At 41.7% G+C, this 144,179-nt stretch overlaps 1 protein-coding gene across 1 annotated transcript; it reads left to right on the top strand.

Moving 5' to 3' along the window:
* Positions 1–127,649: 127,649 nt before the first annotated feature.
* Positions 127,650–131,577, top strand: LOC122655178 (probable LRR receptor-like serine/threonine-protein kinase At3g47570). Its single transcript, XM_043849395.1, has 2 exons — positions 127,650–130,368; positions 131,165–131,577. The coding sequence occupies exons 1-2, from the start codon at positions 127,650–127,652 to the stop codon at positions 131,575–131,577; spliced, it is 3,132 nt and encodes a 1,043-aa protein (XP_043705330.1).
* Positions 131,578–144,179: the final 12,602 nt, after the last annotated feature.

Raw genomic sequence — 144,179 nt, forward strand, 5'->3', positions numbered from 1 at the left:
TCAAGAACATCCTTCAGCCGATTAGCCATGATCTTAGTAATAACTTTAACTACAACAGAACACAGGCTACTAGGGCGGTAATGGTCAGCACCTTCAGGGTTGGGGCATTTAGGAATCAAACACAGCAGGGTTTCATTACAATGAGGGGGTAAGTAACCCGTGTCGAAGAAATCCTTAACAAAAGAAAAGAGATCATTATGAGTAAAATTCCAGAACTTCTGAAAGAAGGCTGGGGGCATACCATCAGGCCCTGGGGCCTTGAGAGGAGCCATGGCAAAAAGGGCTGATTTCATCTCCTCAATGAAAGGAGGGCCGCAAAGTCTGTCATTCATCTCAATGTTGATAATTGGCTGAATCGTATCAAGAACTAAGTGAAGGGAATCAGAATCTATCCCTTCAGAGGAAAACATAGTAGTATAGTAGTTGATCATTTTTCTGTACACCTGGTCTTGAGAGGCTGTCCACGAGCCATCAGAAAGCTTGAGATGAAGAATTTTGTTGAAGCAACGCCTTTGAATGGTTGACAAGTGGAAAAAACTTGTGTTACGGTCACCCTCCTTCAACCACAAAACTCTACTTTTTTGCCTCCACATGCCCTCCTCCATCTCTAAAGCATCATTCAGATGCTTAACCACCTCATCTTCCTCATCTTGATTAGCTGTCGAACTTGGATTCCCTTGGATACGTTCCAGATCCTGTTGTAACCTCCCAATAGTAGTCTGCAAATGCCCGAAAACCTTTTTGTTCCACTGCTTAAAGGTGTTTTGACAAATTTGTAATTTCTGGGTGAGCACAGGTAAACCCCTTCAAGAGTTTGGTGATTCCAGGCTGCCTCGGTAGTCGGCTCGCAATCAGGGTGGCAAAACCACATAGCCTCGAAGCGAAAGGGGCGGGTCCCTCTGAATTTCCCTCCCTCAGAATCAATGACCAGAGGGGCATGGTCAGAATTAAGAGCTGCTTTGACCGCAACCGTGGTGCCTGCGTAGGTCATTCTCCACGCTAGATTAGAGAGTGCCCTGTCAAGCTTAATTCTGATTTGCTCATTACCTTTTCTCTTGTTGCTCCAGGTGAAGGTGGGACCATGGGAACCAAGGTCTAGAAGAGCACATGAGTCCAGCATACATCTAAAATTTTCCATGTCCCTACCTCCAGATTTGTTACCACCCTCTTTCTCGTGCCAGGAAAGAAAAGAATTAAAATCTCCATAACAGATCCACTCCTCCTGTCTGCTGTGGCTAAGAGTAACAATTTGGTCCCACACCGCCTGCCTTCTCTCTTTTACTGGGTCACCATACACCGATTGCATGAAAAAAGTAGCCCCATTATTCAAACGCACTTTAGAATCAATGAAGTGCTTAGTGTACTGTAGAGCTTGAAGAGAAATGTTATCACCCCAAAACAGCCCGAGCCCACCAGCTGCTCCTTCACTGTTGACCCCAAAACAATGTTGCATCCCTATCCGGTGCCAGATTCTCTCAACTTTGTTTTGGTGGCACTTGGTCTCAAGGAGGAAGATGATATCCAGCTTCTCCATTCGAGAGAGGTGAATGAGAGAGCGAACTGTTGGGCCCCTCCCCAGGCCACGACAGTTCCAAGAGATTATCTTCATTGTTTCCTGTGCACTGTCCTCCCTAGCTGCCATGGGTTTGACCTCTAAAAAAGGTCTGGGAATTTCAACTGTAATCGAGCTCTTTCCTTCCTTCTTATCCAAACCTGCAAGCAATCTTGGCCTCTTGCCATGAACCTTCTTCCTCAGAGAGTCCCTCTTCTGGGGGGCCTGTTGGACTAAGCCCATGCCAAAGGCTACACTCCCAGGGCTCTCAACATCATATTGAATTGTATTGGATCCAGGTGGTTCGACGAGAGCCAGAGCATGGTGAGGGTTAGCCATAGTGGATGGGGATTGAAAAGGTGACATGGCAACACTAGGAAGTTGGGTCAGGCCCTGGGGTGACGGGTTGAGAGATACTCCCGAAAGGTGACGTAAGAGGGACGCAATCCACTGCACTGTCTCTGGGGTCTGAGACGTCTTAGGAAAGTCCACTTGGGCTACCAGCAGATTTAGAGGGGTATGGGTTCCAAAAAAGGAGGGTTGGTGAAGGCCCGATATGGGAAGCTGGAAAAGCGGGTTAGAGATTGAGGATCCCTAAATCTGGAAGAACTCCAGCCATCATGAAAGGACCTGCCGGAGGTACGTCAGCTCTCGTATAACCCCTAGTCCGCCGGCAAGATTCAAAGGACGCATTGCTAGTATCACCGTGGGTCTGAATTGTTGAACAGTTCTATGCACTGACCGGAGCAGCCCTAATAAGGATCTCGTTATTCACCTAAAAAATCTCTAGTTTCTCCAATTGTCTCGAGAGAAGTGTCGAGCCTCTCAAGGCTAGGCCAAAGTTGAAGGGGGGAAAACTAGGGCAAGAGGAGGCAATACTACACCCATGCGATTGACAATGCTAGACCTCAGTGTTGAACAGAGCTTCACATCTCTTTAGTTCGTGGTCCATTATACCACAGTAATAACAGAAACTTGGGAGTCTCTCATACTTCGGAAGGACATTCGCACTCACCCCCGATCTCTGTTTAATCTTGATAGAAGATCGGAGAGGCTTCAATATATCAATCTTGATCCGGCAGCGAATATACTTCATATGTACCCCAAATTGAAAGCCTTCGAATATCATAATCTGACTTGGTTCCCCAACCTTCTGTAAGAACCATGGATTCTGAAAAATCCAAATTCTCCCAACAAGAGGTTGGTTCTTCTCGATGCGAACCAGATCTCGCCGGTGCACTAAAGCCAGGACTCTAATCCCTCCTAAGAGGGTAAATAGGTCAATAGGAAGCCGCCACCTAGAAAGGGTCTAGGACCCTCAGATTTCTCCCGCGAATGGGGAGAGACTATTGACTCATTGGATAAGGCTGAGGTCTACCAAAGTCGATGGGTAAGTGTCAAGTTATAGACAGGGAAGGTGTTAGGCACCCAGTCCACCCGGCCCAGAGCTGATCATCCTTCTTTTGACCATATGTTTGCATAAGCTGGCTCGCAATCCCTAAAGCTAGTTATTCTAAATCTAAGTCATCCTAAATTGGGCACCTAAGACTAGGTATCTATGTACAAGGATTTACAACCTAAATGAGATTTCTAAATTATTCTAGGCTAAAGTATGAAGTACTAAAAAGATTAATCTAATCAAGCATGGGATGGAGAGACTTACAATAAAACATGAAACAAGTTTTTAAGCATGCATCAACTGAAGATAAGACATTCCAAACATCCATGGGCTAGATGACGGGCCAGCCCAATTCCCGTTCCAAAGAGCGTGTAGCTACGTCCCAAGGGATCTCCACATTAAACGTATCAACTTAGGCCTCTAGATGGGCATTCTCACTCCTTTGCACATGCACTAAATCCATGATTGGTCATTGGGCCAATGCTTGGACACCCACAACCCGAACGATCCCTAAGTAGGGTCTCAAGTGATCCGAATTGGGGTGGGGGACCAACATGGGGACTATGTCGATAGACCGGAATTTAAAATCTTGATACAAGTCATAGCCTCATTGGTTTTCACGGCATGATGTCGAGATCACATGGAACCCTACATTCTACCCAAATCATTTTCTTGAAATTCATTTGGAATCCCATAACCTTGATTCAAAATTGAAAGAATTTGGGGAGGACTTATTTAATCCTAAATGGTGAACTAAATGTGCTCATGGGCCCAAAAGAATGGGCCCAAATCTCTCCACACGTGACTTATCTTTAGTCGGTGGGCCTAAACCCAAAGTAAAATCCAAATCCACTTCTAGGCCCAAGGCATAGGCCCATATTTGCCATACATGACTCACCCTTGGTTGATGAGTCAGAGCCCAAACCAAAACTAAAATTTAAGTGGGCCCAAATCCATATGGGCCGCTCACCAAATAAAATCTGTACCCGACAACCGATACCCAAACCAAATCAAATGAGCAAAGGGGAACTCAAACCCCACCCACGGCCCAATATATTTGCATAGGAGATTGATGTCCTGAGGAACACCAGGTTGGAAGAACCGTACGTGTTTAGGACACTTGTCTCTCCCAGTATTGCAAACGGGTTTAGCCCCCAGGAAATTATCTTTTTATTGCTTAGATAATCTATGGCTTCTTATCCTCCTTGTTTTTGTGATGATCCGCTCATCAATTATGACCACAGTATTCACGCACAGCACAATCGCACGAGCAATAGTGGTGCACTTAATTTTTTAATAGATCTCATGCTAGACCATAATGAAAAACTATCCAAAAAATTAGACACTACCCTCACTCTCTTGTCAGATCTGGTTGCCAACAACCAGAGACACCCCCTGAGTGCCCTCCCCGGGCTACTTTTCTAGTTATCAGCACCCTTAATGATGAGGACTCTTCTTCTACCCCTCCTCAAGACGATAACTACGTCTATCATAAGGAAATTATGGATCATTGGAAAGACCGGTATAAGGATTCAAAAGATGCAAATGAACAATCCCGACTTCTCTCCATGATGCAACAATTCTATGTTGACAACCAACAAAGTTTTGTCGCACATAATTTCGTGCTTTTTTCTGACGATGATGAAGACGACGAAATTCTTAACGAATCGACCTCTGACTCAGCCTCGTCTGACTCTGAATTTGAGTCACCTCCCGAGTCTATCCCTGACTCCCCTCCTGTCCACAGTACCCCAACTGTTGGCGAACCCTCTTCCAAACGCAAGGTTGGTTCAACAGACCATCTTGACACTGATGCGGACTTCCTACCCCATACCGGGGCCCGCACTTCTTTTGGTACTGACAACGTCTTTACCACTAATCCTGAGGTTCCCATCCTTACCCGGAAAGACGACCTCCATAAATATGGATTAGCCTCCTATGGCACTTATTTGGATCTTACCAATATTGCCATTAAATATTATGATAAGGCAATCACTGAATGGGCTCAAACCTTTTCATTATTGATTACCAATAACAAGGCCACATGGAAGGTTGAACAATTCCTTGAATATTTCTGTGGTTCCCTGCAAGGTGATGTCTTGCAATTTATTAAAAAATTTGACCAAACCGACGATGGCAAGGTTGCCAAAACTACTCTCCTGACCTATGTCTCAAACCCTGAGAAGGTCCTGGTCGAATTCACGAAGCTCTTAAAATCTGAGTTTTGTGGTTACCATCACCCTGACAAGCTTGCAGAAGATGTCAGTTTCAACCTCACCAAGATTAAGCTAAATAATTTAAATGAATTTGAAGCTTTTTCTAAAAAATACATGTTTCTTTTTCAATTATTAGATCCATCAAAATCTGATTATTGGAAGGAACAATTCTTTCCTAAGCTCCCTCCACCATGGGATGAACTTTGTCATACGACATACCCTGGTTTCATCAACGACTCCAAAAGCGTTGATACCCTTGGCAACCGAATCAATTTCGTGTTTCGCCATATCCTTGATCACTGTTTAAAGGCCCGTGCTGCCAAATAGTTAAAACAAAAGGTCTCCCCTGGCCTTTGCAAGGATCTCCTTCAAAATGAATTTGAGTTTGGTACACAGCCAACACATTTCTCAAAACCGAAGTCTTCAAATCCCTTTCCTTTTCGTTCAACGAAAAAAAGGTATCATTGGAAGAAATTCCATAAAAAGGATTTCCCAAAAGACTTTTCTCATTCTAACAAGCGTTTCTCCAAAAAATGTTTTGTTTCCAAACGTACCCCTTACACTGGTAAAAAGGATAAATCTCAATGTACCTGTTACCTCTGTAATGAAAAGGGCCATTTTGCCAATGAATGCCCTAACAAATCTAAGAATGCTCGTAAGATGATTTGTTACCTAGACGAATGTAATTATGAGATTCTTTTCTTCTCCAAAGTTTCTGACCCCACAGAACTTCTGTATGAAGTCTTTTCTGCTTCCGATTCCTCTGATTCAGATAACGACTCCTCCGATTTCATCTTTATGGAAAACGAGTCTATAACAGATTCGACTCCTATTGAAATCCAACCGATTCCCTCCTTTGAAGGTGACTCGATTTCTCTCAATAATCTCCTTCGTGAAGATGTCTCTTTTGACCCTAATCTCTTCACTAAGCTTAAGTCTATTAAGCATGACGAGGTTTATAAGCTTTCCAGGCTTAACCTTTGGTCTCGGAGTTTCTTTGATCAAGCGTGTGGCAATACCACTGCTCAGTCTACAGACGACGCTTCTCTTGAAATCTCTCTGTTCAATCCGGCTCAAATCCAACGATTGGTAGCCAAACATCCTCGTTTGAGATACATTCACATTGGTCTCATTCAGATTGAACTCACGGCACTCTTTCGCCAAGGCATAGACACTCCTGTTGTCATTGCTGTCTTTGACAAACGATTCCTATCCGATCCCATTAATGCATTAATCGGTGGAATTGAGTCAAATCTCATTCACGGTTTAGTTTGGTTTAAACTGCGACCCAATTTCTTTCTATCTATCCAGGATCCCAATCTTTGTGATTCCGTGGTTCTTAAAATTAAGACCCAATGGACCGGCATGAAAGCCGACAGCCATAATCTCGCTGTTAGCTGGAAATGTTTGCACAAGTTAACCAATGTTACCTCTACCAAACTATTGCCCCTTCCGGATAAACGGTTCGTCGAACTCTTCGAACCCAAACCTTTCGAACATGAGATTCAACCTCGATTACTCGATTGGCATGATATCCAACTTCCTCAGGAATGGATGCTTTCCGATACTCTTGACACCCCTCAAAATATCGTCGTTCCTTCTCCTCCTACTTTTGAACTACAGGCTTCTGGGAACAATCTTTATTTCAGAAGACATTCTACTGGCTCAAATCCCTCTTTAACTCGGACAGCTAGTACCCCTTCTCTTCGATCCGCCATACCAGGCTCATCGAATGCTTCGATTGGCTCTTCTTCTCGCCATTCTACCTCTTCCTATGTTCCTCGCAATGTGTCTGGACTCTATCCTCAGAATTGGATACCTCCTTCTGCTCGAGCATTCAAAGCTCCCCTCCGTAAAGATTTTTCTGACGCCGACTCTACTGCTGTCATAAATATCTTTCATCGGTACATCACAACTGACACCGATATTTTCTTCCAATCCCATCAAAATCCTAAAAACTACACCTATGTTAAGGGCCATTTTGATTTCCCTGGATTCAAACCCTATACTCTCGATGTCCTAATGGATACCGGTGCTACCGGCTGCATTTGTAAAACAACTGCTATCCCTGGATACCTTTGGGAAAAATTGGACCAACCCACGTACATTAGTGGCGTTTCGGGTCCGACAACAACCCTTGAGTATAGAGCTCACAATATCCCAATCTTCTTCCAGAACAAGCAATTTATGATTCCTAAAATTACTTGTTTCCCCAATATGCATGGTGATTTCATTCTTGGTACGAACTTTATGCATAAGTATCTACCATTCATCCTGCATTCCGATTCTATTCAAATTCACCATCCTTCTGGTGATATATCTCTTCCTTTACTGCTGTCTCACAAATCTGTCTGTGATGATTCAGCATTCACTCCACAACGGATTTCTTCTTCTGTTTTGCAACCGATTACCTCCATTAATTGGCCTAGTCCTGTCAACACCGCCATCTCTCATTGGCTCCTTGACAAACTAACCTCCAATTTTAGTGACCAACCCCTTCTTCACTGGGGAAAAAGCCCTAGTTGGTGTTCCATCCAACTGACTAATCCTAACACGATTATTCGGGTCAAACCCATCCTCTACATCAAAGTCGATATAGAAGAATTTGATAAACAAATTTCCGAATTATTGGCTCTCCGACTTATTGAACCTTCAACAAGTCCCCACTCTTGTCCTGCTTTTATGGTACACAATCATGCGAAAATAAAAAGCGGCAAAGCCCGTACGGTTATAAACTATAAACGTTTAAACCAGAATATTGTCTTCGAAGGATACTTCATCCCTCGCAAAGACGTTCTAATTCATCGTGCCAAACTGGCTAAGATTTATAGTAAATTTGACTTAAAATCTGGCTTCTGGCAGCTTAAGCTCACTGAGGACTCCAAACCTCTCACAGCTTTCTCCACTCCTTTTAATCGCCATTACCAATGGACGATTATGCCCTTCGGCTTATGTACCGCCCCTCAGATTTTCCAACGTTGGATTGACTCCATCTTTGGTTCTCTCTCTTTTTGTGTGGCGTATATTGACGACATTCTTGTCTTCTCCGGATCCCCATCGAACATACGAAACACCTTCGATCATCGGTGATTTATTCCTCAAGCATGGGATAATCCTCTCCCCCACGAAAATCAAACTCCAAAAAACACGAATCGAATTTTTGGGTCTAATCCTGACCGATCATGGACTCCAACTCCAAGATCACATCCTGATCAAAATCAAGGATTTTCCTTCTGTCTTACGAGACAAACAGCATCTTCAACAATTCCTCGGAATTCTTAATTATGGACATAATTACATGAAAGACCTCTCCTCTAAAGAACAAAGTCTTTTATTAAAATTGAAAAAAGATGTTGACTTTTCTTGGAACGAATCTACACCGGACCGTTCTCTCTATCCAGGCCGAGATTACAAAATCTTGTCCCTGGTTTACTTCCCTCTCTGCCGGTGATCTCTTAATTTTAGAAACCGATGCTAGCAATGAACATTGGGGCTGTGTCCTCGAAAGCACAACCCCTCAAAACCCTCTCGACCAAAGAATTTGCGGATACAATTTCGCAAATTCACCCCGCTCAATGTAATTATAATATTTATGAGAAAGAGATTCTTGCCATTGTAAATGCCATTCAACGGTTTAGAATTTATCTTTTACCCGAGAAGTTTCTTATTCGAATCGACAACCAAGCTGTTCGTGATTTTCTAAAACCAAAATCAAAGAAACCAATTCTCGCGAATTAATTGGGCTAATCTTATTAATCAATATCGATGAAATTGAACATATTAAAGGTATCGACAATTTTTGGCCGCTTATCTTAGGCATCGTCATGAATCCCTGCATCCACCGATAAGGGCAAAGGTAAAGCTCACGCGACACCACATCGCAAGAGCAAAAAGAAAGCCCAAGCCTCTTCTCTTGGCTTACTCCCTACCCCCGTGGTGGTATTCTCATTAGAGAACCCCAAGTAACAGCGGCAGTACCTACCCAATGGACTACCCCTGGTTACATTCGAGTTCCCGCCACAACAAATAAATTCTCTCCTTCCCCTTCTCACCTATTAGTCCCTATTTCTTCCCGGAAATAGTCAAGAACAGACAGTCGGATCCTTTTACTTGTGGAATATACCCCAGCCACTATTCCCTGTGATTGTACAACAACAATCGTGGCTAATATTCCGCCTTCAAGTTTTGGTCACGGTGACACATACCATTGATTTCTTTCATCACGATGGCATTCCTACCAAGTGGTACCATCAGTTGAACACTTTGTGGAAGACGCAGGTTGCCGGCCAGAAAAAGCCGTTTTACTGCATCGCCCTTACCACCTTCTCAAAGGCTCTTGGTACCTTCTATTCCAAGCAGCTCACCCTTTCTATTGTACTCGACTCGATTCGACAAACGGATTGGGACGATGTTACTTCCCCGAGAAAGTACATGCTTTCTTTAGATTGCGATTGTGTTGAAGATCATTTAAAAGATGCTTTCTTCTACAAAACATATAAAATCTGTTTATATTTAAAAGCTAAGGAACTCCTTCCCCGCGAAATCTTTCCAATGATACAACGTCATTGCGATGAAGAACAATATCATCGATATAAAGACTTTTTGCTGGAATTCCCCAAAAATATAATACGAACTGAACACCATAATCGGTTCAAACTTATTTTCTCGCCCGCCTCGCTACTCCTTGGCGTAACCTTCCTCATTACGAGATGAAGACGAAGCTTTGAATATTGCAAACCCGCATATTCATGTCAAGATCTGCAAACAGATCCTTGATCGCCTTACGGAGAAGTTCTGACTCATTCATCCCAACGGATGCCCTCGCTACCGTTATCTTGTCTCTGACGGACGACGCCTCTTCGTCACCCAGTTCATGATGGATTATGAGATCCCTAATGAAGTAGCTGCCGATACATTCCAACTGATCGACCAGCTTTAGACATTCTCTCCCGTCCTCGACATCCCTGGCACCCTCCTTGCCGATGTTGCCGAAGCAGTTGAAACTCTGGCCGCCGCCGATGCCGCCAAACTTGCTGCGCAGGAAGCCACCGTTGATGCACTCATCAACGACCCCGATCCTCTCTTCACCGGTCACGAAGACGACGATGTCAACCTCGAATCCGACTAACGTCATCCCTGACATCAGCATGGTCCCACATGAACAGTGCCGCCGCCCTACGTCACCCATAACGTCATCTGGACCCATGAAGCAAGTCTTGAATAGTACCACCGCCTCTACGTCGACACGTCATCCGGCATCGTTCTAATTGAAATAAAATTTTGGAATCAGAGCCGACCTCTCTTTCTATATAAGGCCGCTCATTTCTTCGAGAAAGCGAGTAACCAGTTCCCCGCACTCTTGAGCTCCGCTTCTCTCCCCTCTCTGATCTTCTCCTTTTCTATTTCTATCTCCATTTCGATACCTTCTCTAAGGATCGACCCCCCTTGTATGTAATTGGTATCAAAGCCGATATAGAAGAATTTGATAAACAAATTTCCGAATTATTGGCTCTCCGACTTATTGAACCTTCAACAAGTCCCCACTCTTGCCCTGCTTTTATGGTACGCAATCATGTGGAAATAAAACACGGCAAAGCCCGTATGGTTATAAACTATAAACGTTTAAACCAGAATATTGTCTTCGATGGATACTTCATCCCTCGCAAAGACGTTCTAATTCATCGTGCCAAACTGGCTAAGATTTATAGTAAATTTGACTTAAAATCTGGCTTCTGGCAGCTTAAGCTCACTGAGAACTCCAAACCTCTCACAGCTTTCTCCACTCCTTTTAATCGCCATTACCAATGGACGGTTATGCCCTTCGGCTTATGTACCGCCCCTCAGATTTTTCAACGTTGGATTGACTCCATCTTTGGTTCTCTCTCTTTTTGTGTGGCGATATTGATGACATTCTTGTCTTCTCCGAATCCCCTACCGAACATACGAAACACCTTCATATCATCAGTGATTTATTCCTCAAGCATGGGATAATCCTCTCCCCCACGAAAATCGAACTCGAAAAAATGCGAATCGAATTTCTGGGTCTAATCCTGACCGATCATGGACTCCAACTCCAAGATCACATCCTGATCAAAATCAAGGATTTTCCTTCTGTCTTACGAGACAAACAGCATCTTCAACAATTCCTCGGAATTCTTAATTATGGACATAATTACATAAAAGACCTCTCCTCTAAAGAACAAAGTCTTTTATGAAAATTGAAAAAAGATGTTGACTTTTCTTGGAACGAATCGACACCCGGACCGTTCTTCTATCCAGGCCGAGATTACAAAATCTTGTCCTCGGTTTACTTCCCTCTTCTTGGTGATCTCTTAATTTTAGAAATCGATGCTAGTAATGAACATTGGGGCTGTGTCCGAAAGCACGACCCCTCAAAACCCTTCCACCAGCAGAATTTATGGATACAATTCTCGCAAATTCACCGCTCCAAGTAATTATAATATTTATGAGAAAGAGATTCTTGCCATTGTAAATGCCATTCAACGGTTTAGAATTTATCTTTACCCGAGAAGTTTCTTATTCGAACCGACAACCAAGCTGTTCGTGATTTTCTAAAACCAAAATCAAAGAAACTAATTCTCGCCGAATTAATTGGGCCAATCTTATTAATCAATATCGATGAAATTGTACATGTTAAAGGTAATCGACAATTTTTGGCCGATTATCTTAGCAGCCGTCATGAATCCTCGCATCCACCGATAAGGGCAAAGGTAAAGCTCACGCGACACCACATCGCAAGAGCAAAAAGAAAGCCCAAGCCTCTTCTCTTGGCTTACTCCCTACCCCCGTGGTGGTATTCTCATTAGAGAACCCTGCAATGCGGCAGACCTACCCAATGGACTACCCCTGGTTACATTCGAGTTCCTACCACAACCGCGGAATTCTCTCCTTCCCCTTCTCACCTTTTAGTCCCTATTTCTTTCTCGGAAATAGTCAAGAACAGATCAGGATCCTTTTTACTTGTGGAATATACCTGACCACTATTCCGCATTGTACAACAACAATCGGCTAATAGTCCGCCTTCAAGTTTTGGTCAATGGTGACACACACCATCGATTTCTTTCATCACGATGGCATTCCTACCAAGTGGTACCATCGCTTGAACACTTTGTGGAAGACGCAGGTTGCCGGCCAGAAAAAGCCGTTTCATACTGCCCTTACCACCTTCTCAAAGGCTCTTGGTACCTTCTATTCCAAGCAGCTCACCCTTCACCTATTGTACTGACTCGATTCGACAAACGGATTGGGACGATGTTACTTCTCCCGAGAAAGTACATGCCTTTCTTGATTGCGATTGTGTTGAAGATCATTTAAAAGATGCTTTCTTCTACAAAACATATAAAATCTGTTTATATTTAAAAGCTAAGGAACTCCTTCCCCGCGAAATCTTTCCAATGATACAACGTCATTGCGATGAAGAACAATATCATCGGTATAAAGACTTTTTGCTGGAATTCCCCAAAAATATAATACGAACTGAACACCATAATCAGTTCAAACTTATTTTCTACCCTGCCTCCTGCTACTCCTTGGCGGAACCTTCCCTCATTACGAGATGAAGACGAAGCTTTGAATATTGCAAACCTACATATTCATGTCAAGATCCGTACAAACAGTCCTTGATCGCCTTACACGAGAAGTTCTCGGACTCACTCATCCCAACGGATGCCCTCGCTACCGTTATCTTGTCTCTCGACGGACGACGCCTCTTCGTCACCCAGTTCATGATGGATTATGAGATCCCCGATGAAGTAGCTGCCGATACATTCCAATCGATCGACCAGCCGGACATTCTCTCCCGTCCTCGACATCCTGGCACCCTCCTTGCCGATGTTGAGGACAAGAGAAATGTCAAGGCTGGTCGATCGCTGGAATGTATCGCGCCTACTTCATCGTGATCTCATAATCCATCATGAACTGGGTGACGAAGAGGTAGAATGGCGAGAAGAAGAGCCAATCGAAGCATTCGATGAGCCTGGTATGGCGGATCAAGAGAAGGGGTACTAGCTGTCCGAGTTAAAGAGGATTTGAGCGAGAGAACGCCTTTCAAATAAAGATTGTTCCTTAAGCCTCGTAGTTCAAAAGTAGGAGGAGAAGGAGCGACAATATTTTGAGGGGTGTCAAGAATATCGGAAAGCTTCCATTCCTGAGGAAGTTGGATATCATGCCAATCGAGTAATCGAGGTTGAATCTCGTGTTTGAAAGGTTTGGGTTCGAAGAGTTCGACGAACCGTTTATCCGGAAGGGGCAATAGTTTGGTAGAGGTAACATTGGTTAACTTGTGCAAACATTTCCAGCTAACAGCGAGATTATGGCTGTCGGCTTTCATGCCGGTCCATTGGGTCTTAATTTTAAGAACCACGGAATCACAAAGATTGGGATCCTGGACAGATAGAAAGAAATTGGGTCGCAGTTTAAACCAAACTGAACCGTGAATGAGATTTGACTCAATTCCACCGATTAATGCATTAATGGGATCGGATAGGAATCGTTTGTCAAAGACAGCAATAACAACAGGAGTGTCTATGCCTTGGCGAAAGAGTGCCGTGAGTTCAATCTGAATGAGACCAATGTGAATGTATCTCAAACGAGGATGTTTGGCTACCAATCGTTGGATTTGAGCCGGATTGAACAGAGAGATTTCAAGAGAAGCGTCGTCTGTAGACTGAGCAGTGGTATTGCCACACGCTTGATCAAAGAAACGCCGAGACCAAAGGTTAAGCCTGGAAAGCTTATAAACCTCGTCATGCTTAATAGACTTAAGCTTAGTGAAGAGATTAGGGTCAAAAGAGACATCTTCACGAAGGAGATTATTGAGAGAAATCGAGTCACCTTCAAAGGAGGGAATCGGTTGGATTTCAATAGGAGTCGAATCACATGCACTCGTTTTCCATAAAGATGAAATCGGAGGAGTCGTTATCTGAATCGGAGGCATCGGAGCGTAAAAGACTTCATACAGAAGTTCTGTGGGGTCAGAAACTTTGGAGAAGAAAATAATCTCATAATTATATTCGTCTAGGTAACGAATCATTTTACGAGCATTCTTACATTTGTTAGAGCATTCATTGGCAAAATGGCCCTTTTCATTACAGAGGTAACAGGTACATTGAGATTTATCCTTTTTACCAGTGTAAGGGGTGCGTTTGGAAACAAAACGTTTTTTGGAGAAACGCTTGTTAGAATGAGAAAGCCGGAACCCAACTAAAAATCTTATAATTCACGGATCCGGGTGCTACAATGACCCCAACTCAGCCCAAAGAAATCCTCATGAACACTGGATGGGCAACAACTTTAGCCAATGCAGCCCCTGGACCCAAACCTTAAAATGGGCCAAATCCATGTTTTATGACTTCAGATTTAAACCCATTTCCCAATTTATTGAATTATTAGAGTTGGGAGCCCAGTCTGAACTTAGGCCCAATATCACATTCACATTGTAAACCAAAAGCTCAAATCTCTTCAACAACCACCCCATGTGACACCTAATGTCGCAATTATATCCATGAAATTTAACCCAAACTAGAATTTGGCTATTAAACCCGAACCAAGATTGGGATAGAAAACACGCACTTAAAACAAAATCCTACTTCTTTCTCAAAGTAGTCTGGCCAAGCCTAGCCCTAAAACCAAATAATATGAGAAACCAAATCTAATATCCAACCAGGCCAACGAAACGGACTACAAACAAAGCCAAATCCGACTAACACAACACTAACCGCAAATCATAAACAGAGTCATAACCGATCAAGAAGATGGCAGCCATATCACATACAAAAGAGAGTATTAGAAGCAGGAGACTAAAGGTCATGGCTTAAAACTGAATATAACAAGAGCTTAACAGGGGTGAGAGTATATCATACCAGCAAGAACAGATAATAAGAGGTAAACCGGAACCTCAACATTTAACAGAAATAACCTCTAATGAAGACATGGGATGAAATGTACTAAACAGAGATCAAATCATGCACAGCAACAAAGGGTAGGGGTATGGTAACAATGGCAATATATAAATAAACAAAATGAAAATAAAGAGGAGGTCAAATCAATTCACAGCAGATGATAGTACCTCATAGACTCATGAAGGAACAATAAAAAAGAAAGAAGGAGATGGAATGGTGAAACAGGGACAGATTTATTCACGTGAGATACAATAGAAATAAAATAGGGATGAGAGATATATATAACTGTGGGTCTTCTTAGAGCTCCCAATGCAGTCGGTAGTGCTCAGAGGGTGGAGGAAGTTATTACAAATTGGGAAAATAGATGGGGAAGGGAGTTTGATTACAATCCAACATGAACAATTAAAAAGCCAAATAAAATGAAATCAATGGATAAAGGGCTTGTTAACCTTAGGGAGAATGAACAGAGAATAGACATGGGGTTTGATACAAAATAATAAAAAACCAGAAAATAGGAATGGAAGATTGAGAAGTCGGTTCGTTGGAGACTAGAAGAGGGAAATAGATTTCAAAGGGAGGAGAAGTGAAGTTAAAGAAGATGGGATTCGGTTCAGGTGATGAAAGGACGCAATGGGAGGGTTTCGGTTGCCGGGGGTTCGAATTAGAAAAGAAGAAGAAGAAGAGCGAGTCCACGGTGTTGATACCGCCGATGGGGCTTTCTTCCTTGGCTCAGCGAGCTTCCGGCTCGTCTGTCTCAACAGCTTTAACGTTCCCTCTTTCAAAACCCCCTTCTCTCTTTTCCTCTCTATCTTTTTATGTCTGGCTCACTCCCTCTCTTTTCTCTCCATTTCTCCATGCTCCCTCCTCACTCTCCTCTCTCTTTTTCTCTGCTCCTTCCAATGACGAGACCCATCTCACTTTTTCCCTTTTTTTTCTCTGAAATTCCTTCCTTAACGACGATGACCCAACTCTCTTTTTTTTTTCTCTCCTCCTGACACCTTCTTTCTGGGCTCTTTCTCGTTTTGGGAAATTCCCCTCACCTGGCTCCTCCCTAATTTAGAAAATTCTTTTCTCTTTTAAACCTCCCCCCTTCCACTTAAGGTTAATTTAAGTGATTTACCATCTTACCCCACCTTTAGGTTTAGATATTTCTTGTTTCTCTTTCCACTTTACCCTTTCCCTCTTTTCTTTCTTCTTTTTTATTTTTCATTTTTACCCTCCCCTTTAATAGGTTCATTTCTTCTTTTGTTTTTCCTATTAACCCCCCCCCCCATTAAGGGTTTTATTCTTTTTTTTTATTTTTATTTTTTTACACTCCTTTTCATTTGGTTCCCTTTGGATGCCATGTGACATCTTCTTATGGACTTGACACCAATGGGCTTTTCCCATGGACCAAGTCTATGCATTCTCTTTTTTATTTTGTATGTCTGAGACGGAGATCTAGTACATGTATCATCATTGCCAGGGGTGACAAAAATCAGATGTCTACACCTTCGTTGCTAGCTTTGCTTCAACTCTACGTCAAATAAATCCAATGGGATATCATGAAATTGCACCCACATGTCCACCAATCTAAACAGCCACTCCTCTGCCAAGTTCCATTCTTCCAGGATGATCAGGTTCCCTCCCACTGACCAAGGCCCCTCAGCCAGGACATTGGTGATATCCAACCTATGACAGAAAGTGAAAAGAAATCTATCACCATGCATAGAGGTGATCTCCACTGGATGTCGCAGGTTCCAAGCTTGTGGCAACGCCTCCATAACGGCTTGCTTCCGATAAGGCTTAGATACTAGAATCTGACCAACTAGGCTATTATCCCAGCGCTATGTCAGCCGTGTCTCAAGATCATCGTCCAACACGAAGGAGTCCTCCTCCTCCTCCTCCATGGTGTCTATCGGGCAAGAGTTTGCATGGTTCATACCGGGAGGGGGATCATGGGATTGAGGACTGGCTCGAGATGAGGTGAAAACAAGGTCTGGTGCAGGCAGGGTGGTGCAAGGCAGAGAAGGGGATTGCAGTGTGGGGGTGGGAAGGGGGGGGGGGGTTGGAATGGAAGATTATCACTCATGGCGGAAAGGGAAAACGATGAACGTAGCTATAGGGAAATAAGCATGAAACAGAAGGGGACAAAGGCGGCACAGCAAACGAAAAAACAGTTTACCGGGATTTGTGTAAAGTGGGAAGAAGAGGAGGGATTAGGGTTTCAGCCACAGGGGCGAAGCAGATCACGCACCATGGCGGAAAAAGCTTTTTTCTAATTCCTTATGATGTACACAAGAAGTGATTATCTAATGAACTGTTGGAACTTTGGATCCGATGTGTTGCACCGCTGTTGTATGATGATTGGGTAATGAATGACTTTCATTGAAGGCCTTTGAGAAGTCCCACTACTTTGTGTATCGAGATCTTCTACGGCGCGCCTGCTCGTAGCGACGAGAGTGGCGCAGACCATGTCGCGTGTGCAATGACCGCCTTACCCCTTGCCTAGTGCCTTGCCCGAGCAGGGGTAAGGCGGTCATTGTGCGAGCGACATGGTCTGCGTAGCTGCGGGCAACGCGCCGTAGGAGATCAGGATCCCTACTTTGTGCTTACTTGTACAAAATTATTCCAAATTAACAAAAGGGGGAGCATTCTCCGTGGTGAGCGCAAGGCCACGCGTGTGTGGTAGTCAATGAGAGCATACACATTGGTTTCTTGGGGTGGATTTTTGCCTTTCATGGGTGGTGGGGCGGTCATTGCGCCCCCACTATATATGCCTATATGGTCATGCCCCCTCCCTAACATTTTTCTTTAACAAAAACATAAATAAATCATAGTTTACCTCCACCCATAGAGGATGGTTCACAAACCTCTCCTATGGTTTTAGTATGTTTCAAATTTCTTCTCGATCCCATTCACCATGGGTGGAAGGAAACTTGATCCTTTAAAAAAAGATATAATAAATATTAATTTGATACAGAAAATTGCACACACCCCCTTAGACTTCCATTGTTTTTGTAATTGCACCCAAACTAGAGGGTCACTTGAATAATGTCAGCAATACTGTAGTGTTACTACTATAATTATTTGAATAACAAGGGGCGTGTCTGACAAATGTCACGACTCACGATTTTCTTTTTTCTTTTTACAAGGTGAATAAAAGCAGATTTTGACCGTTTTCTTTCATTGACCGATCGTGGCCTGCTGAGTGCTTCGACTACCTCAATTACAAAACCAAAGACAATAGTTAATTCTAATTAGGGTAAATTACTTCTGGGGTGCTCTATTTTTGTAAAAAAGATATTTTAGGCATCTATTTTTTTAAAGGGTAAAATATAATGCACCCAATATTCTACGTACCTCCTAAACAGTTCAATATTTCACGTACCACCTCTCAATATTCCACGTATCACTTCTGTTTTACACCCCAAATGCTAGATAGGTTCAATCCATTAAATACCACCGTTAGATGTTAAAATTTTGACCATTTTACCCTTTGTTCTATTTTCTTAAACCTGAAAAGATTTAATTACTTTCACTTATTTGTTGCCTTAAACTAATTAAAAGTGATCATTTTACCTTTTGTTTTATTTTTATAAATGAAAAAACCTAATTGCCCTCATTTATGGATTATCCTAACCTGATTTGAAAAGATTATTTTATCCCTAAATATTTATTCCTAAAAATCCCAAAATGCCCTCATCTTCTTTTACGTATCTACCACCACCACCCACCATGCTAAAACCAGATCTCACCCCATCGTTTCCAGCAAACCAAGGGTAAAATTAGAGTCCAGAAAGTTACATAGGTTATCAAAAGAGTTCTCTGATGCAGTTGTCTTTCATCATATATTAAAGATTGCAAATTAGAGATCTTACTGAACTTGAATATTGTGGTTACTCTGCTTTCTAAGCTTGATCACGCTGTATACAGCAGACAATGGAAATGGCACCAAGTACTGAAATGTTCTGTTTTTCATTCTGGGAATCTATCTAACCCCCTTTTCTTTGGGCATTTTAAAGACTACGGACATGCCAAGCATATATTGACCGTGAAGGAGTATCCCAACAATCACTGCTCATCACTACTCCCAATTATCATAAGCGGTACATCTTACCAGGAAAATATTCTCTTCCATGCCTTCTTATCTTCGCTACAATGCTTCAATATTTGCATTTGAAAAGAGGGGTAGGAGATAAAGAGAGTAAAAAAACCCTTCATTTTCTTACCCATATTACTGAGGAAAAGATATTTAGATTTTCTGGTTTCTTTTGGAATCTTTTGTTCAGATGGGGAGATGATGCACGGTTCTGGCTATGCTGCATCAAAATATCATCTCCCTCCTCTTTCCTCGACTTTCTCTAGATGGTCAGAGACAGGAATCCCAATTGAGTAGGAAAATTGAAAAAGTAAGGAAGAAAAGTTGGAGATTCGGATACACTTTGGTGAATTTTCTTCCACATCTGAAGAATTCATCGGAAGAGTAGTCGAGAAAAGGCTCCTGCAAGTTAAAACTAGGAATGTAATTGTTTCTGGCAGTAGAGCACCAAGGAACCCAACCTGAAACTTGATCTTAGAACCCCCAACTCAGGCAACTTTCCGACCTCCGTTTACAATTTGAATCACCCCAGGGTAAGTGCACATATACCCAAATTTCAGCCCAAACTGATAGAACCCCAACGAAAAAAAAAGAAAATCTTTAATTTATTTGGCAAATCCAGTCTGCTCATGCTCACAGACAACAAACCGGCCCCGATAAGCTACCCGGATTCTGGACGGAGAAACCCTGTTTCTGGCTAAAGAGTTCGCTGCTGACAGGGGAGTTCTTGAATAGAGACACGGCTGACATCGAAGTAGCCATGATCACAACCAAGTAATTAACACACACACAGAGAAGAGAAAGAAAAAGAGCAAATAAAACCCCAAATCCAATTCGAAGGCTGTAATCACAATTTCAAACTAAAAACTGAAAAACCCTAAATCCAAAACTACCAAAACCACAGTTGTCGAAGAAACACAGGTTTGCAAGGCCAAAAAGCAGACAACACGAGCTTAAAAACTAAGCCAAGAACCCAAACATCACAAGGGAGTGAATGAAATTGGGGAAATAGAAAACTCAGAATGCTCAAGCAAAAAACCCAACAACCGATGAAATAGCAAAATTCATCTATCTTCTTTTACATCACCACCACCGTCATTGGCTTGGGGGGGGAGGGTTGGGTTGGTGATGGTGTTAATGGTGGGAGGCGGTGGTGGTGGTGGAGGGGTTGGGTTGGTGATGGTGTTAATGGTGGGTGGCGGTGGTGGTGGTGGTGGGTATGTAAAAGAAGACGATGATTTGGGGAAGATGAGGGCAATTTTGGGTTTTTAGAAATAAATATTTAAGGGTAAAATAGTCTTTTCAAATTAGATTAAGATAATACATAAATGAGCGAAATTAGGTTTTTTCATTTGTCAAAAATAAAACAAAAGGTAAAATAGTCATTTTAATTAGTTTAGGGTAACAAATAAGTGAGGGTAATTAAGTCTTTTTAGATTTAAAAAAATGAAGCAAAGGGTAAAATGGTCAAAATATTGGCATCTAACGGTGGTATTTAACGGATTGGACCTATCTAGCATTTGGGGTGTAAAGCAGGGGTGGTACGTGGAATATTAGGGTGGTACGTGAAATATTGAACCGCTTAGGGGGTACAAGGAATATTGGGTGCATTCTAAGGGGGTATGTGTACTTTACCCTTTTTTTAAATGAACATTTGGAATGCCTTATGGTTTAGTCTTACGCCAAAATGAATATATTTCCATGTTTGCCCCTCTCAACTCTACTCTCACGTGACCCCACCTTCATCTCCGCCCACCATCTCCGTCACTGCACCACACCCACCTTGCTCCCTACACTTGCCCAACCCCATCTCTTCCAAGCACGAACTAACTCTCCCCCGCCCCACCCCTAACCAACAGCCACCTCGATGATTTGCAGACTACGAAATGAATCGAGGTTTTGACCAATGATGAGGTGTTGCTAGGTGGCTGTGGTAGGTAAGGATAAGGAGCCAAGTGTGAAGTAGAAGAATCCAATGATACCCACTTGGACGAGCGGGTTGCAGTCGAATTTCTCTAGTGATCGACAGGACACAAGTGAAATGACCTTTGGTTTCTTTTTCTTGATGCTTTTTGTTTATCTCAGAGGTTTTCCGTTGTAATGTTGTTGCTTCCCTGACAAACTTAGGGCTAACTTAGGGCTTTTGTTGTTGATTTGGGTTTCCTCCTATATTTGGCAGGCTTTATTTGTGACAGAACTCTATGCCTCTCTTTGGAGAGCTTGTGAAGGTCTTCTCATCGATGCTCCTCGGGAGGGCGAGAAGGTTTTCTACTTCCCGCAAGGTCACATGAAGGAAGTAAGCGGTTGTCAGTTTTGTTTTAAATTTTCAGCTCCCTTTTTTTTTTTCAACTTTTGTTTATGAGTTCAGAATTAAGGTGTGTTATGTTCTTTCACTTTCTTTCTATCTTACATATTTACATGAAGTAATTGTGCCTCTACCCTTTTGGTTTGGGGTTTTTCTTCCTTGAATTTTTACAGTTGGAGACATCGATAAACCAGGAATTGAACATGGATTCTGTTGCGTCAAGAAATCATCGAGCGGTCCTGCGAGTGCCGTCACCTGCAAGTGGACTAAGGGGTCAACAGAGAGAACCGGTGTGGTCCCGGCCTGGGGCTCTCCGATGCCAAAGTGAGATCTCCTGAGCAAATAGATGAATAGTGATTATTCAATATGAGTTTAGATGTCCCTTGATGGGGTTGTGTACCTTGCCTTTTATAGTAGTGTATGGCGGTGTGGAGAGTCCTAGTTTGATGGTGATTGTGCCTTTGAGTGGATAGAGGCCCTAGGTAACGTGCTCTATCCTGATTGGCCATCTCCCCGCGGGAGGGAGTGTCCTGGTGGTATCAAGATCCTTGGTGGATAGATACCCGCGTGTGGTGATAACGTCATTGGTGCTTGAATCCGTCTAGGTGATGTGACTTCTAAGCGGTGGCCTAGAGTCTTGGTGGTGACATGAGTCTGTATTGACACGATTGGGTCATAGACGAGTAGCCCCGATGTTTGTGCACATCACCTCTGCGTCCACGATGCCGCGCCTGAGTGAGAGGCCGTGCCTGGGTGAGAGGCCGCGCTTGGGTGTGGCCGCGCCTAGGTGAGGCTGCGCCTGAGTGGTGGCCGCGCCTGGGTGAGGCCACGCCTGGGTGCTGGCAGCGCCCGGGTGGGACCCCCAATTCATTCTCCTTGGTTCGGGAGGGGGTCGTCCTGTGACACATGGCGGCCGCTGATTGGTCCGGTGAATCTTGGATGTATCATTTGCCCCCCACTCTCTTGAGATAGGATGTCCAAGAGAGTAGATGCCTTTACATAGTGAGGAGTCCGCTGCGAATAGACTTTCTATGCGGGGCTTGCCTGTAAATCTAGTAATGAGGTAGGAGAGGTTGGGGGTTCAAACCTTTCCTCCTACACTTTTTCTTCTTTTGTTTTTTGTAGATATATGTTTCTCTCCTTCACTTTCTCTTCTTTCACTTCTCATTTCTCTTTCTTACTTTTTGTCTCCCATTTTGCTCTTCCTTAATTTTCCCTTTGCATTCCACTTTTTGTCTTTTGTCCTCTTTTTGGTGCCCACCATGTGCTTGTCTTTGGGTCACCTAGACTAGTATCCATTTTTCTTGATTTTGGGTCCTTGTGTTTGCTTTGTGCTCACTTGGTGCCTTGTTTGCTTGGAGGGCTTGAGTGGTGCTTGGCCTGAGTGCCTTGCCTCTGGTGGTCTCTGTCACTTGATCGTGCTCGTGGTGTGTCCGCGTCGTCGTGTGCCTGGCTCCCCGTGCGGTCGCCTTCCCCCTGAGGTAAGTTCGACCCCTTCTCTTTCTTTTTTTTTATTTTTTATTTTATTTTTAATGTAGGGCTGCGCCTAGGTGAGGTCGCGCCTAGGGTGGCCCCGCCTGCGGGCGGCGCCGTGAGGCCGCGCCTGTGGACATGAGGCCGCGCCTGTGGGGCATGAGGTTGCGCCTACAGGCACCGAGGCCGCGCCTGGGTCGTCGCTCTTGTGGGGCGTGAGGCCGCCCCTGGGTGGCCTCGCCTATGGGGCGTGCAGGCCGCGCCTGGGTCGTCGTGCTTGTGGGGCGTGAGGCCGCACCTGGGTGGCAGAGCCTGTGGGCATGGGGCCGCGCCTGTGGGCATGAGGCCGCACCCGGGTGGCCTCCGCCTGCGGGTGTGAGGCGGCGCCTATGGTGGCCGCAGCGTGGGTGTGATGGACCCTCCTGCTGCTTCACTTTTCTTCTTCTTGTCTGTGATGGATCTGCTGTTTATACTTTGCAGGTGGCCTTCATTTCATTTTTCTTGCTAGCTTCTCGTCTGGGAGATCAATTTCTCGATTAAGTAGTCCATTCCTCTCTTGTCATTCATGTCGTTTCTGGGTGACCTTGGCCCTGCTTTAGTCGGGGTTGGATCTTCAGAGGAGCGTTCCTCAAGATCGCCTTCTTCTGTGGGTACTCCATCCTCTATACCCTCCCCCAGTGCTATTGATGGAGGTGTGGGACCTTCTAGTGTCTCTGGGTCCCAGTAGGGATCGTAGGCCCTCTGGGGCGGCGTCCTCAGTCGTCGGTCCTGCTGATAGGTTGGGCCATGTTGCTAGCATCTTGTCACCTTCTGACTTGGTCTCCCTCCGTGAGGAGTTTTATATTCCCGCTAAGGTCATGTTGCGTACTCCTGGACCTGGCGAGTATGCCTTCTCTCACCGTGCGAATGAGATCTGTCTCTACCGTTCCTTTTTTCTCCAGGGCCTTCGCCTTCCTATCCATCGGTTTGTCGAGTTGGTGTTAGAGCATTGGTGCCTCACCCCTGGGCAGGTGTTGCCCAATTCTTGGAGGGTGATATTGGGTTTCTATGTCTTTTTCGCCCGCCTGGGGCGTGCCGCCACTGTTCCCCTGTTCTCCCACTTTTATCTGTTGAAGAAAGGGAATCATGGATGTTATCACTTTGCTCGCCGCGTGCTCAAGGGGCCCTATGCCTCTGTGGAGCTTCTCACGGGGATCGCTAGCAACGTGAAGTATTGGAGGGATCGCTTCTTTTTTGCCACGGTCCCCCGATGCCCACTACGCATCGTTAGGGAAGTCATTGACCTCAAGAGGGTCAATCTGTGGGCTTGAGCCGAGTGATTTTGAGGGTGACTCCCTGCCGTGTGCCTCGGGTCGCGATCCGTTCCACGCCCAGGAGTTGGACTCGAGGCCTTCCGTCCCTCGGAAGCTGAGTCCTGGTAAGATCACTGTCTTTTGTACTTGATTGGCATGTTTGTATTTGAATATATCACGGTCTATGCAGTGGATATGCATCCGGACTTCAGTTTGCTTCGTGGCAATCTGCGGAGGAAGGCCGCTTCTCAGAGTGGTCCATCTGTTGGAGTGACCGATGTTGGTGGTGCTTCTGCGCCTGTGGCTGTTGGAGCGAAGCGGAAGGGTGGTCCAGGACATGCCCACGTGATGAGCTCTGGTGTGTGTGTCCTCCTTCCCCGTACTTCTCCTGATGATGATGGCATTTCGGGCTCTATGCCTCTACCTCCTTCTGTCGCCCCTTCCGGGTCTTCTGCATTGCCCCTCTCCAAGGGGAAAGGGGTGAGTTCCTCTGGTGGTACTGCCACTGAACTTCCCGCACTGGATGAGTCCCTAGTGATCACCTTGGCCGTGCCGGAGAGCTCGACCTTAGCTGGAGCCGGCGTGTCGCTGGAGTGGGTGGACAGGGGTAGGCTCCCCACCGCGAGGGTGGCCTTGCAGAGGCTTAGCGATGCTTGCCTAGCCCAGACTCTCTACCATGATATAGCTTCGGTGAGTTATCCCTTTTTTGTCTCGTCATGTTTGTTGTTCCATTTATTCTTAGAGTGTTTTATCGCTTGCCATGTTGATTGTAGGTCCATCACAGTGTTGCTGAGGCGGTGCTTCTATTGGAGAGTCACGCTTCTCGTGAGGTGCAGATACAACGCACCTTGCGTTACGTGGAGAGGGAGCTCCAGGGACAGATCGATGCTCGTGAGAGGGCCAAGGCCGACACACAGAGGGCGTCGGGGGAGCTCGCGGTGGCGTCCGGGAAGCTCCTGGAGGTGTCTGAGGAGCTTCGTGTGACCTCTACTGGTGCAGCTGAGAGCTCAGCTAGGGTTCTTGCCTTGGAGGAGGAGCTTCATTCGTTGAGGGGGAGACATGAGGCGGAGCTGGCATCTGCAGGCGAGCGAGCTGTGGCTGAGTTCCAGGCGTCCTCGGCGTTCTCGGTTTTGTATCAGGCGCAGCTTCAGCTTGCCTATGAGGGAGGGGTCCGGGACTTAGCCACTTGTGTCCTGGAGGTGACCCCCGATTATGACTTCTCTGTCTTGGGGTTCTCTGAGTTTGTCTGCGGATCTTCCCGGTGTAGCGGTGGTGGAGAGCGTTCCGCAGGTCGAGGTGGAGGCTGCCCCGCCCGAGGGGGTTCGCTATGTGTCTTCTTGAGGTGGACATGATGTCTCCTGCTGGGTCGGAGGTGACCCACCCCTCTGTGGTCCCTTGACCCTACGGCCGTATTGATCTTGTAGACATCTTGACCTTTTTCCTTTTTGAACTTGAGTTGTAACTATTATGACTTCTCTATGTGATCGCTGTTGCTTTTCTTTGTGGTGGCGTAACGCCTTGGTGTAGTGGCAGTGATTCAATTGAGTGGTGGAAGAAGACAAGTATTCCTGAAACACCTCTTTATTTTGAATAAAAATTTTCAAATTTCCCTTGAAATAGTGATGTCGCTTCATCGCATCGCAAGCATTACTACTACGTTGTTACCACTACCACTATCGCTACTACTTGATCGCTACTATTGATGGAGCTGTTTACTTCTACTGGTAATACTTCTTCAGGTGTTCTGAGTTCCAGGTACAGTCTACCTTCTTGCCCCCCGGAGTCTTCAAGCGGTAGGTCCCTGGATGTATCTGCTTGGAGACTATGTAGGGTCCTTCCCAGTTGGCTGATAGCTTCCCTGCCTTCTGTGGCTGTGATGCACTTGCCCTCTGTAGGACTAGATCTCCTTGGTGGAATAGCCTTTCCTTGACCCTGACATTATAATACCTGGCAGTACGCTGTTGGTAGGCGACGTTCCTTAGTAGTGCTCTCTCACGGACCTCATCTATAAAGTCTAGGTTCGCCCGTAGTTCGTCGACATAGGTACGTTTGTTGAAGTGTAGAACCCTATGGGACATGGCGCAGACCTCTACTGGCGCCAATGCTTCAATGCCATATGCTAGGTGGAATGAGCTCTCTCCTGTGGGTGTCCGTACTGTAGTTCGGTACGCCCACAGGACGCTTGGTAGCTCTTCGACCCATTTTCCTTTGGCTCCCTCTAGCCTTTTCTTGACTCCTTCCAGTAGTGTTCTGTTGGTGACCTCCACCTGACCATTGGCCTGTGGGTATGCTACCGATACAGGCCGATAGTCGATGTTGTAGCTGTGACAGAATGCTTGGAATTTGGGGTTGTTGAATTATTTGCCGTTGTCTGAGACGAGGATCTGTGGTACCCCAAACCTGTAGATGACGTCGTCGCAGACGAACTTCTCCATCTCTGTCTCTGTTATCTTGGCCAAGGGTTTAGCTTCAACCCACTTGGTGAAGTAGTCAATCGCGACGACCAGGTACTTTCTGTTTCCCGGTGCTGCGGTGAAGTTGCCTAAGATGTCCAGTCCCCACATGGTAAAAGGTATGGGGTTGAGGATTGATGTCTTGGTGGCTGGTAGATGGGGTACTGGGGCGAACAACTGACATTGCTCGCACTTCTTGGCATATTGGATGGCCTCCCCTTGCATTCGTGGCCAGTATAGTCCCTGGCAGAGGATTTTGTAGGCTAGGGCTCGTCCCCCCATGTGGCTTCCACATATCCCCTCATGGACTTCTGCTAGGGCGTACTCTGCCCCCTTGGGTCCTAGGCACCGAAGTAGTGGTGATGTTGCCCCCCGCTTGTATAGTACCCCGTCTAGGACGGTGTACTTTGTAGCTCTCATCCTGATTTTTCTTGCCTCGGTCTTATCTTCTGGTAAGACGTCGTTCTGGAGGTAGTTGAGTAGAGGGTCCATCCAGCTAGGTCCCTCCTCGATTTCGTTAACCTGCTCTTCCTTATACGTTGGCTCATGCAGGATCTCAACATAGACTGCGCTAGCCAAATTTTGGAGTTCCTCATTAGCTAGCCTAGATAGGGCATCGGCGGCAGCGTTCTCGTCCCTGGGAATTCGAACCATCTCGAACTTCATGAAACCCTCGATCAATGCTTGAGCACGTGCTAGGTATGATGCCATCCTATCATCTTTCGCCTCGTACTCTCCATTCACCTGATTCACCACAAGCTGGGACTCACTCCTGGTGGATAGGAGTGTGACTTGGATGGCTCTGGCCACCCGGAGTCCAGCTAGTAGTGCTTCGTATTCTGCTTCATTATTGGATGCTTGGAAGGTGAATCGGAGAGCATATTGGATACGGAATCCTTTGGGGTTGGTTAATATAGGCCAGCGCCGCTTCCCGCCACGTTACTCGACCCGTCCACGAACATGTCCCACTATCCGTGATCCTTCTCCTCGAGCTCCCCTATCTCTGATTCGATCTCAGGCAGGGTACACTCTGCGATAAAATTTGCAAGAGCCTGGCCTTTGATGGCTGTCCTTGGTTGGAACCTGATGTCATGCTCACTTAACTCCACCGCCCATGCTATTAATCGTCTGGAGACGTCTGGCTTGTGGAGTATCTTCTTCAGAGGTAGGTCTATGAGGACCGTGATGGTATGGGCTTGGAAGTATGGTCGTAGCTTCCTAGCTGCAATTACCAATGCATCGATCAGAACATGGCTGACGTAGTAGATAGGCCTCTGGACTTTGTCTTCTTCCTTCAGCAGTACTGCGCTGACCGCGACAGGGGTGGCGGCCAGGTAGAGCTACAACTCTTTGTTAGGTTCTGGTCGCCTAAGCAGTGGTGGGCTCTTTAGGTACTCCTTTAATTCTTCGAATGCCTTCTGGCACTCTTCTGTCTATGTGAAATCTTTAGGGCTTCGGAGGTTCTTCAATGTTTTGAAGAATGGTAAGTACTTATCACCTGATCGTGACACTAATCTGGAAAGGGCGATGACCCTTCCATTCAACCTCTGCACTTCCCTGACCGTCCGAGGAGGTGCCATCTCTTGGATGGCCTTGATCTTGGATGGGTTGGCTTCTATTCCACGTACTGAGACCATGAACCCCAGGAATTTTCCTGACGTTACACCGAAGGCATACTTTGCAGGATTTAGCTTCATCTGGTTCCTCCTCAGTACTATGAATGCTTCCTCTAAGTCGGTCAGGTGTTGGTTGGCATGGATGCTTTTCACGAGCATGTCATCCACATGTATCTCCATGTTGCGCCCGATCTACTCCTCGAACACCTTGTTGACCATCCTCTGATAGGTGGCCCCTGCATTCTTCAACCTGAATGGCATGACGTTGTAGCAGTAGTTCTCCTTGTCCGTCCGGAATGCGGTGTAGGACTCATCACCCTCATGCATGAGGATCTAGTTGTATCCGGAGTAGGCATCCATGAAACTCAGCATCTCATGGCCGGCGGTGGCGTCGATCAGTAGGTCGATCCTGGGCAGTGGGTACTCATCTTTTGGGCATGCCTTGTTCAGGTTAGTGTAGTTGACACACATCCTCCACTTCCCGCTTGGCTTTGGTACCATGACCACGTTTGCGAGCTAGGTTGGGAACTTCTCCTTTCTGATGAACCCTGATTGGCTTAACTTCTCGACCTCTTCCTTGATTGTTGCTTGTCGATCGAGGGCGAAGTTACGCCACTTCTGTTGAATGGGCTTCCTGGTTGGGTCGACATGTAGTCGGTGTTCCGCTATGAAACGTGGTATTCCCGACATGTTGGAGGTCGACCATGCAAAGACAACCATGTTCGCTTGGAGGAGGTGTCCAAGCCCTTCTTTCTGTTCCTTGCTTAGAAGTGAGTCGACCTGAACGACCTTGGAGGGGTCGTCCCGACTGAGGGGCCATTGGATGAGGTCTTCCACTGGTCTTCCCCTTCTTTTTATCAGTTCATCTCTCTGGTCACTGACCATGTTCTCTAGGTAGAGTGCCATTCCACGGGTGTTACCATTGTTCTTTTTCATGAAGGTGGCGTAGCACTCCCTTGCTTTCTTCTGATCTCCTCAGACTTCGCCTACCCCATCCTCGGTGGGGAACTTCATCTTCAGGTGAAGTGGCGATATGACTCCTCTAAGGGTTGTCAGAGATGGTCGCCCTAGGAGGCCGTTGAAGGACACCACAGACTTGACTACCATAAAATTCACCATGATGGTCACTTGTCGAGGGTATACCCTGAAGGTGACGGGTAGTTCTATGGTACCTCTGATGGAGGCGGTGGCACTTGAGAATCTATGGAGGTAAGTGGGCTCTGGTTTGAGCTGATCGTCCCCGAACCCGAACTGTCGATAGGCGTCCAAGGAGAGTACGTCAACAAACGCCCCTGTGTCTATTAGTACCCTGTGTACAGGTCGGTTGGCTACCTCCACCTGTACTACCAAGGCATCTTTATGTGGGAAGCTTAGTCCTTCCAGGTCTTCATCCGAGAAGGAGATCACGGCCTCGGTCTTAGCTATCTTGCTTGGCTTCTCTGCCATTCCCACGAACCTGGCATGAGCTTTAGCTTTTCTGGTGGACTCTTGCCCCGGTCCTCCAAGTATGGTGAGGATAGGAGGTCCCTTGGTGCCACTAGGTTTTGTTGCATCTCTCTGCTCTTCTGGGCGGTCTCTCTCTCGATCTGTTCTTCTTTCTTCTCGTCTTGGTTCCACTCTGTCTCCGTCGCAACCTCTGTCTCCTAGGCCTGAGCGGTTGTCACGTCTCCCCTTTACATACTTGTTTAAGCTTCCTGCTCTTACAAGTTGTTCTATCTCTCTCTTCAATTGATAGCACTCCTCTGTGTCATGCCCATTCTCTTTGTGGAAGAGACAATATTTGTTAGGGTTTCGCTTCTCTGGTCCTGCTAGCATGGGTCGTGGCCAATGGAGTAGGTCACGATCTTGGATCTGCATGAGTATCTGGGACCTGGTGGTGTTTAGTGGTGTGAACTCAGGGGTGCTTGCCCTCTCACTTCTCTCTGGGCGACGGTCTGTCCTCCCAGATGGGCGGTCGGCCCTCTCTTGTCGACGCTCTGTCCTCGACCTCTTACCTTCTTTGCGGTCATCAGGTGCTGACCTCCTGTTGTCCTACGGCTTGGCCTTGATTATCTTCGTTCTAGCTTGTAGTACCTTGGCCATATTTGTAAACTCGTTGCACCGCTCCAGGAGCTCTTTCATAGTCCTGGTCTCATGACGTGCTAGGTCCTTGATCAGGTCCAGATCCCTGATGCCTCCTGCTAGGGCTGCATGCTGTGTCTGGTTGTCCAAGTCTCGAACCTCCAGGGACTCCTTGGTGAACCTGCTAACGTACTCCCTGAGAGATTCCCCAGGGTTCTGTCCCACGTTCAGTAGATTGACGGTGGTCTTCTTCTGCTTGACACTGCTTTGGAAGCGGGTGACGAACTGTTCGCATAGCTCTGCAAACGAGTATATAGATCTCGATCGTAGCCTGGAGAACCATGATGTGGCTGCTCCCTTAAGGGATGCAGGGAATGCCCGACAGGAGACCACGCCCGTCCCACCATACAACGTCATCATGCCATTAAAGTAGTTGATGTGGTCATTAGGGTCAGTGGTACCACTGTAAAGTTCAAAGGTGGGTAGTCGAAACCTGGAAGGTAGCGTGGCTGACATGATCTCTGCCGAGAATGGGTGTTGTCCAGGTATGGAATGTGTCTCACCTTTGGTCTGCTTCTTCAACCCTTCCAGCTTCTCATCCAGGTCACGGAGTCTTCGATCGAGGTCCTCGTCCCATGTCTGTCCCTCACGCCTGGCCGGACGTTCGCTGCGACCCCGTTCACGCTCTCTCCTGGATGTCCCCTCCCGACTTGAGTGTTGGCGGGATGGTGAATGGTCACGCCGTGATGAACCCTATCGTGAAGGTGAGGGGCTTTCCTCTCTGTAGGTCCGGCTTCATCGTGGTATGTGACCTTCTTCAAGTCGCCCGTCGAACACAGACCTCCGGACCGATCTCTGCGGGCTAGGCACCCTCGCCCTGGGTGTTGGTGTCCTCCCACGTTCTGACTGTGGCGAGAGGTCTCTTGTTCTCCTGGGACGCTGGGAAGGCTCCCCCCACTGTGCAAGTCTCTCTGATCTCACGCCCCTGGGAGATGATCTCCTAGGGTTCGGCTCTTGTCGAGGTACGGACTCCACCCTTGTTGATGGCAAAGTCCTTCGATGGTGAGACGTCGCACATTGTGTCAAGTATTCTCGAAAGAGTTGTTGTTCATCGAGGATCTGTTGTTGTAGGTCATTGATCTAACCCACCGTGGCTGGAGCATTGGGGTCAGGTATCACCTCTACCACCACATCGTCTGCCTCATCATTGTCGGGCTCGTCAACCACAAACTGGTCATTAAGGGGGATCTCTTCCTCCAGAGGGACATGGTCCTGGTCATTGGCTTTGCGACGAGAGCACTCTGGGGGTGGTGATCCATTCCTTGCTCCGTTGTTGGTGGTGGTAGTCTTCCTTCGTGCCATTGAATGAATATGGAAGCGAGCTAGTAGCTGTAATGGCTCGCGTCATTCCTACAAACGGCACCAATCTATTGCGTCAAGAAATCATTGAGCGGTCCTACGAGTGCCGTCACCTGCAAGTGGACCAAGGGGTCAACAGAGAGAACCGGTGTGGTCCCGGCCTGGGGCTCTCCGATGCCAAAGTTAGATCTCCTGAGCAAATAGATGAATAGTGATTATTCGATATGAGTTTAGATGTCCCTTGATGGGGTTGTGTACCTTGCCTTTTATAGTAGTGTATGGCGGTGTGGAGAGTCCCAGTTTGATAGCGATTGTGCCTTTGAGTGGATAGAGGCCCTAGGTAACGGGGTTCTATCCTGATTGGCCATCTCCCCGCAGGAGGGAGTGTTCTGGTGGTATCAAGATCCTTGGTGGATAGATACCCGCTTGTGGTGATAACGTCATTGGTGCTTGAATCCGTCTAGGTGACGTGACTTCTAAGCAGTGGCCTAGAGTCCTGGTGGTGACATGAGTCTGTATTGACACGATTGGGTCATAGACGAGTAGCCCCGATGTCCGTGCACATCACGTCTATGTCCACGATGCCATGCCTGGGTGCAGGCCACGCCTGAGTGAGAGGCCGTGCCTGGGTGAGAGGCCGCGCCTGGGTGCAGGCCGTGCCTTGGTGAGAGGCCACGCCTTGGTGCTGGCCGCGCCCAGGTGGGACCCCTAGTTCATTCTCCTTGGTTCGGGAGCGGGTCGCCCTGTGACATGTGGCGGCCGTTGATTGGTCCGGTGAATCTTAAATGTATCAGATTCCTTAGTGTAATCTTCCTTCCAAAATCCCTTTGTCTTGTGATGAAAATGATGTCATGAGTAGTGAAAATAAATCAATGATGTCATGACTAATGAAACAACAAATGCATAAATAGGGATTCGGTTCCTGTCTTGTAGTGGCGGGAGCTGGAGCGTCCAGCACCACCTAAGATAATGACAAGTGTCATTTTATTAATCCAATGGTCAACCTGGGAATGGGCAAAATGTAGATCCACTTTTCATCCCTCTCTCATTTTACCATAATCCGACCCGAACAAAATTTAAAACCCAAAAAATCGATTAAAATCTCCCTCATTTTTCCCCATTTCTTCCCCCTTTCTTTCTGAATTAAAACCTTAGGCGAGCTTCCATCATCCCTTTAAACGGCGACCAACGACCGGTGACGACGAGGCTAAACATCAGTGCTCCTATAGCGCGAGAGCAACCAAGCAAAAGAGGAGAACTTAAAGAGAAGGATTAGGGGGGCGTGGGAAAGAAAAATTCTATTATTTGCTTGCTGTTCGCCTGTTCAGTTATTTAGCAGAGAAAGTGTGAAAGCCTCTGGTTCTGAACCTTTCTTGCTCTTCTGATTTTGGTCTCATTGGGTGTTTGTGCTCTCTCTCCTCTTTGATTCCCATCTGTTTGGTGTGAAGAGAGGCATTGGTTCATTATCCTTTTCTTTTGGTTAGTTGTATCCCAGATTTTCAGCTAATATTTTTTCTTGAATCGCAGGGCTGAGATTTCACTGCAAGTTTGGGTTGATCGTTTTATTAGATTTTTCTTTGATTTTCCTTCTGGGTTTTTTTTTCAAGTGGAACTTTTTTTACTCATGAAATTATGGGTATTGAGTATCTTTTGGCTTGTTCTGTGATAGTTTTTTTATCACTAGATAGAGTTTCATTTTTTGAGTTTTGGGATTTCAGTAGGTTCATCTGTTTACTGAAATAAAGGTGAAGGTTTGGGTTCAGTACATTCATCTTTTGGGCAAATTCTCCAAGCACAGGAAAAGGAAAAACCAGAAAGGGAGGAAGGAGAAAGAGGAACGATGAAACTCGGTTTCGAGGTTTGGTTTTCAAAATTTGAACTCCACGGGTCACGGGTTAATTAAGGATCTAGTCGGGTGAGAGAAACAAATGGGAGTAATTGGATTAAAATAATTTGTATTGATTTCATGCCGTTGGATTTGTTGCTGTCTACGTGGAGGAATCTCAGGGGAGGTGCTGGACGCTCCAGCTCATGCCACTGCAGGACAGGAGCCAAAGTAGATGCAAATGTATACTCACCTCATTACTTACCCATCTTATGTGGTCGGCAGCTTTGAATTCAAAGGGTCATTAATGCATTAAATGGCAATGCAATTTATGAAGAAGAAAATAGGTATGAATTGGAGAAGAAGAGGAGGGCGCTTGCCATGATCGACACCGTCCTCCACCTGTTACATTGGCTACATTTGAAAATGGAGGTTTTGAAACGGCTACGGTATTGACACAGAAGCCGATTCGGACGGAGAAACCAAGGAGTTGGTTTTCTCTCCTCTGTCTCTCTTATTCCCTTCTCCTATAAATAGGGGTAGGGGGATGTGTTCAAGATACAGAAGAGAAGGGGGAAGAGGAAGGAAGAAGAAGGAGAAGTAGAAGGTAATAGGAGGGGACGACAAGAGGATGGAAGCCATGGCAAGGTGGCTGGCATCCGCACACCTCCTCCTAAGCTGGTCAGACCCAAGGGAGAAGAGATGGAGAGAGCGGCTGGAAGAAGGAAGCTCACCAAGGTAAGGTCCCCAAACCTAGCTGTCCCTCATTTCTCTTTGAATTTTGTTGGTTTCTTGAGCTAGGGCTGACCTAGGGTTCCATTGGGACTCAAGGCGAAGCTTGCCCCTAGTTGGGAGCTCAAATGGGTGTTGACTGAGGCCTCTAAGTGCTGCAATTGCAGCCATGGCCAATGAATCCATGGTTTGAACCTTAATCCCAACCCTTGGACCAAGTGAGACCTAAACCCTTGTAGGATCATGGATCCTTGAGGTGAGCCTAGGATCTAGTGACCCTAGGAAGGCTTAGACACCCTCTTCGTGACCCTGAGGTGCTATGGAGCTCCAAGCTTCAAGCTGGAGCTGAAGTCCTCTGTAATCTTGGAAGAGATTGCTGGCGGACGAACGACCAGATCCATCTATCATGGTACCGCCCGTCAGTCCGCCCAGTGTAAACCCTGTGTGTTGGCCTGAGCGGACGAAGGTACGGATTCACTCTATTTGCCTCCGTCCGAAGCCTGTTGCTCTCGGGTCTTGTCCTAGGAAATCGAACGGATGCAGGGACAGACCCAAGAACACATCCGCCCGTGGATCTGCTCCCTTTTATGATTGTCTCAGGTGTCGAACGGATCAACCACTAGACTCAAGTAAGAAGTTCCGCTCATGGGTCCGCCCACCCGCCCTATTTTTACCTTTTGGCCTGAACGGAGTCAGGGGTGGATTGACCTCTGCTGAGACCGCTTGTGAGTCCGCTCGTGCTGTCTTGATTGAAACTTATTTTAACCTCATGGGCCTATCATGGGATCCTTCTATACATGCTTTAATGATTATTTTTGCTTTCCTAGGCTACCCAATTCGATGGAGAGTGGGAAGCCCAGGTGAGATTCATGTCAACCACACATGGTGACGCCTGTGTTAGGTGAGTGGGTTCTGGGTGACTTTGTTGGGTTTGAATATTACATAATTGTTAATCTTAAGCATGCTATTATATAAATGTAAGCATTATGCACATTGCATCTTTTATCTCATGTATGAGTTGTTGTGAATATGATAGTATGCTCACCGTTGTATCGGGCTACGGTGCTGAATCCCCAATTTATTTAAATTACAAAAACTGTTGTATGTCATCCTGAACTATATGTCCCGTGCCGTGCTGGTACCCAGGTACTAGATGGAATGGGATATTGATGCACCCGGAATACCTCTTGGGACGATAGGACCTGCAAATAGTATATCTGCGGCTAGGATGCTTGTTCCCTTATGCTACGACCCTTGCCAACAGGGATTTATATGTTGGATAGTCTGAGCACCTGCGGGCTGTGGAGGTGGGAGAGGTCAGGGCAGGGGTAGTGATGGCTATCGGGGTTTGCCACTGGGTGGTCATGATGGCTTCCACCAGCGTAGGTCTCCTCGTGGTAATAGAGGTCTCACTGGGGCGATAGGATAAGTGACCCTCAGTATTTCCCGAGTTATCACAGTAGCATATACTTGACCGATAGAACTGTGTGTTAGGTGGAAAATGAATTTAACATTAGCATGCATCATCCTGATTGATATTGATTGTACGGTGTATGTGCATTCCCCTTTGCTCCCTCACTAGCTAGTGTAGCTAACCCTGTTGCATAACCCATTTTTAGTTGATTATGCAGGAGGTACTACTTGGATGAGCACCGTTGGATGCGAATCAAGTGGACCTGGTGACGGTGACTTGGATGTAGATGTACACCCAAGATTAGTGTCCTCGTGGCAATTATTTATTATTTAATTTTCTGTCTTCATCCCCACATTTATGTATAAATTGTATGTTTATTTATAGGGAGAGTAATGAAAGGTTACTTATGATAGAATTGTAATATGTGTTATCATTAGATAACCGATGCTCTATAATTTCACATGATTTAATAAAATTTTGCTTCCGCTAACTCTGTATTTGGAACGGTTTATTCCTTTTGTACGTTCCTTTCTATTGTCAAGACGTGATGACAGAGTGGACTGTGACTTGGGACACTATATCTGCGATCCTGGTAGGTGTTGGGATGATGTGTGATTGTCCCAGTCATACCCCTATGTGGCAATATCTATTACATCAGGATAGGGGCGTGACAACGCATCTTTCCAAGAACACTTAAATGAGTTCAATACCCTATTGAGCAGATTGACTGCCATCAAAGTGAAAATCGATGACGACGAAAAGGTAACACTTCTTCTATGTTCTATGCCGGATTCGTGGGATTCTTTTATCATGAATCTCAGTACTGGAGTTGATCTTGATACGGAGTCGGTCGTGGCTACGTTGCTTATGGAAGAGTCTCGCAGAAAAACTGTTGAGAGCTCTTCAGGCAATGCAATGATGGCCAGAGGGAGATCCACAGACAGAAGTTCCAGTGGGAGTCAATCGTCAAGATCCAAATCGAAATGGCGTAAAAGTAGTCCTTGGTGGAAATATGGATAAAAGAGTCATTTACGTAAAGATTGTAAATCCAAGAAGAATCAGCAACACTTAAAATCTGATTCTCATATTGCATCTACTTCAACAAGTTCTCAAGGAAATATTGTTAAGATGGAGGATTCTTCCAATGATGGCGTGGTGATGTCCGCAGTTCCAGTTGAGAGCGTGAACTATCAATGGATTCTAGACTCAGGCGCTTCTTTTCATATGACGCCACATAGAGACTGGTTCCATACATATCAGTCATGTGGTGGTGGTACAATATACATGGGTAATGACAACTCATGTAAAATTGTAGGTATTGGAGATGTTCGAGTTACGATGTTTGATGGCACAACTCATATCATTTCTGGTGTATGGCACATACTAGACTTCCAGAAGAGTTTATTGTCCTTGGGAAAGTTCGATGATGATGGCTACAAAATGATAATAGAAAAGGGTTGATTGAAGATTGTCAAAGGAGCACTCATCGTGACGAAAGGTGAATTGATAGGCGGCTTATATAGGTTGATCGGAGATACCGTGGTTGGTGAAGCTACTGTCGCCAATGTTGTGACAGAATCTACAACAATCTGGCACAGGCGCTTGGGACACATGAGCAAGCAAGGACTATAGGTACTTCTTGATCGTGGCCTTCTACCTGGTTTAAAATCTATTAATTTAGATTTTTGTGAGGATTGCCTATTTGGAAAGCTCCACAGAGCTTCCTTTGCCCGTTCCACTGCTAGAAGTAAGAATATTCTTGATTTGATATATTCTGAAACTTGGGAAGCAGATGTTGAGTCTTTGGGTGGCTCGAAATACTTTATATCTTTTATTGATGATTATTCCAGAAAAGTTTGGATTTATATCATTAGAAGGAAGAGTGATGCTTTTGTTTCGTTTAAGAAATTTAAAGCATTGGTGGAAAATCAGAAGGAATCAAAGATTAAGTGTTTGAGAACCGATAATGGTGGAGAATATACCTTGCAACAATTCAAAGATTTTTGCACTGAGCATGGCATTCAGAGATACTACACAGTTCCGAGAACTCCACAACAAAAATGGAGTGGCTGAGCGTATGAACCGTACGCTTATGGATCGTGCTAGAAGTATGTTGAGTTATGTAGGATTGGAGCAGAGTTTTTGGGCTGAAGCTGTATGTATTGCTTGTTACATTGTGAATCGTTCCCCAACAACTGCTCTCAATGGCAAGATTCCTGAAGAGGTATGGTCTAGAGAACTTGTTGATTATTCATTTCTCTGTACCTTTGGTTGTGATGCTTAAATGTGGATTCCAAAAGAGTTAAGGACTAAGCTTGACTCAAGGTCCAGAAAGTGTATTTTTCTTGGCCATGCAGAAGGAGTACAGGTTGTGGGCTCCTACTGCAAACAAACTGGTCGTTGGCTGAGATGTTGTTTTCAATGAAGATTCATTGCAGAAAGACAAAGAACAGCCAAGTTCTAACCTCTCAAAGGTATTTGAACTTGAATCTTTTGAAGAAGTTCAAAATCAACCTGTTGAAGAACAGCTGACCAATACTGATGAAGCTGATGAAGAGCGTACAGAAGAACCAGGTGCTGAAACTCAGGGTAACCAAAGGCGGTCTAAGAGAGCTTCGAAACGTCCTAATTGGCATAATGATTATGTCATGGCTTACGCTTGTATCACTAAAGAGCATGAGCCTTGTACATATCTGGAGGCCTGTCAGTCCAGCGACGCTCCCAATGGAGAGCATCTATGGAAGAGGAGATGGAGGCTCTGTACAAGAACAAAACTTAGGATCTTGTTAAGTTACCCAAGGGACGTAAAGCTATTGGTTGCAGATGGGTTTACAAGCTGAAAAGAGACACTAATGGGAATGTTGAAAGATACAAATCCCGATTAGTGGTGAAAGGTTATGCACAGAAGTCAGGTATTGATTTCAACGAAATCTTTTCTCCAGTTGTTCGTCTAACAACTATTCGTATTGTATTAAGTATGGAAGTTGTGCTTGATTTAGAGCTTTAGCAGTTGGATGTTAAAACTGCCTTTTTGCATGGGAATCTCGATGAAGAGATTTATATGACTCAACCCGAAGGATTTGTTGAAGAAAATAAGAAGGATTTGGTTTGTCGGCTGAACAAATTGATTTATGGCTTGAAGCAGGCGCCAAGATGCTGGTACAAGCAATTTGATTCTTTCATTGTGAGCTTGGGGTTCAAGAGATGTGAAGCAGACCATTGTGCCTATGTTCGCAATCATGGTAATGGTGGTTTCATTATCTTATTGTTTTATGTTGATGACATGCTGGTTGCAGGTACCAATAAAGATGGTATTGCAGACCTAAAAGCTTGTTTAGCAAGGGAATTTGATATGAAAGACCTAGGTGCCATAAATCATATTCTTGGGATGATTGTACTTAGAGACTGTGAAAATAAGAAGAACTGGATAACTTAGAAGAGTTATGTTGAAAAGGTTCTGCGTCACTTCAATTTGCAGAATGCTAAACCAGTTAACACCCCACTTCCTATTGGCTGCAAACTGTCTTCAGAACAGAGTCCTTGCACAGAAGTAGAGAAGACGGAGATGTCTCGAGTACCATATGCATCAGCAGTGGGAAGTCTTATGTTTGCCATGGTGTGCACTAGGCCAGACATTGCACAAGCAATGGGAGCAGTTAGTAAATACATGGTAAAGCCGGGTCAAGATCATTGGGCTGCTATGAAGTGGATCCTTTGTTACTTGAAGGGTACTTCTGACATGGCTATTTGTTATAGTGGCCAAGATTTACAATTGGTTGGTTTTGTGGATGCAGATTTTACAGGAGACCGTGATAGATGGAGATCTACCACTGGATTTTGTTTCTCTTTAGCCAGTGGTGCTATTAGCTGGATGTCCAGGTTACAGTCTGTGGTGGCATTATCTACTATATAGGTAGAGTACATCGCAGCTACAAATGCATGTAAAGAAGGTATCTGGTTGAAGAGGTTGCTTGATGAGCTGAGAATCAAGCAGAAGGTTATAATAGTTCATAGTGATAGTCAGAGTGCGTTACATTTGATCGTAAATCTAATGTTTCATTCTCAGACTAAACACATTGATGTAAAATATCATTTTGTTCGAGATGTGATGGAAGATGGAGTAATCTCTCTGCAGAAGATTCACACCAACGACAACGTTGCAGATATTCTAACAAAGTCTGTTGCGAGGGAGAAGTTCATATGGTGCAGAACTTCTCTTGGGCTTATGGTCACCTGATCAAAGGTGATGTTTGGGCAATTCGGAGTTGTGAAGATTATTTATAAAATTAGTCTTCAAGTGGGAGAATGTGATGAAAATAATGCCATGAATAATGAAAATAAATCAATAATGTCATGAATAATGAAACAACAAATGCATAAATAGTAGATGCAAATGTATACTCACCTCATTACTTACCCATCTCATGTGGTCGGCAGCTTTGAATTCAAAGGGTCATTAATGCATTAAATGGCAATGCAATTTATGAAGAAGAAAATAGGTGTGATTGAAGAAGAAGAGGAGGGTGCCTGCCATGATTGACACCATCCTCCACCTGTTACGCTGGCTACATTTGAAAATGGAGGTTTTGAAACGGCTAAGATATTGACGCAGAAGCCGATTCGGACGGAGAAACCAAGGAGTTGGTTTTCTCTCCTCCGTCTCTCTTATTCCCTTCTCCTATAAGTAGGGGTAGGGGGATGCATTCAAGATACAGAACAGAGAACCAAGAATGGGATTCTCAGAGAGATTTGACTGTGCTCTTATGTTTGGGTTTGGGTTTCACTTGTAGGGAACTTTGGGTATTGCTTTCTGTGTATAATTCCTTTGGGGAATTAGTGAGAGTTATATTATGAGTGAGTTTCCTTGTTGAGTGGGTCCCACATATAGCGTTGTGAGTGAGGGGTGTGTGTTGTAATTTTTCCTATACTAGTGAAGTGAACTCCATGTTATTGCCTTGTGGACGTAGGCCACCATGCCGAACCACATAAATCTTGTGTCTTCACATCTTTACTTTTTCGTGAGTCATTGTTATACGCTTCGGCTTCGTACGTGTCGATCAGTGCGGGACGAATTTCCATCGCATGTCATGTTATATACAATAACTTACCATTTCTCTATCTTTTTCTCCTTTTGTATTTTTGTTGATTTTTGATTTTTCCAGGTTAAACAAAAAACATATGAAGTTTACAAGTAAATCACCTTGAGCCATATGTGAGACTTTTCGAATTTCAACCCATTAAATTGTTGAGTTGGGAAGGGAGAAAATTTAGTCTCAATTCTTTTGATATAATTTCTACAGCAAAGTGATGGGTGGGGGCAAGAAGCATGGTGGGGATGGTGGAGAGGGTGGGGCGGCGGGAAGTAGGGGGTCGGGTGGCGGTGGAGGGGGGGTTTAGTTCATGCGTAAAAGAGATGAGGCTAGGCAAGTGTAGGGAGCATGGTGGGTGTGGTGTAGTGACAGAGAGGGTGGGCGGGATGGCACTGTAAAGGTGGAGGTGCAGGTGGAGGTGAAGGTGGGATCAGGTGAGAACGTGAGGATAAGAATGTGTGTGTGTGTGTGTGTGTGTGAGAGAGAGAGAGAGAGACGCATGTAAGCAAGGGGTAGGACAATAGTAACTGATCAATATTTGTGCATCTTGATAGTTTATTTAATAAGGTTTACTAAAGTATATATGTTGAATTAAGAATAAGTCTGATTCAATGTATCTCATACATAAGCACATTTTTGTGCATATTTCTTTCTTAGTTTCAATTAAAACAGATTTATCGTTGTCATGTTCAGATCAAGAAAATAAGAACCAAAAGCTAGTACAAGCCCAACTCAATTTGATTAAGAGAGTTCATCCAAAAAAAAAAAATCCGATTAAGAGAAGAAGATAAGTGTTTTTCCATATTCCATAGATGGAATTAATAGGGTGACAAAAATGGTAGACTTCTATTATTTTAAAACAATAAAAGGTGAACCTCAAGACCCCTACATATGCAAACATTGTTCATTCATCAATGCTGTAGAATAGAGGCAATCTAAAAGATAAGTGTCTTAAGATCACCAAAGGAAAATTAGATATACTATGCTTTGAAACATTTCCTTCAAGTTTATCTCCAAGTGTTAATCGATCTTTCAAGGCACATAGTTGTTTCTCAAGATCCTTGTGAGAAGACACTTAAGTATCCTAAACTGTATGGCATAAACATCTAATAGATTGCCTCATCATATACTATTCTAATACACTGATATAATTCTCCAATTCATTCTACATATTTTAATAGTGCACAATTTCACAACATATGAATCCAATAAGGTCCAATAATGTTTGACCCAATCAGAAAATTAGTGTTCTCTTCTATACTGCTAAATGGCATGAATGATGAGAGAAAGAGAGAATCAAATTCTATTAGTACGACACAGATTTAGATATTCAAATGTCAAATCATCGACAATAATCTATAAAGGTCAATAAAGAAGAGTTCATGGGGATAGCACAATATAAAACAAAGGAATCATAAAGAAAATTATGTAGTAAGAATTATAACAAAGAAGAACGTATATCAAAATTAAACAAGCTAGATGAAGACCAAACTTTGTAAGCTATTAGGTTCTCTATATCATGAAATACCAATTCCCATGACACTACCATTGATGTTAAAATGAAAATATACACAAGAACTTGGTGGATTCGAACCACCATCCTCTTGAGGTATGGAATCATTTCTCACACCCCAAGTACGTTGTTGATTGAGCTAAAGATCCATATTAAAATTATAAAAGCTATGATCAAAGAAAGAGTAAGAAAACCAAACTGAAATATAATATTTCATAGCTAATTAAACACATATTCTTTTACCAATATGATGCTCCTATTAAGGGGAAAATAAAAGTACAGTTAAGAGTAGTGAATTTACTACCTTGAGATGGATCTGGCTCCTGTCCAACCGTGGCGGGAGCTGGACGATGCAGCGCCCCCCTGTGATGCTAACACCTAGCCTTAGTAGCATCCAACGGTCATAAACTATATTACTCATTTTAATTCATCTTGTTCCCATTTTCCTCCCTCACCCTGTCGTTTGACAAACCCGACCCGACTAAATTTCAAAATCTAGCTTCCTCTCACTGGCCTTCTTTCTCTTGCTCTTCTCATTCTGAACCCTAAATTTTAAATTCCAACTTCCTCTTACTCACCCTTGCTGTTCTTGGTACAGGGGATCCAACGACGGCGAGGACGGAGCAGTTTATGTAATGGGAAAATGGGTTCATCATCATCTTCTTCTTCCTTTACGCGTATAAAAGAAATGAACTTGGTCGTGTCTCTACTACACAGAGCTGTTCGGCACCACCGACTTGATGGTTAGACTATAGAGGGTTAGAGGGTCCCCCCTCTCTCTTCTGTGTGGTGGCTCTGCTTTCTTTATCTGCTGTGGGTTATGGTCTTGTACTGATCTTGTAGGCGTGTGTGTGTTCATAGAGGTAACAAAAAATGGGTGGCGAAGACTTTTTGTTCATCTAACAAAAATTGTAGAGAACGACTTGACCGACGGGTTTGGTTTCCTGGAGCACTCTATCGCCAGTGCAAGAGCACAAGACGGAGCACCTTGTGGAAGGTATTAGGGTTTACTGCCTCTCCCTCACTCTTTTCCCTATTTTATTTTTTTCCTTTTCTTTTTTGCTTTTCATCTCCGACAAAATCAGAGGAGTCGTCATTGCATTTTTTTTTCTTTGAAAAGGGAGGGGTGTTGGGGAATTCTATCCCATCTTCATAAGTGTTTTGATGATAGCAAACACATTGGACAAGGTCTTGTATGTGTCTATATGTCAACAGGGCCAATAAGTCAAAGCAGTAGAAGACATATAGTATGAAATAAAGACGTTCAAGACAAAGCCTTGAAGATCAAGATCTCGAAGACATGAGAAGCCTGTCAAGTAAAGAAGATCTTAAAAGATCTTTTGAAGATTGAAGAAACGTCACTTGAAGTCAAGATGCTCGTGTGCACATACTTAGATACACACTGCATACTTGTAATCGCATTTGCATAATGTAAATGAAAAGCATATGCATAAATTAGAGACCTTAGGTGGTTAAAATTGAACCCCCTCTGACCTTAAAATATGTTGGAATTAGTTGGAGATAGTCCCGGACAAATCCAAACTGTCAAACTGTCAACATCAAGCTAAGATAGGGATCCGGACTGTGATCCGGTCGAGGTATGCATCGACCGATTGAAGCAGTGGCTTCACTGGTACGTTCCCAGAAATGATCCTGTCGATTGAATCAATTGGGAAGGTGATCAGGTCGACCAGATGCCTCTTCTGCCCTCCAATGGCTAGTTTTTAACGGCAAGTTTTTTCAATGCCTATGATCCGATCGACCAGATCAATCTTCAGGTTAAAAATAGATCCATTAGAGCACATTTTGCACATGTTCTAAAGGCCATTAATGCGCCTATAATTAGAGAACATGTCAGACATTTTCACCTATCCACTACAGTCCAAAATACAACTTTTATGAAAGGTGAAAAGTCAATTCTTGCTCAAATCCTTGAAGTCTTCATGTCCACATCTACATCACTCAAAAATTGACTTCAAAGCTCTAAGGCCTTCACTTGCTTGCACTCTAAAAGTCTTAAAGAAGGTCTTCATTTACAAGCATTCATTTTGCATCATTCGGTACTTGCAAGGAGTACACATCACACTCCTTGCCTAGGTAATCCTTACCTTACTTTTTCATATTTGTTTATATTTTTGATTTTACAAAGCATTGTTTGAATTAGCCTAGACCATAGTTAGAGTTTACAAGGATTCTCTTATCCTTAAAAGATTGGGATCCTCTTATCTCATAGAAAAATATTGTAAATGTGTTCTTCCCATCTACTGTACTGAAAGGAAGTAACTAGTGAAATTCTCTCAAGGTTGAGAGGAGTGGACGTAGTCTGGTTTAGCCAAACCACTATAAATCTTGTGTGTTTTCTATTTGCGCACTTTATCTCTTTCTTTTTGTATTAATCTAAGAAAATTTTAAAAAATGAAACTATTTCACTAGTGATAATCTATTCACCCCCATCTAGGTTATCCCACAAGGGGCACCTTTACTTTGTCGTAGAAATTTCCCCTCGGATCAAGGGCTCTGCTACCTTCGATTCCTCTAGCCCTTCTCTTCCCATTTCCACTACTTTCCAATTTTTTGCAGGGACAGGACAATGAAGGAAAGCTCAAAAAGGGGGAGGAAGCGGAAAAGAAACAGAGGAAATGATAGAGATCCTCTTCTACTTCCCTGTTGATGAATTATTAAATGGATATGAGGACCGATAGAGGAAGTATCATGTCTCTTTTTTCTTGGCGCGTTTCCCTTCTTCTTTTTCAATTTTCTTTCTCTATTTCCTTTCAGCAAAGATCCTGTTGAAACCATTTGAACAGGTCTGTCCAAGAGGTAAAGAAATCCTACGATTTTGGGAATGCTTTTGAAGTAATTGGTTTTGCTAGTATCATATCCTGAAACGAATGGATTGTTTCACCTTGCATTTTGATTGGCATTACTTGGTTTTCGCTGTAGAAAAGTCTGCAATCTTTAAGGAGAGTAAGTGTTTTCTACAAGTTCAATGTGAAAGCTCACCTATGTTTTTACTGTTGCTTTTGTTGAATCACCAATGCATTAAAAGATTAATCTTTCAGCATTCTATTAGTATTTTACTGCAATGTCTAATTAATCGTGTTAAGCTTAATGAGTCTTTATATGGAGGGGAAGTGAAAGATTGAGGTTGGCTGGAACCATGAGTTTAAAGATCTCCAATGCCTTCAAGCTGGAAAATATATCACTTGAAGTTGTTGGAAAAGCTGAATTGAGAGTGTTCCAAAAAGAACAAACAATCAAAGAAAAAAAAATCTAAGACCTGAACAAACAAACGAAAAAAAAAACAATAAATTAATTCTATTAAAATGCCATTTTTTTAGTTTGAGAGTATTCCAAAGGGAACCTCACAACAAATCCTGCAAGTTAAATGCTGAATAAGAGAAGACTTCAGTCCCAGTGCTCTCTGACCCATGGATGCAAGAAGATTTAGAGAGGAAAAATGTTTGTATGAATCTTGATGGACTCGAACCATCATCGCCTGGAAACAAATCCAGGTGCTCTTCCGTTTGAGCTAAAGACTCACCTATCTACATAAACATTTTAGTCTTATTTTCTAATTTCTTTTTCCAATTCTCAAAGGTCACGATTGGATGCTAGAAGTACCATATCCAATGAGCCAATCTAAACTATACTATAGTCCCAAGTTTCTATGTTTCTTCCTTGGATATGACAACCCAAAAAAAAGAGGACAAAATCCTATTAAATCTACTCAGTAATCTACCTAGAAAATCTAATTTTTAGGCTTTCTTTAGTTGAATCATAAAAAAAATTGAAGGACAGGGGGAGGGCACCAAAAACAGAAAAATAAAAAAATGGAATTGATGAAGATAACATTTGAAGCTAAAATGTAACTTTGTTTTAATTGTTCATATGAAGGAAAATGCCTAATTGATCACATCAAAAAGAGACTTCCAAGTCATTGTAATAAAAAAAAAAAAGAAAGTCCAATAGATTTTGTCCAAAACTTGGTGCTTCTATTCCTCATCAGTAGGTAAATTCAGGTCCCTGGCTAAAACTAAAAAACTAACAGCAGTTGATGCTCAAGTTGGAAAATTGGCTAGACAAGCCAGATCCTCTACCCAATTTTCTTCTACTGGCCTTCATTATTGAAACTGGGAAGAACTTTGTGCAGCACCACTGCTTTCTACATCTCTATTTCTGATAGGTTCTCTATTAGCTTTGATGTAAGAGGTGGGTGACAATATTCTAAAAGCCACTTGGATTGAAAAAACAATTCAGCGGGAGGGGAAATTTCTACAGTAAAGTTAAGGTGCCCCTCCCTTTCTCAAAGAAAAAAAAAAATTCCACGGCTACTCCCTCTGATTTTGCCGAAAATGAAAAGCCAAAAAGAAAAGGAAAAAAAAAAAAAATAGGGGAAAGAGTGAGGGAGAGGCAGCAAATCCTAATACCTTCCACAAGGTGCTCTGTCTCGTGCTCTTGCATCGGTATAAGAGTGCTCCATGAAACCACTACCCGTCGGTCAAGTCGTTCATTGCAATTTTTGTTAGATGAACAGAAAGTCTTCGCCACCCATTTTTCGTTACCTCTATAAACACACACGGGTGTACAAGATCATTATAGAGACCATAACCCACAGCAGATAAAGAAAGTAGAGCCACCACATGGGAGAGAGAGAGGGGGGGGGGACCCTCTAACCCTCTATAGTCTAACCATCAAGTCAGTGGTGCTGAACAACTCTGTGCGGCAAAGACACGACCAAGTTCATTTCTTTCATACGTGTAAAGGAAGAAGGTGATGATGAACCCATTTTCCCATCACATTACCTGCTCCTGTCCTCGCTGTCGCTGGATCCCCTGTTCCAAAAATTGAAAGGGTGAATGAGAAGAAGCTCGATTTTGAAATTTAGGGTTCAGAATGAGAAGAGGAAGAGAAAGAGGGTGAGTGAGAGGACCCTAGATTTTGAAATTTAGTTGGGTTGGATTCGTCAAACAAGAGTGTGAGGGAGGAAGATGGGAACAAGATGGATTATACGAGTAATATAGTTTGACCGTTGGATGCTACTAAGGCTAGGTGTTAGCATCTTAGGGGGTTGTTGCACCGTCCAGCTCCACCACGGCTGGACAGGAGCTAGATCTCCTTGAGATTATTTTTTTGGGGCTGCAGGTGAAGAACCTGGTTTTCTTTTGTGTATCTTTAATTCCTCACTTGCGTAGTAATGGGTGGTGGTTGTTCCAGCTGTTAATCCCCCTTTTGTTTGTAACTGCTTGCTACTGTGAATGAATTCAAGGATCCTTCGTCCTTCACTTAGTGGTTACCGACAGCCCAAAAGGCATGTCCAATGGTTCAAAGACAATTATAATAATTTACAATCTATCAAATACATTTCCATAATGGATTCCCCAAAGCACTGGAAATAGCAAAAGCAGGAGAATTAAAGAAACATCACAAAACATGTACTTCACACAGGCTTGTTCCCTAAAAAATATCTTAGACATTTCGTACAAAAATCATATCAACGGTATCAAAAAAATTTATTGCGATTCATGCCTCAAAAACTAAAAATTCAAGATTAAGATGGAAATTTGAATCCCAATTATAATTTTCATCAAATTCATCAATCACATAACAATTTTTTATTTTGTGGATAGTTAAACACACTCAAAATTTCAGAATTTTATTCCCTTTTGGGGGGGGGGGGTTGGAGAAAATAACTTCCAACCAAACCTATCCACAAGAGAAACAAGAGCAGCACAATGTTTAAAATTTCAAGCAAAATATGTTAAAATTGGTTAAATATTTCAGTTTCGCTTGAGGTGTAATCTCAAACCTTATCTTCAAACAATCAGTAAATCTAGAATATACTATAATCTTGGTAGCAACAAAATATTCAGACGAAAAATCCAAGCATGCCCATTAAAGCGAGGTATGCATTGCTTACCTTGCTTTAATGATTCATTGCCTACCAATTCGATGCGGCCAATTTATAGGCTAAAACTGTGGAATGGTTGGGTTTTCAGATGTTTGGGATTAACTCCAACTGATTTGCCCGAATCAGAATTGGCAGGGGATCGATTTTGTGTTTTGAAACCTTGCTTGGGAAGGGAAAAATAACCAAATGAAGAAGAAAGAGAAAGCTACCTGAGAGAGAGTGGTAATGGGTTGTTCAGTGAGTATTGGAGAAGAATCCCCTTCTGCGATTCTCTAGAAATAAGGCTTCAAATCGGCATGGCAAGCAAGATAGAGTTCTTCTCAGTTTCCTATTGACGAGATCAGATGCTAAGTAAGACACAAAAAAAATTGATAGAGAGAAAAATTTAAAGAGAATAGATAGGTATATATATCTAGAGAAGTCTTGGAGAAAACCCCATAAGGGAAGCACCTATTGAAATCTAACATTCAAATAGCTGTAAGTATATTACAAATGGATCCATAATACCTAACAAAAACACAAATCCAGAATATCTATTCATAGTGATGCATAACCAAGTGAAAACAACATATATGAGATAAAGCATTAAACCTTAGGGATATAACATTGCGTTCACATTTGCGTCCTTGACTATTGTAATAAGAACGTAACAAAGTCAATGCAACTTTAACTAAAATTGAGCCAGATGGAAAAAGTAGAGACCGCATTGTTATCCATTTTATTACATTCATACACAATATAAGACAAAAAAAAAACTACAGCTTAAGATACTAAATTACCTGCTGACATATTTCCCATGAGTGGGCTTCCACTATTAGAAGCTTTATGGATATCGTCATCATCACAACAACTTCACTCACAGCCACCTTGCATCTCTGACAATTTTATTATTTAAAGTAGTAAAATATGTCCTTCAAAAAACATTATTGTAGTGAAACAAAGTGGCATAACTTTCATAGGGAAGGTACACTCTCAAGTTCCCAAAAGGCCAGTAAACTTGGTAAAATGATGATGATAGAAAAAAAATACATATATTATATTTGTCAAAATGGTTTCATTTAATGTTGAATAGCTATTTTAATAAAGAATGCTCTAGAAATTAACATGTATCTTTAAAATATGCACAATATGTAAGGTTACAAAATAATAATAAAAAAAAAAAAACAGAATACCTAATTATTTGGTCATCAGCCTCTCTTTCTCACCACGACAAAGAAAACGATTCTTGTATCCAATTCAACCGTGAGCCACTAAAGGGGCGACGACAATCATGGAGCCAAAAAAGATTGGCAGACCAGTAACCAACATACCCCTAAAATGGGTGTGGAATAAATGTAGAAGTTGGATAGGTAAGTGCCAATTATGAAGGACGAAATTGAAAAACGGGTACATTCACAAGAACCTAGAGGCAGCAACAACAGTACAACAGGTAACAATAAAACAGAAAGTAGGCCAAAGGGGACTATCTAGTTTTTAAGTTTATAATTTAAACACTGTGTAATATAAGAAAACATACCTCCTAGATAAATCAGAATCTTTGGTGGATTCACCCACTATTCGTTCTACCTTTCTTATCTGCAATTTTAGCTCTTTCACTATGTGGGGATTGCTGTTTGGAGATGCAAAATTCAAATAAGCCTCAGCCCTGATGATTTGATCTTTCACTTCTCTTATCTTCATGTCAGTTACTCTCTAAATCTTGGAAGGTTTTGCCCGTTGTTCAGTTATTTGGGTGGACTTCTCCTGCTTCCAAATGACCACAACCCATGAAAATTAGTAAGCTGACCTTAAGAATCAATTAAAATTAGTAAATAAAATCCAAAACTTCCAACTTGTACTGTGAATTATTTCTAAAATGGTGTTACTTGCAGCTACTATTAAACCTTATCAAAGCTTTGTATTACTCATTAAAAGCCACATAAAAATAAACCAAAGAAGAACTTCTGAGTAGTGAAAGCATAGAAGTAATGTCTATTTATGTTCAAGTATTGAAATCATTTCCAATTTTAACTACATTCCAAAAAGGGTTTCAGCATTTTACTGTGCCATATGTGTATAGCCTACTTTATATCAAATGATTGCTTCCATTTGAGGCTTGTCTAAGGACAGAGAACAATCAATCATACACTTGATAGGTCACACTTATTCACTTGAAAGGTTTTGTGCATTCAAATCTGTTCATTGCAGAAATTTTGCAAAGGCAATAAATCTTCTTGGTTCTTTGCCTAAAAATGAGTGTCTTAAACCCTCATTGTACATTTAGGATTAAGATACTACTCTTAACTTCCTTCATAGCTTCCAACAGAAAACTTAAATGGTTTGTTGTCATCCAAGGACATAAAACCATGTCCTACAGTTGGAAGGATGGGAAGATGAACGCATCTAAGTAAATCGTATAGATATCTAACTATGCTGTTGAATTTGATACAACCAATATGCAAGAAGTTTTATGGTAAGAGGTGATTACAAGCAAAAGTAGACGAATCAACTTATAGTACATGGTGTATTACATAAACTATTGGGTAAAAAACAGCCATCTCCTTTTCAAGTTTATTAATATTGTAATCCTATTGACACTGACTTCAATACTAATTTTCATTCTCAAGTTATCCTAATCATAGAGTGTGGGCTCTATTAGATTAATTTGAATACTTAGTTCTCAAACCAACCTTTTCAAGACATAATGATCATGGAAAAGGTCTCATGAATAAAAATCTCATACAGTTCAGCAAGATCATGCCTTTCCTATAGAAGTGGTGGAGGTTGAAACATTTTCCTATAGACTTCGCTGATTTTCATTCCCATTATCATTATCAGTTTCTGTAACTGTGGATCCATGGAAAAAGAGAGGAAGGACAGCACATTAGAAACACTCTCAACAATCCAACAAGTATTTAGAGTGATAAGTAATTAATAATTACAATACCAACCATCTCCTTCCCAAAGACTGGTACTTCCACTGTCCTCGAGTTTCAAATTCTCATAAGAAGAATCCTCACTAACTACAGAATCAAATTCCCCATCTTTGTACACAATTTCCTAGATCAAACCAGATCCAATTCAATGAAACAAAAGGAATTCATGTTACACCATATCAGGGCTTTAATTTTATAATAATTAAAATAAAATACATGTTGGATCAAGTTCACTTTCAAAGCTTCGGACCTATATTTCTACATTTCTCAACAAGATCCATCTAGATATCCCCAAAATTTTCTTTTAAATATGAGAAATAATAACAATAAAGCAGTGAATGGTTGAATTAATAGTTACATATAATACTCGATAAATCCTCAAAAAGTACATTGTGTGCTGCAAGACAGAACAAAAGAAAACAAATCAGGAAACTTGAGGAAGAACAACAAAGAAAATTAAAAAGAAAATATGTATCAATCAAATCTGTTTTATGAACTAGAAGTAGAAACAACAGTCTAATCAAAATAAAATTAAAGCTTTTCACCATTGCAACGAATCAGAGTAAAGGTTGCTCTGTCAATCCCTAATGCAAACAGAGGAAGTTATACTCTCTTTTCAAATTGTAGCACCAAAGTTGGGCTCTACAGTTATTTGTTGTAGAAGATGAGAGAGAGGGGGGGGGATGTGTGAGTGAGTTATAATTATAATAATCCTAAATTTCCAAGGATGGTACTTGGTTTTTAATTGGGAGGATGGGAGCCTTATGAGCATCAACAAGTAGTCCATTCAGACCGATGTACTTTGCACAGATATGTGGTGGTGGAGAGAGAGAGAGAGAGAGAGAGAGAGCTCTCCACTTCGTCACTGATCTACAGAGGGAGAGAGAAGGAACCAGCGGAGAAGAGGAATGCAGAGAGAGAGAGAGAGAAAATGGAAAAGATTGTACAGAGAAGAAGAGTGTTCAATAGATTATTAGGGTTGAAAAAAATTATTTTGATTGTATATATTGCACTCAAAAAATAAGAGAAAAAAATAAACAAAAGGGTACCAAAATTATGGTAAAATAATATGGAAAAAACAAAAAAAATATTGAGAAAGAGATGGTATTTAAATAAAAAAGAAGGATAAAAAGGTCAAGTAAAAAAGTGGCCATGAAGCATGAGTTCATACACTTATATAATAGTATGAGAAAAAATAAACAAAGGGTACCGAAATGATGGTAAATTAATACGGAAAAGGCAAAAAAGATATTGGCAAAGAGATGGTATTGAAATAAAAAAGAAGGATAAAAAGGTCAAGTAAAAAAGTAGCCACAAAGCATGAGTTCATACACTTATATAATAGTATGATATGATATCATATATATATATATATACTAGTAAACATCCACGTGCATTTGCACTTGTGGCCATATGTTTGGGGAGGGGGAGAGTTTTTGGAAGAGAGAAGTTACTTGGGAGAAGGAGATCACATAAAGAGAGAGAGAGAGAGAGAGAGAGAGAGAGAGAGAGAGAGAGCATGGAATGAACTTTAGAGAATGAGTAGATAACTGATGGAAGGAGAGTTTATGGAGAATGTTTAAGGAGATTATGTCTTGAGATCAACAATATTCTCTTATAATTATGAATATTTCGGTACTAATTAAATCTCAAGTGTTTTTTTCCTACTTCAGGAAGTTCTTCTTTTGCAGTTACATAAGACTAAATATCCATAAGATAGAAGCATGGAATGCGAAATTGTTGCAATTGCAAAGAAGAAACTCTATATGTTCCTTGAGGATAACAGACTCATTTCTTTCATATCATATTTGTTGTCTTAAAGCATGGAAGTATAAACATTTAGAGAGAGAAGTCCAACAACAGTTCAAAAATGAAGTCTGTTACTTGAATTTGAAATCCATCATAATGCAAAATCAATAATATTACAAAATTCTCAAGAAAAATGTGCAATGTGCTTCTCTTCAAGATTTGAAATGACAAGGAGTAGAACAATTATACCCAAAATTATTTCCTCTTCCGAGACACAAGAACACTGTCAATAACTTGAAATCATAATGTAGGCCCACAAGTATTCTACAACCAGTGCAAAAGGAAAGAGAAGAAAAGTAGGATCATTAAATAAATATCTTAATCACGTAGATGTCTGACATAAAAAAGGAAATTGTGAGAGAATTACCCAATTTTTTTAAGGCCTTGTTTGGACAATGCATTAGCTTCTGAGAAGCAGAAATTCCTTTTCAAGTTAATGACTCTTTTTCATACAAGAAACCTTAGATTTACACGGAACTGCAACTAGAGTCCTCTTCCATCTCATGATAACATATTTTGGAAAAGCATTCAAAGCATTAAGAAGAGCAATATCTTCACCAGAACTCCAATTCAAAGCACTGTTGTTTTTTTTATAAAACTCCTAGTGAGAGAAAATTCCAGTTTTAATAGAAAGTGCAAGCTAAGGTCCATGAAAGTAGTGCATGTTTTCTGAAGGTGTGTTCAAGCCTTGTAAATTCCCAATCTACACAATAACAGGAGCAAAAAAAGAAAGATCAAATGGATAAGATATATTTCTCTGAGAGAATCTTTCTCCTACGAGTAATAAAAAGAGTGTTCTTACTGTGGGGATGTGATTAACAACATGCTATCTAATAAAGAAAATAGATGACAACGGAGCAACTGCAAAGGCCCAAAAAAGCTTTGGTTTCCTCATTCTTTGATATGTAACCATTGGGAAAGGAAATGAGAACCACACAATTTGTTAATAAACAAAGGTAACAATGGGTTATGATTCTAAAAATCAAAACCAGAAACCTCCTTAGTTTGAGGATTGAGCCCATGACAAGATATGCTATTGAAACTGGACCTACAACAAGATTTCTTGAACACCCAAGGATAAAAGAAAGAAAATGAATCATTAATTGTGCATGAGTCATATCCTCATCATTGGAGCACCCATCAGATAACAGAACTATACATGCTAGATAACCTAGGTTCCACAACTTGTTCTAATTTCTAAATCCAATTAGCATTCAGAGGCATGTTGTGGCACAAAATAAAATTCTTGACAATTCAAGATCATCATCTGAACTCACATTCTTAGGAAACACCATTTAATGACAACTATTTTTGTCAAGACAATCTCTTGTTTAGACAATTCTGAGTTTATTTTTAGGAATAAAATGTTAGTTGCTATTCCAACTATATTCTTTCTAAATAGTGAGATTCATGTCAAGCAGGAAACTCATAAATTCAACATTGCCCTAGCGTCCAAAAGCAAGCATTGAAGGGTTGGCTAGCAAACAATAATAATTTAAGACAAATAGGCAATGGAACCATGACTGGTATTAGAAAGAAAAATTTGGAGTGCAAATCCAAATACAAAGGTAGAGGGGAAAAAGATATAGAGAAAAATCTAATGAATCTAATGACTTCTTCATGGATTATGAGCATCAACCAATTCATGCATCGCTTGATATCAGCAGAATTGCAACAAAAAATTCCTGAGTACATAAGAAAGAAAAATGTCCAATATTGATCCAGTTAAAACACTGAGAGTTTCATTTTCTTAGATTTCCATTTAAAATTTAGAGAATAGGTTGATCTTCTAAGGCTGGAAAGAAGCTGCAATAGGTTATTGACAATATCCTCATAAGTAATAAAGTATAAACATGTGTTGACTTCATTACTATGCTTTTAAATTGCAATTAAAGCAACAATGAAAAATCTATACGTCTCAGTATATAGGTGGCTTTTCATGTCACTTAGAAAGTTAGAAAGAGTTAATCCAATAGGCAAAAAACAACAATAGAGATATGCAGTTAAAGGCACTTCCAATGGGTTGAAGATTTATTAGAACAAGGGTGAGGGAAATAAAAAAGAAAGAAATATAGTTGCTGCCTTGGAAATACAGAATTAAATCAAGAAAGATACATTTATTTCTTCCTCATTGAGTAGCTCTTCCAAAGTGAAGTTTTCGTTGTATAAAACTGATTCCACCTATAAAGAGGAGGGGGTGGAGGACTTCGTGATCAAGCTCATGAGAATATCAAAAGTAGAGACAAAACCAGACAAGAATGAGCCTTGGAAGGGAAAACTTAGAAAACACATCGAAAACTCAAACCCACAACTAAAACATTGTTTACCACTAAAATTGATTAATAACGACTAACTCTACAAGTGATTAATCATTGATTAATAAATTAACCTCTGAAGTAAACCAATTTAGAATTAGAAAAAAACATTCAGAATAATATAGCGATTGAGAAACTGTTTTGGAATACTTTATGCTCGATCCATCAAGATTAAAACACCTTGAAGGAAAAGGCAGAAATCGATTTTGCAGAAGAGAAGCATCAAATGCAGCAACATAAAACCCTTCAATCACATTCCTTTCTCTACTACAACTCAATCTACTTTCTCCTCCTTTCGCCTCGAAATCGAGCATCTGAAAAAGAACATTGTATTTATGAAGAGTTTAAGAAGCAACCTATGGGCTGCAAAATGGATTCACAAACAGTCTGGTTTTAAATTACCTTCCAACTTCCAAGTACTAAAGGAGAATTACTCTTCTGTGTTTGCATATAATCATTAACTTTGCAGCATAACATACAAAAGTCAATCAAAAATGTCAAAGGCAGTACTCTACTTTAATACCATTGCATATCCAACGTACAGAGATACTTTATCTTGGTTGCTGAATGTGCAATGGCTTCAAGCCTTGTTTTCCAAAAATCATTTACTTCCACTACAGTCTGGAGAAAAATAGAAAAGTAAGATGTTAATTGCACTTTCAAAGAGTGCATTCATCACAAGTAGAAGCATGGTGTAGGGAAAACAAGGTAATATGGATCTTATACTGGTATTCCTAGTAAAACCCATATAGTTTGAAGGGTTTATTTTTAAACCAGAATTACAGAAAGGCAAACCTAGCCTAAGCAATAAAATAAGAATGGGGGGTGAAGGCCGCCCAACCCTTCAAATAAGCATAAAGCGTCTTCAAAAAGTCCAGGAAAAGAAACACAAATTGTCCACTACTTTCTAAGGAACTGCTAAACTGAAACTTGCAAACAAATTAAGTTACATAGCAAATTCTTTATTAAATGCGCAATGCAATAACTGATGAAAACAGACTTTGGAAACAATCATCTAAAACACATTAGGGATTTATTTGCTCCATTCCAACTAAGTGATGCAAAGTTTTAAAATTTTTAGTAGGAAAAAAAAGGAGTTGCATTTAAGAACCATGACACCACCTAAAGAAACATTATAACCAGCACGCCCACTGTACTTCAGTATTTTCTTCACGTAATTCTTTTCATTTTCTTCAATTCAAAACGTAAAACATTTTCTATTCAAAATTTGAAATGCAACCACCTAAACATCTGTTGTAAAGCTGAATTGAATACCAAAAAAGTAAGAACGCAAATATTTTTCAAATTTTATTTTGGGGAGGGGGGAGTTTATTAAAGTGAAAATTCTTACAAGTAACAACATTAGAGAAGGAACTCGGAATTCATGCAAAGTACAGAAATATACTTTAAATAGGAAAAGAAGAAGTTGCAAACAAGAAGAATCCCTTCTCTCAGTGCAGCTCCTTGTAGACACCTAATTTTTGTCACCCTCCCTAGCAATGACGATACTTGGAGTACCGACAATCTTTGTCTCAGATAACAAAAAATAAATGATAATAAATAATCATAATAATAAAATTAAAAAAAACTAGACTACCTAGGGTCTATTGGATCAAATCCATTGAAGGTTTAATCTTGCAGGGGCAAAATGAAAAACAAAAGAAAAAAAAGCAATTTCTAAAATCAAAAGGGAGACGGTAAAATAGAAAAAACATTTTAAAAAAGAGAGATCTAGGATGAGAATATGGGATTCGATTTAAAGCTACAATGGGGAAAAACAAAAAGATATCTTAAAAGGGGGTAAAATGGTAAAATATCCTAAACCCTGAAGTGGATTGGGGGGATTGAAAAACAGAGAATGAGGTGTTTTGGAAGAGGAGAACAGCCGTCATTCAAAGGGAATTTGCCAAAAAGAGAAAACCAGAAAGAGAGGAGAGTGAGGCAGAGAGAATAACATAGAAAAAAACGCAGAGAAAACAGGGGGAACAGAGTGAAAGAAATGGAGTGAGAAAGAGGTCATCGTCATTCTGGGAGAAAATGAATTTCAAAAAAGGGGAAAGTGGCAGAGAGAGTCAGAACAGAGAGGGAAAAGAGATAGAGAAGAGAGAGGATTAAAAGAAAAGAAAAGAAACAGAGAGACGGAGGAACCGATCTGAGACAGTGAAGTCAAGATTTCTCTGAGACGGAGAAGACGCCCAGCCAGTGTGATTCTTCTTCTTCTTCTCGTTTTATTTTTTTTATTTTCTTCTCTTTTGCTCCTTACTCCAGCCATGGTCATCAGCCTTCAGTGGCCATTGTGATCGAAACCCCAACAGAACCCATCGAATCGTCTCCATTCTCCTTCCATTTTCCCAACCCCTTTCTCTCATCACCGAACCAACTATTCCTACCACCTACCATAGTTCACCCATCTGATTTTGGCCCTCACCATAACCCTTTCCCCTTTCCGTTCGTAGCTTCACTAATGACCGAATCCTCTCCTTCTCTTCATCTATTTTTCTTCCATTTTCTTTCTATTAATTGGGAATACCATCAACCAAAGCCTTCACTGCCATTCCTTTGATTTTGTTTTATTTCTTTTCTCCCACTTTCTAGAATCCCCTTCTCCATTTCTCTTTCTCCACTGAAACTTCAACTTGACCGGACCCCAACCATCCCATCTCCATCTCCATTTCCCATTTTATTTCTAACTTGTTTGCTGTCGGTGCTGCTACAACAATGGCTATGGTTCATCTTTGGTATTTGTTTTTTTTCTTATTTGGTTTCATTTAGCTTTGTGTAATGGGTTGTAATAATTCCGTTTTTTATTTGATCTATAATTAAATCCTTTCCTCATTATAATCCTTGGTCTGTAATAAATTCCTCCCCCTTGTTACTTTGATAAAGATCATCCGTCAACCTGCCTTGGCCGAGCTTCACTGGTAGCTTCAAGTTCATTCAGCCGTTGGATTCAAACTGCCGGCCATCTCCTCAGGTGAATTTCTTTTGCTTCATTTGTTTCATTACTTTACAAACTCCGTGCTATGACCTTGAACCCTTTCTGTCTTAGGCTGTTTTGATTTATATTTGTTGCCATGTTCCATGAGTCTATGCTGTAATATATGTGATTGTGTTCGTTAGTTGGTGAGATTTATTTCATAAAGTCATATGATGCATGATCCCATCCCCATACTCTTATAATTTTATTTGTATTGATCGGCTGCCGGTTGGATTGCCTTGATGTGTTCATGCTGGTGACCATGTCAAGTTCAATTTTGATGGATAAAGAAAATTCTGCCATAGTCATTCTCTTTCCTTGTTCGTTTTTTGTGACATCTTGAAACTTGGGTTTCTCCTTTATTTGCATCGGTTGATTCAATGACTGAAAGTTGAACCCAGATATTTGGGTATTTGGGCTGTTCTAAATTAATATAATTTAATGAAGGAGGGGTCAGTTATCAATTTTGACTCTTGGGTTAAGGTTATTTAAGCTATCAAAGCGGTTTACTGATCTAGGGCTTTGGGTTTCTTGAGTTAATTCTCGAATCAGACCATGTTTCGTGGGTTGGGCTTAAGTCACATTCGATATTTAATTGGATTTTGATGATTAGGTCTAGGTTTCAATTTGTTGTGGGCTTGATCAAATTTCATCCCAGATTTGGAATTGGGTTTCAGACTGTTAAGATTGTGAATTTGGTTTGGGCCCAATTGGCTTTAGTTTTGGTTTGGGCATTGACCCATCAACCAAGGTTGAGTCATGTATGGCAAGATTGAGCCCATGCTTTGGGCCTGTAAGTGGATTTGGACTTTATCTTAGGTTTAGGCCCACCGACTAAGGATAAATCGTGTGTGGGAAGTTTGGGCCCATTGTTTTGGGCTTATGAGTGTACTATTTAATCCAAAGTTCATCCCTCCCTTTTTCTTTCGATTGGGTTTAAGGGATTCCAAATGAATTTCTAAAACCTATTTTGGGTAGAATTATGACGTATGCGGAGGAGTGAGAATGCCCATCTAGTGGCCCGAGTGGAAACGCTATATGTTGGGATCCCGAGGGACGTAGATGCCCATTCTTTAGGATGGGAGTTGGGCTAGCCCGTCATCCAGCCCGTGAATGTTCAGGATTCTTTTTCTTCATATGCTTAGTCATTTTGATACATGTTTAGTTAATTTGTTTTCCGACAATACTTCATGCTCCATGCTTCATGTTTAGTGTGATCTTGCATGTTTAGTATAAATCTCTCCATGTTATGCTTAATTAGATTGATCTCTTTATTATTTCATGCCCAACATTTTAGCCTAGAATAATTTAGAAATTTGCTATAGATTGTAAATCTTTGTACATAGATACCTAGTCTCAGGTGCCTAGTTTTAGGATAACTTAGATCTAGAATAATTAGCTTTAGGGTTTGCAAGCAAGAATCATGCAAGTAAATGGTCAAAAGAAGGATGACCGGTTCCGGGCGGACTGGGTGCCTAACACCTTCCCAGTCCGTAACTTGATACTTACCCTGTGACCTGGGTGGACCTCAGTCTTATCCATTGAGTCATTAGTCTCTCCTCATCCGTGGGAGAAATTTGCAAGCCCTAGACCCTTATCTAGGTGGCGGCTCCTACTGACCCGTTTACCCTCTTAGGAGGAATTAGGGTCCTTGGTTTAGGTTTCACCGGCGAGATCCGGTTCGCATAAAGAACTAACCCCTTGTCGGGGGAATGTGGATTTTCGGAATCCATGGTTCTTACACTCCTTCTTTGCTCTCTTGAAGCCCACTATCAAAGAAGAACTTGCAAGCAATTGAATAGATATCAGAATATATGCGCGTAGATACCAAATAAAATCCAAGAAGCAGTACCAATCATACCTGTCCCTTATACTGATACGATATGGTTTTGGATTGTGTATCTCTTTATTTGGAAGCCTATACTTTTAGAACACCACAAAACATCCGTCCCATGCTCCTCCAAATTGTAGGCAACATCTCTTATTAGCCATAGTCATCGTAGAAATTGCACAAGGTACGCAAGGGACAGCACAACCATTACTCCTTCCACTCCCAAATAAGATAGGTAAACCACTTAAAAAATCTGCAAAAATGTTGATCTAAATTTGATTCTCGCCATAGATCTTGTTAACAGTTTCTTAGAATTCAAACTCCGCTCACATCATTCATTAATCAGAATGTTTAACAGATGAAATTTTCTTCTTAATTCAATCATCTAGGTCAGATTGCCATCACAGTGTTGGAAGGGGATAGCGTACTTCCCTACTCCTGCCATGACTTTCTAATTCCCATCCATCAGGACATAAATAGATAAAATTATAAATAAAGATGAGAGACCATAGCCAGAGCAATACACCAGTTCTAAACCCCCACTGCAAATAAAAATTACAATTTCAAACTTTAACCCCCCTCCCCCAAGTAATTAGAACACATTTGGCTAATACAAACCATTGATACAGCATAGGTTGGTGGTGCAACAATATGGGCCTACCAACCCGCCTGAATAGGTTTTAAGTGATGCAAATCAATATTGTGTGTAATTTTCAATTGACATCTCATGTTACAGGTTATCAACATCAAATAAAATAAATACTTGCTGAAAAACAAAGACAAAACAAATAGTAGAAGGGGCACAATCAAATGCACGTGTGGCCATATATATATATATACAGAGAAACAGGTGAGGAGAGATACATTGAGACTTGAGAGAATGAGAGAGATTGTGAAAAAGAAGGAACATGTGGGAATTCAAGAGAGAATGAGGATCAGGTTGTGTGTGTGTGTGTGTGTGTGAGAGAGAGAGAGAGAGAGAGAGACTACTCCAAAATGTCTAAGGAAAAAAAGAATTTGTTAAATTAAATAAATATATTTATAATTCAAATAAAAATTGAACAAATTTATTATATTTGTGGGTGGGGGGATATCGCGGATAGAGGAGCAAAAGGATCATAGACAAGAAAGGGGGAGGGAGAGAAATTATCTCTCTTCCCTTGACCGTGTAGACCCATGTGTGAGAGGGGAGAGGAGACGTATGTGAGAGAGAGCATGGAGGTTTCTATTGGAGAGATATGAGAGAGCGTGAGTAGTTAGTGGTGTATATATATTTAATCGAAGTTTCCTTTTAGTTGAGAACATATAAGTTGGAATGTAAAGATTTTATGTCATTGGAGTAAAATGGTTCTGATCTGTTTTAATACGGGTGACAACCCAAACCTTTTATTTATCAGGTAAGGAAATCCAACCCAAAGTGAGGCTGAGAAAGAATTCTAGCTGGTCCAAATTGATGGTTCTTTAATAGAATTTGAATTGAGATAAAATGAGGATGGCTAAAAGTTAGTGCAAGAGAGTGGCTTCAATAATAGAAGATATGCATAATATCTATAAATAACAAAGTGATTTGCATTACTTTTGGTACAACTTGAACCTGCAATGTACCGAGGCAAGTTCTTGCAAAATGAAACCCACACAAACTATAAGTGGATTTCAAGATTTACAACTTGGGAACTGAAAGGAAAAGCTACAACTTGAAATCTGTTCATTTATTGGGTAGAGAACCCCTTAAAAGAAGGTTGCATTATTGATTCAGGTCAGGAATTCAAACCTGAAAGAAAATATCCAAGCCAAATTAAACGCATTCTTGTTTGAACCATTTCTTTTAGGTTTAGAATAAATAATGAAACATTATATACATAAAATGTGTCAGTTATCTTGTGTTGATATTATGAATCATAAATACTATCAAAAGCAAAAATATAATAAATTATTCAAGGGAAAATAATAATAAATTAAGATTAACAAAAGAGAGTAACAACCATCAATTCATCTAATCCAGCTATTCCCTATATTGTGATTTGCACTTCAACACTTTTTTTTTTTTGATAATGCACTTCCACACTTGGATGTTATCCGAAGTCGGCCCGCGTAAGCATGGACCTTGTTGACCATACTCAGATTCGATACTATTGCTCTTAACCTTAAGAAATTATGCAGTTGATCTCTATCATAAGTGGAAAAATGTAAAAAGAGAAATGTGAAGACATAATGCAGATTCCTAATGTTTACCAAGACAATTTTTTTAAATAATACCAATTAAACCCTTCTTTTTTTTTTTTTTTATTGTTTCTAAGATTAAGAGCTAAGGAAGAAGAAGCAAATAAATTGGAATTAAGCTTAGCAAATTAGCAGTTGTGCCCTACAATGGACATAACTAAGTAAGAGACAATCTGAAGAAACAAAGCATCACATAAGCAAAAAAACTAACATATAATTGAGTGACATTTCATTAAAAAAAAAAATTAGTGACATTTGAATCATCCTAAAGGAATGTTCCTCACAACTTACAAACGAAATTACCATTGACATCAATTTCCTTTGTCAAGATACGTCCACCTGCTGTACCAAAGAGGGCTAAGACCTCAATGATATGACTACAAAGAATATACCATAGAAAGCACCACTGTATTTGTTGCCAAGCAAAACCATCAGAAGTAGCTCTAACTCTTGTTCTTTGATTTTGTTCACTGAAAAATGGTGAACCCTACTTGTTCAGGCTTTACCCTGTAACTATGAATAATAGACTTTAGATTCAACTCAATACCAAGAGAATGCCAATACAGAGAATAAATAGTGATGAGTTGATTGATTGATTAACCTGGGATTATGAAATGGGTGAACCTTTCTTGGAAACACAGACATCAAATATAGTTGACAAAGAGCAGAGAAGCAAAGATTCAAGGCCCATAATTCATTCAGCCCACTGTCAATATATACAGTAAACAGAAACTTTGCATATTGCAATCACATATTCAAAACCTTGTCACTTCTGTTTGTTTTTCTTTTTTCTCCTACGAGCTGTCAATTCAAGCAAAAACCATCGATGGTGTCATCTAAAAACCCACTCGCTCAAGGGTATAAAAACACCAAGCCTTGCAATACAATCAAGGTTCTCATCTTTTTTATTTTTTTGCCACATTGAAAGTAGGATGGCTGCAGCATTCTCTTTGTTTAGGGTAAAGCCTTTTTCCAACAGGTCTATCAAAGCAGGAATGATGACGGCCTTTGCTATATCAACAAAACAGTCTTGGTGGCTGACAGGAACTGACAATATTATGAGAGCTCCACTAACCATGCAGCTGCTGGAGTCTGAAAGCATCTGCTTCAATGGCAAGAGGATTTTCAGTTGTGGCACTCCTTTGGTCTGGCTGGAAACATTACGGACCAGAGCATTGATGGCTTCTATGTCCCCAGTAACATCCTGAAATGATCCATCTCTCATTCTTATCCTACCATTTACAACTCCCATTGACAGCTCAATATTGTTCTCTACACACCATTGCGTAATCAGACTTCTCAACACATAATTGTTAGTATCAAATTATGATGCTTTTACAGAGTTTTTGGGCATGTTCTACTGCCAAAACCTATCCATCTCTAGATAAATGACCTCTCAGTCTGCAAATCAAGAGAATAAAAGATCATGCTAGAAATATCCCATCATTTTTTTTTGTTGAAAAAATATCCCATCATTAACTAATACTTTTCTTGGCCAAACATAATAAGAACAAAGGGGAATGGAGGTATTGCCGTCCAAGGATAAGTAAAATGAAATCAAAGGCAAAATAATAAGAACAAGAAAAATACTAAAAGTTTTCTTTTTTTTTGCGCGGGGGGGGGGGGATATTAACAGTTTAAATTGTACATCCATCCATGGGCAGAGAAGAAAAAGCAAAGAGTAATAAAAAAGAAGATATATATAACAAGAAGAGGAGAAAAAACAAAAGGAAGCAAAATGGTGGTGCAGGATGATTCTGATATGAAGGAAGATACAGTAAAACATACCAAATCCAACGCAGAGAAACGCTTGAAGTGAAAAACACCAAACAAATCCCAACAAAAACCTGCAGTGGGTAAGAATTGAATATGGTTAGAGATAGATAAATCATTGTTTAAGAAGATGACAGGGATCGGAGAGATGAAAACAAAATGCTCTATAGGATATAAACAGGAAATCAATTCAACATCAAAGCCAACTTTATTAATTGATCAATTCAACTGCTAAAGATATTTTCAAGAGAATTAAAATACTTAACCCGATAACGAAAAGAAAAAACAATAAAGCCCGAAGACACTGGCATCTAAGATGTTATCCTTCCTCTTCAAACTGCAAAATGAAACTTCAAGATGATGGGATGGACAGTGATGTTTTTATACAATAAAACCAAAAGAGAATAAAAAAAAAAAAAAAAGAAGGGAAAAAGGAGAGGGGTTGAGGGAAAGAAAGATGGTTTGGTTAGGGTACACAAGAATCGTGACTTTCACATATTATTTTCTTACTTCGTGTTTAAGTAAACTGGCTTTCTGTATTCATCTTGTTCCTTAGCAAAACCTCAATAAAAACCCAAACAACATGTAAGTTCGGTCTCTTGAATCTGCTTTAAACTTTGCTTTCCAAAAAAAAACTGATCAAGTTAATCTGCTCATCTTGTAATCTATGTAACCATCCTCAAATGCTGATTAGAGTAGACTTGGATTAATGGGCTTGCACCATGTGTCGATCATTGTCACCCTGCTTTCTGATTCATAGAACAAATTATCTTTAATCTGGCCGGTTCAGACCCAAATGGGCTATGTAGTTTCAAAAGAATTCCATTGTCTAGGTTAAAAGAGACACAGGTGAAAGATAGTGGATCTAATTATTATTCACAACTTGAACTATAAATAAAAGAGCAATTTTAAGTTTCTACTTGCAGAACAAATTTGATCTAAAATGGTAAAAAGTGAAATTAAAAGAATGAGATGGGGTAACCTCAACTTACATATATAGTTCCCATTCTCCCAACAAAACCAAACACCCCCAAAAAATTGGAAAAAAGAAAAAAATCATAAACAGAACAAGATTTCGATGAATTAAACTGACAAATAGCTAGAGAGTGGAGAAGCTTACTTAAGGATCATTGGCATTATGAACGTAATGGCATGGAGAGAATTAAATATGGCTGAGGTAAAAGTGCGGAGGTGTAGTTCATCCCCATGTAATACAAGTTTTGATCAAGCACTGACCTGTGTTAACTGATCAAAATTAGCAACACAAGTCAATAAAGATTCTCTACCACACAACAGAGGTTTGTATAATATAATGGAGCTCAGGTTCATCATATGATTTGGATAATTAATTAAGTAGGGGTTTAGAGAAATACTTCAGTAAACCAAGCACCATAATCTTCAAGAAGGTGGAGAGTGTCATCTTTGGTCTAATTTTCTTGCGGAAGCAGACATAAGAGATTACTCAAAGAAATATTCAATGGAAGTGCCCAAGCCAAACAAAAATGAAGATGTAAACAAATACATACTATCTCAATGTGAATAGATACAGCACAAACTTATGCTTCTGAAACATTTTACCCCAATTGAATAACAGAAACAGAAATGAAGAAATCAGAAATACCTATAAGAAGAACACTTTTCTAATAGTAGAAACAGTAACTAACTTCTGATTTGAAGATGTGAACAGAAATAAATAAATCAGAATTGAATGAGTAAAATATCTATAAGAAGAACACTTATCTATAATAAATAGTTGCAGATAGTTTTAATGAAGAGAACAGAGAAACCATGTAACCATTCACCAAATAGAATGAGTCTCTTTGTATATGGTATTAGATCCTTTCTTGCTGAGTTATCTATAGTTTCTAGTGTATATGTTAACATACATAGAATAACAATGTATAGAGAACAGACACCAAGAAGATCACATACAGAGAATAGGCACTCTATTACCGTCCTTTCTTGCCAAGCAAATCCAAAAGAAACACACAATGAGGGAAGATTAAATACAGGAAATCAACACCATTATCAAGCTTCCCATATTCTAACCACAAAGACAGTAACAGAGAAGAGGTGGGGGGACTCACCTCCAATAGAATTAACAGAGCTGGCATCTTCTGTACAGGAATTAGTTAGGCAACCCTCAAATCAGATAAAAAAGAAGAAGTAAATAATAGCGGTAGAGGGGTCCCACCCATATGCAAGGATATAAACAGGAACTTCTGAAGAAACAATCATACATCATGTACACCCAAACAAAATTGCATAGATCCTAAGAACCTATGGAAAATAAACAGAGAAGCCTCAAAGAAACTCTCCTCAATTGCTGGTTCCCTTCAATCACAGATCGATTTTCAAGTTGGAGAAACCCTCCAAAGCAGATCCATTTTGCAGAAGCAATCCCGGCAACGAATCGAACTAAGCCCATATACCCATACTGCAGTCCATACAAACCCGTATCTAAAAGTAAAAAAACGAGGCGTAGTCAATTCTCCAAAATCCAGAAATACCCATCCGTTGAGTTTAAAGCACAAATTGTGTTTTGTGCAATAGTCCCACATCGGTCCCATAAGGGATTGGATGTGGGCATATATGATATTGGGTTCCCTCCCCTTGAGGACCGGTTTATGAGGGTGAGTTCTTCCAATCGTAACATTGGTGCTTTCACTGAGAGAAATCGGCAATCAACCATGGCCGACGAACTCCGCCTCATCCCATCGTTCACCCTTGCTTAGGAATTGAAGGACATTCGTGCCTTGTTGCTTGATTGCAAGAGGAACTGCTTCAAAATCCAATGCAAAATCACATAGAAGATCTGCGGCTTAGTTCTATGGCGATCAATGAACAGTCAAAAGAACTTCAACGTCTGGTACGTGAATCAATCGATGAAGAAAATTCCAGCACCATGGCAGATCCTGAATTTGTGGAGCAAGAAGACGATTATTCCAGTGCTGCGAATCCAATTGCATTAGAGATCGTTGCTTTGGAGATTGTTGCATCAGCGCTCATTCCTGCCTTCGTCGATCAACATCCAATTGAATCAGAGGCCGTTTCTTTAGAGATTGTTGCATCGGCGATCGTTCCAATGGCATCAGCGCTTGTAGCAGGATTCAAACTAAATGGATTGTTGTCAGAGTCGTTATCGGAATCAGAGTTGCAGGCATCGTTGCAGCAGAAGGTGCTCTCTGTCATTCCTTCTCCGCTTCTTGGAGCACCCTTGGATGCGAACGGTGCAGACTTCTTGGGTTTTCTGTTTACTCCACCATGGCCACCGCCGGAACGGTGCAGACTTCTTGGGTTGTTCGTTCACTCCACCATGGCCACCGCCGGCCGCTCTAGGAGTCTCTTGCAGTACCACACAACAGATCTTATGTTCATCCACCATTCCACGTCTTGCGATTCTGGGCGACTAGGAAAATTTTAGAATGGTTTATAGCAAATCGTCCGATGGGGTTGTGTATGTATACATGAACGATGGTGATCATGGAGGATTAACAGGTGGGAATCGATCGTTCACCCAATCGAAATCATCTCTCCAGCTTTTGATCCCTGAGACGAAGGGGAATTTGCGTTTGTATCGATGGTGTTTGATGGCATCACAATCCTTCAGGCTGCCCCTGGACTTCTCGGCAGATGTGGCAATTTACACAATCTGTATCAAGCAGGCCCTTCGACCCTTTGATCCAGGCGGGTATTCCTATCCGTTTGTGCTTACCGACAGAGATCAAGGCACGAAAGGGAGAGAAAAGATCTGGATCCCTAAGCCACCACCGGAACCGCCACCACCTCTGCTCATATACTTCCAGTTGCCAGAAGTGCTGCGAGCTGTTCCTCAAATGTCGGTCGACCACCGCGTCATTTCGAAGGGAGATTCCTCTATCCTTGCCGATTTCTATCACACACTGGCCATGGCGATCGTAGTCAAGCAAGACCTACAACTATTCCACGGTTTTTCTGAGAGAAAAATGATGTCGAGTCTAGCTGCGTTACCGTTGGCCAGAGGCGTTGTGGTGCTCTGTTATGAAGGTTTGGGTTTGATACAATCTCGGGAAAGAAAGTGGATACCCCACACTCTGGTCGAGTTCGAGGACTTGGGGACAGCTCACCCTCTACCATTAACTTCACATCCGTTACATATCATCCCACAACCCTCTTCCTTCCTCCACCCATTATCTTCCACAGTCCAATTACACCCTCACTATATTCACCATTATTTCCCCCCACAATCTTCCCATGTGTTCCCCAATGTTTCAATTACAGCCAATCCCACCTTAACGGATAATAATATGCCCATTTATTATTAGCGCTCAGCCCTTTTCCACCTTGAGATACACACACTCCAAGACACACCACCTGCTTGTGTCAAGGCCTATTCGAGCACACTTCTCAATTTTTATGCGAGCATGCTTGTTACCCCACATGGCTTACACCCATCAGTTCTGTTAGTTAAGGTCATTTACCCTGGCTTAAAAGAAAACCCTCACCACAAACTCTTGAAAACAATGGCGAACCAGGAATACAAGATTAGAGCTTGGGCTCTCTCAAGATGGTCACATTGGAGCTTTAAGTCCTCAAGCCTTGAATTAGTTTTATTAGCAAATGGCGTAGGGTTGAATTGGGTCTGGACCCATGCATGGCGTTTTTTTTTTTTCATAGATTGGTTGAAGATGGCGCGACTTCTCGGTGTCGATCCGGCTTATTTTGGGTGGCTCTTCTCGTTTATGATTTGTTTGGTGTTCGGGAAGCATGTTGGCGGTGCGATGTATGCAGCTGAACCTTGAGGACAAGGTTTTCTGAAGGGGTTGGCAATGTCATGATCATAGGTAGATGGGTTGGGTTTGTCTGTTAGGGCTAGATGGGTAATTTGCTAGAAATAGGTTATATAATGTAAAGCAACAATTGTAAAGAGGAATGAAAAAAATATCAATTCTCTCTCCAATCTGTCTTCTTCTTCCCCTGTTTCTAGGAGGTTGCTGCCCTCGAAGCCAACAATCTCTTCTCCTCAAACCCTATTTCTCCTTAATTTCTATTTACTTGCAACAAAGGTCGTTAAATGTTACGATTGGAAGAACTCACCCTCATAAACCGGTCTACAAGGGGAGGGAACCCAATATCATATATGCCCACATCCAATCCCTTATGGGACCGATGTGGGACTATTGCACATAACATTACCCCACCCTTTAACAGCCGACGTCCTCGTCGGTCCACTCTGGATTAGGTAGCCCTTTCTAGGTGGCTCCACTCTGCTCTAAGACCCTTCCCGGGGACAAGTAGCCTTTTCCTAGTGGCTCTCACTTTGGCACCAGGTCGCCCCTCCCAAGTAGCCAACCGCAAAGGATGGGTCAATGAAAGCACCAACGTAACGACCTTTGTTGCAAGTAAATAGAAATTAAGGAGAAATGGAGGCTGAGGAGAAGATAGATTGGAGAGAGAATTGATATTTTTTTCATTCCTCTTTACAACTATTGCTTTACATTATATAACCTATTTCTAGCATCTACCCCTAACAGACTAACCCAATACAAATTACTCATCTACCCCTAAAAGACTAACCCAACATAATAACCCATCTACCTATGATCATAACAAATTGCCCTGACTTATGGACCGAACCAAAAACCCAGTCACGCTCTAATTTCAAAGGCTTAAATGGAATGCACATTATCCCTAGAACCTAGGGATTTGGTTAGGATTGATTTCAACCGTTCAATGTATGGGTTCTAGTAAGTGCGCACGGTTCATGGGAGAGGAGGTGAGTGGAGCAACCGAGGATGGAAAGCGGACTAACCAAAGCTCCTCAGCTCATCGTTTTTCTGCTGGAATTTTTCAGATTCCACGGCGCTCATGCTTGATTTCTTCTCGATCTTGGCCTTGTAAGTTCTATTTTTGGGATTTCATTATTCAGGCTCAACCTCCCCAATCAAAGGAGTGCATCTTTGCTTTTAAACCAATCGTGACTTCTCTTGTATTTATGTTCTTCTTCGAACTTTGATAACCAGATCAACTGAGGGAGAATACAACTTGATAACCCAAGATTAAACGAACCAATCGGAGGCTGCCATGTGTCCCGACCCAAGAGGTGAGCCATTCCAGAACCAGAGGAGAACCAGCTCGGACATAAACCTCAAGGAACATCACGAGCGTGACCTCCTATAGGCGCGAACCCACGGGAGAGGCCTCAACTAGCTCGACCTCCCACAGGCGCGACCCCCATGGGTGCGACCACACCCATAGGCGCGACCCCCATGGGCATGACCTCCATGTGGTGCGGCCTCACTCCTCGGGCACGACCCCCACAAGCGCTGCCTCCTCGAGCGTGGCCTCCCTTAGGCGCGGCCTCCTCCACGGGTGCGACCTCTCCAGGCGTGGCCATGACGTTATGATACCTAGCCTGCGATCCAGCCTTCACCGCAAACATGCACTATCTCCAGGACTCTAGGCCACAGCCTAGGAGTCACGTCGCCCTGACGGACTCAAACACCAAAGGTCTTATCACCGCACGCGGGTGTCTATCTATCAAAGATCCCAACACCACTGGGACACTCCCTCCTGTAGGGAGACGACCAACCAAGGAAGAGCCTTGCTACCCAGGGACTTTATCAACTACGAAGACCACTCCACGTCAACTGGGACTCTCCACACCGCCATACTCTACTATAAAAGGGAAGGTATTCTATTCCATCAACCCGTCTTAAATTCTATTATTCATCTGTTTACTCAGAGAAGTTTAACTCAGGCATCAGAGAGTCCTAGGTCGGAACCACACCGGTTCTCCTTTGTCACCTAGGTTCTTTTGTAGGTTACGGCACTCGAAGGACCGCTAAATGATTTCCTTACGCAACAGATTGGCACCGTCTGTGGGAATGACGCTAGCCATCATATCTACTAGCTTGTTTCCATAACTGTTCAACAATGGCACCGTGAGGCAAGAAGACCGTTCCCTCTACCAACAATGCTACGAGGGAGGGGAACGGATCACCTCCTCCAGAGAGTTCACGTCGCCGAGCCACTGATCGTGTCTCTCAGGAGAGGGAGGCCCCCGAGAACCAACAAGTTGGGGGAGTCAACCCCAACCCTGAAGTAGCCGTTGAAGCCACCACCGCGGAGCCGGTGCCTGATCCCAATGCACCACGACTGTAGGCCAGATCAATGACCTGCAGCGACAGATCCTCCATGACCAACAACTCTTTCGTGACTACTTAAGGCAACGTGCAACATCCTACCATCGCAAGACAGATCCACGACAGGAGCAGAGGCCCAGGAAGTCACCTCCTAGGGGTGATAGGTCCGAGAGACATACTAGACAGGGGGGAGATCCCTCCCAACATCCTAGGAGAATGGTGGACCTCCCAGTGCGGTCGGATCGCCGAAGAACACCATCGAACATATCCATGGTACCCAGTCCAGAGGGGTCCATCAGAAGATCGGTGCTCCAAGGTTGACTAGGGGGAGTTACGCACCAGGACGGAGCCAGTCCTACAGAGAAGGAAGCCCTCACATTCATGTCAAGATTCATTATGACGTAACCCTTCACCATCTCGTCAGTCCTCAAGGCGGGAGGGAAATTCAAGGAGAGGACGCGAACGAGGGTGCAATGAATGACCAGTCGGACAAGAGGGGCAAGCACGAGATGAAGAGCTAGATAAGAGACTGCGAGAGTTGGATGAGAAGCTGGAAGGGTTGAAGAAACAGACCAAGGGTGAGACACACTCAATACCCCGGCAACACCCATTCTCGACAGAGATCATGTCAGCCACACTCCCCTCCAGGTTCAGGTTACCCACATTCGAACTCTACAGTGGTACCACTGACCCTAATGACCACATCAACTACTTCAACGGGATGATGACCTTATATGGTGGATCGGACGTGGTATCCTGTCAAGTATTCCCTGCATCCCTTAAGGGTGCAGCCACTTCGTGGTTCTCCAGACTACGACCAAGGTAGATAAGTTCGTTCGCAGAGCTGTGCGAGCAATTCGTCACCAGCTTCCAGAGCAGCGTCAACCAAAAGAAGACCACGGTCAATCTGTTGAAAGTGATACAGAACCCTGGGGAGTTCCTCAGGGAGTATGTCAGCAGGTTCACCAAAGAATCCCTGGAGGTCCGAGACTTAGATGATCATACCTAACATGTAGCCCTGGCTGGGGGTATCAGGGACCTTGACTTGATCAAGGACCTGGCACGTCATGAAACCAAGACCATGAAGGGGCTCCTGGAAAGATGTAATGAGTTTGCCAATATTGCTGAGATAGTACAAGCTCGGAAGAAGGCAATCGAAGCCAAGCCCCAGGATAACAAGAGGTCCGCACCAGATGATCGCAAGGAAAGCAAGAGGTCGAGGATTGAGCGACGACAGGAGAAGGGTGATCGCCCCTCAGGTAGGAGAGACCGTCATTCAGAAAGGAGCGAGAGAGAAAGCAGCCCAGAGTTCACGCCCCTGAACACCACCAGGTCTCAGATCCTTATGCAGATCCAAGATCTTGATCTTCTCCGATGGCCACGACCCATGTTATCAGAGCCTGAAAAGCACAATCCCAATAAGTACTGTCTCTTCCACAAGGACAACAGACACGACACAGTGGATTGCTACCAATTGAAGAGGGAGATAGAAAACCTTGTAAGAGCAGGAAGCTTGAACAAATACATAAAAGGAAGGCGTGAAGGCCATTCAGGCCAAGGAGACCGAGGTCGTGATCGAGAAAGAGAAGAGCCAAGAGGGGAAGAAAGGAGGGCGGATCGAGAGAGAGAGAGAGAGAGACCGCACCAAGGAGATAAGAGATGCAGCAGAGCCAAGTGGCACCAAGGGAGCCCCCATCCTCACCATTCTTGGAGGACCAGGGCAAGAGTCCACTAGAAAGGCCAAAGCCCATGCCAGGTTCATAGGAGTAACAGAAAAGCCAAGCAAGGTAGCAAAGACTGAGACAGTGATCTCCTTCTCGGATGTAGACCTGGAAGGTGTGAGCTTTCCCCATGAGGACGCCTTAGTAGTGCAGTTAGGGATAGCTAATCGACCAGTGTACCGAGTACTGATAAATAATGGGGCATTAGTGGATGTGCTCTCATTGGAAGCATACCGCCAATTTGGATTCGGGGATGACCAACTAAAGCCAGAGCCCACTTACCTCCATGGGTTCTCAGGCGCCACTACCTCCATCAGAGGTACTATAGAGCTACCCATCACCTTTGGAGAACACCCTCGACAAGTGACCATTATGGTGAACTTCATGGTCATCAGATCCTTGGTATCATTCAATGGCCTCTTAAGGCGACCATCTCTGATAGCCCTTAGGGGTGCCGTGTCTCCACTCCACCTGAAGATGAAGTTCCCCACTGACCATGGAGTGGGCGAAGTTCAAGGTGATCAGAAGAAGGCCAGAGAATGCTATGCCACCTTTGTGAAGAAGAACAATGGCAACACACGTGGGATGACACTATGCATAGAGAACCTGGTCAGCGACCAGAGAGATGAACTGACAGAGAAGAGAGGAAAGCTAGTGGAGGACCTTGTCCCATGGCCATTCAGCAAGGATGACCCCTCTAAGGTCATACACATCTGCTCGTTGCTGAACAATAACAGAAAGAAGAACTGGGATGCCTCCTCTAAAGCAACATGGACGTCTTCGCATGGTCGACTACCGACATGCTTGGCATACCTAGATCCATAGCAGAGCACAGGCTATATATAGACCCAACCAGGAAGCCCATCTAATAGAAGCGGCAAAATTTTACCCTCGACTGACAAGCAGCTATCAGGGAAGAGGTGGAAAAGTTGAGCCGACCAGGGTTCATCCGAGAGGAAAAGTTCCCCACATGGCTTGCGAATGTGGTCATGGTGCCCAAGCCTAATGGGAAGTGGAGAATGTGCGTCGACTATACTGACCTAAATAAAGCATGCCCAAAGGACGAGTACCCACTACCTAGGATTGATCTGCTGATCGACGCCACCGCCGAACATAAGATGCTGAGTTTCATGGACGCATACTCCGGTTACAACCAGATCCTCATGCATGAGGATGATGAGTCTTACACCGCATTCTGAACGAACAAGGAGAACTACTGCTACCGTGTTATGCCGTTCGGGTTGAAGAATGCAGGGGCCACCTACCAAAGGATGGTCAATAAAATGTTCAAGGAACAGATCGGGTGCAACATGGAGGTGTACGTAGATGACATGCTCATGAAAAGCATCCAAGCCCACCAACACCTATCCGACGTGGAAGAGGCCTTCGTGGTATTGAGAAGGAACCAGATGAGACTAAACCCTGCAAAGTGCGCCTTCAGAGTAACGTTAGGGAAGTTCCTAGGGTTCATGGTCTCAGTACGCGGAATCGAAGCCAATCCATCCAAGATCAAAGCCATCCAAGAGATGGCACCACCTCGGAAGGTCAGAGAAGTACAAAGGCTGAATGGGAGGGTTGCCGCCCTTTCAAGGTTCGTGTCACGGTCAGGAGACAAGTGCCTGCCGTTCTTCAAGACAATGAAAAACCTCCGAAGTCCGAAAGACTTTGGATGGACAGAGGAGTGTCAAAAAGCATTCGAGGAGCTGAAGGAATACCTGGAGAATCCACCACTGCTTGGGCAACCAGAACCCAATGAAGAGCTACAGATCTACCTGGCTACAACCCCAATTGCAGTGAGTGCGGTACTGTTGAAGGAAGAGGGTAAGATACAGAGACCCATTTATTATGTCAGTCATGTCCTGATTGACGCAGAGACCTGGTACATAAGGATCGAGAAGGTAGCCTACGCTCTGGTGATCGCGACTAGGAAGCTATGGCCATACTTCCAAGCCCATACTATCATAGTCCTCACCAACTTACCACTGAAGAAGGTGCTACACAAACCAGACGTCTCTAGACAGTTGGTTGCCTGGGAAGTAGAGTTAAGTGAACACGACATCAGGTTCTAGCCCAGGACGACCATCAAAGGCCAAGCCTTAACAGACTTCGTCGCTGAATGCACACTACCTAAGGTCGAGCCAGATGCGGAGGAACCAAACAAGCATGATTGAGGATCATGGGAGATGTACGTGGATGGTTCGAGTAACGCCATAGGAAACGGGGTTGGCTTCATACTCACCAGCCCCGAAGGATTTTGAATCCAGTATGCTCTCTGTTTCACCTTCCCAGCATCCAACAACGAAGCAGAGTACGAAGCACTACTAGGTAGACTCCGGGTGGCCAAAGCCATTCAAGTCACACACCTATCTATCCGGAGTGACTCCCAGCTAGTGGTGAATCAGGTGAATGAAGAGTATGAGGTAAAGGTCGAGCAAATGACATCATATCTAGCACATGCTCGGGAATTGATCAGGGGGTTCATGAAGTTCGAGATGGTTTGAGTTCCCAGGATCGAGAACACCATCGCCGATACCCTGTCCAGGCTAGCCAACGATGAGCTCCGTAACCTAGCCAGTGCTGTCTACGTCAAGATACTACAGGAGCCAACATACCAGGAAAAGCAGATCAATGAGATTGAAGAGGGGCCTAGTTGGATGGATCCTATACTAAACTACCTACAGAATGACATCTTACCGGAAGACAAGATCGAGGCAAGGAAGCTAAGGATGAGAGCTGCGAAGTACACCGTCCCAGACGGAGTACTATACAAAAGGGGAGCCACAACACCACTCCTTTGGTGCCTAGGACCCAAGGGAGCCCAGTATGCCCTGGCAGAGGTCCATGAGGGGATCTGTGGAAGCCACATGGGAGGAAGAGCTCTAGCCTACAAAATCCTCCCCCAAGGGCTCTACTGGCCATGAATCCAAGAGGAAGCAATACAGTACGTCAGGGCTTGCCAGCAATGTCAATTGTTCGCCCCAGTACCCCATCTACCCGCCATAAGGCTAACGTCGATCCTCAACCTCATTCCCTTTGCCATGTGGGGGGTAGATATCTTAGTAACTTCACACCAACATCCGACAATCGCAAGTACTTGGTGGTTGCAATAGACTACTTCACCAAGTGGGTAGAAGCCAAGCCCTTGGCCAAGATCACAGAGAATGAGATGGAGAAGTTCGTCCATGATGATGTCATCTATAGGTTCGGAGTACCAAGGATACTAGTCTCGGACAATGAGAAGCAGGTTGTCAATCTGTTAAAGTTACAACATTGACTATCGGCCTGTGTCAGTAGCCTACCCACAGGCCAATGGTCAGGTGGAGGTGACAAACAAAACACTGTTAGATGGAGTCAAGAAAAGGCTAGAAGGAGCCAAAGGGAAGTGGGTCGAGGAACTACTAAGTGTCTTGTGGGCATACCAAACCACAGTGAGGACGCCCAGAGGGGAAAGCCCATTCCACCTAGCGTATAGCACAGAGGCACTAGCACCAGTAGAGGTCCTCGCCATGTCCCACAAGGTACTGCACTTCAATGAAAGAACCTACACCGATGATTGCGAGCAAACCTGGACTTCCTGGATGAGGTACGTGAGAAGGCACACCTAAAGAATGTAGCCTACCAGCACCGAACATCCAAGTACTACAACGAAGGGGGTGCCACACCCTCCTCCACAGGAGCAGTACCCTCATCAGGCTGGGCAACACCCTCCTCGGGCACCACAGTGCTCCCCTCCGCCGGGACATTAGTGGTCACAGCAGCAACTGAGGTCAGTGCCACAACACCTGCTAATCATGAGAAGTCATAGCCAGGAGTCTCCTTGAGAACGTAGGCGACCAAGTCCTGGATCCCCGCATCGTATATCCCCTGGTTCTACTTGTAGAACCTATCCATGAGCTCCGAAGACTACTTGTACTCTGCCACAGCTCACTTTCCAGACTCGGCTAACTCCACCTCATGTCCCTGCCTCACATCTCGAAGCTCCTCCTCCAAGGCACGGATCTGGGCTGAACTCTCAGCCTCCATAGTCACGCTCTGGGAAGACATAGCCCTGAGCTCCTCAACCATCCTCCTTACTCGAACGGCGGCCTCCTCTTAGGAAACTTGGTTCTCCTGGAGCTCCCTCTCCATATTGTGCAACTTGCGAGCCTGCTGGATCTCCTGGAACGCCTTCTGCTCAAGATGGAGTACAGCCTTAGTGGTGCAATGCTGAACCTGTGACCAACAAGAACATCAGAAGCCCATCACATAAGGACACTGAAATAAAAAGGTAAGAGGTCTGACTCACTGAAGCCATGTCCTGATAAAGAGCGTGTACCAGAACCAAGTTACTCATCCCCTGTAGGGTCGAACGCTCGGCCAGAAGCCTCCCCAGGTCCAACCACTCTCGGGGTACACCCATGCTAGTCAAGACCGCACCCTCCCGAAGCTCCCAAGGAAGCACCAAAGTAGAAGGAGTTGGCGGGCCGGCAGTAGATGGAGGCAGCAAAATAGCAGAAGTATCAGTAGAAGAGGAAGCCACCCCCTGCGCTGAGCGCTGCAGCAGGAGGGGGAGTAGTAGGCCTCGAGGCCCTAGCAGCAGGCTTTGGCCTCTGAAGGATAACTCGTGGACCACTCCTAGTGGTACTAGGTGGATCAGGACCCCCTTTCCGCTTGACACCAGCAGAGGAAGGTCTAGAGGTCGTGGGAGCACTCCCACCAGAAGATGAACCGCCCTGAGCGGCTCTCTTCCGCAGGTTGGCACGGAAGACGTTGATGTCCGGCCGAAGGTCCACTACATAGCAACATCCAACGATAGATAAACTCAACAGCCAATACACTAAGAGAAGAATACAAGCATAAAGATCAAGTGCAGGGGACAGTAGTCTTACCATGACTTAGCTTCCAAAGAAATAGGAAGGCCTCCGAGTCCAGCTCCTGGACGTTGAATGGATCACATCCCAGACATCGGTTGAGGGAATCGCCCTTAGAATCACTCAACTCAAGGCTGTGATTGACAGGCAACCTCCAATTATGTAGCTAAGTCTCCAATGGAGGTTCCAAAGCTTAAATTCCAAGTATGGGATCAAAGCTCCAAGTATAACCCTCTCTTCTCCCTATTCTTGCTACTACACTCAGGTAGGCTATGGAAAACTTGCTGCTCCCTCTTTATCTTCTCCATTCTCCAACTCTATTTCAGCCTAATCACTTGGCTGCCATTAAGCTTCAAAACCAAGCTTAAATATTAAAGATTTTACATGAATTAGACTGTTTTAGATCAGTCCTGGTCCAGTTAGACTTGAAATTTCTTGACTAATCCCCTTCTGAACCCAATTGCTGAGTCTATTGACCTAATGATAAACCCTAAAATAACCAATTTGGGTTTATTTGTCAAAATCCCCAAATTGAAAACCCAACCATGAAATTGGACCCTCAATTAAATGGACCCACCTTAAATTAGTGTTAAAACCTGAAATTGGTGGCCTGCATGTGAAGATCCATGCAATTGAAGCAAAACCCCCAAATCTGGCTGAGCAGCCGGATGCTGTTGCAGGCCTAGGGGCAGATGTCCGGCCCTCTGGCAGTCTGCATCCAGCTGCCCCTTTTTATGTGATTGTTGGATTGATTCCTTAGGGTTTGACCTAGACTATTACCCTCACTGATGTATGATGTTTTGATGTTTATTTAGGATTGTTTTACTCCATTTTTTGTGAGGATTACTTGGGCTTTTGGATTTCTATCTGACTAGGTTTATCAACTATCTCAGGTAAGGGAATTTGACTTTATTTTATGAGTGTTTGTTGCCTTAATTTTCATTTGTTAGATGTGCCATGCCATGCATCATCACTATTACTGTACAGTGCATGTAGTTTATTAGCTTTATAATTCTTGCATTAGACTGCATGTGATTAGGCTGCATTGACATGCTGCATTTGCATGATATTACTTGGTTACTAGACAATGATGTTAATGTTACGCTGCTTACTCTAGAAATTGAGTTGTACATTCATATGCCATCATGATTAGACTACATTGGGCTAGGATGTTTCATAACCCAGTGCTACGACCCTTACCAACAGGGGTTGAGGTGTTGGATAACCCGTGGTAGGTCCAAGGGATAATACCGGTATGCCATTCACTGTCCCCATGTTAGCGATCCGCTCCACTGTGGGATCAACAGTAGGGTTAGTCTTTTGGGGTCTACTAGGGTCCGATGGTTCATGCTGGAACTGGTGGGTCTTCATCGTGGTAGAATGCTTTCGCTCGGGTGGCCGATGATTAATACCGGGACCGAGGCTAGTATGCTGCCACAGTAGCACTTATACCCCATGTGACTTAGTAGTCCATGTTAGGAACTTGCTTACTTAGGACATTCATCATGACTGTTGTGATATGTTTGCATGCATTTCCTTATTGGGCTCAGTGGAGCTCACCCCTCGTGATCACTTTACTTTTTAGATGATATTACTGCTACTTCTGTGGGCGTCTCCTCCATTTTGGACGCTCCTTCAGTTCTCGGAGTCGATACTCCTCTATTGGTGGAGCACGAAGCTTCGTGCTTCTGTGATGATAGCGCCTTCTCCTGATCTTCCTGATTGATCAGGCTATCTCTACCCCTTTTTATTATAACACTTTTGTAAAGAATACTGTATATAAGTCTTTGTGAGTTTTTGGGTTACTTTTGAGAACTAACTTTGTAACTCAAGTTTCTTTTGAATATATATATATATATATATATCACTGTTCAGTTTAGATCTTCTTTATTACTGCCTTACTCTTATATTAAATTGCCTCCACTGTATTTAATTCTGTTATTTGTGAATAAGATTTGCGAATAGAGTACAACACTTGCGATCCTGGTGGGTTGGTTGGATGTGAGATACATCCAGTCGCACTTGGCCCTTATAAAACCGGGCCAGGTGTGACATTTAAGTGCACTCCGGCCTGGTTCATAAGGGCCAAGTGTGACTGGATGTCTCTGACATCCAACCAATCCCCCAGGATCAAAAGTGCAGTACCCTATTTACAAACATATCTCACAAATACAGTAATCAGAAGCAGCAGAAACAATTTAAATAATAGAGGTAACATCAGTAATAAGAGAAGTCTAAGTGATATTTCATTTATATAAATGATAAAGCTTGTGATACGACTATACAATTCTCAAAAGTACCACGAGGTAAAACTATACAAGAACCACAATATAACTATACAAAAGTGTTATAAACACAAAAGAGTGGAGAGATAGCCAGGACTGTCAGGCCAAGATCAAGAGAATGCGCAATTATCACGTGCACACAAAGAATCGTGCACTTCATACTCCATCGCCGCTTATCCACCACCTAAAGTGACCGAGTCATCAGAAAAATAAGGATATCCATAGGGGTGAGCTCCACTGAGCCTAGTAAGGAAATGCATGCAAACATAACACAATAATCCATGATGAATGTCCTAATCTAGCATGCTCCTAACATGGAAACTAAGTCATATGAGGTATAAGTACTACTGTAGTAGATGCTAACCTCGGTCCCGGAAACACATAACCAGACGTCGGTCACCCGAGAAAAACCATTCTACTACGGTGAGGACCCGCCAGTTCAAGCATCATACATCTGACCCTAGCAGACCCCCAATGACCAACCCTACTGTTGTTCCCACAGCGGAGTATGCGCGCTAACATGGGACAGTAAATGGCATCCCAGTATTACCCTTCGGACCTACCACAGGTTGTCCAACACCTCTTCCCCTGTTGGTAAGGGACGTAGTACTAGGTAATGATATATATCCTAACCCAATGCAATCTAATTCATGATGGCATATGTAAGTTCAAACCAATTGTAAAGTAAACAGTGCTTCATTATCATCAATTGTACAGTATCAAATAAATATCAATGCAATGCAGTATGCCAATGCAACCTAATTCACATGCAGTCTAGTGCAAAGAATATAAATCTAATAAACTACATGATCTGTATAGTATTAATGATGCATGACATGGCATACTTAACAAATAATAATTAAGATAACAAACACACAGAAATTAAGTCAAATTCCCTAACCTGAGATAGTTGGTAATCTAGCCAATTAGAAACCCCAAAGTACAAGTAGTCCTCACCAAAAATAGAGTAAAACAACCCTAATTAAACATTAACACATCACATATTAGTTAGGGTAGTAGTCTAGGTCAAACCCTAAGGAAAAAACCCAACAAACACATAAAAAAGGGGTAGCCGAATGTAGAACTCAAGGCTGTGATTGACCCTCTTGAGGTTGATAACCTCCCAGGTAGTCTGCAGTAAACATCGAGGGATCGTAGCAAAAAAGAACCGATCCCTCCAATACTTCACTAAACTAGTGATCCCCTCGAGGAGCTCCAAAGTGGCATAAGGTCCCTTGAGGACACGACGAGCGAAGTGATAACATCCACTGTCCCCCTTCTTCAATAGGTAAAAATATGAGAACAGGGGAACAATAGCAGCACGCCCCATGCGGGCAAAGTACACATAAAAGCCCAAAATAGCCCTCCAAGAATTGGGCAATACTTGCCCAGGGGTAAGGTGCCAGTGCTCTAACACTAACTCGACAAAATGAGGAATAGAAAAGCGAAGACCCTGGGAGAAGAAAATGTGGTAGAGACAGATCTCATCCACCCGGTGAGAGAAGGCATAATCGTTGGGTCTGGGAATATGAAGCATGACATCCAAAGGAATATGGTACTCCTGACGAAGGGAGACCAAATCTGATGGGGTCACAATGCTGGCAACATGACCCGACCCACTAGCAGGGCCAGAGGCTGTAGGCGCCGCCCCAGAAGACCTAGGACCTCTACCAAGGCTAGGGGTGCTGGAAGGTCCCACTTCCCCATCACTAGCACTAAGGGAAGGCACTGAAGATGGGGTGCCCATAGGGGAAGACGACCCCAAGGAAGGCTCCTCCGAGGATCCAACCACAACCGTGGCAGGATCAGAGTCACCAGAGGATGACATGAACAACAATGGGATAGATTACTTACTCAGAGAGTGATCTCCCCCAAAGGCAAGGAGCTGGCGCAAGAAGGAAGAAGACAAGCTGCAACGGTTAACCAATAAATCCATGAGAGAGATAAAAAAAAAAAAAAAACAAAATTTCACCTCAAAGGGATAGGCGGGCGCGACCTCAAGTAGGTGTGGCCTCAAGAGGGCAAGCAGGCGCGGCCTCTAAGGGGAGAGACCCCAAATGGGCGCCTCCCACAGGCGTGGCCCCCAACAACGAGACCCCAGGCGCGGCCTCCAAAACAATGCGGCCCCGGGCGTAGCCTCTGGTGCAAACATAGATTGGCACGACCTCTAGTGTGGAAGCAGACGGGCACGACCTCTAGCATGGAGGCAGACTGGCCCGAACTCGGGCATGACCCAAACACAGACCCGGACCGATTAGGTAGGCACAGACTTGGATGGGGCGCGACCTCGAATAGACGCGAGCAAGGAGTTTGACCACGACGGGCGCGGCGAGCAAGCCACGAGCCAAGAGCACAAGCACCAAGGGTAAGCCACCAAGCCAAACAAGGGCCAATGGGCCAAAGGAGGACAAGAAAGCCAACAGGGAGTCACACTACCCTATGTTGCTTAAAGACAAACACATGGTGGGCACCAAAAAGGCAAATGCCAAATGAATGCAAGGAAGAGACAAGATTTCAAAAAAGGTGGAAAGCAAAAAGCAAGAGAGAGAGGAGGAGAAAAAGTGAAAAGTAAAAAAGGAAGAGTGAAGAAGAGAGACATATACCTATAAAAAAGAAAACAACAAAAAGAAGAAGAAAAAGTGTAGGAGGAGAGGTTTGAACCGATAACCTGTCCTACCTCACCAGAAGATTTATGGGCACGCCCCTCAAGAGAAGCATATTCGTAGAAAACCCCTCACTATATGAAAGCATTACTCTCTTGAACACTCCATTCCAGGAGAGTGGGGGGGCAAATGATAAACCCAAGATTAAACAAACCAATCAGAGGCTGCCATGTGTCCCGGCCCAAGAGGTGAGCCATTCCAGAACTAGAGGAGAACCAGCTCGGACATAAACCTCAAGGAAGATCACGAGCGCGACCCCCACGGGAGTGGCCTCCACTGGGGTAACCTCCCATAGGTGCGACCCCCGTGGGCGCGACCCCCATGGGCATGACCTCCCGTAGGCATGACCCCCATGGGCGCGACCACACCCACAGGCGTGGCCTCATTCCTCGGGCGAGACCCCATGGGCGCAGCCTCCTCGGGCGCGGCCTACTTTAGGCGTGGCCTCCCCCACGGGTACAACCTCTCCAGGCGTGGCCATGACATCATGATACCTAGCCTGCGATCCAGCCTTCACCGCAGACATGCACTATCTCCAGGACTCTAGGCCACCGCCTAGAAGTCACGTCGCCCTAACGGACTCAAACACCAAAGGTCTTATCACCGCACATGGGTGTCTATCCATCAAGGATCCCAACACCACTGGGACACTCCCTCCTGTAGGGAGACGACCAACCAAGGAAGAGCCCTGCTACCCAGGGACTATATCAATTATGAAGACCACTCCATGTCAACTGGGACTCTCCACACCGCCATACTCTACTATAAAAGGGGAGGTATTCTATTCCATCAACCCATATTGAATTCTATTATTCATCTGTTTGCTCAGAGAAGTCTAACTTAGGCATCGGAGAGTCCTAGGCCGAAACCACACCAGTTCTCCTGTGTCACACCCCAAACCACCCCCTGGGAGGATTAGGTAGGTGACCCAAATTGCGTAACGGCAATCCGCCAAATCCCACGGATCTAGAAGCAGTGCTTACATTCATGGAACCACATTTATCTCCTTACCATAAGCAAGATCAGAGTGCTACAGATAAACTACAATTGCAATAACAAATAGAAAGCGTAGCAATATGGGAAATGATGATAATATATACATAGATAGTGTTTGATACATTTCCCAACAACCCACAAACTAGAAAGCAAAGCTGACAAGAGACAAACCAAAGTAAATACATATCTAAATGTATACAGGGTGAGATAACTCAACCCCAAAAAGGAAAAGAAAATAATAACTACAACAGAACCACAGTCAGCACGGGGATAAACTCCTAACAAAAACAAAAAAGAGCCCCCAAGACAAAAAACATCACATGCACTCTTCAACGGTCCTCATCAATGGTCACCGAGAATGTACGCAGGATCGGTATGACCTCCATCGGGGTCCACTCCAACATCATCGTAATAACCAGGACTCTCCTCCTCGAGATGAGCCTCCATGCCACAGTAGCATCGATTTGCAAAATCATCTAAGAAAAACAATGTATAACAGAGTGTGAGCCCCACTAAGCTAGTGAGCAAATCACATCATCATGCATGCACATGCAACCATAATCCACATGATCCTACATGATATGCAAGTTCAAATTATTTATTAGCCACCTAACAATACAACTAAGTCAGGTCTGTGCTACTATAATCCCTAATACATGTATCCCTGGTGCGGGCTTCTAACCCCTTCCAGCGATACACCCATTGAGTTGTCGGAGAGGACCAGTCAGCTCCCGCATTCATTCACCAAGGTCAGCCCGACTAGCCCTCTGTGATTAACTCGTGGGACAACCATTTTTTTTCTTTGTTCTTTTCTTTTCTGGCTTACAGCCCATATTCACCATTCCGGTGTTCTTTTCATTCATTCACCATTCTGGTGTGCTTTTCATTCATTCACCATTCCGGTGTTCTTTTCATTTCTTTTCTCTTTTCACATATACATATGGTCACCCTCACAGGCATCCAACATCTAAACCCCTATTGGCAAGGGTGCGTAGCACGGGTGATGAAACTCTAGCCCCATGTCTATATGGCATCGTATGAGTCGGGTGGTGTCAATTGCATCCCATTCTACGGGCTACCACATGCCTCATTTCCAAGCCGACTACGACATCTAATCTAACAAACAATCATCAAATAAGAATTCATAGTATTGATCAACAGATAGTCATTATGCAGTGATTTGAGTAATTTGAAACAAAAGTAAATAACATAACATTTATATTTACAATTCTTAATAGCCGGCATAGCATCATAATTACACATGCACATATGATAATATTATTCACTCACCTGAGTTTGGTTCTAGAGACTTGGTTGTAAACTCAGTTCCAACAGCAGTCTGGTTGTTATCCTCGAGCGCGGGGATCAATTCCTAGATATAAATCAGAAGTTATCATGTTAGGTTCCCAAGTTGTCTCTGGTAGTCCTAGAGTTAACTTAAGCTCACTGGGTTGACCCAGTGTTCAGTTGGTTCTCACTTGGAATCACTGGGCCTTAGGCTCATGTCCTGGTGCATCATCCAAAGTGTCGGTGGCATAGGGGCAAAATGGTCATTAATAGTGACTGTGCACTCGACCCTAGGTTAGAGGCATTCATAAACCACAACCATATAAAATTAAAATAAAAGAAATAGAGAGGGAAGAAGAAGAAGATAAAGAGAGATAGAGGAGATGGAGAATGAGATTGAGAGTTTAGATAGTAAAACCTGGATATGATTGCATGAATGTAATTGAAAAGCTTGAATACTTGAATAAACTTACCATGGCCTCCTCTTCTAAATCTTCAAGTCTTGTCATCAACTTAAGAACTTAGACTAGAAGGCTTAAAACCTAAACTAGAATTAAGAAATTACAACCCAATTGAAGACTTAAATTGAAATCAAAGCATAAACTAAACCTATTATAACCATTAACTAAAAATCATAAAAGCAAATTAGAACTTAGAAAAGCCAAAAATCACAAATTAGAAGGAGAAGAAGAGAAGAAATTTCACTAAGTGAATGAGCAATTTTTACAAGAGAGGTAGGGGGTATTTATAGGTGGAAGAGAGGAGAAGAGAGAAGATGGAAGTGTAGGAGAAATATTTCCTAAGAAAAGAGAATATTCTCTTCTCTTTCCTCTTTTACAATGCCTTGAATCCTAAGAAAAAAGAAAAAAAAAAGAAAGAAGAAGAAGAGAATATTGTTTACATATAGACCTTTTATTTCTAGAAAAATAAACTTCCAATTCTAACAAGTGCTTCCTTTTCTTTGTAGATATCTTCTCTAAGCAATAAAATCAAAGCATCTTTGATTTTTCAACCTTCCATAGATGAGAAAATATAAATCTATCCCAAGTAGAATTCCAGAAGTGCCCTTGAGAAGTTGGAGGAGAGAGAAAATAAGGGTGATGATTAGGATTCCTTCAAGAATAAATAAAATACCCATTCTGTCCTTCAGAAAACGTGGAGCAGGGTGTGCTTATATAGGCATCAACATTGTGTTCCTTGAAAAAAATCACTCAAAATAGACCCAAATTTCGTCCAATTCGGAGTTGGGGAGCCCAAGATATCTCAAGTTGAAGTTGGACTGTCCAGAGCCTTCCAAATGAAATCTTTCGGGTACAGTAAAGTAACTTCTGATAATTGTGTTAAGGCCCCTGGAATCCGAACTTCCGCTTCACTTTGTCCCCATCCGACTGTCAATAATTATAAATAAACCCCTGTACACCATTTTCGCTCGTCGTTACGGAAACGGCCATAACTTCTTCGTTTCAACTCGGAATCAAGTGTCATTTGAACCGTTGCGAAGCTGACTCGATGAGCTATGCATCCATACTATTAACACCTCAAAAAAGCTTAAAAACATCTCCTTAGTATCATCTCCTCCATTTTCACAATAATTCACCTAAACCTTGAAAAGCACAAGAAAGCACCGAGTAACTCTGTCTAATGTGGTAAAATGTATGCTTTATGTCCTAAGATTTCACACATAAATGTGCTCATCAGATTCCCCCACACTTGAACGTTACTTTTCCTCAAGTAAATCAAAAGATAAACTAACCTAGAATGCAAAAAAAAATCCTAACTCACTTTCATAGGAATCATAGTTGCACTTAGCATGTGCAACAAGCCTTTCAACCCCTAGGTTACCCCTAGTGGACGAGTTGTGTCTCGTGGGTGTTTGCAGTGAATATACACCCAAAATTCAATAAATCAAAAAGAATGATGTAAATTTTTCTCATGGCATAAGTAAGATAAGGCACACAATCTCAAAGAAATACTCAACTAAAGATTAAGGAGCCAAAGGTTTCCCCACACTTGAATTTTATCACCCCACATCAATTCAAGTAACAAGCATGCATCAAGGTCAAGGGATCTCCTCATATTTTCTACACACTACTCACCTTCAAGTAAACCACTCATAGCACTGATGGAACCAAAGACTTAGGCATTGAGTATTTTTTACCATACTTTCTTTTCCAGGCATTAAGGCAAAAGCTTTTTTTTTTTTTTTCTTCTTTCTCAACAACAAACTCTTTTTCTACTCTACTACTGTTCTCTGAATGACATGGTGGAGCATACACCAGACATCCAAATACTTGGTAGCTTTGCTTTTTGCATGTATCCATAAGACATTGAGACATTGATGCAAGAGTTTTTCTTTTTTTTTGAGTTTCCTTCCAAGGAATTTCGATCAAGTCACCCTGCTTCATGAGGCACAGTGCCCTGTCTAGTCCTAAGGAATTCCACTTTTCTTTCTGTTTCTTTCTCTCTTTTTTTTTTTTCATTCACTTTCACTTTCATGCCTTGCCACAAACAAATTAGTCTCAACTACTAGCCAAAAGATCAAAGGGGTCCATAAACACATAGAGGAATCTAACCATCACATGAAGTAGCACTCATATTTTCAAACTCAATCCCCATCACCGGATACAAACCAACTACCATCCTTGAAAAGGGATTTTTTTATACTTCGCATGCTAGGAGGGCACCTAATTTCCTCTCACTCTCACTTTGCAAATCGAAGAGACTTATGCACATAACCAAAAACTATCGCCACAATCAAAATTCACAATTAAAGTCCAACACATCCCCCCCACACTTAATTCATGCAATGTCCTCAATGCATGCAGAAAAGAAAGAACAAGGACAAGGGAGGGGATACATACCAGGATATCAGGGGTCAAGGTAAAGAGGCTCATGGAGATCCATGACCTCTTCTTCAACTGGAGTAGGCATCTCTATGTACGGCTTCAATCTTTGGTCATTGACTTTGAAAGTAGCTCTTGTACTTGGATTGAGGACTTCAATAGCCCCATGAGGATAAACTTTTTGAACAATATAGGGGTCATCCCATCTAGAACGCAGCTTACCTGGAAAGATATGCAAACGAGAATTATACAACAAAACTTTCTGGCCTACCTCAAAAGATTTTCTCAAAATGTGCCTATCATGGAAAGCCTTGGTTTTTTCCTTATAAATCTGGGCATTCTCATATGCCTCATTCCTAAGCTCTTCCAACTCAAATAGTTGGAGTTTCCTATGGGCACCTGCAGTGGGTAGGTCAAAGTTAAGCTTCTTGATAGCCCAAAAGGCCTTGTGCTCAATCTCTACAGGTAAGTGACATGCCTTTCCATACACCAGACGGTACGGAGATTGACCAAGATTGGTCTTGAAGGCTGTCCTATGGGCCCACAACGCATCTACCAACCGGTTAGACCAATCATTGCGGTTCGGGTTGATGATTTTCTCAAGAATTTGCTTGATCTGCCTATTTGAAACTTCAACCTGGCCACTGGTCTGGGGATGGTAGGGTGTGGCCAACTTATGGACGACACCATACTTTTTCATGAGGGCCTCAAAAGGCTAATTACAAAAATCCTTGCCCCGATCACTAATGATAGCCCGGGGAGTACCAAAATGGGAGAAGATGTTCTCCTTCAGAAATTTCACAACCACCTTGTGGTCATTGGTCTTACAAGAAAATGCCTCAATCCATTTGGACACATAGTCCACAACAAGTAATATGTACAGGTTACCAAAAGAGTTAGAGAAAGGCCCCATGAAATCAATATCCCATACATCAAACACTTCAACTACCAGAATTGGGTTGAGGGGCATCATATTTATCTTAGTAAGACGCCCTAAGGATTGGCATGAAGAATATGTCCTGCAATAAGTAAAAGCGTCTTTAAATAGACTAGGCCGATAAAATCCACACTGTAAAACTTTGGCCGCAGTCTTATTAGGCCAAAAATGGCCTCCATAAGCCTGATCATGGCAAAAAGATAAGATAGATTGTTGCTCATGATCAGGGACACATCTCCGGATTACTTGATCTGGGCAGGTCTTAAAAAGATAAGGATCATCCTAAAAAAAATACTTAACTTGTGAAAAGAAACGATTCTTATCTTGGGTGGACCAATGTGCAGGTGTCACACCCGTAACCAGATAATTAACAATGTCAGCAAACCAATGTTCACTAGACACTGCCATCAGATACTCATCAGGAAAATTCTCATTGACTGGAGAATCAACAGTCAAGGAATTAGACAACCGGGATAGATGGTCTGCAACCAAATTTTCACACCCTTTCTTATCCCTAATTTCAAGATCAAATTATTGTAATAAAAGGACCCACTTAATGAGGTGAGCCTTGGCATCTTTCTTCTGCACAAGATATTTGATAGCTGCATGGTCAGTATAAACAATCACATGTGATCCAACCAAGTAGGGCCTAAACTTCTCTAAAGCAAACACAACAGCTAAAAATTCTTTCTCAGTGGTGGTATAATTAAGTTGTGCATCATTAAGAGTCCTACTTGCATAATAAATCACATGGGGCAATTTGTTGATTCTTTGCCCAAGAACAGCCCTTATAGTAAAGTCAGAGGCATCGCACATAAGCTCAAATGAAACTGTCCAAGTTGGAGCTTGAATAATGGGGGCTGAGGTCAAAGCTCTTTTCAATTGCTCAAAACTATCATGACACTCAGAAGAGAAATCAAATGGGCAGTCCTTTGCCAAAAGAGAAGTGAGAAGTCTAGCTATCTGGCTAAAGTCCTTGATGAATCTCCTGTAAAAACCTGCATGGCCAAGAAAAGATCTAATGTCCTTCACACTCTTGGGTGGTTGTAAATTGGCAATAAGGTCCACCTTAGATCTATCAACCTTGATCTCTTCTTTGGACACAATGTGACCAAGAACTATACCTTATTTTACCATGAAGTGGCGCTTCTCCCAATTTAGGACCAAGTTCTTTTCTATGCATCTTTTAAGAACCAAAGAGAGATGATGCAAGCAATTAGAAAAAGTAGAGCCGTGAATAGAAAAATCATCCATAAACACCTATAGGAAGTGCTCTACCATATCAAAAAAGATACTCATCATGCACCTTTGGAATGTAGCGGGGGCATTGCAAAGCCCAAAAGGCATACGCCGGTAAGCAAAGGTTCCATAAGGGCACGTGAAAGTGGTCTTGTGTTGGTCCTCTAGAGCAATAGGAATTTGGTTATAGCCTGCATAACCATCAAGAAAACAATAATATTCATGGCCAGCTAGTCTCTCTAACATCTGATCAATAAAAGGCAAGGGGAAGTGGTCCTTCCAAGTTGCCGCATTCAATTTCCTATAGTCAATGTACACTCTCCATCCTGTTTGGATACGGGTTGGAATCAACTCATTATTGGCATTCTCAACTACTGTGGCTCCTCCTTTCTTAGGCACAACCTGCACAGGACTCACCCATTGGCTATCAAAAATAGGATAAATGATGCCATGATCCAAGCATTTTAGGATCTCTTTCTTGATTGCCTCTTTCATCACAAGATTATCCCTCCTTTGGGGTTCCCTAGAAGGTTTGGAACTCTCCATCAGATGTATATGATGTTGAACAATGGAGGGGCTAATACCTTTGATGTCAGACATGGTCCAACCTATGTCTTCCTTATGGTCCTTTAGAAGCTTAATCAACTCTTCTTCCTGAATAGAAGTCAAATCAGAAGCAATAATAACAGGAAGAGTATGATCATGTCCTAAGAAGGCATACTTGAGGTTAGAGGGCAATGCCTTCAACTCTAATGTGGGGGGCTCAATAATAGAGGATTTGGGAATGGAAGTGGATAGGGGTCCAAGGGGCTCCAAAGGTGGTTGGATGCTCCAGACCTCAGATAAGGGGGTATCATCAACACCCTCCAATTCCTGCATACATTCTTGAAATCCCGAATCAAAATCAATCTCAAAGAACGTATCAATATAATGGGAAAATCCTTGAAGCATATGCACCTCGTCATCCATATCAGGCTGCTTGCCCAACCTAAACACATTGAAGTCAACAGAAGTATTGCCAAAAGATAATTTCATGAGACCATTCCTGCAATTGATTAAAGCATTACTGGTAGCTAGGAATGGTCTACCCAATATGATTGGGATTTGGTCCTTAAAATTAGCAGTGGGTTGGGTATCTAAAACAATAAAATCCATAGGAAAAATAAATTTCCCAACCTTCAACAGGACATCCTCAATCATTTCCTTAGGAACTTTAATCGATCGATCTGCAAGTTGAAGAGTAATTTTGGTCGGTTTCAGGTCTCCCAATCCCAGTTGTTGGTAGACATGAAAGGGTAAGAGGTTCACACTTGCACCAAAATCCAATAAGGCATGATCAATAGTGGTATGACCTATAGTGCAAGAGATGGTGGGGCTTCCAAGATCCTTATGCTTGGCTGCTACTGACTGTGAGATTAGAGAACTAATGTTAGCAGCCAAGAATGCCTTTTTGGGCACATTGGTGGTCCATTTTTGGGTGCATAAGTCTTTGAGGACTTTAAGTGGGGATCTGGGCAATAGCATCCAATAAGGGGATATTCACCTGAACCTGTTTGAACACATCCAATATCTTCTCTACAGAAGGAGACTTCTTGCTAACCAACCTATTTGGGAAAGGGGCAGGTGGGGTATAAATTCTTTCAGGGTTGGTCTTTTTAACTTCCTCAACAGAACCCTCTTTGGTTTCCTCAACCAAATCATCTGGTATATCTTTAGGTTCATCAGACGAACCTGGAACAGTAGGCACTTCAATGGCCTCTTCAGAAGGGGGAGAGTCAACAGGAGTATGAGATGGTAAAGACTGAGGTGCACTAGCCTGTTGATACTCACGGCCACTCCTTAAAGCATAAACAACATTTACCTGTCTGGAGGGCCCTTGGTGCTATTGGCCTTGTGCAACATTGGTTGGAGGAGCTTGGGTACCTTGCTGAATATGAACCTAATGCTTAGGATTTGGCTCAAGCTGGCTAGGTAACTTCCCTGTTTCCCTCTCATGCAGGATTGTGACAAGCTGGGTGAGTTATTTTTCCATGTTATAGTGGCTTGTCCTGAGAAGAGCTATCTTGTTGTCCATCTCATTCAATCTTGTTGCCTCTCCTGTATTAGTAAATCCTAGGGGTTACTAATAAGGTGCAAGGAGAGGAGCCCTAGCAGAATTAATAGAAGGTCCTGGATGAGGACGAGGGGGAAAGAGGTTAGGAGACATTCCTTGGCTTTGTGGTGCATAGTTGGGCCTTTGGGCACCAACCTGGCCTTGATGGTTAAAGTTGGATGGGCCTGCTTGGTTCCCTTGATTCCATGAGAAATTGGGGTGATTTCTCCATCCTGGATTGTAAGTATTGCTATATGGGTTATTTTGGTAGAGAGCACTTACATTCTCAGTGCTGGAATTGCCCACCAAGGTGTTGGGGCATTCCTCAGAAAGGTGTCCAGGGGTTTGGCACCAACTGCATACCGACACATGGTTGACTTGGTTAACCGGATTAACTGGTATAGACTCTTTAAGAACTATGGACTCCAACCGTTTTATGAGGTTGTCAAGTTTGGCCTCCTTGGCTGGCATACCCTCAATGAGATACCCCTTAGTGGTCCTTTCAGCCTCTTGGGAAGATTCTCATTCCCTAGTCTTATCAGCCAAGTTGGTTAAGAATGTCCATGCATCATTCTCCTCAGAAAAAGAAGTAAAGCCCGCTGGACACATAGACTCTACAAGTTACTTGGTCTGATAATCAATACCCTCATAAATAATTTGGCATAGCTGCCACAAGTCAAAACCATGGTGAGGGCATTCTAAAAGGAGGTCCTTGAATCTTTCCATGAATTTAGAAAAAGACTCATGTGGTTTCCGCCTGAACTGGAGGATGTCACTTTTAAGCTTATTGGTCTTGTGAAGAGGGAAGAATTTTCTCAAAAAGACAATGGTGAACTCATCCCATGTATTAATGGAGTTTGTTGGCAGTCCATAGAGCCACTTCTTGGCCTAGTGTTTCAGGGCAAAGGGTATAAACCTAAGCCTAACTGCATCATCAGTCAAATTCTGGACCTTAATTAGAACACAGACCTCCTCAAATTCCCTAAGGAAGAGATATGCATCCTCATTAGCCATCCCATGGAAATGGGGTAGCATGCTGATGAAGTTGGTCTTGAGTTCATAGTTATTCCCTGTAACAACAGGCATACTAATGCATGAGGGTTGTGTAGCCCTAGTGGGGTAAAACCTATCCTTAAGAGTCTTGGGTTGTTGGTCACCCATGGTCAAAGGTGGTAGGGAAGGTGGTCTTCTAATAAGACGATTACTTGAATCACGAGTCCACACCTTAGCCACCTAAACAGATATGAGGTCTCTTTTAGAAAAAAAAAATATAAATAAAACACTTAAAAAAAAAAAACTAGAAACAAGAGGGAGCCCAAGGTAGATAGTACATCTCTATCCCTCAAAAAGCGAAACAATGGTTCAAAAGCTGTAAGGATGCCATATAGGTTGACAGCAAGGGAACCCGTATAGTCTTCTATAGCCACCTACGTGCGACTCCAATATGGATTCTGATGTAGAATGGAGGTCTACTATACGTTTATGTTTACAACACACTCACTATGTCGCTTTCCTATTATCAAGAGTGGTCACCTCCAAAGATAAGTCACATGTGAATCCACCTAACCAAGTCAAGATGTAGTGTCATAGGTAACTTAATCCTATGAGGGACACCAAAAGATGGAGGGTTGAAGCATATGAAGGACTTTAGATTGGGCGCACACTATTTGAAACAGAAGAGAAACAAGAAGAGGTTTTCAAAAACTGATTTTTTTTTTTTTTTCAAAAAAAAAGAAGAAAAAATAATAAACTAAAACACTTCGAACTACTTAAAAATCAGATAAATAAAATGGACAATAATCTCCCCAGTAACGGCGCCAAAAACTTGTTTGAGTTAAAATAAAGCCACAAGCGTATGGGTCAATCGTAGCTACGGGTCGAACACGAGGAGATATACGCCACTCTATTTAACTAATTTAAAAGTAATGCAAAGTGAACCAAATTAAAGTGTTAAATTAAACTAATTAAACTAACGAAAATCAATGCATCCTAACTCATAAGCATCTAACAAAATTAAGGGATTAAATCGGCGTCCTAACACATGAGCATCTAACCTATCAAACTAAAGCGAATTGAAAGGAATAAAAATGCAGCCATACATACTAACCACATAAAAAGAAATAAGGGAATAAAAATGCATCCATAAATCACAACCATATAAAATTAAAATAAAAGAAATAGAGAGGGAAGAAGAAGAAGATAGAGAGAGATAGAGGAGATGGAGAATGAGATTGAGAGTTTAGATAGTAAAACCTGGATGTGCTTGCATGAATGTAATTGAAAAGCTTGAATACTTGCATAAACTTACCATGGCCTCCTCTTCTAAATCTTCAAGTCTTGTCATCAACTTAAGAACTTAGACTAGAAGGCTTAAAACCTAAACTAGAATTAAGAAATTACAACCCAATTGAAGACTTAAATTGAAATCAAAGCATAAACTAAACCTATTATAACCATTAACTAAAAATCATAAAAGCAAACTAGAACTTAGAAAAGCCAAAAATCACAAATTAGAAGGAGAAGAAGAGAAGAAATTTCACTAAGTGAATGACCAATTTTTACAAGAGAGGTAGGGGGTATTTATAGGTGGAAGAGAGGAGAAGAGAGAAGATGGAAGTGTAGGAGAAATATTCCCTAGGAAAAAAGAATATTCTCTTCTCTTTCCTCTTTTACAATGCCTTGAATCCTAAGAAAAAAGAAAAAAAAAAAGAAAGAAGAAGAAGAGAAGATTGTTTACATAGACCTTCTATTTCTAGAAAAATAAACTTCCAATTCTACCAAGTGCTTCCTTTTCTTTGTAGATATCTTCTCTAAGCAATAAAATCAAAGTATCTTTGATTTTTCAACCTTCCATAGATGAGAAAATATAAATCTGTAATTCTAGAAGTGCCCGTGAGAAGTTGGAGGAGAGAGAGAGTAAGGGTGATGACTAGGATTCCTTCAAGAATAAATAAAATACTCATTCTGTCCTTCAGAAAACATGAAGCATGGGGTGTTTATATAGGCTTCACCATTGTGTTCCTTACAAAAAATCACCCAAAATAGACCCAAATTTCGTCCAATTCGGAGTTGGGGAGCCCAAGATATCTCAAGTTGAAGTTGGACTGTCCAGAGCCTTCCAAATGGAATCTTTCGGGTACAGTAAAGTAATTTCTGATAATTTGTTAAGACCCCTGGAATCTGAACTTTCGCTTCACTTTGTCCCCGTCCGACTGTCAATAATTATAAATAAACCCCTGTACACCATTTTGGCGCGTCGTTACGAAAATGGCCATAACTTCTTCGTTTCAATTCGGAATCAAGTGTCGTTTGAACCGTTGCGAAGCTGACTCGATGGGCTATGCATCCATACTATTAACACCTCAAAAAAAGCTTAAAAACATCTCCTTAGTATCATCTCCTCTATTTTCATAATAATTCACCTAAACCCTGAAAAGCACAAGAAAGCACCGAGTAACTCTGTCCAATGTGGTAAAATGTATGCTTTATGCCCTAAGATTTCCCACATAAATGTGCTCATCAGTTCCCAAAAGTGCATCCAAGATCTTTTGGCCTTTGGTGAATGTATGCAATTTAGATGTTTATTCCTTTGTTTTCCTTTTCCAAGGTTACTAAATATGCATTTAAATCATCTACTTTAGCATATAAGCAAGCTACCTCATTGTCCAAGGCTAATTTGGAAGTCTCTAATATACAACTAGCATCATATAATGCTTCTAAACCTTTTTCTAACGTCATCCTCATCAATTTCATCGGTATCTATATCATCAAATTCACACTATATTTGGAGTTTGAACTATGGTAGTTAGAGTTTACCTCAATGTCTTCTTATTCTCTTTCAAAATGTGTCATTAGTGCAATATTTGTAGTCTCTTCATCGGAGTCATTTTTGTCCTCATCATCACTTGATTCCAATGTAGTTTCAACCACATAGGCTTTCTTTTTTATCTTTGAGATTGGGACATTCGGTCTTGAAGTGACCCGGTTTCCTATGTTCATAGAAAACAATGCCCTTTTTGTTAGATGAATGTTTGTGTTGTGTTTGTACACACACACACACATACATAATCTATTTATAACCACCACCAATATTGCCCACACTTACAGCTTATCACAATTCTCCCCTTTGCTTCTAGGTAACAACTGTCACTCCCGCTATAAAGAATGCCAACATACTCTGACATTTGACTTGGAGACTGATATTGTCATCAATAACAATTGAACTGAAGCAAAAAATGAAAGTTGGAGATTAACATTGTCTTCATCACTCATACCTCATCACTGCAACACTTCATCACATCTGCTCTCCCCTTTGCATAACTATAATTCTCATCATCTAATACCTCAAGATGCACAAAAAAACAAAGGAATTGCAAGATGTGTCCAGTGATGATCCAAACATTCTTCAACTAGGATCCCTACTGCTATCAACTAGAATCCACATAGGGGTACTAACACATCAATTAGTGATCTCCCCCTCTCCTTGTGCACCTTAATGCTTGGGTACATTATCACTCCCACACTCAACTTGAGTGATGTTTAGTGTAGCTGCACATACCTCAATGCGCTTCTCTCTCCATACTAGCTGACCAACTGCCTTGGTCTTCATGGCTTCTTCTGTGACTGCCTCTCAATTTTTCTTGTTTCCATTTCTACCTCTCATCTGCGTCACTGCCATCTTCTATTGTCTCTGTCCTATCATACACATAGTAGATGCTAGAAAAGGAAACTTGGTGGGTGAATATTGGATATTCAACCCAATATTTGATTCCTCTAGCAATACATATCTTTTCTATTAGAGAAAGATTGGTTGGGTAGATATTTGAGTCACATTTAGTAACTCAATATATGACACCCATGTGAGCTAGCATATTTGGGGATTTTTGTGAGACAAATATATATATTTATGGAATCACAAAAATCAAGAGATACACACAAGAACCCAAACGTGGAGCTCTCTCCCGTCCTCCCAAAATCCTTTTTTCTCCTTCCCTTCTTCTCTTGGTGTTTGATCCTAGAAGAAATCAAGGTGTGTGTTCCTTGGTGGTGTGGAGGAGACATAAAGCTTGACCGTGTGGGAACGCAAAGCTTGCGTGGTGCGTTGAACGATTGTGAAAGGGCTATCATCGGTTGGAGGTCTTGCACTTGTGAGGCTTAGGTAATAATCAATCCCTGCTTTGTTCTTTATTTTGAATGACTTCTCCATCGATATTGTGATCCTATTTACGCTTCCGTTGCGGTCGCACTTGCGATGCCTTTAGTGGCATAAGAGCCTCTTTATCAATGGGGTAGTTTTCAATTTTATTTGTTCATTATTATGTGATGCTCATAAAATTTTATTCCATTCTGTTTATTAAAAAAAAATAAAATTGAAGGTGAGATGTATGCGGACATAGGGGCCACGGGCTTGCTGCCTACGCGCTCCCCTAGCAGCAAGCAACCCCACCCCTGCCGTGCCCATGCCCCCTTGCCCGTGTGCACCTGGCCGCCTGCGGCATGTGCGCAGGACTGCCAGCTGCATGCGTGCGTGGGCAGCCTTGCCGCATGTGGTGCTGCCTTATGTTTGTGCACTTGTTTTCCCTGATTTTCCCTTTTGTTTTGCTATACTTTGTGTAGCAGGTTTTTATCTATAAAATAAAAAAATAAAAAAATAAAAAAAATCTGGTTTGCTTTATGGGGAAGATCTCTTGGAGAAGATGGGTGGAAAGATTCTTTCATTCACCCACCTTCCCCATATGCATAATGGCTTATGATATTTTTATGGATTAATAATTTTATTGTAAGCATATCTGTGATGGTTTTGTGGGGGCATGTGTCATGACCATTATAGCATAAGTTGTCATGGTAATAGCTATGTGATGTACATGATCATAGTGACATTGGATTGTCATGGTAATGGTCATGTAATGCACATAACCATTATGACATAAGTTGTCATGGCAATGGTTGCATGATGGATGCATTGGATGCACATGATCATAATGACTTGGATTGTCATGGAATGATGTTTTATGTGTTTTTGGGCAATTTTCACATAATTGTTGGAATATTAATCTTTGAGCATCATATGTGTAATGAGACCATGGTTATGGGATGTAAAATTACATGCATTAGATGTATGTGTGTGCTAGGCATGGCATGGTTGTGATTTTATATATAATTTCTTTTATTATCCTCCAGGCAGTCCAATTTTAGTGGACTGGTTTCCTACTATGTATTTTTATTTATTTGGAAAGGGTTGTAATATTTTTGGCTTAGTTTAAAAATATTCATTGTAACCACTTGGAGACTTTCGTGGATCGTGGATCATGGATCAAGGATCATGGATTATGGATCATGGATCATGGATCATAGATCGTGGATCGTGGATCATGGATCAGGGATCTTGTCAGTTCGTTAGAGAGAAGATTGAAGGAAGGACTCACTTGGAGTGTCCCAATTTATTACAGTTTTGAATTTCCCTGTAATAGTTATTGCATATGCATTATCACACTATAATTGCCATGAGTGGGAGTGACATATGAGGCTATGATTGCTCCCATCCATTTTTAGTCAAAGTGAGTTTGTCTTAGTCATGAACTCATGTTGATTAAAAATGTTATCCCATAACCATTGGTGTATATGTGTTTATAGTTTTCCTTGGATGGATGTGCTATTTTGTTTATACATTGGACGTGTGTTTATGGTTTATATGCGTTCTCATTTTTCCTCTTTATAATACAAGTGTGATATGGGAAACCCTGGTTGGTGGGATTCTTATGGCCTCCCTTAGTTGGTGAGTGTAGAAATGTCATTGATCCACCCTTGTAGATGCCGATAGGATAATATTTGGGTGAATTGGTGAAATTTTCTACACTCATCTCACATGTGATAGGTAGAGAATATGGTCAGTGGTATGTGTTCTATGATAATAGGCATTAACCCATAAACACCATAGTTCCCTCCGAAATTAAGGGTGAACACTTGAGTGTGTGTCAGCCAATAGGAATGGGCATGACACTCAGGTGGCGAAATACATTGGAAGTCTAAGTGACGGACAAAATAGTCCACCCAATCAAGATGCGAATAATAAACTCCGATAGGCTAAGTCAGGAGCGAGGGTTGGTCGTTTCCAATTCATGCCCTACAAGCTAGAGGGAAGCTTGGGGTGTGATTGACCATTGATTGTTCTTACCCCAGTTATTTCAATGGTTGTAGATCATGCTAATTAGTAATTTTTGTACATTATGTAGATTTTAAAAATGTCAACCCAAATGAACTATGCCGCCCTTATCAAAGACCATGTTTTGACTGGCCCTAACTATGTTGACTAGAGGAGGAACATCAAGTTACTCCTATTTGTGGAAGGTCTAATGTCTGTCCTGGACGAAGATGAGCCTGAATTCCCTAATGAGGAGAACCCTGATTCTAAGCCTGCCTATGAGTTATTTCGACAGAAAAACTCTAAGGCAAAACTCCTCATATTGAGTTCTCTGGAGAAGACTATCGCTGATTCGGTCAAGGATCTGTACTTGACCAAGGACATGATGGAGGAGTTGAAGGAGATGTATGGGAGGGAAGAACATCATGCCCATCATCAATTGGTGATACTCTTCCATGGCACGAAGATGGCTCAAGGTACTCCGGTTATTGTCCATGCCATAAAACTGAGGAACTTGTTCCTGGATCTGGAGAACCTTGGGACATCATTCAAGCTGAATTATAAGATGGATGTCATCTTCTACTCATTGCCTCAGGACATCTACGGATCATTTATTGTCAATTACAATATAAATAAATTTTTCGTGGAACTCCCTGAGCTGGGCAACATGTTGCAAGAAGTGGAAGCTGCATCCAAGAAGCAGAAAGTGGAGGTCTTGACTACAGAGGATAAGTCTTCTTCCTCAAAGCCCAAGGGCAAGAAGAAGAAGAAGAAGGCTAACAAGGATAAAAACCCTAAGGTTGGCGATAAGGGAATTCAGAAGAACAAGAGCAAGGGGACTTGTTTCTATTGTAAGAAGGACGAACATTGGAAAAAGGAATGTCGTGCTTTCCTGTCTGCTCAGAAAAAGAAGCAGGAGAAATAGGAAGAAGGTATTGCTGAAACCTTGGTCCTTTATGAGTCTAATTTGTTAGAGGAACCTACTAACACATGGCTGGTGGACTCGGGGTCTACCGCCCATATTTATAACTTATTGCAGGGGTTCAAGCTGACAAGAAGACTGAGTAAGGATGAAGTTCGATTGCGAACGGGTACGGGTGTTGGGCCCGTTGGAGATTTTACTTTATTTTTTAGTAGTATTACTTTAATTTTGAGAGATTGTTTTTATGTTTCTCAGTTTAGGAGGAACATTGTTTCTGTTAGTAGGCTTGTTAAGGATGGTTATACTTTCCTCGATGGTAATAAATTAACTATTCGATTGAATAATTCTTTTATTGCTTCTGCAGAGCCTACTAGATAACGGGTTATATCTCTTAAAACTGGTACTAGAGGTGAATAAGATCTCCAATAATTCTTTGAAAAGAAAATCAGCCCAAGATAATTCTACATACCTTTGGCACTTGAGGTTAGGTCATATTGGAGTAGAAAGGATAAACAGGTTGGTGAAGGATGGGGCTTTGGAATCATTGAAGGTAGAACCTTACCCAACCTGTGAATCGTGTCTACAAGAAAAAATGACCAAGAAACCCTTCTCTAACAAGGGAAGAAGAGTCGAAGCAGTGTTAGAATTGATACACTTAGATGTATGTGGACCCATCAACGTTCAGGTGAGGTATGGTTACGAATACTTCATGACCTTCACTGATGACTACTCTCATTATGGTTATATTTACTTGATGCACCACAGAAAACCTTTGATAAATTCAAAGAATTTCGAGCGGAGGTCGAAAAACAGTTGGGTAATTGCATCAAGTACCTTCGATCTGATCGAGGAGGAGAGTACTTATCAGATGAGTTCATGGACTATCTGAAAGAAGCTGGGATCATAACCAAGTTGACGGCCCCAGGAACACCTCAATAGAACGAAGTTTTAGAAAGGAGGAACCGAACCTTGTTGGACATGGTTCAGTCCATGTTGAGTTATTCGGAACTGCCATTGAGCTTTTGGGGTTTCGCACTAGAAACTGCCATCTATATACTGAACAGGGTACCAACAAAGTCTGTGACCAGAACACCTTTTGAGTTGTGGTATCGGTGTAAGCCAGGTCTTCAACATCTTAAGGTGTGGGGTTGCATAGCGCATGTAAGAAAACAACAGACAGATAAGTTGGAATCCCGAACAGATAGATGCTATTTCTTGGGATACCCTAAGACTACAATAGGCTACTACTTCTATAACCCTGTTAATCAGAAAGTCATAGTTAGTAAGCATGCGACTTTTCTTGAGGATGACATGATCTCACCGAGATCAGATCCATTGGTCATTAAAGAAATAACTGATGACCAAGTACCCTCTGCACCGATAGAGGTTCCAGTTGACGTACCCACAGTTGAGCAACAGTTTCAAGAGCCTAGGAGGAGTGGGAGGTCTATCAGACCACCAACTCGTTTGAACCTTCTCACTGAGGAGAATCAAAAGGTGGAAGAATTCCACATGGTGTCTGATTGTTCAGACACAAATCCTTATACTTATGTTGAGGCTCTTAAGGACGTTGACTCGATGAAATAGTAGGAAGCTATGCGTAGTGAAATAGATTCCATGGATTCTAATCATGTCTGGACTCTTGAAGATCTACCAGTTGGGGTAAAATCCATAGGGTGTAAATGGATCTACAAGAGGAAGAGAGGTGTGGATGGAAAGGTGGAATGTTTCAAGGCAAGACTGGTGGCGAAGGGATACACTCAGAAAGAGGGTGTTGACTATGATGAAACTTTCTCACCTGTAGCGATGATTAAATCTATTAGGATTCTATTGTCGATTGCTGCATACCATGACTATAAAATCTAGCAGATGAATGTGCAGACCGCTTTCCTTAACGGTTATCTTGATAAGGTCATATACATGAATCAGCCAGAGGGTTTTGTCTCTCCAGGAGAGGAAAACAAGGTATGCAGGTTGTTAAGGTCCATTTATGGACTAAAACAAGCTTCCAGATCATGGAACATCCATTTTGATCAAACTATCAAGGATTTTGAGTTTGAACAGAACTTTGATGAGCCATGTGTATATAAGAAAGTCTGTGGGAGTAACGTCTGTTTTCTAGTCCTATATGTGGATGATATATTGCTCATTGGGAATGATGTAGAGTTACTTTCATCTATAAAGATGTGGTTATCCAAAACATTCTCAATGAAGGATTTGGGTGAACCCAGCTACATCCTAGGAATTAAGCTTGTGAGAGATCGCAAGAAGAGGATGTTGGGATTGTCGCAATCCACCTACATTGATAAAGTTCTTGAGAGGTTCAACATGCAGGATTCGAAGAGAGGTAGTGTGCCCCTCAGACATGGAATCGGTTTATCCAAGTCACAAAGTCCTCAAACTCCTGAGGAAATTGAGACTATGAAGAGAGTTCCTTATGCTTCGGCAGTAGGAAGTCTGATGTATGCCATGTTGTGTACCAGGCCAGATATTTGTCATGCCGTAGGGATTGTGAGTCGATATCAATCCAATCTAGGACAGAAAAATTGGATAGTTATCAAGGGGATCCTTAAGTACTTAAGGAGGACCAAAGATTACTTTCTTGTATATGGTTGTGATCAGTTGTCAGTTGTTGGATATACGGATTCGGACTTCCAAACTGACAAGGATGACAGAAAGTCCACCTCTGGGATGGTTTTTGTGATTGGTGGGGGTGCAGTGATTTGGAGGAGTGCCAAACAGAAGTCAACAGCTGATTCCACAACAGAAGCTGAGTACTTGGTAGCTAGTGAAGCAGCCAAGGAAGGTGTCTGGCTCAAGAAATTCTTGATAGACATAGGGGTGGTCCCTGAGCTAGTGGAGCGACCCATACAATTGTTATGTGACAACATGGGAGCTATAGCACAAGTGAAGGAACCAAGAGCTCATCAGAGGAACAAGCATGTGGAGCGGAAATATCACTTGATCCATGAGATTATTCAGCGTGGTGATGTAGCCATAGCTAAGGTTGACACTACAGATAACTTATCTGACCCCATGACTAAGGCATTGCCTCCTAGTGTTTTAGAGAAACATGTTGGGAATATGGGGGTGAAGTCCATGGGTGACTGGCACTGATGTACAAAACTTTTTCTATTTGAATTAATAAATTCTTGTTTTGATTAGCATGATCAGTTGTTGAGCTCAGTTATTCTCATTAGGTATTTATACCTAAAACTGTTCACCACTAGGGATGGAACTGGACATCCCATCCGGCATGGTGGCCACATTGTGTGTGCTTAGGGAGGATCTTTTTCCAAGACACAAATGTGAGTGTACATATGGTGTGTACATTGGACTGGATCATTGAGAATTTCACATGTGGTGTACTGTCAGTTCATAAAGAAAATGAGATTCTCTTAAGTAGTTCACGATTGGTCCCTTGACCTTAGGGGTCCTTATCGACGCATTCATATGTTGAGAGTTTTGGTGTAAACGGTTGATGTCTCTCTCTGACTATATATCGGTGCGCTGGATTCTCAATGTCTGACTGTATTCGAAAGAGATGCCCAACATGGAAACCATAGCCCATACGTTGGGATTATGTTGAGGAGAGTATTCTATATAGGATTGGACTTAAATCCGGTACCTGTAGCATTTTTTAAAATTGTTTTTAGAAATGTTTTTAGTTACATATATAAAACATTACCTATTTTCTTGAACATTTTGTTTGAAATGTTTTCTGTTGGTCCAATCAAGGTAATTGAATCTCTCGATCGGTGTATCGGTTCATTGAGGATTGACAGTCTCGTACACATGTCTTATATTGAACTATGCAACATTGTTTTATGGGGGACTGATGTGTGTTTTAACTACTTACCTTAGGCGTAGGTTATTACATCTGCTTAGCATCTTCGATGTCATATTTTTTAGAAGCTAAGTGGTATCACATTGCGATCCTACCCCTTTCCTTTCGCTTCCATTCATCTACGCGGTAACGGTTGATCGTGAATCCCTTTTCATAATCCTCTTGTAAGATTGGATCTTATAGTAGGATGGAGGAGATTGTTACAAAAGGAAATTTGGTGGGTGAATGTTGGATATTCAACCCAATATTTGATTCCTCTAGCAATACATATCTTTCCTATTAGAGAAAGATTGGTTGGGTAGATATTTGAGTCACATTTAGTAACTCAATATATGACACCCATGTGAGCTAGCATATTTGGGGATTTTTGTGAGACAAATATATATATTTGTGGAATCACAAAAATCACAAGAGATACACACAAGAACCCAAACGTGGAGCTCTTTCCCCTCCTCCCAAAATCCATTTTCTCCTTCCCTTCTTTTCTTGGTGTTTGATCCTAGAAGAAATCAAGGTGTGTGTTCCTTGGTGGTGTGGAGGAGACATAAAGCTTGACCATGTGGGAACGCAAAGCTTGCGTGGTGCATGGAACGATTGTGAAAAGGCTATCATCGGTTGGAGGTCTTGCACTTGTGAGGCTTAGGTAATAATCGATCCCTGCTTCGTTCTTTATTTTGAATGACTTCTCCATCGATATTGTGATCCTATTTACGCTTCCGTTGTGATCGCACTTGCGATGCCTTCAGTAGACTTGTCTGTGACCCTATCACTTATTTTGTTTTTTTTCTCGATCTCCATACTAGGCTCACTACTTCTGAACTAGTACATGTGCCTGTCTTTGGTTTTTCTTTCTTTAGTCTCCACACACTACACAATGTAACCTGAGAATCCTGAATGGGCTGTGACTGATGCTTCTTCTTGGATTGTCCCTTAACATACCTTTTAGAACCTTTTCTTTCCTTCTTGGTTCTATGAGTCTGCCTATGTTCATGAGGGTGGCTAAATGAAATTACTACTCTACAATCTCTAGCCATATGTCCAAAGTAGTGGCATCTGAAACTTTCTATTGAATGTCCTATCTGAGGTAGGATGAGATTTCTTCTTCCGTAGTTCCATTGCCTCATATTGTGCCTGCAATTTGAACTTCTGTAACCAAACTCATTACATGTAAAACAATATCCATAAAATTGGGAATTCACCATGGGTTCTCTTCTCTGCCATCTGTAAGGAAACCTCTGCATAGACCTCTAGTAGGTGTATTTTTTGAACCTCTTATGCTCAACTGATCCTTGCTGGTAGACTTTACCTAATTTGCCATTACCATAAAATCTGTCATTCTCCTTATATCCTCAATTCCTTACTGAACTTGTCTGTTGTGCCCTTTGTCTCTATTGATTGACCTGGGTAGCTCTATATTTGTCCAATCCCTGCTTGGCCATGCATTTTATCTTTGGGTTGCATGGGGAGTCTTATCAGGGTAAACACGCTTACCTTTTCTCCTTGACTGTGACTAGTCCTGATTCACTCTTTCTTGTCTCACTGGACTCTTAGCCGTACCTTTGCCCTTTTGCTTTAACAACGGTGCTCTGATTGATTTGATAACCTCTTCTAATCCATTGCATCTCTGTATACTAGAGCTAAGTTGTGCTTTAAGTCTTTTAGTGATATTTATAGCCTCATTTTCAAACACCTCAAGGTCATTAAGCATGAGAGATTTCTCTTTCAACTAATCTCTCAAATCTGAGTTCTCTGACTCCAGCCTATTACAATTCTCACTCTTCTTACTGAGTTGATCTTCAAGTGACTCTACACTATGAAACCCACTTCTATCATCTAATACATATGAGGTACTAGGCTCACTGCTCTCTAACAATAGTGCCTCCAAGACTGCAATCTCCACTTCTAGTCCACAACATTTCTCAACATTTGATATGAATTGTGCCTTAAGCTTTTCACGTTTACTGCATCTTGAAAGTGATTGAAAAGATATGCATGCATCAATACCCAATGCATAATCTCTTTGTTTCTCCATCTCCTCCTACTCAAAATGTGCCAATTTCTCTCAATATGGCTGCTTCCTTTTGAAATTCATTATAGAATAGGCAAGACTACTTCTCAAGTTTATCCTTCAAGGTTGAGTTTTTTAACTCCAACCTTGATCACATCTCAAATTGTTTGCAAAGTTGTTCTTCAAGTGCACTAACCACTGAGTCACCTCTTCTATCTACTAATTGTGCTCTCAAGATAATGACTCCCTCTTTAAGGTTGCTGCATCTAAAATCTTTTCTAATGATTTGTGCTTCTACTTCTTCAATAACAAAACTAGACTCCTTCTCAAGTCTACTACACAGCAATCTTAGAAGACAATTGTTTCTCTTACTCTTTTGTAACTGTTAGCTGAACCGAAAATGGGAGAATGGCTTGAGTTAGTGATTCTTCAGTCATAGTCCTTTCATTTATATCTTTTACTAATGAGCAAAATTATAATACTGCCCCTGTATAGCAACATGCTTATATTAGGGCAATAAACAAAGAAAGAAAACACCCAAAATACCCTTATTGGGTTACATAACTCAACATTACCCCTCAAGTTGGTGCATAAATATCACACATGCCCAACTTGACTAGACTAGGATGAAATAACTTTCCACTTCACCATTTAGTGAATACATCTACAAGTTGTTCGTCGGATTTCACAATAGGTATACAAATCTGTCCACTTTCTAACTTCTCCTTGATGAAGTGTCTGTCGATCTCCATATGCTTGGTACAGTCGTGTTGCATTGGATTGTGAGCAATGCTGATTGTTGCTTTGTTGTCACAGTACAACATCATGGGATGATGAACAGAACACCCAATATCCTGGAGCAAACTCTGAAGCCATAATAGTCCACATATGCCCTAGGCCATCGTACAGAATTCCGTTTCAGTGCTAGACCTAGCCACCACATTTTGCTTCTTACTTCGCCATATGACAAGGTTACCTCCTACAAAGGAACATTAACCTAAAGTGGATTTTCTGTCTGGGTTGGCACCCCCAATCAGCATCTGTGTACACCTCAATGCGAAGGTGATCATGTGGAGACAGGAGAATCCCTTTCCTTAGAGCTGACTTCAAATAGTGGAGAACACAAAGAACAACAGCCATATGGGTGGAGCAGGGATCATGCATGTACTAATGGACCAAACTAACAGCAAATGCAATGTCTGGTCTGGTGTCAGAGAGATAGATTAGTTTTCCCACCAACCTTTGATAACGCCCCTTATCAACAGGATCACCGTCCTTCTCTTGTAGACGAGTAGTAGCCTCCAAAGGAGTGTCACATGGGTGACATCCTAACAAACCAGTCTCTGAAAGTAAATCTACAACATATTTCCTTTGGGAGAAAGATGCCTTTGGGAGAACGAGCAACTTCAATCCCAAGAAAATACCTGAGCTATCCTAGATCCTTTATTTCAAATTCTCGTCCCAAGAAAGTCTGTAGGTGAGAGACTTCATCTGCATCATTGTAAGTCACCACTATGTCGTCAACTAGGGCTGCAATAGGGTCTGGTTGGGCCGGGCTTTATAGAACCCTAGCCCAACCCTAAGTCCCCTTAGTTGGGCCCAGGCCCAACCCGACCCTGACTCAGGGCCAAAAAAATCCAACCCTGACCCGCTCTTAGGGTCGGGCCGGGCCGACCCTAATTGGCCCTGATCATGGGTCGGGGAAAAGAAATGCATGGGCTAGAATCGGCCGGGAAAAACATTATCAATTTTACATAAAATAATAATATAATAAAATATATTATAACACTAATTGTCTTTATATATAATATATTATATAAAAAAATGTGGGTGAAATTTAAAGTTTATAATGTATAAATTATATCAATATATATTTTATAGTATAACTTAAATCAGGGTCGGGCTGGGCCGAGCCAAGCTTAGCTCGAGGCCTCAACCCTAACGCGATCCGACCCTAACTCAGGGCCAAAAATTTCCAGCCCTGACCCCCCTCAGGGCCAAATATCTTAGCCCAGGCCCTGTTCGGGCTCAGGGAGGGTCAGGGTGGGTTCGGGCCAATAGGGTCACACTTGCATCCCTATCGTCGACATAGACTATGAGAAGAGTAACCTTATCTCCATTCCGATTGATGAACAAGGTGTGATCAGCATTGCTCTGTTTGTACCCCCACAGAGATCATTGCCTTATAGAACCTGCCAAACCAAGTCTGAGGAGATTGCTTCAGCCCATATAACGCCCTCTTTAGTTTGCAAACCTTCCCATGAGTCTTGTCACAAGAAAAACCAGAAGGGATCTCCATATAGGCTTCCTCCTCCAACTCTCCATAAAGGAAAGCATTTTTTAACATCCAATTGCTGCAAATCCCAGCCAAGATTGATAGCATACGATAACAACACCCGAACGGTATTCAACTTTGCCATTGGGGCAAACGTTTTCTAATAATCAATCTCATAGGTCTGGGTAAATCCCTTGGCCACCAGTCTAGCCTTATATCTGTCAACCGTTCCATCAGGCTTCTGCTTGACAACAAACACCCATTTGCAACCCACTGTTTTCTTGCTCGAAGGAAGAGCCACCAACTCCCAATTCTTGGATAAGGCCATCATTTCTTCCAACATGGTTGCTTTCCACTTTGGATCTTCCATTGCCTCCTGCCATTTCTGAGGAATAGAAACAGAGGAAAGAGAGGACACAAATGCCCGATTGGAAGGAGACAAAGCATCGTAGGAAACAAAATTGGTGATGGGATGTTGGGTGCAAGACCTAACTGTAGACACCACATTTTGACACCTTGGAAGTGTGTCTTGGCAATGATGGTCAATGACGTAACTTGTGTGGTGACTGAATGGCAAGAATTACCAAATTACCCTTACCCCACTTTTTTTGAACCAAACTGTCTTAAGTAGAGCCTAAACCCCCAGCATAGCCTTATTTAACCATTTTAAGTCCACATTTGAAGTTTCACCCAAATCCAACACCCTGTGAAAATGACCATGTTGCCCCTAGCACAGTTCTTGGTATCTAGACCATCCAATTTAGTCCGAAACATTTTGGATGACCTCATTTGGTCATATTAAGCTTTCACGTAAAGTTTCAGCCAAATCGGACAATTTTTATGAAAATGACCGTTTTGCCCCTGACATGGTTCTTGGTATCCGAGCCACCCAATGTGACCTAAAATCCATTTGGATAACTTTATTTGGTCACATTATGCTTACACGTAAAAATTCATACAATTCTGGTATCATTTGGACCTTGTTCCGTGTAAAACACCATTTGTGTGCTTTTCTCGGTATCCATGCTATTTTTCAGAAAAATTTGGCTATATCAGCCGCACGGATGGAAAGTACGTGTTGTGACCTTCGCGGCAACATGTGGCACGTCAAAATCGGCCATTCGGTTTTTGAGATTTTAGCATTTGAACGTGGACCTTTAAAATGGAATCTTCAAAAGGTTTATATAAAAAAATAAATTAAAAAAAAAGGTGGGGCAAACTGAGTTGACACGAATCGGGTCAACCCAGTCTGACCTGGCCCAGCTGGACTGTCGGCAGAGGACAAACCCCCACCCTTTAGGCTGAGCCACACCAGGCCCACCCATGCCCACATGCATGTGTGCCAGCCAAGTCAAGGAGGGCTGCACCGGCCTAGGATGCTCAGTAGGCCTAGGCAAACGCAAGCCCAGCTGCCCACCAGCCTTTGGTTCCCTACCATCACTACCCTAGGGCTCATTCAGTCATTTCCTCGAACAGATTTTTTTCCTATAAATAGGAGGTGTTTTGGAGAGTTTAGAGACAGAGAAAAATCATGATAAAATTACCTTCATGAAGTCCATGTTCCCCTCTTTCAATCCATGCTAGATATATCCCGGGACCATGCTCTTGTAGATATATAAAATTCCATAAATACCCCTTACTCACCACTCTTGCCATTTGGTGTAACCACATTCGAAACAGCTTTCGGAGGTTTTCGGCGACTATTTACGGTCAAACAAGGTTATTCAAGCTGAGCCCAGGCCCTTCCATGCTTCAAGGGTATTTTCTTTGATTTTCTTTACATAAAGAGGCTGTTTTTCAGATACAAAATATTAAAATTAATACAAGATCGATAAAATCTTGGAGTTTTTAGGGGATATGTTTCCCACTATTTATTATGTCCACTAATTTTCCTAAGCTCCAAATCATGTTTTTTGGGACTCTTTTGGCCTTGTGAACATTTTGAGGTTTTGCAAGAATGGGTCCCACAAAATTGGATTCATGCTTAGAAACTGATATGGGTGTGAAGAGCATGTTTATATTAGTATGTCTCTATTTTGGTTTGGTCTGATTCGGATATTTGACATTTATTTTGTATTCTCCTTTTTAGTCATTGTTTTTTTACATTCTAGGAAACATGGAAGATCAAAGAAATGCAAGAAAATCATAAAAAAAATTACAGTGTTCTTTATATTATGTTTAAATTTTTATTGTCAGTACCTACTGTATTTCATGCTTAAATGACTTTTGTATGTGTTTCCCATGTACGTCTCTGCCACCAGGGGCATAATGGTAATTTCATATGTGAAAACCCCAAAAAAATGAAAAAAATCTCAAAAAAACAAAAAAAAAATGCTTTTATGAATTACATGTGGTTTTAGGATGTTTTAGAAAGCCTTTATGTATATACATATCCATCTTGCATCATTACCTTGTATAAAGCTCATTCTTGCCCTTAGGGGCATTTTGGTAATTTTACCAAATGTGGGCCCAATGTACCATCTAGTAGCCTTATTTGGTATTTTAGTAATTTTAGGATGTTTAATGACATATCAAATACCTGAAATTACTTGAAAGTGCATGTTCTTGTATTTTTACCATTTTGCCCTTTAGGGGCATTTTGATCATTTTGTGACTGAATCATGTTTAGGGCCCTGGAAAGGTTTATGTCACTTTATTTGCATGTATTAATTTTCATAAGCATGTTTTAAGTATAAGCTTGCGTTTTCATGCATATTTATATTTTTGCCCTAACAGGGGCATTTTGGTAATTTTTACCACCTTGCATCTCCTTATCATTTTATGTGTGTTTTTGTTGATTCATATGCATGCTGCTAATAAATTTTAGTCATGTTTTAATTCGGCATTTAAGTATGATTTCATGCCTTTGTACATATTTTGGCCCTCTAGTGGCATTTTTGTAATTTTGGCCATTTCGGCTCTTAAGTAAGTTTGTATTCTAAGTAATTGCCCTTCTTCATGATATAATTATAGGATTATGGTCTTAATCACTTTTGTACAGTTAACCTTGTTTTTACCATAGAGTTAGGTTTTCTAACTTGAATAAAACACACACAAAAAAAAAAAAAATTAGTTTAATCAGATGCATATTATGTATAACACAACAGTACACAACAAAGTTTGGTCTACGAAGACCGACCGTCGGCCGGGCGGTTGCTGGGTGCCTAACACCTTCCCAGCCCGTAACTTAGCACTTACCCAGAGATCTGGGGCAGACCATCCATTGAGTCATTGGAGTTAATTTACCGCCCCTTTTACAAAGGAGGGGCACCATTCACGGGTCCTAGACCCTAAATCTAGGTGGCGACTCCCATTTTCCCATTTTCTTTCTTTCCCCCGGGTGCACCACCAGCGACCCTCCGTCCGCTGCACCTACAGTTGCGACTCTGCTGGGGATTGTTAGAATTCTAATTGACCAAACTTTGTTGTATACTTGTTGTGTTGTATATAATTGTTTATATATTGTGATTGTACTAATTGCATCATGCATCGTGCTCGAAGTGAAATCAAACGACGATGGTACTCCCTGTTATGCCTCTACCCCCGGGGAGGTGGGGCACATCATACTAATTATTCTGAGATCGGATGATAGCCACTTCCTACATCACATTCATACACACACTCACTACATGGAATCACTCAACCCCGTGGTTAGTTGTTGGAACCCATGTGTAGTCATGGGTAATCCACGGTGAGACACAACCCTTGATATCGTACCTCTAGTATATCAAAGGAACCACGTACCCTCGACTCACTTCTTACATACGAGCAATAGGTATATCGGTTCTGTCAAGGGTGATCTTTTTTGTCCTATAGCCTACCCTATGCATGCATCAGGTACTGAACATAGACCCAATGCATAGGAGCGCCACAACTGATTGTACTTGTCTGCAGTCCATTCCGGAATTCTTTAATAGCCAATCCTACTAGTTTCAGTCTCCTGTCTATCGACGGATGAATAAGGATTTGACTTTAGCGCTAGGGCACAAGTGTTTATAACTACATCAACGTTGGTTTTTACGTCCACACCACAAGATTGGAACTGAAGGGTGATGCCTACTCCTCGATAATCAATCTAATGTGGCATAGATCTCAACCTGGTAAAGGTTCCACATTTCGTCCTGGTATTAGGGGAAGATCAGAATTTATCCACCATATGGTTTCGGTGACTGTCTCAATGTAGTATTGTCTGCATGGAAATTCTTATTTGGACTACCTTGATTGATTTATCATGAGAAAGTTCACCCAATTTGAGTGCACTTTTCTCCAATATGCCTCTGAGTTGGTGGCACTCTCTTTTGAGCTAACTTTTGTGTGTGAGAATCTTGTTGTGCATGTTTACTGTCTATAACTGTGTTCAAAAAGGAGAGTGTATCTGTTACCATCTCACCTCTTCGTCTTTTTTCCGGCACCATTTCAAATCCGAGGGAGGGGAGAGTCATTGAAATTCCACTCTTACAACCCTTCCCACTCATTCGAGGCACCATTTCTCGTCAAAGAGAGCCCTGGTTCAGGGATTCCACTACCGGTAGACTTGTTAGAGTTCCTTCCTTGTCTCCATCAAGCATTATATTAGAAAGTTTCAACTGTTCAAGCAAAATGAGTGAGCATGGTGATCCCTTGTCTAGATGGGAGATGATGGAGAACAGATTAATTGCCAAATTGGAACATATGATGGTCAACATGATGGTAACTATGAGGACATAAGGGAATCCTGAGCATACACTAGATGCTCCTATACAATCAGACCCTCTTTATCCTCCTGGATTCTACCCGCATCGGCCTACTCCTCCAACCTTGGCAGTTGATGATGAGGACCAAGTTGTGATCGATTCCACTCTTGCCTGAAAAACACATCAGAGTCAACAAGATAAGACTTGGGAAGATAAGTTTTATCGGCTAGAGCGCACAATCCAAAATCTAAAAGGAGTTGAAGATCAAATCATTAACACTGAGAGATTATGCTTTTTCCCCCATGCTATATTCCCTGAAAAGTTCAAGTGGAAATCTGATAAGTTTGATGGTAGAGGAGATCCTCGTACCCACTTGAGGTCTTTCATTGGCCAGCTGAAGTCCCGAGGTTTTACAAATGAACAATTGGGGCAAGCTCTTCAGTTTTCATTAACCGGTGCTGCTCACTGTTGGTTAATGGCTCTAGCTCCATCTTCAATCCATACCTGGGAAGATATGATGAAGGCTTTTTTCTGCCAGTATTCCTACAATACTGAAGTGGAACTAACTCGACGAGAGTTAGAGACAACAAGGCAACTTCCTAACGAAGGGTTCACTAGCTACCTGAAAAGGTTTAGTGACAAAGCAGCTCAGATGTGGGATTGACCCAATGAGCGAGAGCAAGTAGGCATGCTTATAAAGGGGTTGCGGCATCCATACCGCACATACATATTTGGACAAGGCATCACCACTTTCAATAGTTTAATCGTTGCTGGCCAACAAGTTGAAGATGCAATCCATGATGAGAATCTCCCTCAAGGTAGCAGGTATCAAATAAATTCGTCAAGACCCCCTCAGCCAAGAATTCCATAAGTTAATACAAGGGCAATTGTTGTTCCCCTGTCTCCAGCCGCATCCCTGATGCCATCACCACACACAATGGGGCAAAACATTACTTGTCCTCCCTGTCATCCTAGAAGACAATTTACGATCTGGGAATGCCCTTGGGGACACTCTTTAGCCGTTTGCTCAAAGCCGATTTGATTGAGAAGGCAGAATCCATACCACTTTTGAATCCAAAACCAAAATGATGACCCGGACTTGTTCTGCCATTACCACAATCAAAAGGGTCATGCAATTGACAATTGTACCAACCTAAAACATACAGTGCAAGACTTGTTAGATGCGAAAAAGTTTGAACTCCGTCCCAAGCAGGATAAGTACTTCTCTTAAGTAGCAATGTCAGGCCCAACAAGGGTGTTTGAAGGTTTTGGACATCATTAGCTTTTTGACACAGAAGTTGCTGGAGATGGAGGAAACAGTTTCCCACTACACATCTGTTGATCCACCCTACTGCGGGTGCCTTTTCGAATTGAAGCTTCCTAGATAATTTTGTTCATCCCATGGAGTTTAATTTGATTTTGGCCATGTCTGAGCCTAAGTCTGTTGGTGTTGTAGGCAGTCGTGTTGTTGTTCTTTTTTTTTCTCTCTTTGTTTTCCTCCTGTGAAAGATTTTACCTTTCCTTCTTGGTGTCATATCAGTCCTAGTGAGTTTGAGTCGGATGTAACTTTTTTCAGCCTTCAATAAAATAGCTTCTTTTGAGTTTATTGTTTATTCTTCCCCTATTTCCTATCTTTTGATGATGAATCTTGTGATGCCCCGTTGCCTAGCTTTCCTGAATAAAAAAGAAATAAAAAAGTCATCAGCCATTCATTGTCAATTTGGGGTGTCAAAGTCTTAATGATGAAAGATCTTGAGCTTTCCATACATCTGATCCCCTTCCAACGAGCGTGGAGTTTAGAAGGGATTTCACCGCATTGAAGCTATTAAGGGAGGCCATCTTCGGCCGCTTGCTATCCCAAATGAATCCAGAAACATTTGAATTCGGTAGTTTCCCTGTTGTGCCTTGGCATTTTCTTTGAAAAGCTCATCTCGACTCACCTACAACCCATTATCCAAACACCATCCTGCTTGTTGCATGTCCCTCTATCTTCTAGGGTCTAACTAGGAGAAATCTCTGTGTTGAAACCTAATGAGGCTCCCAGGAATGAGAAAAGAAAAGATTTTCAAAACCCAAGCCGGGGCAATCTCAAAAACAAAAAAAAAAAAATCATAAAACAAATTTAAAAAAAAAAAACAAAAAGCAAAAAAGAAAAAAAAAGATAGAATCAAAGATCAATGAGATGCATCGGTTCAAGTGAAGTTGGGAAAGATCTTGCAAGTAACTATGGGGGCAAAAAAAAAATTGCCAATCTTCTTAGTTATGCCTTTGGGGAAAAATTGCCAATCTCTTCAGCAAATCACAAGGTTAGAAACTTCTTGGTTAAACCTTTGAGGCCAAAAATATCGAGTTGTCGGTTAACTTGTTGGAGCAAAAATTACCAAGTTCTGGGTAGACCCTAGGGGCATATTTAAGCCATTACCATTTTTTACAACCAAGTCCAAAGCTCCATTACAACCTGCTAAGTCCTCCTAGGCTAGATACGGTGAGGTTTTCTTCTACGGCTTCGAGCTCACCCGGCTATGATGAAACTTAATTATCAAGGCTTTGACACCAACACATCATCTGGCACGAACTATGTTTGACCTGATTCTTGACTTGGGATACGTAGGCAGCTTTCAAGCTCGATCACACCACCCATCACATCTTTCCATTAAACCTCTTCTTTTTTAACCATCATCATGCACGAACTACGTTTGACCTGATTCCTCATTTGGGATATATAGGCAGCTTTCAAGCTCGGTCACACCACCCATCACATCTTTTTTTTTTTAACCATCATCAGGCATGAACTACATCCGACCTGATTCCCGACTTAGGATTTGTAGGCAGCTTTCAAGCTCAGTCATACCAAACTTCATTACCCATCATTTTAGGGCTTCATAAGAATTTCCTCACCAACTCTCCTGTTTTAAGGGAACGATGGATTCGTCGCTATTTTCATCATCTAATTCTCTCACCATCTCAGTTGAGCTCTTTCCACCATCCACTTCATCAGCGAAATTCCCAAAGAATTTTATCCACCTTTAGAGTCGACGGGTTTGCTCTTGCAATCGTGCCATCCTTTTTCCTTCAAACCATTGACTTCTATCTAATGGTGCGATTCTTCTCACGAGCTCACCATTCCTGTTAGTCTTTTCGTCTATGGTAGACCCATCGGACGTCTCTATGGTGTCTTACAAAAGTGTATCCTGTAGTCATTTTAGGCTTGAGTGGGTCCAGACATAGCATATTGTCTCTTGATGATAACAACATAAACAGATCACCCTTAAATGTCAACAGGAACGAAAGGGGAGTATTCCAACAAAAAAGATCACAACATATTGTGGTTGATTTCACCCCTATGTAGTAGATCACTGTGAGGTGGTAAATTGACTGGGACAATCAGATGAGATCATCATTGGTGATCGTTACAAAACCAGGAAATGCATACTGGCTGTGGCAGAGTAATGCAGATGACTCACACATGTTTCCCTACTTCTATTTTCGGTTTAGGCTAAATCATAAATTTCCAGATAAAACCATGCTTCTACACCCCTAGAGGAATTGATGAGAGAATTGGCATATTTCATAGGAAAATTAGGGAGTTGGAATTTTCCTAAATTCATGTAGAGTGGGTCGGAGGCAGTTTGATCCGGGGCAATACTCATTGATGGGTTTCCTTTTTATTTCTTCAATCCTTGTCCCTTGGTGACGGATTACACTCTCCTACATGAACATTTTGTTAGACCGTGTTTCTATTAATTGTTTACCCTAATCTACATCTCTGTCATGCATACATGTTGATTGCATCTGTATTTATTCCATGTTTAATATAACAATTTTGCATGTTGATTGCATCTGTATATATTTCATGCTTGCATGCAATCTATCAAACACTTGGTAGGCACTCTTGAAAAGACATAGAATCTAAGGCTGGAATTAAGGTCAAATATGGCTCTTGGTGGTAGTAAGCAACTCTGAAAGAATCAGCACCAATAGGAAATCTAGTAGCTCTAATCAAGAAAATTCGATTGGAGTTAAGGTTTTGAGAAAACAAAAAAAAAAAAAGGCTGAAAAGAAGATCGATTAGGAAGGATCTTCAAGGAAGAATGAAAACAAGTAATGGCTACTGATTAGGATTAAAGGGAGAGGATCTCTAATGCAAAGAGATCTCCGCTAAAGGAACCAACAGCAGAAAAAAAGGCCCAAACCCAAATATCGATAAATCTCAGGGTTTTAGAAAACCCAGAAATAAGGTGATTGAGTGGGATAAGGGGCTAGTCAGAGAGGTTTTAAGGATGGATAGATGCTATAAAGGAGTTGTAGGTGAAGTTCCAATAAAGAGAAGAAGGGCTAAATCTTAAAAAATCTGTAAATCTTCAATACTCTATCAATCAGAAAAAAACTTCAAAGCATAGGAAAGAAAGGAGGTAAGATTGAGGGCAACAACTAGATCGAAAGATCACCTCATTAGTATTGCCCTAAGGTGAAGAAGGAGAGAGGAGATCGAAGGTAGAAGACGGAGAAGAGAAGAGATGGAGGCTGTGGAAGCTTGGATCAGAATAGGGTTAGCTCTAATACCATGTTAGCTGAACCGAAAATGGGAGAATGGCTTGAGTTAGTGAATCTTCACTCATAGCCCTTTAATTTATATCTCTTACTAATGAGTAGAATTACAATACTGCCCCTATATAGCAACATGCTTATATCATGGCAATAAACAAAGAAAAAAAACACCCAAAATACCCTTATCGGGTTACATAATTCAACAATAACTTTGCTAGCTTCTTCTAGTTTCCCCTTGTAATCTAAGACAAGTTTTTGTCCTATCTTGATCTACTTTGAAGTTCTTTGTTTATTTTTCTCTCTTTGTTAAGTTCATCTAGAGATTATATCAATTCTCCTTCTAGATCAACTTCAGCCTCAATTGTCCCATCATTAGACTATGTATAAACTCTATCTATAACCTGTTGCTCTGTCTCATAAGAAATCATAAAATATGGCTCCATCCCATTATTCTCTGACAGAATATTAGAATATTCTCCTGATGATGTAGTAAATACATCTAAATCTAAATCATCATTGGTTGACTGACCACTGTTGATGTTTATTTTCATATAATTTTTGCATCTTGTCCCACAAATAATTTAAAGTCTTCCATCCACTAACATTGGTTTTCACATCTTCAATCAATCCACTCAAAATTATTTGTCTTGCTTTGGAATCCTACTTGGACTTCTTACTTCACAACCTTTGGAAACAACTTGCCAGACATCATAACCCAAGCTGCCAATATATGATTCCATTCTGAATGTCCATATGGCAAAATTTTGGCCATTAAAACTGGTGCTCTAGTAGAAGAAAAACTAGGAAATTCATCCGATGCCGTCTTTATTATAATTTTGTATAAAATCTGATCAACTCTGAGTTGTTAAACTCTGGGACTGGGCTCTAATACCAATTGTTGATCCCAATATGTCAGTGAGAGGGGGTGAATTAATGACCCTCAAAAACCAATATCACAACTCCAACTGGCTTGTCTACGTCATTGGTACTCAAGCACTTGGCACATGTACTCACATATAACACATATTGGTTGGTTGGCGCTGACATTTTCCTCAGTCACATACAATCAGTTGTGTGACACACCTAACCTCTCAACCACAAGTATAGACAATCCTATGGCAAAGTCTACCCAGTATGCACACTCATCCTGTAGAAAAGACACTCCAATATATCTATGCACATACACAACCACAAATCAATACCCAAATTGGCTTAGCGAATGCTTATCACTCTTTATCAGCTACAACGCAAAGAGGTACAACCCTTGCTTTGCACAACTACAACCGTGACTCTGTGAGGGTATGTTGCTATAACACCCAACTTTAGACAGCAACAACTATCAAGGAGCTACTGCCCCTAATTTAGTTAGCACAAGACCAAGAGAGCGCTACAACACCAAGCTTTAGGTAGCTACAACTACCAGGGAGCTCCAACCCTCGTGTTCAGTACATATTGAACACCCTAGTACAAATCGAGATGGGCTTATAGTGATTGTCCTACAATTCAAGCTTAATACAAATCCCCAACCCTTTCTAATGCAAGTCCAGAGGTTTTTAAACAACTACAACCTAAGTCAAATCTAGGGATTTGCAGAAAGTGGATTACCTTAGTTGATAATCCCAATATGAAGAACTTCAGACGTTCTCCTTTCAAATCCACCACTTTACATAAACAAATGCCACACTCAAAGAAGTCTGGCAGCAACTAAAGATGCTATTGTCTTTTTTCTTTCTTGTTATCTTTGTTAGCCTTTGGACACCTTCTTCTTTCTTTAGTTTTTGCAGCTCCTTCAAGAGCATTCACAAACACAAACATTGTGGAAGCATCTTTTCTTTCTAAAATCTTCTCCTTCTATCTTCCTCCTTCCTTCTCTAATTTTCTACAGTTTCTTCAATAGGATTCAGAGCATAAGCATAGACGCAGTAACTTTAGCTTCTCCTTCCATATTCAAAACACCATTATGCATGGAGATAGAATCCAAGGTGAGTATACAACAATATATAGATTTTCCCCTTTTTTGGCTTGCTTACTTCTCATCAAATCTTTTTTAGCAACAAACTCCCCCAATATTTTTTAGCCTTTCCCATTTTTAAATTCAAGATCTCTAATCTTGGGAAACAAGAAACAACCAAATGGAGGGAAGAACCCATTCTTAGCTTCACATTTGAGAGGGAAGAATCAAATCTTACCTCAACAAAAGACCCAAAGTCAAGCTTGGTCCAACTGCCTAGTTTGGACCGAAAACCAGTAGTTGACTGACCTCTTCTCAGTCCATAAGGCATAAATTTCTTTGTATAATTCTAAATGATCTGATTCTTGTGGCAGCTGAAAGAAGACTCAAAATGCGACATGTTTGATGGAGATAGCGTTCTTCCAATTCTGCTCAGATCGTGCTCAAATGACTCAAAGTTGGATGAACCGCAACATGACAAGATGACCCTGCTTGCAACTCAAAAACTACCCATGGACGTCCATCCTTGCATCCATGATAATTTCTCAGACCTAATATCCACTATGGACACATATCATGGACATTCATCCTTGTGTCCGCAGACACTAAATTTAGGGCACAAATGACCGATGAAGCCTATTCTTGAGATTTGCATGCCTTCATTAAAATGGCCATATCTTTCTTGTCTAAGCTCTGTTTTACCTGATTCTAGTTTCATTGGAAAGAATACTCGAAGGGATACATTTCATATTAAGACACCTTTAACCCATATAGAGTGAAATGTTCTCAAAATTTGTCTTGAACATGAATGACGTGAAGAAGGTGATGCTTTTAGCAACAAGCCATGCCTAAAGATTATGCCATAACTCCCCAGTCCATTCTGAAATAAATCTCATTCAAATTTAATTGGAAAGATAGCACGGCCCAGCCCAACCCGTCCCTTCTTCTTATCCTTATTCTTGTTTTTTTCTTCTTGCTCTTCCTCTTCTTTCTTCTTTTTCTTCCTTTAGAGCCACCTCAATTTGGGATGTCAAAATACCAATCACATCAGAAATTTCTTGTCAAAACCTGCCCCTGACTGACTGGAAATTTGATTGAAGGACAGGAACCCCTGACTATGTAACTAGGATCACTGTGGAGCATCACTCCGGTGACATGGATCAATGAAGAAACCCAGTGCATGTCTTCCTATATACCTGTCAGAAAATGGATAGCAGACCCCTGCACTTGCACAACACACAGCCTGATGTATGACTTGGATCCAAGGTAATCTCTCTCCTCCCTATAATGGTGGGACCCACCTCTGAAAAATCATGTAAAAATCCCTAATGGGCATGTGGGGACAACACCCTGACCAAGGGTCAAACCCCTGTGCAAGCCCCTTTAAGTTTCAGTTGTTGGAATTCTCTGGGCCATGGCACTAGGCGATGCAGCAAGGCCCAGTGACATCGCCCAGTGACAGATTCTGCTTATTTTTTAATATTTTAATTGTGGGGACCACCCAATATGAACATGGGCACCCTCCACTGTTAGAGGGAAGTCTGAGGGACCACCTCATGACCTCAGTTCACTGTGGACCCCACCAGTGAGCCCAGAATCAGTCAGAATCAAGTTAAAAATTGATTTTTAAAAAGGGACCTTAGGACCAAACAGACCTCAGTTGGTCTTGGGCCTATAAATAGGCAGGTTTGAGCTCATTTAGAGCTCTTATTTCCTACTGAAACCGAGAGGAGAGAAAGAGAAGGAGGAGAGGGAGGAAGGAAGAAGAAGAGGGGGGGACCTGCTGCAGCCCATTTCAACCTGCAACCGAGCCTCTCTCAGGCCATTTCAGGTATAAATCATGCCCCTATACCTGCTATCCCTGTTCTCTCTCTATATTCCCTGTGTTTTTGCTTCCTGTGCAGCCCAGAACAGCTAGGGTTTGCCCAGTATTGGTCCAGATCTGCCATGCAGACCTTGTGCATGGAAGATCTGGAATTTTATGTATTTTAAATATTCAGTTATGCTGCTCTTGTGGCCGAAACCTGGCTGTGCCCACTTGTACTGCCAGTTGGCCCTATTGCTCTGTGATTTGGAACCCTGGGCATGAGCCAAGGCTACAGAGACCAAACCCTAGGTGGTTGCAGCCTTGAACCATTATTTTTCATGCTGTTCCAGCCCTACATGTGGCTGAAACCAACTCCCAAGCTTAGCCAAAAACCCTGAACACTGTTCATCTGGGCTACTTGGGCAGCCACTGTCAGCCTAATGATGGATCTAATGAAGAATCCAATTGGACCATGAGGTAGGCCACCTCAAGGGCTACCAGACCCCCTGACATGCAAGGGATCTATTTAGGGCTCGGCATTGCAGGCCCCACCTTGGAAACTCAGCCTATGTCAATCGTGGCGACCACTGGCGTGGCGTCGGCCCGAGCCATCGCCCAGTGATGGAAAATGGGCTGTTTTGATGGGCAGAGCTGGGGGATCTCACCCAATGGCCCCCTGGACATTGTGGGACATGGGAAAAGACTAAAATACCCTTCCCCACATCTGTTCTTTATTATTGAATGCTTCGGAACCCTAGTGGGCCCCGCAGGTAGTTGTAACCCTGCTGTGCTTGGTCCTGCTGCATAGGCAAGTCATGGACAACACTGTGCACCTATTCTGAACTAGGGTTGGATATAGACATTGGCAATGACCACTTTACCCATGTGCCACAGACACTGGCCCATGCACTGGGACATGACCTAAGACCCAGTGACTCCAAGTGAACCTAATTGACCCCTGGGTCTACCCACTAAGCTTAGGCCTACCCTAGGACTAACAGAGATAGTTTAAAAAGCTTAACATGACAACTTATGATTTATATCTAGGACTTGATCCCGTGGTCGAGGACAACAACCAGACAACTGCTGGAACTGAATTTGTGACTGAGTACCTAGAGCCAAGTACTGGTGAGTGAATAATGTTATCGTGTGTGTAAATGTAATTATGATCTGCTGCCGGCTAATATGAATTGAATAAAATTGCTGTGTTATTTACTTCTGTTCAAACTACTCAAATCACTGCATAATGACTATCTGTTGATCAACACTGTGAATCCTTATATGATGATTGTGAATGTTAGATTAGATACTGTAGTCAGCTTGGAAAATGAGGCCTGTGGTAGCCCGTAGTATGGGATGCGGTTGACACCACCTGACTCATACGATGTCATATAGACATGGGGCTAGAGTTTCATCACCCGTGCCACGCACCCTTGCCAATAGGGGTTAAGGTGTTGGATGCCTGTGGGGGCAACCATTAGAAAATGAGAAAAGAGAAAAAGAAATGAAAAGAACATCGGAATGGTGCATGAATGAAAAGAACACCGGAATGGTGATATTGAGCTATATGTTGGGCTATAAGCCAAAAAAGAAAAGAAAGAAAGAAATGGATTGTCCCACAGGTTAATCACAGAGGGCTGGTCGGGCTGACCTTGGTGAACGAATGCGGGAGCTGACTGGTCCTCTCCGACAACTCAATGGGTGTATCGTGGGAAGGGGTTAGAAGCCTGCACCAAGGATACATGTATTGGGGATTATAGTGGCACAAACCCGACTTAGTTGTAATGGTAGGTGGCTAATAATAAAATCTGGACTTGCATATCATGTAGGATCATATGAATTGTGAATTGTGGTTGCATGTGCATGCATGATTGATGTTATTTGCTCACGATCTCATTGGGGCTCACACTTTGTTGTACAGTGTTTCTCTTAGATGATTTTGCAGGTGGATGCCGCTGTGGCATGGCGGGCTATCTCGAGGAGGAGAGTTTTGGTTATTACGATGATGTTGGTGTGGACCCCGACAGAGGTCATACCGATCCTGCGCACATTTTCAGTGGTTGTTGATGAAGACCATTGAATTGTGTTCATGTTAGCTTTTTGAATTGGGGACTCCTTTTGGGTTATCTAGAGTTATCCCCGTTCTGACTTGTTGGTTGTAGTTTTTACTTTTCCTTTTTGGGGCTGAGTATGCTCGCCCTGTACATATTTTTGTATGTAGTATTGTACTTATCAGCTTTGTTTCTTTGTTTTCTTTGTGTGTGGGTTGATGGGAATTGTAAAACTTTTATATGTATATATTATCACCGGTTCCCGTATCGCTATGTTTCCTTTTGTTTACTAAATTGTAGTTATCTGTGACACTCTGATCTTGCCTTTGGAAGAGATGGTTGTGGTTCCATAATCGTAAACACTGCTTCTAGATCCGTGGGATTTGACGGATTGCTGTTATGCAATCTGAGTCACCTACCCAATCCTCATAGGGGGTGGTTTGGGATGTGACATTTCTTCTTCTTCTTGGCTGGCCTGCCCATGCATCTCCTTTCCCCGCCATAGTCAGGGCCAATCAGGGTCAGCCCGACCTGACCCTTGGGCTGGGGTTTTAAAAGGCCCGGCCCAACCTAACCCTGTTGCAGCCTTAGGGTTGAGGGTTGTAATCATTCCAATAGGACTCTGTATGCGTAACAATCAAATGCAGACAAAAAAAAAATTTAAGGGGAATATAATTGGTATGAGTGGGATCTTTATCCCCTACAATTCCCTGGCCGTCCATTTCCTCCAATTCCTCTCATAGGGGGACAGAAATGACCACCCTACCCCCTGTCCGAACACACTACCCGGATGGGGTCCACCCCCTATTAGAGGGACTTGAGAAAATGGACCGGGTAGAGAATTGTAGGAGATAATTTTCCACGATGAGTGTACTATCGAGAATCCTAGAAATAGAGTATGGATTCCAAACATGCCATCTCTGAATTCAAGAGACATTAATAATTGAAACTTAATATTAATTATGAGAGAAATTGGATGCAAAATGATGATGACATGATTAGTCTAAGCAACCAAACTTGAACCAATAACAAGGGAACCAGAATACTGTTATCACTAGTTTGGGGTGTTCTGCTCAACAATTCTCTCAGCATGCATGCGCTTCAAGTGCCCTCTTTTTGGGAGATCCGAGTGTTCTCCCTATGTCAAAGGAAAGGAAACTTACCTTCCCTGATTGGCCCTCCAATGTACTGTCAGACTTTGAGAAGCTCATAGACTCTCTCTCACAATCCTTGGAATCATCTTCTGATCCCTAGTTGCTCCTCACCATGGTTCGAGACTGGATTTCTACAATCTCTGTGTCTGACTTGGATGAACCGTTCTGAGCTGCTGCTCTGCAATCCAATCCTCCTGCCTATTCTGTCAGTGACCCGGATGAACCACTCGTCGAACCCTAGGTAAGTACATCTTTTACCTTCGATTACCAAGTTTCCTTTAATTTTTGTTCTGTCTTTATAATAATTTTGCTAAGCTTATCCCTTTCCTGGTTCCTCCTCTCAAAAATATGCTCAATGCGGATTTTATCCTCGAAGGTTTATGAATTCCCTGAACTCTTATTGTGCTTTATTTGGATGTTTATGCTCGTTATTTTATTTGCTGACTTACTACTGTGTTCTTTCTTTATCTGAGTACCCTTACTTTGACCTGTTTCTTTGTTTCTTGTTTGCCTGGTTATACCAAAACTCAAACCTATTAATCATGAAGATTTTCTCTTGGAATGCTAGGGGCCTCAATAACAAGTTCACCCTAAATTGCCTTTCACACCATTTAAAAAAGCAGAATCCTGATATTGTTTTGACTAAAGCCTTGGATTACCCTAAATTGCCCTTCTCGATTCTAAAGCCCTGGATTACCCATCAGGTACTTGGTTTTTTTCTCTCTTTATTATAACTTGTTATTTTGTATGGGATGAAAGGAACAAAGTATTTCGTGGTCTAGCTAAGGCTAACCCACTTTTGGTTTTATCAAGCATTTCTAGATGGATGATTGATTTTAACTTGTGTCCTCCAACTTTAATCTCACCAAACTTAGTTCACAATATGGACACACATTGCACTCCAGTTTTACACCATGTCTCTAACAATGAAGTGGAATTCCTATTCTCTGCTACTCAGGCCTTTCTGAACCATCAATGGGACTAACTGGATGGGGTTATAGCTTTTTGTTAGATGGCCAGAGTGTTTTAACATTTGCAGGAATTTCGTGTTCAACCGATACAAAGGAGGCTAAGCTGACAGGAATCTTGCAGGGGTGGAAACATGCTCTCATAGAGGGAATCCAACTTAAAGAAATTTGGATTACAAACTACGGTCTCAATAGGATTTTGCAACCAGAAGGAAAACTGTGCATACCTTGGAACTTAGCTACTGGGTTTTTTGAACTAGCTGACCTGACTTCGAATTTCTCTGATGTACCTATCTCCTTTCAACATAACCAATGGACAGCTGCCTTAAGATCCCTAACCCAACATGCTATTAGGACCAACACTCCATCACCTCCCTTTTTATATGATGTACAGACTTTTCTCTTTTTAATTTATAACTTCTCTTTCTCATCCAAAAAAAAAAAAAAAAAAAAAAAACAAGGGAACCAAAATGCAAATCATTGAACATTCTAACATGGGACCGGATTGACTATAATAGGTTTGAGCTAATCATGCCTGGTCCATCCTTGTTAAAAGCCAATTCCATTGGCTGTGAAACTAAGATATTCTAAATTTTTAATATCTGCCTCGAATATCGATATTGGTATTGGTCCCGCCCGATACTAATACTAACATGTATCAGGCCATTCAGATGGTTTTGCCCTTAATTTTAATAAATTTAAATAATGATTACAAAAATTGTATACTTAAGTACTTTTTTTTATTTAATTTCCATTCTCTTTATTTCTCTTACAATCAAATAGAACCTCAGTTTTTTTTTTTTTTTTCCAGTGGTGAATTATATCACCTCACTGAAGGTGCATTCCATTCCTCATGCAAAGGACCCAAGAGTACTGCAGTCTAGTTACTCGTGCCTATATTTATGTTTGATCGAACTCTCCTTCACAGTATTAGGTATCAGTATTGAATTGGCCAATTCGTATTGAGATTATTCCTGATCAATACTGATACCTGGTTGATATATATATCAATCATTACACTATGAACATCCATGTTTTTGTTAGGAAATGATATTTTGATCTCGTATCAATCTGATATAGCTGGTATGTATCGGTATCGTCAACTACTGATACCTGTGCCGATATCGTTAATTAAATCCTTTCTCTTGCTTCGTGTCACTAACAACTACTCGTTACTTGCCACGATGCAATTAAACTTATTAGTAGGTGATAGACCGTGATACAAACCATAGGTCCATATTTTGGTCACATTTGCCAAACATGAGGCTTCTTATCCAGTAGACTATAGTAATTTTCTTGGTTTCCATGTTGATTACCAGAGAGGTAAGTATTTATACAGCTTCCCCGTGTCTCACATTTTCGTATTGAGTCGCTTGAATTAGCATAGATGCTCACAGCCTCCGTTTGTTTCCTTTGTAGTAGACCAATTAATGGAAGTTGGTAACGAAAATGCATTCCCAATTGAATATAAACACATGGCAGTTTAGGAGACCCCACTTTCGGCAATGTCTTCTTTTTTTTAATAACAACTTTCGGCAATGTCATCAATGGACGAACGATAATTACGATAATTTTTCCATCAATGGTAACGACAGTGCATTTCCAATTGAATACAAACGCATTCCATATTGTTCATTCACCATGTAGAATGAATTTAGCCACTTTTTTTTGGTAAACGAATTTAGCCACTTAGGTGGTGTCTAGTTGGGTTGGTAAAGTTAGGTTGTGAACAATATGCTAAGTACTTTGTGTAGACCGACCTGGTTGACTCTAAAAGCAAAACCCACTATCCCATGCCCATTCCACAAGGTCATGTTGAAGCATAAAGACCAGTGAATAGAGACCCCACTAAAAATGCGCTTTTTTTTTTCTTGGTAAATATGAGTTTTATTGAAGACTTTAACCAGAAAAAAATGCTTTATTGAAGACTAGCTCCCGACAAGTCTACAAAAAGAGAGAAATTAAGAAAAGAAGACGCACTGCTAAATTTTATCCAAAAAAAAAAAAAAAAACGCACGGCTAAAGTCTCGGCCACACTTGCAAAATCTCTCAGCAGTTTCGTGCCTAAATTTATTTATTATAATTGACGAGAGACTATAAAATGCAATGACGAGACGATTATGCTCCTCACTTCATACACCCAACTCTTCTTCCAGAGTTCTTCCTCCACTTCCTCCTACTTCTGCATCACCTCCAAATTAACATTTGATTAATGATGGGTTTTACCTCGGTGCTTTTGTCCATTTTCACTACTATAAATGCCATTCTTCTTCTTCTTCTTCTTCTTCTCTGGTGCAGCAGCAGCTTGAGCTTGGCACATTATTTACAATCAGAAGGATCAAATGGGACAGATCGGTTAGCCTTGTTGGCCATCAAGGCTCGCATAACCAATGATCCCTTTCATGTTATGAGTTCTTGGAATGACTCCGTCCCCTATTGTGAGTGGTTAGGTGTTATATGTGGCGATCGCCAGCATCCAAACAGGGTCAGAGCCTTGCGTTTACATTCCAGAGGGTTGGTGGGATCTGTGGCTCCAGAAATAGGAAACCTTAGTTTCCTTCAAGAGATTTCCCTCCAAAACAACAGCTTCCATGGTGAAATCCCTGGTCAAGTAAGCTTTCTATTCAGGCTTCGTTATTTATCTCTAAACAACAATTCGTTTGAAGGGGAAATCCCACCCAACATATCACGTTGTTCCAACCTTATGGAACTTCGTTTATATTACAACAATATTATAGGGAAAATTCCAGTTGAACTTGGCACCTTGTCGAAGCTTCGACTCATTATAATACAGGAGAATAGATTGATTGGACAAATCCCACCTTCCTTTGGGAATCTTTCATCCCTTTATGGCATTTCCGCACATTCCAATTATTTAAGTGGAAGTATTCCAGATTCTCTTGGCCAAATAACAAGATTAACGGTTCTCGCGCTTGGTGGAAATAAGTTGTCGGGTACTATCCCTCCCACTATATATAATCTTTCCTCACTCGCTGTTATAGATGTTTCAGCAAATCAACTTCAAGGGAGTCTTCCACCAGATTTAGGATTTAGTCTTCCTAACCTATGGTTTCTTTCAATTTCTAAAAACCAATTTCATGGACCAATTCCAATTTCTATGTCCAATTTGTCAAAACTTGAAAAAGTTTATTTTGACGAAAACAATTTTACTGGGAAAATGACTATTGATTTTGGAAGCCTACCCAAACTCATTAGGCTTGGAATGTCCACGAATCGTTTGGGAAATGGAGAGGCCGATGACCTGAATTTTGTCAACACTTTTACCAACTGTACAAGTTTAAAATTTTTGGAGCTTGCTGAAAATCGGTTTGGTGGCGTGCTTCCCAACTCCATAGCAAACTTATCGACCCAATTGACAGAACTCTCAATGGAAACAAATCAAATATCTGGAGAGAACCCAGTCGGGATCGGGAACCTTGTAAGGTTGGAATACCTGGCCCTATCAAATAACTCACTAGAAGGCAATATACCGACTTCAATTGGGAGACTTCAAATGCTATATGAACTCTATTTAGGTGGGAACAGATTCACAGGGCCAATTCCTTCTCTTGGAAACTCCACACTACTGATTGATCTCTATTTAGGAGATAATCACCTGCAAGGACAAATACCTTCAAGTCTTGGAAAATGCAAATATTTGTTACGCTTGGACCTTTCCCAAAATAATTTGAATGGTATCCTCCCCATAGAGATATTTGATCTTTCCACCTTAATATTGCTAAACTTGAGTAGAAATTCTTTCTCTGGTTCTCTACCTATGGAAGTGGGCCAACTGATTAATCTTGAAATCCTAGTTGTTTCTGAGAATATGTTGTCTGGAGAAATCCCTAGCACCCTTGGTTCTTGTACAAGCCTAGAGAAACTTTATATGGAGGGTAATTTATTTCAAGTATCTATACCATCGTCTTTGAGTTCTCTAAGAGGCCTTCAAGAGTTAGATCTTTCACAAAACCACCTCTCTGGTATTATCCCAAAATATTTCGATACCTTTATGTTTTTAAAAAACTTAAATTTATCATTTAATCATTTGGAGGGTGAGGTATCAACAAATGGAGTCTTTGGGAATTCGAGTGAATTTTCAGTAATTGAAAACAATAAGCTTTGTGGTGGAATACTAGAACTTCATTTGCCAGCATGCCAAAATCAAAAGTCAAAAGAAGATGACAGACCTCATGTTTTCAAGTTGGTAGTCATCATATGTTGTTGTGGGGGCTTTCTAAGTTTTATTCTTATGGCCCTTTTTTTCATTAACTACCGGAGAAGAAAAGAAAGGAAAGAATCCACTTCATTTTTTATAGAGGATCGTCATTTTAGGATCTCCTATGCCCAACTCCTTAAAGTTACCAATGGATTTTCTTCTACAAATTTTATTGGAGTGGGGAGTTTTGGTTGTGTATACAAAGGAGTTCTCAATCATGGAGAAACTATTGTTGCAGTAAAGGTCCTCAACATTAGACAAAGAGGTGCTTCCAAGAGTTTCATGGTTGAATGTGAATCCCTTAGAAATACCAGGCATCGTAATCTTGTAAGAATCTTAACATCTTGTTCAAGTGTAGATTTTGAAGGCAGTGATTTTAAGGCTTTAGTGTATGAGTTCATGCCCAGTGGGAATTTGGAGAACTGGTTACATCCACATGTAAATGGCTTAAATGATGAACAAAGGCATTTAAACTTTGTTCAAAGATTGAATATTGCCATTGACATGGCAACAACATTGGATTATCTTCACCACCATTGTCATACACAGATTATTCATTGTGATCTAAAGCCAAGCAATATTCTTCTTGATGATGATTTGACTGCACATTTGGGTGACTTCGGGATATCAAGAATTCTTTCAAAAGCCACAAGTAAGTCTCAAAGTCATACGAGCTCAATCGAAATAAAGGGAACTATTGGATACATTGCACCAGGTAATGTAAATTTTTATTTATTAAGTATAATTGTTTCCTCTTCTTTCGAAAGTTGTGACTGAGTGTATGCTGATATGATGAATCTAATATCTGTCTTACCTATTTCACTGTAAACTTTAAGATGTAATTACTATTTTCACACACATTTTGTGACATTTTTGGCCCCAAGAAACGTAAGTTTAATATCTCAAACAACTGAAAAATAATAATATAAAAATACTAAAAATTTGTGTATGCTTAGATGATATTTTTGAGTCTCTCATTTATACACCAAATTTTGACTGTATCTTTCCTTACTCTAATCAAATCATACCTTGAATTCCATAGGCAACAAACTGTGGTTTTCTGAAAAAAATTATGCATTTTGTTTGCATAGAGGTTGGTAGTTTTTCCTATACTTGGATTTATGTAGTCGTGTGCCACATTAAATTCGTGCAATCGAATTGCTTGGATAACATGCATAAGATGACCAGTTGGATTTAGATCCAAAACTATAGACGTTAGAGGAGCCCATGTTCCTTATATGAGCACTATAAGCACGAATTTGAAGATACCATAACTTCTCTTGAGAAGTAAATTGTTACGTTGCATACATACTTCACTCAAAACTCTAGACCCAAATAATTTACTCTATGAAATTTCATTGATGATTATACTTAATTTAACCCTTGAGTTCAACTGAGTAGGAAAATTCAAGCTTTTGATGTCATGCTATTCTTCCAGTTGTGACCAATAGACTTTGCTCCTATTCTCACTAATTATATAAAAATACTAACCTAAGATGCTTCATATACAGAGAATGGTGCACGTGTTAATGTTACAACTCATGGTGATGTCTATAGTTATGGGATTCTGTTGTTAGAGATGTTCACAGGCAAGCGGCCTACTCATGAAATGTTCAAAGATAACTTTAATCTTCACAGCTGGGCTAAGATGGCTTTGCATGATGGAGTGATGGCTATTGTTGACCCATTACTTCTCCCTATAGGAGAAGATGAAGAAGAGCTAGCAACAATTGTAACTAACATCACTATAAGTTGTAGATGCATGAAAGATAGAGTGCAAGAGTGCCTTAAAGCAGTTATTAGAATTGGAATTGCATGCTCAGCTGAATCACCAAAGGATCGAATGGATATAAATGATGTGGTCAAAGAGCTATATCTGATTAGGGACATTTATCTTGGAGATGGCACTCACTGTAGAAGATGAACTGTAAGAAGAGCTATGATTAGTAGTAAGTCATCATTTCCTTTAAAAATATTGAGTTTGTCATACTTATTGATGAAGTTGAACCTTGTTTCATTCATTTGAGTTAATTATGCTTTTAATAGTAGTAATTCAGATAACAGGAACATGCACGAATGAGCTTTCTTTTTTTTTTGTTGGAGGTGGGGGGGGGGAGGGGGTGTTACTTTCATTGAAATGTTGTTCCTTAATTCATTTTCTAGTTGAAACTTTTGTAACGTAAGTGGGCCTAATTTTGATTTTGACTAATAGTTTCCTCTTGTCATCTCATGATATGGGAAATCTTTGTTGTTTTTTTTTTTTTTAAGGCTAGGGTTGTCTCCATTTACTATGAGAAGCTAGACAAGTATAAAGATAGATTGAAGGCAACTAGTACGTCGGCTACATCAAGAAGAATTCTAATAATGATCATGGGATCTTACTCCTCTCTTGCTAGATATCAAGGAATAATCTAGATTATTACATGAGGGTATTTTTAAGTATGTACCATGAGGAAATAATTGGGACGTTCAGGGCATTACGTTTTGGCTGCAACAGTACATGTGAAGGGAGTGTCTATTGTTGATATAGTCTGTCGAGTGTATACTTGTATTTATTGTCTTATGAAGCAACCATTATATTCAGAGTTTAATATATATGATGCTTGTGCCCTAGTGTTGTAGTAGTAGTATGCAATGTATTATTGTTTCTGCAATGAAACTAATCTATGCACACAAAAAAATTAGTTTTTGCAATAAAATAGTACACAAGTTTAGCATCAAGTTACCCCAAAAGAATCTTAATCTCCACACAACCATACTATAGCCCAAGAAGGATAAAAAAATCTCTGAGAAAAAAGTTACCGAAAAGGTTGTCATTCAATCTCAACATGGCAAGGAGCCAAGCCACATAGATGATAAGAATTGCAATCTTGGATCCAGATAACTTGATGAAGAGGGTGTGATCAGCATTGCTTTGGGTGTTGCCAAAAGATATCATCACACCATGAAATCCCCCAAACCAAGCTCGAGGGCATTGTTTTAGTCCATATAAGCACATTTCATTTTGCATACCTTCCATGAGTCTTCTGAGTGGCGAAACCAGGAAGAACATCTAGGTATACTTCTAGTTCACCATGGAGGGATACATTTTATACATCCAATTGTTGCAATTCTCATCTAAGGTTAACTACATATGATAAGATCACATGGATAGTATTCATCTTTAGAACCGGAGCAAAAGTCTCCTAATAATCAAGCCCGTAGGTCTGTGTAAACCCCTAGCAACCAACTTGGCCTTGTATCGATCCACAATGGCAGCAACATTTTGTTTTACTTCAAATACCCATTTGCAGCTGACAATCTTATTTTGAGGAGGAAGATGAACAAAGTCCCAAGTATTGTTCCTTTTCAAGGCTTGTATTTGTTCAATCATAGCTGCCTTCCACAGTGGATCTTGAAGTGCTTCTTGCCAGTTCTTAGGAAGAGAAGCAGAGGATAAGGAAGAAACAATTGTTATACCCGCACCCAAAGTACACCTTCATTCTTCGGGCCACGTTGAACTTTCATTGGTAGATGTTGCAACATTGCCAACGGTAAACACCTATGACTTTGGGTCGTGACATTCAAGGAGTTAACTGGAATAAAAGGGTGGAATTTTGATTTGATGGGTGATGTGCCCGTGTGAAGGTGAGCATTTAATCCTTAAATATCATGTGTACGTGCTCCCTTTGTAACCCTCGAAAGGTGGGCCAAGCCCGGGGTTTATTGCCTTGGATTACCCTATTTTAGGTAGACTGGACCCTGAACTGGACCCGGTGGTGAGTCCACACTTGCCATAGGGTTTATTGTGGGTAAGGTGTCATTGACCCCACCACCTCTTTTGTAATTTAGTGATTGGGTCTTAAAATATCTTAGGGACCCACTAGAGACTAATGGAGGGTTTGGAGTTTTATGGATTAATTAAATGATCCACTTACTAAGCCATGTGTTAATCTATCTATCCACTCACAAAACTGTAGAGGTGAGGAGAGAAAGGAAAGAGAGAGAGGAAAAGAGAAGGAAAGGAGAAGAAGCTAAAAGGAAGAGAAGAAAGGAATTGGAAGTTCTAGGGCTTGTGCATTCTACCCTAGGAGTCATCATCTTGGTAAGATAGGTTCTTAAATCTGTCTCTTTCTTCCTTCTTGAATTCTTTTTGGGTTTGTAGATGAAGCCATTTAGGTTGGGGGTTTTGAACCTAGGGTTCCATTTGGAACCCAAGGATGTTTTTGGGATAGTAACCTCCCTACTTGGAGGCTTGATGCTAGCCTTGAGTCTGTCCTCTTCCCTTTTGTGGATTTTGATTCTTGGATTTAGGGTTCTTGGTGGAGAAACCCTAGATTTAGGGTTTTGATGAAATTACCCTCTGAACCCAACAACCCTATGATAAGGGTAGGGTATTATGACCCTAGGTGGATTATAGACCTTTTTCCCTAGTCCTTGTGGGTTGAAACCCAAGAGAAATCGGGTTCGGGAGCTTACATGTGGTGAATTTCAGATTCAGCAGGGTGGTGGGTGGTGGACTCAGACCAAAAACCACAATCAGAGTCCACCCTTCTCTGCCTGCAGCTGGACCCTGTGGTGGACTCAGACCAGAGTCCACCCTATGAGTCTGCATGCTCGCTGGTTCGTGCTGGACCCAGACCAGAGTCCGCCCCATGAGTCTGCATGCTTGTTGGTTCGCGCTGGACCCAAGAGTAGACTCAGGCCAGGATCCACCCAAGAGTCCAGTCTTGGGTTTTAGAGTATTTTGCCCGGGGTGGACCCAGGCACTGTGCCTCCACTCAAGAGTCCACCTAAACTCTATTGTGTTACCTTTAATCCTAGACTTCGAGAGCCCTCTTACCTTACCTAACTCGTTTTGTCACGCTTCTTTAGGCACAATAATAAATGAATTCGTAAACTAATAGGTGAGTGGATGTGGATTGACTTAATTTGGGAGTGTTTTGCATTATGTTATACTTGTATGCCATTTCTCATGCATACTTATTCTTGCATTATCATAACTATGGTTGTGGAAATTGCAAATGTATGCGTTTTGAATGTGACTTGTTGTCTTCATCATATTTATAATTGGTCTGTCATGCGCCGTGTCATGCTAGTACCCGGGTGATAGATGGTATGGGACGTTGATGCACCCGGAATACCTCTCGATACGATAGTATCATATTGCATCATACGATTAGTGCTATTATATGGTTTGTCATGCGACGTGTCATGTTAGGACTCGGGTACTAGATGGTGTGGGACGTTGATGCACCCGGAATACATCTCGACACGATAGTTCATATAGTATGGTTAGGGTTACGTTCCCCTTGCTATGACTCTTACCAACAGGGGTTTAGGTGTTGGGCAACCAAGGCTCCCTGTGTGCCTGAGGAGTGATACAAGGCGAGGTCAGGGATGATCATTGGTTATCAGGGTTTGCCTTTGGGTGGCAAGTGGCTTCTACCGACGTGGGCTCCAAGGTAATAATTGAGGTTGCATCGTGGTGATAAGATAAGTGATCCATGATGTTTCCCGAGTTGTTGCAGTAGCAAGAACCTAGTGACCCTCCAAAATGTGATGTTGCAAATCATACATGTATGTCACATAGCATGTGGGAAAACAAAGCACAAATGATTAACCAATTAAAATGAACAATACACACCAAAATTTACTTTATGTATCCAAAACAACACCTTAAAAGGCCAAGGGATACGGAATGCAGCCAAACAGACCCTTATGTGAGAGTTTAATCTAATGTCTCTCAAATTGAGAGTATACTTTAACACGTTCCTGACACTGTATGGAACATTAAATTATCTTTGACTTAAATTTTATACTCCCACCGGTTCAAGGTACTCTTTAAATTCAGGATCAGAACGGTCCAAAAATGGCTTAAAAATAGTCTTAAAATCATTTAGAAAATCACTTTTACTAAAACTGTTTTCAAAATGGAATTGTTCCCTGAAATAGAAGTGCATAATGGTATTCTGAATCAAAAATATTTCTCTAAAACGTTTCCATGAATTATCTCAACAAAAAATTACTTCTATAAATGGAATGAACAAAATCATTTTCTACAAAAAATCCATAGTCTGAATTGTACCAAAACAGACAAACTTAGCCAAAAACTGAACAAAGTTCATAATTACATTGTCTCACTGGTCGAACCATATAACTGGCTCGGAGGACATAATTCCATCCTCCTACCGGTTCGACCAGCCAATATGACAATATGATAAACATGACATAAAACGATGATAAGCCTTTAATAAAAAAAATTAATACAGGCTTATATGCTTATTACACATTTTCAAATTTAATGGACTTTATAATAATAATAAGCCAGCAAAAAATCGAATGGGCTCATTTTATTTTTGTTAAAAGTCTTCTTTAAGTATGTAGCAAGTACAATAGAAAAAATTCTAAGTGTTACCATACATACTAGTTCCCGGTCGTGCCAATTTGAAACATAATGCAGTACAAATCAAACACGTTTGGAACACCATAATGTACAAGCATTGCCTCATGGTGACAATAACAAGGAGTCAAGAGATATACATCACATATGTCCTATTATTACAATGTATACCATTAATGATTCGTACTGTATTATGGAACACAAGAGTATGAAACAATTAATATCTATATAAGGTGTTCCATCATGCCATTACTAGATCCAACAAGTAAATAATTTTCTATCATAATGGCAATCACAAAATCACATTATGTGAAAATTGGAAACATATAAAAAATTTCTAAGTTTTAGAAGTTATATGTTCTTTATTGTGACAGTTCAGAACAGCACAGAATATAAACAAAAACAGAAAGGTAAACCAAATTTTTTTTTTTATTTTTGTTTCTGTTTACAAAAAAAAACGTTTTTCTGTTTCTGTTTCACCTGTTTTTTCCTTTTTATTTTTTTATTTTTATGATTCAATTTTAATGAACCAGATCCGAACCAAATGGACCGAAATCAACCCGAATAAATGGAAACGAACTGGGTAAACCATGAACCAGGCCAAAAGCAGGTCAAACCGGTCCTGGTCAACGGTCAACCTGTTGCCCGGTCAACGGGTTAAATTTTTGGGTTGTTGGGTCGGGTTTTCGGGTCGACCCAACTCGGGCACATGTTAGCAAGTATGGTGCACGATAGCAAAACCCTTTTATCACTTTAACTTTTGTTTTTTTTTATTTATAATAATCCAAAAAGTAGGGGAATCAGACGAGAATATTCCCCCGTCGTCTTCCCCAAAAACACAAAACATGAAAAACTTTAGGGTGTTTTTTTTTCTTTTGTTTAAAGCTACCACCACCGCCAGCCACGGTGGCCCAAATAGGGACCGACGGCACAGGTGGACACCGGCGAAGGGTCTCCTCCCTCCGACGATCACATTGTCGGTGTCAGATGCCGAAAAAACCCCACCCATAAACCGGTATTTTCAAAAGAAATTTTTTTTTTAAATTTCTGGTTTTTTTTTTTAAACCGAAAAGGCTAAACCCACCATGTGATGGTCCAAAGAAGAAGATCAAAGGGCAGAGGAGAAGATGAGCAGTTGTCGCGCAACTGGAGATGCTGAGGGGTTTAAGGAGGATTTTAGAAACTCAAAAGGAATGATGACTGACTTGGGAAAAGGCGAGATAAACCCAAAGGGTGCGAGTGCTAGATCATGATTGGGCGCGTGTCTAGGCCAACATTTTTCCAGGAGTTTCAATCACATCAGCTTACGGCGCATCCAAAGATTTTTTGAGCGAAACTGGAGCAGGCACGAGTCCCGAGGGCTCCCTCAATCGACCTTCCAACTCGTGAGGGGCATTGTTTACACCTAGATTTTGCTTTACTCCTTCACGGCCAGATGAAGGCACTCGGCCACAGGGTGACTTGACCAGATGGGTTGACCGAAGCACCATGGCTCTTTCCGGTCAAGGTTGGGTTCATTGACCAAGAGGCTGACGGTTAGCATCAAAGATAGTTTTTAGCAGTTAGGACAAGGAAGATGTGCTATCCTAGACGTGGCGAGGAAGTGCCCGATGATTAAGGAGACTGTTCTTTATGGTTATCCTTAGCGTATAAAATAAGCAGGAGGAGCAAGAAAGAGGCATCAATCAAACACATAACAAAAACCTGCATTTACTTATCTTTACTTTCCTTTACTGTTCCTTTTCCTTTTCCACAATGGTGTGAACCTAAGGTTTCTTGTATTTTGCTTTATGCACCCTTATGATTTGCATTGTAGATCCTTCATGAGTAATTTGAAGTGCAATTGCAGCCCATCTTCAAGTCTCTCTGTTCTGTTATCTTTGAGAAGTCCTCGGAATACCGGGGCACGAGTAGAATTCTAAACCGCTGCAAAATAACAGGGTGTCCTTTTCCCATTCTGGCCACACCCCTCGCTGGCTGAAGGAATTTTAGTGCAACACCATTATAAGGGCTTGATTTACTATTTCACTTCGTTGTAGTTTCCTCTTCTCAAATGAAATCGCGAAGCTTCCCCTTCCGTGTTGAAATCGCTGACATCACTGTGATTTCTTCTCTAATGAAATGCAACCCTTTCTCTGAGGACTAAGGGGACGAAAAAAATCAGGGTTATCAATCTTTGCTTTCCAGTGTAATGATTTTCCATCCCTGTCCTTACCAATGGACCGTTTGAAGTCTATTATGGAATTGCACTGTTTCATTTCAAAGTGCCATTTTAACCATCTGCTACCAGACAAAAACTATTGGTATTTTAAATTCAGTTACCATTGATTTTGTTACCTTCTCGATGACAGAGACCCTTTGTGATGACCTCTGTTCAAGATGGTTGGAATCTGTCATGACTTGCCACATCTGCAAAATGGGTGGTGTCCATGTGATAGAGGGCCCAAGCCCATGCCACCCATTCAAGATCCAGCCCATAACAAGAAGTGGGAATGTTTAACAACGAGTTTAACGTTATGTAAATTTACAGAAATACTATTATAGTCCTTTAGAGTAAAGTGGCATTCCTATAATTTTGTGTACCTTTGGACTCACTTTTTAACAATATCCAGTGCTTGTTTCAGGCTGAAAGTTAACAAGTGAAATGGGTTATGGGTCTGGGGTCCTCTTATCACATGTCTCCCCACCCACATATATCCAATTCTGCCATGTGGCAAAAAAAAACCTAACGTCATGAGAAAATCAAAAGTCATTAACAAGTTACAGTTCGTTACCTTTTATGTATTAGCTTCTAGTTTCAGTTATTGTAGTGAAACTGACCAAGTATAACAAGAAAAATGAAGAAAAAGTAATTAACTACGAAAGCAGAAGTGTTGGGTCATGTTTGTGTCATTAGTTGTTTCCGAACCATTTACCATCATTTGGGCAATCTTCTTAGCTATTGGAAAACTGTGGTTGTAAACCATCCCTTGCTCTTTTTCACTCAACCAATAGGCCAAGTTTTGGAATTTCTTCTTCTCTAGCACAGGATTAAAAGACCACTCAACTCTCTGAGATGCAACCAAACTCAACTAAAGTCCAATCACTTATTTGAAAGATTGATCCTGATGGTTTTTGCCCAAGCCCTTCTTTGCTTCATGTATGAATTTTTATCAAAATTGTTTATGCCTTATAAGATCTGTGAACCAGTGACTTGGTTTCTGTCTTTGTGGTTAAATATCATCTGATTCGGAGCTTTAGATGGGCGCTGGCTTTTGGTCTTTCTAATTTCTGACCCAATAAATTGTGACCTGAATTCAGTGTTGGGAATAAACCCGATGCACAACGGAATTTGGATCGGGTCAATGCTTGTAGCCCATGATCAAGAATAGAGAAGAAACAATTTCAAAATAACATTCATGGTTACCTTAGAGTCGCAAGTGAAACTCCTCCTATAGATAATAGGTCTTCCAACTTGTACAAACTTGGATATTGAAAAGTTGTTCAACACTTTGAAGTTTGATCAATCTTTGCAACCTTTTAGAAGAACACAAAAATCACCAAAGCCTCTTGAGTTCTCTAACTCAAGCCTCATACACACCACTATAAGAGAGGGGAGAGAGAGAATCGTAGGAGGGGGAAAGAGCTCTGCCAAAAAAAATCGTGGGAGGCTCCTCCCTCTCCCTCTTTTATAGTTTTGGAGATCCTTGGGTCTCAAGTAATCTCCTTCCTCCTTGGCCTTGGCTCAATCTTCCATTTTAGTGTTTTGTGAATCTTCTAATTTTCTGTAATTCCAATTTGCTACTAAAGTGAAGACATATAATCTCAAAAGGGATACAATCTTTCTAAATTATGATTCATGAGATATTCTCATAATATCTCTTGTCATAATATAAAAAGATATTTAACCATAAATATTTTGTTCTCCCCTACAATGCCATGTGTTCAATAAACTCTTTTATTGCACATAAGTCCTTTCACTTTTCTAATATCTCATAATGAATTATAGGGTATGTACTTTAATACTACTTATCCCCAATTCATCATGTACGTTGATTGAGAGAATATGTGATTGCGATTGGACAGCCGAAAAACTTCGCAATCAATTTTCAATATAATTTATATAGTAATTTTATATTAAAAATAAATTAATAAAATATTTCGAATAAACACTGGATCTAGATTTAATTCCGACCAATCACTTTCTCCCTCTTGGATATTCCCAGCATACGGACAGTGGATTCCATGTTGAGAATCCTCTTTGTTTACAATGCGGGATCACGAATCCAATGTACCGATTTATAGTCCGATTGGACATCAACCATTGGCTTACCAAAATCCGTAATGTCACACTGCAACAAATGAAATCTCTTAGGTCAAAGGGCCATTGAGTGGCGGGTAAGTATATCACACACACAACCAGTAGCAATACATAAGATATATGTACTAGATTCTCATCTATACATGTTCTCGACGTGTATCCACATCCATGCACCGAAATCACCATTTCTCGTGACATGCGATATGAAAACCATATAAACAGGATGTCCAGTCCCATTCCTAGTTCAGACAAGTTTTAGGTAAAGACCTATGGAACATTCTTATAAGCCCAAATGAAATAATAAAATGTAAAAATTAAATTCAATAATTTAATAATTCGGGTTTGATGGACACATAATTCTAACAATCTCCCACTTGTACATCAAAGCCAATTGCCAACAAAAGTTACACCCATGCTCTCAATATGTTTTTTAAACACTATAGGAGCTAATCCTTTTATCATCGCATTTGACACATTGTCAGCAGTGCCAACTTTGGAAACAACTACATCACCTTGTTGGATTATCTCTCTAATCAGGTGATACTTCCGTTGCACATGTTTGTTCCTCTGATGAGCCCTAGGCCCCTTGGACTATGCAATCGGCCCCGTGTTATCACACAATAAAGGTATGGGGTTCTTGACTAATTCTGGAACAACCTCCAAGTCGGTAAGAAATTTTTTGAGCCAAACACCTTCCTTGGTTGCATCCCCAGCTGGCAAGTACTTTGCCTTGGTAGTAGAATTGATTGTAGATTTCTGTTTGGCGCTTCTCCACACAATCGATCCACCACCCATAAGGTAAACCATACCGGATGTAGACTTTCTATCATCCTTGTCAGTTTGAAAATTTGAATCTGTATATCCAACTACTGACAACTCATCACGCCCATACACCAGAAAATAATCTTTGACCTTTCTCAAATACTTGAGAATATTCATGACCGTAGTCCAATGCTCTTTTCGTGGATTAGATTGAAACCGACTCACTATCCCTATAGCATAGCAAATATCTGACCTTGTACACAACATAACGTACATTAGACTTCCCACTGCAGAGGCATAGGGAACTCTCTTCATCTCTTCAATGTCCTCTGGAGTCTTGGGGCATTGAGATTTGGAAAGTGAAATTCCATGACGAAAAGAAACATTTCCTTTCTTAGAATTTTTTATGTTAAACCTTGCCAGTATCTTTTCTATGTATGTGGATTGTGACAAGCCTAGCATCCTTTTCTGGCGATCTCTAATAAGCTTGATCCCAAGGATATAGCTAGCTTCACCTAAGTCCTTCATCGAAAAAGTGGTGGACAACCACACCTTTACAGATGAAAGAAACCCAATATCATTCCCTATTAGTAAAATGTTATCTACGTACAATACGAGAAAACAAACCGCACTCCCATTGAACTTCTTGTAAACGCAGGGTTCATCCATGTTCTATTCAAAGCCAAACGATTTGACTGTTTAATCAAAACGGATGTTCCAACTCCTGGAAGCTTGCTTGAGTCCATAAATGGATCTCAACAACTTGCACACTTTGTTTTCTTCACCTTTTGAAGTGAACCCCTCTGGCTATTGCATGTAGATTTCTTCATCAAGAAATCCATTTAGAAATGTAGTTTGCACATCCATCTGCCAGATTTCACAATTGTAGTGTGCTACTATTGCCAATAAAATCCTAATGGATTTCATCATAGCTACTAGGAAAAAGGTCTCCTCATAGCCTATACCTGTTTGTTGGACATAACCTTTTGCTACCAGTCTTGCCTTGCATCTCTCAACCTTTCCACCTATGCCTCTCTTCCTCTTGAAGATCCACTTACATCCAATGGGCTTTATGCCTTGTGGTGGATCCTCCAGAGTCTAAACATTATTGGAATACATTGAGTCAATTTCAGAGTGCATGGCTTCCTCCCATTTGGGTGCACCTACATCTTGAAGAGCTTGTTTATATGTATACGGATCGTTATCCGATTAAGTGGTAACCATGTAGAATTCTTCTACGATCTTAGCTTCTTCAGTAAGAAGTGTATAACGTGTGAGTGGTCTTATGGTCCTCCTACTACGTCGCGGCTCCTGAACTATATCAGGTTCGATGGGGTCGATAGTTGGTTCAATTGATGGATTAGGCATTTCAGGTATAAAAGACATCTCTTCTATAACAACAGGGTCGCTTCTCTTGGCAATCAAATCTTCTTCAATGAAAGTAAAATGCTTACTAACAATGACTTTCTGATTTGTGGATTCATATAGATTGTAACCTATTGTGCCTTTTGGGTATCCCAAGAATAAGCATCTAAAAGAACGTGGCTCCAACTTACTATCTGTTTGTTGCTTGTGTACATACGCAGGACAACCCCAAACCCGAAAGTGTTTTACGCTGGGCTTACGCCCATACCATAATTCAAATGGGGTTTTGGGTACAGCTTTAGTAGGAAACCTATTCAATATATAGATCGCAGTCTCTAGGGCATACCCCCAGAAGGATAAGGGTAACTCACTAAAAATGAGCATCGTTCGAACCATGTCTAACAAAGTCCGGTTGCGTCTCTCAGATACACCATTTTGTTGAGGTGTACCAGGATTTGATAGCTATGACACAATCCCCTCGATCGTGAGATGTGCTTTGAATTTGTCTGTTAAATATTCCCCTCCTCGATCTGATCGAATGGACTTGATGCATTTATCTAATTATTTTTCAGCCTCAGCCTGAAACTCTTTGAACTTTTCAAAAGTCTCTGACTTCTTATGCATTAAGTAGATACTACCGTATCTAGAATAGTCATCGGTGAATGTCACAAAGTACTCATAACTATACCTAGCTTGGATATTAATAGGCCCACACACGTCAGTGTGAATTAACTCCAACAAACCGTCAGCTCTCCTGCCTTTGTTGGAAAAGGGCTTCTTGGTCATCTTTTCTTATAGGCATGACTCACAAGTTGGGAATGGTTCGACCTTTAGACTTTCTAATGGCCCATCCTTCACCAGCCTGTTAATCCTATCTACATTGATATGACCTAATCTGAGATACCATAGGTAAGTAGGACTCACTGGAGCTCTCTTTTATTTCAAATCGATATTTGAAACCTCATTCGTTATCAAGGGTTGTTCTAGAAAATACAAACCATTTTGTAAAAATTCAGAAGTAACAAAAATATTATTATAATGAATTGAAAGTCTAGTACCAAAAGTAAATACATAACCATCTGAAACTAACTTTAAAATGAAAATTATATTCCTCTTAAAAGAAGGAACATAGTAGCAATTCTTTAAAACTAAAGATGCATAATCAAATTCTATACTATAGGTTCCAACTGCCAACACCTTGGCCTCTACTCCAATGCCCATCTTGAGACACACTTCATTCTTGTCCAGTCTTTTTGTCTCCTTGAACCCTTGCAACATATTGCAGACATGGACCGCAGATCCGGTATTCATAAGCCATGAGTTAGATGGTCCAATAGACATATTAGATTCAAAAAGGACAAAAACATTTAAATTACCTTCTGAAGAGGTATCCTTGTCGTCCGACTTCTTTTTCAAGGAAGCCAGGTATGCACGACAGTTACGTTTCCAATGCCCCTCTTTCCCACAAAAGAAACACTTTTCTTCCTTGGGAGATTTCTACTTCTGAATTTTTCCGCTTTTTCCTTTATGGATCTTATCCTTCTTCTTCTTTCCTTTGTTTGTAGAAGAACTTTCTTTCACCTCGGTGAGGTGCACTTCTGTCTTTTCCTTTTTAATCGCTCTCTCGACTTCTTGTAACATATTACCCAGCTCGGTCAACTGAACATCTAACTTGTTCATATTGAAGTTGAAAATAAAGGAGCTGAATGAGCCGGGG

The sequence above is a fragment of the Telopea speciosissima genome, chromosome 3, assembly GCF_018873765.1.
Source record: "Telopea speciosissima isolate NSW1024214 ecotype Mountain lineage chromosome 3, Tspe_v1, whole genome shotgun sequence".
NCBI classification, from domain to species: Eukaryota; Viridiplantae; Streptophyta; class Magnoliopsida; order Proteales; family Proteaceae; genus Telopea; species Telopea speciosissima.

Bases quoted from the DNA above. Each gene is read 5' to 3' on its own strand.
- LOC122655178 (XM_043849395.1), top strand. From the start codon at position 127,650: ATGGGTTTTACCTCGGTGCTTTTGTCCATTTTCACTACTATAAATGCC. The intron at 130,369-131,164 runs GTAATGTAAATT...CTTCATATACAG, and splicing joins TATTGGATACATTGCACCAG to AGAATGGTGCACGTGTTAAT.